Consider the following 144,179-nt stretch of genomic DNA (forward strand, 5'->3'; position numbering starts at 1 on the left):
ACGCAGTGAACGCTGAGTAGGAAGCGTTAAATGTAACGATAGAAAACGGTATGCCTGTGGGCCATGAAAGTTCAGATGCAAAGCAAACTTCTTGAGCCACAGTGGAAACCGTTTTCCTCGTCCCTTGCGCCCTAATTTTACATGTGACGAGATAAGTCCGAAAACCTCGTCTGTCACAAACGGACGCACCATTTCAAGTGCTTCGGCAGCTGTTTGAGGCATCTGCTTCTGTTGCTTGCGCAGTCTTGATATTGTCTTTCTGTAACTGGAAACCTTTGCTTGTAGGCGTTTTATGACGTCCCTGGGCCTCCTTGAGAGCTTGGCGGAAGCAGGTGTTGAACGACCAGAGCCTGCCAAAACAATACCGAAAGCACATAAGTCAGGCTACACAAAAATGATAAAAGTAGAACCCGACAGAAACGATACCGCCAAATACCGACCACTTACCCATGCTGCAATATGTGCCCCCTTCCCCCCCCCCCCCCCCCCCCCGCCACTTTCGAAACGTTTGCGAAATAAACAAAGCACGTATCAATGTCCAACTCCAGACTTAAAAACCCACCCACCTAACATAAATGCTCATCCGCTTCAGCTGCTTCTCCAAGCACACCAATGTAAAAGGTGAAGCTCGACACGTGCACGGGCCTCCAAAGTGGTGACCGCCCTTCCCCCCAACCTTTGGCTGTTCTGCAATTTTGCTTTCGGGCATAAGAAGCATACATCTCTGCGTTTTTCATGATTATCTCCAAATTGTGAGTGGGTATTTGCTCCGCATGTTCTGTTACCACTGTTTATACACAAATGGCTGCTATCAGAAAAAAAAAATTAAACTAGCTTTTAGTCTTTCAGCTGCAATAATTTCACCACAAAAACTGTATTAACATAAATTGATGAATCTTTCAAATATTGAACAATCGCGTAGTCAATCACTACATTCAACAGGGTCATCCAAAATGAGAACTGTATGTAACAGGATTGGCAAATTACTACAGTAAGCACAGATTACTAGGAAACCACCCCTTTTCAGAGCATTTCACGGTGCCACACTTCAAAGCTTATGTTCCCCGTCACCTAGAGACCTGTAGTGATGTTCCAAGTTATTAAGGCCAGCACAAAAATGAAGTGACAAATAATGTCACCTAATTTGAAGCAATGTGCATACTAAATGCAGAGGTACTTAACACAATTTTGCAGTGCTTAAATCTGTAGAGAAGTCAATTTATACTCACAGGTTCCAGATGATTCAGAATAGCCAACAGACGAAGATGGAGTGCTGTGGTCCAAAAGCTGGCCAGGAGAGCTGGCCATCCCCATTTGCTCTGGAAAATGTGTCACTGTTAAATACGAATGTTTGCATAAACCCAATTTGTGTAGGAGATTTATTTTAGCACAGGCCGCTATGGAATGTGACGCGCTGGTACCCTCCAGTGAAATACCACAGGGGCTTGTCGCCATCGGTTGTTCTGAAAAACGGTTGCTTGTCAGATATGAGCAGCTGTTTTAAAAAAAATGATCTCACCATGAGCAGCTGCCGAAGGTGACGTTCCACTGCCTTCCATTCGAACATCCCCGGGGCTTGGTTCCGCCATCGGCTTTTCTAAAAAGGGCTTCCTTGTCAGATATGAGCCGCTCATTTAAAATAAATAATCTCACCAGAGGCTGCTGTGGGATGCGACGTTCTGCTTCCCTCCAATGGAACGTCACAGGGACATGTCGCCACCGGTTCTTCTGACAAATGTTTGGTTGTCAGCTATGAGCAGCTGTTTTAAAAGAAATGATCTCACCATGAACAGCTGCCAAGGGTGACGTTCCGCTGCTTTCCATTGGAACATTCCCTGGGCTTGGTGCCGCCATCGGCCCTTCTGAACGACATTTGCTTGTCAGGTATGAGCCCCTGTTTTAAAATAAATGATCTCACCACGAGCAGCTGTTGAAGGTGACATTCCACTGCCCTCCAAGGGAACATTACCGGGGCTTGGTGCCGCCAGCGGTTGTTCTGAAAAACGGTTGCTTGTCAGATATGAGCAGCAGTTTTAAAAGAAATTATCTCACTATGAGCAGCTGCCAAAGGTGACGTTCCACTACCCTCCAATGGAACATTCCCGGGGCTTGGTGCCACCATCGGTCCTTCTGAAAGATGTTTGCTTGTCAGGTATGAGCCCCTGTTTTAAAATAAATGATCTCACCATGAGCAGCTGTTGAAGGCGACGTTCTGCTGCCCTCCAATCGAACATCCCCGGGGCTTGGTTCCGCTATTGGCTTTTCTGAAAAGGGCTTCCTTGTCAGATATGAGCCGCCAATTAAAAATAAATAATCTCACCATAAGCTGCTGTGGGATGCGACATTCTGTTTCCCTCCAATGGAACGTCACAGGGGCATGTTGTTGCCACCGGTTCTTCTGAAAAATTTTGGCTTCTTAGATATGAATACCTGCTTATAAAGCTTCTGATGGAGAATTCCTGCTACAGGCGAATGATAGGTTAGTAGTGTTACCTTTCAAAGGAACAGAAAATATTCAGCACTCTGAAAGGGCATTGAAATCCCTTAGTGATGAAAATTAATGTTGAGCAATATTAATCAATGGCGAAACACAGGATCCGGCGGGTCTTGAAAAGGCACTTAGGAATCTCGGAATATCTTAAATTTTAACGGCTTGGTATGCTAATGTATGAGAACATAACAGCATGGGCAACTAAAGCTAACCTTGTAAACATGAATGTCAGGAAGATGACTCAGACGGCATGAGTCCTCTTGTCGAATTGGATATGAACAGGGGAACGTTGACCTGCCTTATCTTTCATTTATATCACTATTGTATGCTACAAACCTAGGATGCCCTGTAAGAAGTCATACTGCACTGGCAGAACTGCCCTTCTTGATTGCAGGACACAAATTACTGTATTTCAATGCAGCTGACCTTGTGCTTTAAAACAATTTTCCAACAAACTGGGACGGATATTGGTTATGGGCAACAGTATGCGCAGGGACATTACAGGGATAATGTACAAAAATGCTAAATGAATTAGATAAAATATTTAAGCACAAACTAATAATAAAAACTAATTAAATCAGATTAAAACTTTTGAGACTGTCAAGCATCGTTGACAGCATGCTGGCAGCTGGCATCAGTGACGTAGAGTTGGTGCTGCCTAAAAGCAAAATATAACAGAACTCCGTACAGACTGCAAATAAAGATTATGTTACCTTGGGCTGTTACAGATGGCCTAAGCATTTGCGGCCGAACCGTAGGGATAGCCGTTTTGGTCAGCCTTGTCTTCCCAGGATCCAAAAAGTCCTTGGCTGTGAAATGCTCACTACACAGGCGATACCCCTCATAGAGCTCCTTGGCTGTCTTTCCTAGGAGCTCAGGACGTCTGGCGTACTGTAGCCATGCTTTTGACCTGCAGAACAGTGTATATACCACCAAGGTTACACATACTGTAAGGGTCAAATAAACTCCAAATATATGAGCCTCAATTGTTTTTAATGTTTCACTGCCGTTTGGTATGGCACCTCTCAGCAAAGTGTTCACGTTCTGAAGAGTTTGTTTTTCTTTTTCATGCTACTGTACAGTGCAATACAGCTAAACAAACAGATTGCATACCCACCAGGGTATGCAATCAATTTAGGCCCGAGGCAAGATAACCTTAAAATGCTGAAAGATATTGGTGTCCATAAACCAAAGTGACATGGAAGAAATCGTTTTTGCTATAGTTTGTTGCAACCTAAGACCGAAGGGCGAGGGTAAGACGGGCCGGGGAGGAGGGAGCAGACGGAACGCTGGAGAAGAAAGGGGAAACCTCCTTCTCTCCTTAGCGTTTCGTGTTCCGTCTGCTTCCTCCTCCCCGGCCCGTCTTACCCTCGCCCTTCGTTCTTAGGTTGCAACGGACCATAGTTCTCATTTCAAAATGTTATGCTTCGATCAAATGTTGTAAGGACTGCCTTAGAATCTATAGGTACCTTGGGTCACGTGGAATTCGAAAAAACTTGACATGTGGCTTCTTTGTTTTCCCATTGTTGGCACACCAGACCACGCAGCAGTAACTTCCGTAGGACATAATCTGGGCCAGCGGGGGAGGGAGAGTTTAACATTTACTGAAGCCTAGCCAATGGCGCGTTCCTTTAGTTCAACGGAAGGTAGCACAATAGCGGCTGGTGAAAAAATAAACTGATGGAGATTTAAACAATGTCACAAGATATTGCCATGACGCAATGTTACAATAAACCCATGACACGTATTAACACAGACGGGTGAAAGAAATATTGTGAACTTTGTGAAGTTTACGCAATCTTCATGCATCATAATCGAACGCAGTGTCTAGAGTGCCATGCCACAGCACTCCAACCAAGTGTTCAAGTGACGTCTGACTGGTTTTACCCAACGTTCGAATGTCATCCTTAAGAGTAAAACAGGAATTTAAGCATAGTACAGCGGTACGGCCAAAATAAGTAAGACTAATCTACCTCTACTGTTTCTGGTAAATTGGCCGTCAATATTTTGAATTTTGCTTTCTTACATAGAAAATAATGTCAGCGAACCATAGACCTAAATTTCGAGCTCCATTTGGTGATGTAGCGATGTAGTGGGAACCATGTTTGAATAGTCCTCCGTACATTCTCAGAGTGTCCGAAAGTTCCATGGATGTCCTATCCTGGATGTCCCGTGGACGTCCATAGGATATATATGCTGCTTGGGAACTTTATTAAATATCTAAATTTGATACTGCGTCTCGCAGTTTTTTCCCCCGAAATTCTATGCATGTGTTTGTCGTCGTAACTGCAGCATACTGCAGCTCGTATGGCGGTACACACAAGTTATGTAGCTCGCTTGAGCGACGTTCGCTGGTTCGCTTCTTTTGCACGTACTTTATGTGATAAATCAAAGCAGCGACGCGCCATTGAAAGAATGCATGTCAAAATATCAATATGACTCAATGGACACCTTGCCCCGAATTCGTCGCACTGCGAACGACTGTCGACCCAGCTTTAGTCAGTGAATTAACTTCAATCTATGACGGCATAAGTCCTCTCAACAGCAATCCACAGATGTCTGATGGCACTTGAACACGCATGAACAAAGCTCTGCCCGAGGGGCGTCGGACGGCAACCCAGACTCAACAAATTCAAAAGCCAGCTTTACAACACAGTCGAGAGACAAATGAGCAAAACGACTTACCTTTTGTTTAAAAATCTAGGTCCAGGCAGCCCGACGGAAACACGAGAAGCTCAAGCCATATCAAGCCGCTCAGCTCTACAAACTCACGCCGAGCATGAGAGCACGCGGCGGTCATTCGTCACTTTGTTTCAAGCAAAGTCGACCGAACACGCTGTAGCATAAAACGGAGAAGAACGGCACGGACGGCACGGACGGTACGGCACGGACGAACGAAGCACGGACCGCACGGACGAGCAGAGGTGACGGCGTGCAAGCAGACAGGCCATGGCAGGCGCCATTCATCACGTGGTTTTTGTGACGTATTTGATTAACACTATTTAGTCGTTTTAAGTACTTTAAAAAACTCTAAAGCATAAAAATTTAGAAAATAAATACTTTTCAGAGAGAAAGCTGTAATTAATATTAACCAAATTACGGAAAAGCGCCACGTAGCGGAGGGTATGAATCCTACTATCTGGGCCGCGAATCGGCTTCAGTGTCCTCTCTTTACGTTTACTATATTACTCTATGGCCTTACCAGCTTCACTATCCAGATTCTTCATTTTCGTCACGTTTGCCGCGCAATTTGACGTCTTTTCGACGTCGTTCCTTCAAGAGAATGTCGTCCAAGCATTTTTTGGACGACACCTCATTGTCGCAGTTGAATAACCTGCACAGAACACCCCAAGCCACGTCAACGGTGATGGAGGATCGAACGAGGTGAGCAGCTTCGAATCGGGACGGCGCCATGGCGTTGCCGTTGCGCGGCATTTGAACTGCCGGCTGCTTTCTTGCTCTCTCTGGTCAGCCACTGGAGATCACTTTGCATTCAGAGTTTGTTTGCAAGCCGAGGGGAACGAGCCCGTAATATCTTGCGCCCCTGGAAAAGCCAGGGTCATTTGAGTGCAGCGAACAACGACTGGTCTGTCCTCTAGGTGGGGCCCGCAGTAGCAGAGCAGATGCGACGCTCAAGTTAATCTCTGATGTCACATTTGGGCTCATATGAGGCTCTGAAACAGCGGGGCGACCGCAATGAACCCCGGAGTTTGTAATGTGACACGTTCTTTGGCTCGTCGCCTCGGCCCGCTAACAAAACTCATTTGCGCTTGAGTGAAGCCCAAAAAATCGACTGCAAAGCTCGGCGCTGATTGTCTGGAGGAACGGTCACGTGATCAATGTTGATTGGCCGATTCAGGTGAGTGTGGGAAGTTCTGGGATACCTCCTGGTTTCAAAGGGATACTGAATCGAAACTAATATATACCTCGTCCTCACGTTCAGGAATAAGTTAAACATTATCGCCTCAATCTGCTAATGACATTTGCATGCTCGTATTTTGTAGGGATGACTATACTTTTCGTTCCAAAGGAATGACTCCAGCGAGCACTTAAAATCAGCCATTGAAGAGGGCTATGCATCATGCGAGCTGTACCAAATGACGTCACTTGATACAGCACTGGCACAGCTGCTTGGGGGCACCAGTGTGGTTATCAGCTCTGCCGCTTGGTGTCATAAACGTGTTACAACCTAGCCCTTTTTTGGTTACCCCCCCCCCCCCCCCCCCCCCCTTCCCGCAAGGTTTGAGCAGGCCGTGTGAGAACAAAAATTCAGTTCAATAGGGCTTGCGCATACGCGCAGCTTGCCACCAAACTTCTATGGAGCAGCGCTGCTCTTAAACGCATAGTGACGTCACGGTGTCTCCAGAATGTGGTTGACATTTAGACAGTAAAATAGGTGCTAGAATTTTGTTTCAGTATCGTGTTAATTAAAGGCTGTGGCTAGCGTTCCGTCCAGACGATAACCACCACTAAAGTTCCGTCCAGATGGGGCAACACAAACTTCGCGCGAACCTCCATGGTGCATGCAAGTGACGGCGTACTTGCAGCTTGTGTTGCGGAATCGATTCTGTCACACTTCGTCATCTTGTCGTGGACAAGGCACAAGGGCGGTGCCGATGGCGCTACACAAACTGGACTGGAGAAAGCATGGCAACGGCAGGTGGCGGCGTGACGTGCACAAGGGAATCTCACCTAGATGGTGCCACTGGCAATGAGCGCAACGGGTTTGGACGAAACTCTAGTGGTGGTCAACGTTCCGTTTGGACGGAATTCTGAACAATTTAATATTTAAAACCCGACTAGTGCCTGTATCTTTATTCCAGGGAATGCCATCAAGTTTATATGCCACTTGTTAACTGATGAAGAGCGCCGCGAGCATAGGCATCGGGCTTTGTAATGTTCCAAAGCGATACCAGAACATTTCACGAGGAGCACCAAGCAGTTTGCTAGACAATTTTTTACCGACGAAATGTCGGCCAGTTCTACAAAGCTTTTGTGGAGTTCCTTCGTGTCTTTGCCAGAAATGTGTGATGCCTTTGCACCATCTTTCTTTTCTTTTAAGATCCGGTGCTTTTGAGGCACACCCTGAGTGTTTGGTGTGGCTGGACATTGTAAAGTCCAGCCTTTGTGCAGTGTTCTTTTTTGTCTTTAATCTGTCGGTACTGTATTCGTTTTCAAGGTGGCATTTTTACATACAACAAATTTGAGGTGCAGAGGGTCGGTATAGTTTGCTGCACGCTAACCTCGAGATAAAGAAACTGATCGGCTTGTTTTAATAGACACTAAAACATCACCCGCTTGACATGTTTCTCCGTCAACAGTTACGGGTCCCACGGTTGATTAAGTTGAAAGCTACAGGCAGATGTGTGCTATTTGGAAGGTGATTGAAATATAGGGTGTGCTTTCTCCAGTTTGTTTGCCACCCGGCTCAGTGTTTACCCGACACAAGGTCCGTGGACTGAATTTTTTACACCGTCTCCCTGGATCAAACGCGAGGCCCAAAATGGGACACCGCGTCAAAGTTTGGCTGCGACTCAATCGATAGCTCACTGATAGAACGCGGGTCCCAGCCGGACACAGCTTTTGGGTGAAGTGGTCAATGGCCACTTCACCCAAATGTTGCATTCAAAGAGGTGCGACTGATGTACCAACTTTTTTGTGGAAACTGTCGTTTGGAGGAGGTGTGAGTTATACGCGGTGAGACCTAGGGACTAGAAAATATGGTAGGTTCCTTTCACGTTGCAGCAGAGACGAGATTGATGCAAGCGCACAAACATGTGCAGGTCCTGGCTGAATGCGCAGCCGGTGCCCATGCAGGGCAGGCCCTCGTGCAACTCCTCCCTGGGGATTCTGTCGGACACCGTCTTCTCAGGTGACCGGGCTGCTCTTGACGTTAGCTTTGTTTTTGTTCCAATTTAAGAAATGCCATAGACACGCAGTGACGCCGGAATCGGGGGGGGGGGGGGGGGGGGGGCGCGCGCCAGGGCCCTTTTTTTTATAAAACTATTTAGGGGGGGAGAGACCTGGCGCTCGTCTCGTGCGTCCATGCCAGGTGCAAGCCATGGAACCAAGCACTAAAGGGAACTTGGCTTCAACCCCCCTCCACTGAAAATATACTTCCAGCATCACTGTTGACACGTCAAAAATTATTATGAATTGCAGTGCAGGCTCGATATAAAACGGGAGAGGGAGAAAAATGTATTTAGTATATTTTGAGAATAAGGTAGTGCGCCTAGAGATATTTGTTGCCCTCAGTAGTGCTTTTAGCCCGTCCGAGGTCACTGGTCGCAAGTATGGTGTACCACTATCGTCGTCATTGGCCACTGAACCTCTGAACCTCTGGAGGAAATTTTGACAGGATGGCCACAAAAATCCTGTAGAAGTAAATTGGGATATTCAGCTACATAGACATCCTGGTTGTAGTCAGGGTGTCGAACCGGAACCGAACCGAAAACCGGAACCGAACCGGTATTTTTTCCGGAACTGAACCCAAACTCGAACCGTTATATTGTTATCGCGATGAACCCGAACCGGAACTGAACCGTAAAAAAAAATAACGGTTACCGGCTCATTTCAAAATGGTTCGGCCACGCGCTGTTGACAATGAATGTGCTATCAATGCCATTTGTTTTTTTAAGTGCCGTCAACTGACACACACCTCGCTTACATATTTTTCTTCTCCACTCAGTCTTCGGAATATAAACGCTGCATCCATGAATCTTGACATAGGAACCAGTATTGCGCTGGTCGCGGCTTGCACGGAAGAAAGAGAATTGGAAGGCTGTGCAAAAAAAAAAAGAAATCGTGTCACGGGATTTCATTTTCCTACAATCTCGTAAATCCTAAATGCTGCTGTGTGCTCGTTTCATAACACGTTTCTAGAACGTGATGTTGCAATTTTTTTTTTTTCTATGTTATTTTGATTTTGGTATTTTGATGTTGCAATTTGTCATTTATAATTTCCAAACCGGTTCAGCGCCCCGAACCGGTTCGCGAACTGGTTCGCGGATCGAATTAATCGAACCGGAACTGAACTGGAACAAAATAAATTTACCTGAACCTGAACCATAACCGAACCCCTATTTTTTTCGGTTCGGCACACTGGTTGTAGCGCAATGGGCTCTAAACATACTACCATACACAGTGCATGTAGTTTGTTTCACTTTACGCGCGAGTGAAGCTGAAGCTTCGAGCACGAGCGCGTGGGTTCGGCAGGAACATCGAGAAAGTCCCAGAGCCTGCTTTTGTATGCTACGTTCACTCCTGATAGTGCGATGGGAGCTACACAGTTGCCGGACCAATCAAACACCTCCCTTTCATTACCTGAACTTATTCACTTAGCGAAAGATAGCCACATCACTGGCCCATTGATCACATCGCCTCCATTTCACTGTCAGCTTAGGGGCAGACGGATTATAGTTTCTGCTATGCTCGCACTGAGGCGGAGGCACAATTTTTTGTCTAGGTGCTACTCTGGCTACACTTACGGTAATCATAGTGTTAGCACCCTAGATTCTTAGACTCGCTGTCGAGACTTGTTGATGTCAATGACTGTGTGTAAGAACACTTGCTTGTGTTTGTTTTGCTGAAATTAAGATATTTTAGAATACTTATATTTTTCCTGCATTTTAATACGGGCCAAATCCTCGCTCGGGCCGAGTGTAGTTTTAAGTCTGAGAAGTAGAACTCTCACAAATTCCATTGATGCAACAATCCAAAGCAGAAATTTTGGGTACAAAACGAGCGTGTTGGTAACAGTATCCACCATCAGGAAGGTAACGCAGAAAAGGGGATGGACAACCCTTCTCTGTGTTACCTATGTCATGGTGAAAACTTTTGAGTTTGCCATTGAGCTAGGGCTCGCTTGCAGACTCACTGCCTCGTGCTTTGTTTTGCAATTGGGTGGCGGCAGGGCTGCACGACGATAGCCCTTTTGTTGTGCGCCACAAGTTGGCCAGCTTTTGGACAGCAATGCTTCTGACAGCCGGTTGTTGTCCCTCATTCAGACAACACCCTGGACACCAGCCTCCTCAGCCCTGTTGGCCATGCACAGAAGATGGCTGTGGACAAGGTACCCAGGAACCTCACATTCAGACATACTCATAAATTCTGAATCAATTCATTTCCGGCAGTGTTGCTTTGCTGATCTGCTTAGAATCCGCTCTACTGCGTCGTCACTGAGCATTGTAAGGCGAATCCCCGTACAAAGTTACCAGCAACAATATTGTCTACGGATAGTGGGCACTATTGAACACCTATAGTTCAGTGGAAAGGGTAGCATACTGGAGATTAAAAATTAAAAAAGAATCTAACCAGGAAAAGGTCATTAGCTATATTGAGTATCAAACGAGAAAAGATGATTTAATAATAATAATATTGATAAAATACTACGAAAAGCTAAAAGCTCCCTCTTTCGGGGATGAATCGAAATACGACGTAATTTGTATTCCTTCGCCCTGAAGTGAACAAGAAGCTCGAAAAGCAGTGTGCAGCTCTTGCGATTTTTCTGCAGCAGGTTGAGGCTGAGCTTTCCACGATGCTTGAAGAAAGCAAGCAGCGCCTGGCAGCTGTCATCAGATGCTCTCGGACATCTGAACGGAAGCTGGGTATGCTGGCGTTCCTTTGTCGCCCTCTTTTCGGCGCTGTATTCGCTTTCCAATCGCACTTTCAAATTGGTCCTTGTGTCGGCGCTCACGCAGGGAGCAACACGGTTGCTATGACCGGCCGACAGCTGGTTTCTTGTTTTTTCTTTTGGAATTAAAGTGTGCCCTACTAGTGTGGGGGAAGGTGCTCATTTAAAACTCCGAACAAGACGCTTTGGACAAAGAATTTGGTCCTTGTCGATACCTTGTTTGTATCAGAAGGGGAAAAAACATCAATATTATACGTTAGTGCCAACTCTTGCGCAGTATTCCAAGAAAGCTTGGCAATATGTCACTTTGAAAGGTTCTCCGAGCCATTTTCTGGGACAAGTCAAATCCCTGTGAAGTTCATCTTTTGCGAGTAAACATCGCCGTATAGATTTTGAAGCAACTACTGGCCTATTCCTAAACTAAAGAAGACATTTTGCCAGAAGAGGTCTCATATCGAATCGTCTTCATTCTGGAGCACTCGATTAGTTAATCTACACAAACAATGGCTGAAACAATAAAGAGCTGTTGTTCTTCCTGCACCCTTTGGGATGAGAAATATGTCTTCTTTTCTCTTAAGTTTAACCACTGCACCGGCTTGCAGTGCTGAAAAAAGCTCACATCTCTTTACACACAAATTCCATGTGAAAGAAAAGCAGCGGCGTAATATTTTGAGAATAGTCGCATGCTTGGCACTCGTGCCAAGGTTGTGACTGGCCTAACATGAGTGAGCGGGTTCTGGTAGCTCGAGGTCTGTCGTTTTAGTAAGGAGTCAATACGCCTGGCTCATCCTCTCTTATCAGTGGATTTATTGTATAAAAGTATCCAATCTCATCTGGAATCCTATCCTCCTAGGTCCCCGCTGCGGCACTGTCAAGATTACGAGGAGTCAGGATGCCCTGTAAGTTTGCCCTACTAGTCCCGCATCAACATCATGTGCGTGCACATTCGGAGCAAGGTTTCGTTTACCTCCATTATGTGTACAACTGTGCCTCGTGGAATTCCCAAGAAATGCCCACCCTACGAAGGTTGCTGTTTTCATATTTGAGGCCAGCAATGATTTTGATGCCCTTCTGGGTTGCACTATCTATGGAGAAAAACTCTGGAGCAGATGTAAGCTGAAAAGCCTAGAGGAAAACGCTTGGCCATGCCTCAAATACCAATAAATGTGCTCTGCTTACCCAATCACATGGTGCAACAATAAACCCAGTAGACACAGTGTTGGGTAAAGTTCACCTAAAAAGTACTTGAAGTAAAGTACAGAGTAAATGAGAGGTTAGTATGTACTTCAAGTAAAGTAGCAAGTTCACCGGGCGCAATGTATTATATTTTCCGGACAATGGTCCACAAACATCACATTTTAAAATCAAAATTATCGGCTGTGTGGACTTCTACGCGTGCGGACTATACAAGAGTTTGGTTTTTCACGATTGTTCATTATGATGAGACGTGACAGATTTTTTTAATGAAAGAGTTTGTTAAAGGGAGGGATTTATGTATAATACAAGCTTCTTTGTGAGCTAAGAAAGCAGACATTTCTCAGGGTGTGCCTTGTATGAGAAGGTTTTCGTGTTGACTAAGCACCAGGTGCAGACTGTCTAAGCAAAAACATTTTTGTCAGCCTAAATGGGCCCCTGCGGACTATGGCCAGGTGTGGACTATAGCCCGGAAGATGCAGCACTTGAAGTAAAGTACTATAAATACAATGCACTTTTGAAGTAAAGTACAGGTACTTTTTACTCAATCTTTCATGATGCACTTTCATTTCTTTGTACAGTCTTTTATTTTTAACTGGTATGCATTTGCCCCAGGTGTAATTGCGGGTGCATCAGTTTTTTTTCAGAAATGGTAGTTATTTTCAGAAATGGCGGTGAATATTGGAGAAAGTCAAGTGGCCTAAGAGTAGTTCTTTTTAATCTCGCTGGCAGCTGGCAAACTGCTTAACACAATCAACTTACAAGGCACTTATTTGTATCAATCTTATAATCACCATTACTTCACTCGGAGGACTAAATTTGAGGAATGTACTTTCAAGTCGGGAGTTGTGCTTCCATCGGAAAGTACCAGAAAAAAAATGCTTAAAAAAGTAATAGAAGTAAAAGTACAGACTTAGTAAATGTACTTCAGGTAAAGTAGATATTTTCTAAACCTAGGTACTTGAAGTACAGTGTACTTAAAGTAATTCCCAACACTAAACTTAAAGGGATGGTGAACCGAAATTTGAATTTCAGAAAAAACAATGCAGGGAATGTAGGCGGGACGCTACAATCCCTACACCACTACTCGTAAGGCGAAATCTCGAGTGGATGGCCATGTTTTTGGAAAAAGAGGTCAAGATTGAACCAGGCCGACGAGGCGCGTGACGTCAGTATACCGTGTTGCCTCCTCTCTTCGCTTCGCTCCCTCAAGGCCGCGAGGCGGAGAAGACGCGAGGCCGTTCCTTCTCGGAGAAACATGACGACATCATCTCTGTCAAATGCGCCTCCTTTTCTTGAAAAATTTTGTCATCCATTCGAGATATCGCTGTATGAGTGATGTTTTGGTGTTTGTAGCATCCCGTTGCACGCTTTTACCGCGTGTGTTGTGGAATCAAAATTTCGGTTCAGCACCCCTTTAAAGGAATTCCCAACACCATAGTATGCAGAATTGCATGTTGCGAGAAAAACGGTTAATGTTTCCATCTAGTCTTTTGTCCTGGCATGTGCTGCCGCATCTTCTGGAGGCTCTGCCTCGTCGTCCTCTCCCACCCCTTTTACCTTACGACTTGGTAGATTCACAGACTATAGCAGTGCAGTGTTAGAGGGTGGATTCATTAGGTGCAGGTGTTTGGCTGGTGGCCAACAACCCACTACCTTCTTCCCTCGTTTGATGCCATGCCACGCATGTATGCAAAGCTTCTACACTAAAACGATACAGTACCATGTACGAGTTTCCAAAGTTCTTTGCTCAGCCACAGCCGTAAGTCATAATGACAAACCCAGTAAACATTTCAGAGAGGCAAAAATACTTTCTTTAATTAAGATCCCAAGGTTCAGTATTTACAGGTTCATACTTGAGCCAGTTGTTTTCAGTTATGACAAAAAATATTTGTGCAAACAATGAAAAGAAACCGGGTGTACTCAAATGTGCACATGTTTGGAGTCAGTTCACGACTTAGGTTGCGGCCTGCACTGCCAAGTTGGTGGCAGCAGCAAGAGACAAGCAAGTGCATGCGAGGGAATCGGGAAGCTCTTTTGGTGGCACATTGAAAGTCGTCTTTTACTTTGATTCGGTGTGCCGCGTGATGTAGTGTTGTAGAGCCTCAGAATGCAAGATTGGCATGCCATCAAACCGTGGTATAGATCCCCATGTCGCACGTGCTTGTAGCACGCTTGTGGATCGTTGCATTGTCCTTAGCTTCACTGCCCCCTTTGACATTTTGCACACCCCTTCCCTCGAGATGGGCATTCTTTTAGAAGCTTGCAGCACGTTGCTGCGTGCACAAACCACAAGCCGTAGCGACCGCTCTAGAGAGTTCCTCCTGCTCTTGCTAGCTGTACCATTGTTTGGGACGAGTGTTTCAGACCGCAACTCGGGTGGGGCTTTCTTTCTCGCTAGAGGGACTGCGTCCACATTCACGGGGGAGAGCTTGAAGAAGGACAGTCTGCCAGCTAAGGTAAGCCGGTTTGTACAGCTGTCTGGAGGTCGCTGCTCGGTCTGAGGTGTATGTTCGATGCCGTGAAATTCCAAGTGCCCGTCTTTTAGCGAGACATGTTCCTGGCAGACATTTCGGCCTTGCCTATTTTCACACGTAGAATGACTCCGTGGAAAATGGTTGCAAAGCATTCTTCTACTAGTGTGCATTAGTGTGAACGTGTACCTTAAGCAACGCACATCCCCTTTGCACCCGAATGCTGCCAGCGGTGCAGACGCTCGCTGATTCTTGCAGGACAAGCCATCTGAAGAGCCGGGCGTCTCGTTCCGCCACCCCTTTGCGGACAAGAGCAGCTTCTCAGTAGGAGAATTCTACGCCGGCAAAAGCGAGGTATTTGTCTCTGCAATCGCCGTCGTGACAAAGACGAGCAAAACTCGAATTCGTTCGTGCTCTTTGTAGTCCCCAGTTTAATAAGATTTCTGCTTCCTAAAAAGAAGTACCTCGATACTTTTGCACAAAGCCGATTGACACAAAATGCGTCTTGTGTTTGTGTCAGTCTGTCGGGATCTGTTTCACCTGTTTTGCTCATTTGACTTCTAAGGTAATCTGTTAGGGATGCGAACATTCGCTAGGAAAATCACTTTATTTTTATGTCTCCGTTACATCAATTGCCTAGAGGTGCACCGGAAGCAATAAACACTTCATATTCTGGGTTTCTATCTCGAATTATGCGCTTGCATATAAAGTGTGTGGCCGTATACTAATTGCAGAGCGTTACGCGAAGGATTGAGGATGCTGATTACAGAAAGGTTGGCATATCGTGGCTAGCGGCGGACTCTGCTTTCATACAGGCTTTGGCATGGGCTCTGAGTCAATAGAGAACTATGGCGCTTTCTTTCACCTGAACGGGGAATACGAGAAGTGCTTCACAGCAACGTCTAGTACTAGATGACAAAGCTGTAGTGCTGAATTTTCGTTGTCGCCAAACTTTGTGGCTAAGGGGCCGGATTAAAGATCTGTCGCAGTCTCGAGGGCCATATCAACAGAGTAATTATAAATGAGAAAAAAGTAATTAAATAAACAAACTTAAAAAAGCCTTTCAACGTAAAAAAAATGTTACGAGTATCAGAAAGAAAAGAAAAATCGAGCAGTCCTGCGTTAATCCACATTACAGTCAAGGCGACAGCTCGACAGCTATGACATGTCACATAGAAGTTGTTAGGCATCAGCGTCTTGTTTATGCACAGTGGCCAATGCACATGCAGAATTGTGGCCAAGAAAACTCCCTAGGCATGAATCAAAGTGCATGGAAACCTTGGCACATTCGCACGTTGCAAAAAACTAGTGAGAATGATAAACTAGCTCAATGTGCATGATAATGCAAAGGAATTTTAACATAGTTACTACACAGACACGAAGCAGGGGACCAACAATGGTGATGACAATGGTCAAGCAATAATAGGGCGAGAGGACCTACGTTGTGATGCAGTTCCCGCCTTTCTTGTATCTACGTTCGTGCGTTCAGAGCTGTCGTGGTGCCACTTTAGGCGCACTTCTTTTTGTGTTACTACTCCGTTTCACGATAACGTGGCAAAGTGCAAAGGCTGGGGCCCCCGCGATCCAACAAGACTGTCGGAGCAAGTCGGGTGATAACACTCCATGGTCGAGGCCATAGAGGCGTCAATACAGCCAAAGCAACAATGACGTCCGCTAGAAAGCGTAGTTCTGGGTTTTGTTTTCGTTGGGTAATTGAACTCGAGCAGTTCCATCTCTATTGAGAGTATATAAAAAATTAACCAATAAATATTGATGAATTTATGAGTTTGAATTATATTTAAACCAAAATAGTGACGCCACATCTTTATCTGGTCCAGATTTTTTTCTCCTCGTAGCGCCATGGCCGTTAGCGATCGCAGCCGTGTAATTGACCGCTTCCGCTTAATGGGATACTTCAATGAAATTGGAAATATATCCGTCGTGTTCAAAAATAGGTTGAATATGATCCACAATATCCGTAAGTGACAATCGCACGTTTGTATTTTGAGCCTGGTGACTGTATTTTTCATTATAAACGGCCCACTTTAGCAAGCGCTCAGAGAAGGCCCAGCTTACAGCATGTGACATCCAACGCAATCGTGACGTAGGTCGTCTCGGGACGAGCAAAGCTACGGCGAGGCTAACGTCGAGGAGATGGCCTAGTCGTTCCAGCCACCGAAGCGGCTGCTTTTGTACGAATTTTGAGTGACAGGTTAATCTTTTATAATCTTGTAGGGGGACAATAGCTACTTCTGGAACACACAAAAGGGATTCTTGGGAAGGGGGGAGTTCCTCCTTCCCCTCTTCTCTTGTTGTGGCCGGAGACGAGACACTCACCGTCACTAGCTGTCAAGGTTCCTAGACGGGCATTACAAGCGAGGCGTTAGCGACATCCACTAGGTGCTCTTTGCTAATCGTTTAATTCGTTTTAAAATTCCTTTTCGTGACTTTTTTAACAATATATTCGTGTGTTCGATGTGATACTGCTTCTTTGAACACACATAAGACCATAAAATAAACGCCGAAATTTCGTTGTAGTATCCCTTTAAAACATCGCCCTGGCAATAGCACCCGCCACAGATATGCGGGCAAATTAAGTGTTCCCAAAGAACTAGCTACTCTAGCGAACGGCAATGTTGCGGTGGTGCATGTTTATCCCAAGTTGGTTGGTTTTGCAGCGGAGGACTGCCGGTTCCTTGGCGCAGTGTTGTGACGTGGTGTCGCGTGCCTCGCTCCGACGCATCATTGAAAACTTGTAAATCGTTTTAGAAAGATCTGGAGCGCGGTTATGCGCCAAAGTTAACACTTGCTCAACTTCAGTTTTTGTAGGCGAGACCAAGAGATGGCGCCAGGAGCGCATCGTGATCTAGATAAGCGCGTGCGCCGCGAGACGCGGGGTACTTTTCGCCACTTGATGCTAGGGTAATAAACGTTGTGGGTCTGCTTCGTCTACCCTCGTCTGCTTCGTCTGCCCGGCTGGCGCGTCGCGCCCAGAGCACACAAGCTTTGAACATGGTGTCAGAAGTGGGGTACACCTGCTCGTAGTCAGCGCTACCGCCATGCCGGACGAAGAAAAGAGCGTCCACCTCGGGGCCACGGGGCTTCAACCGCCGTCGCCGTTCGTCTTCACGAGCCCAGGTGAATGGACAACATGGATTCAAACCTACGAGGACTACGCCTTCGCCACCGGTCTACGCTCTGCAAGCGACGAAACGCAAGTAAGAACGTTGCTTTATTGCATGGGTCCGCAAGCTCGTACCGTGCTAGCTTCGCTTGGCGTGCCAACCCCGGAGACGCAACCGTTTGCCGCCGTCAAGGAGAGGCTGACTCAACACTTCGTTCATCCGGCGAACGAAATTTACGAAAGCCGAAGATTTCACCGCAGGACTCAGCAGCCTGGGGAAACAGTCGACGCGTTTTTCACAGCTTCGAACCCTAATCAGACACTGCAACTATAACAGCCCCGAGATACAAGACCGCCTAGTGCGTGACAAGTTCGTAGTCGGCTTATTGGACGAGAAGCTATCGGACCAGCTGTGCCGTTCCACACGGCTCACCGCTGACGAAGCACTTTTACAAGCACGCCAGCACGAAGATGCTGAGAGGGAGCGCGCTTCTCGTTCGGCGCAAGCTGCAGCGGCCTTGAACGTCGACGCGACGAAGAAAAAGACTGCGTCATCCGCTCCGTCGTCGCGCGCACGTAACCGGCAGCAGCGTTTGGACAACGCAGTTTGTGGCAATTGTGGGCGTTCTGCGCATGACCGCAAGGATTGTCCAGCACGGAAGGCAACTTGCATTTTCTGTAAAAAGCAAGGTCATTTTGCAGAAGTTTGTCGCGCGAAGAAGCGCAAGGAGAAGTTGGGCTCCGTCGAACTCTGCTCTGTTCGTACGCAACGGGCAAGATACGTCGAAGTAAGCGTCAACGGCCACGTGACAAGGTTCAAGGTGGACTCGGGAGCAGACGTCACCGTCGTTCGGCCGTCGCTTCCAGGCGTTCCTCGCAAGCTCGACGCAGTGGAAGGAGAGCTTATCGGCCCGGGGAACCAGCCACTGCCTGTTTTGGACACTTTCCAAGCTACTCTGGCGTGGAAGGACAAGCGCACCGTCCAACAGCTTTACATCATGCGGGCTCAAACTACACCGCTTCTAGGGTTACCTGCGATAGAAGCTCTCGGCGTGGTCAAGTTTGTGAACACCACCTCCGCCGAGTCCGGAAAAATGGATGGACGTGTCCCGTCTTCAGACGCTCGTGTCAGCTGTGTTCCATCTTCTGACGCCCATATCTTTAAAGGACTGGGCGAACTCCAAGAAAAGTACACCATTCGTCTGAAGTCAGGGGTTCAGCCGTACTCGTTGAGCGTTCCAAGACGAATACCGCTGCCGCTCTTCGACGTCGTCAAGAGAGAACTTGATGGCATGGAAGCTCAAGGTGTCATCAGAAGGGTTGACGAGCCGACAGCATGGTGCTCCAGACTTGTCGTCGTCCCCAAGTCGTCGGGTGGGTACAGGCTGTGCGTCGACCTGACCAAGTTAAACCAAGTTATTGAGCGGGAGCGATACGTCCTGCCGACGGTTGACCAGATCCTGGGGCAGCTAGGCGACGCCAAAGTGTTTTCAAAACTCGACGCGACCTCCAGTTTCCACCAAATCAAGCTCAGCGACGCAAGCGAAGAATTAACGACGTTCATCACGCTGTTTGGTCGCTACTGCTACCGTCGTCTGCCATTTGGTCTGGCGTCTGCACCCGAATATTTTCACCGTCAAATGTCACGGGTCCTGGAGGGGTTGCCTGGCGTCGTGAATATGATCGACGATGTCCTTGTTTACGGTAGAGACCTTGAACAGCACGATCAACGCCTTGCTGAGGTACTCCGACGACTTGAGCAAGCCGGGGTAAAGCTCAACGAGCATAAGTGTGAATTCCAGGTTCCCTCGGTCAAGTTCCTCGGAGTCGTCGTCGATGGAGATGGTATCTCGCCGGATCCCGACAAGCTTCGAGCCATTCGGGAGCTACCTCCGCCAACGGACGTTGCAGGCGTTCGCCGTCTACTGGGGATAGTGAACCACATTGGACGCTTCCTGCCGCACCTTTCGGACGTAACTGCCCCCATCCGTTCACTTCTCAACAAGTCAAGCGCATGGTCCTGGGGAGCAAGCCAAGATGACGCGTTCAAGCGGTTGAAGGCTATGCTGAGCTCGGAAACCTGCATGGCAAAGTACCATCCACGCTATCCTACGAGACTTTCCGCAGATGCAAGCTCATTTGGCCTGGGAGCGGTACTGCTGCAAGATCAGCCGTCCGGAGTTCGTCGAGCTGTGGCCTTTGCTTCAAGGTCCTTGACTCCGACTGAAGCACGCTACAGTCAGACAGAAAAGGAAGCTCTTGCCGTGACCTGGGCTGTTCTTCGGTTCGACCAGTATCTGCATGGGCTTAGTTTTACCGTGGAATCAGATCACCTGCCTCTCGTCGCCCTGCTGGGAAAAAAGGAGCTGGAGTTGCTGCCACCGCGAATTCAGCGAATGCGCATAAAGCTGATGCGCTACCAATTCGACGTTCGGCACGTACCAGGTAGACTTCTTGCCACGGCGGACACGCTGTCACATGCCCCTTGCGATGTCCGGTCTTCTTCTACAGTATTCTCCGTCGAAATTTTCGCTAGCGAGATATTTAAAGGTCTTCCACCTCCCCTCGCTAACAGGCTGGAAGAGGTTCGTCGTCGACAAGCTGAAGATGGAGAATGTTCTCTCGTCGTTTGCTACTGCCAAGAGGGATGGCCAGACAAGAGGAAGCTGCCTCCCAACTTGGTGCCGTATTGGAAAGAGAGAGGAAGGTTGACAGTCTCGGAGGACCTTCTTCTGCTGGACTGCCGTCTCGTTATTCCTGCTGCTCTGCGTAGCAACGTCCTGGCCCTTCTGCACGACGGCCATCAAGGACTTCGCCGCTGTAAGGAGAGAGCCAGAGAAAGCGTCTGGTGGCCTAACTGCGACAGCCACATCGAACATTTGGTCACCAGCTGTGACAAGTGTGCGGAAACAAGGGTTGTACACTCGGAGCCCTTGATGTCAACGCCTACACCAGATCGGCCATGGCAACGCCTAGCCATTGACTTGTTTCAGCTGAAAGGCCGTGATTATGTTCTCATGGTGGACTATTACTCTCGGTTTCCGGAAGTCGTCTCCTTGAGCTCTACGTCAGCCTCAGCGGTTATCGCGGCTATCAAGAGCTGCTTTTCCCGACATGGGATACCGGACGTTGTATGGACAGACAATGGTCCGCAGTTTGCTTCACAGGAATTCGCAAACTTTGCTCTGTCATACGGTTTCGAGCATGAGACCAGTAGCCCTCGGTACCCGCAGAGTAATGGCGCAGTAGAGCACATGGTGCGCACGGTGAAGGATCTTTTGTACAAGTCCGAAGACCCATACCTAGCGCTTCTCACCTACCGGGACACTCCGGGCATCTCGGGAGTCTCTCCTGCCATGTTGCTGATGGGTCGGCGGTTACAGACGTGTCTTCCTGCTCTGCCGCAGCGACTCGCACCAGTTCAGCCAAGCCACGAGAGGCTCCGGGCTCAAGACTCCAGGAATAAGGTCCGGCAGGCGGGAGACTTCAATCGCCGGCACAATGCTCGCTCTCTTAACCCTCTCAAGCCAGGTGACAGCGTCTGGGTCACGGATGCCAGCTGTCAAGCACGCGTCCTGAGCCCTGCCCAACGACCACGGTCGTACGTCGTAGAGACTCCCAAGGGAATCCTACAGCGAAACCGCCGGCACCTGGTGCCCTTCTCGCCGACCGTTACTACGAGGGAGTCTGTCGAGCTTCCTGCTGCCGAAGAGCCTCCAGGACAACCACCCGAAGAAGGTCAGCCTGGGGAGTTGCCCACTGCGGGCTGCTCTTCACCCTCTCTGGATCGTGCATCTTCCCCGCAAGGTGTTACAAGATCACGCTATGGACGTGCCATCAAGCCACCAAGACGGTTGGACTTGTAAACATCGCTTTCTTTCGAACTGTGTAACTAGAGTGCAGTAACGAGCTCCGGGGGGAGATGTAGGGGAGACCAAGAGATGGCGCCAGGAGCGCATCGTAATCTAGATAAGCGCGTGCGCCGCGAGACGCGGGGTACTTTTCGCCACTTGATGCTAGGGTAATAAACGTTGTGGGTCTGCTTCGTCTACCCTCGTCTGCTTCGTCTGCCCGGCTGGCGCGTCGCGCCCAGAGCACACAAGCTCTGAACAGTTTTCGCACCCACAAGGCCGTGGGTGCGAAAACGTGCCTGCGCTGTTTTCCATCCCTTATCTTTTCAAACAGCCAGGCTGGCGTCTGTTGCACGAGTGCCTGGCTTTAGTGTCGTAGCTTTTGCGGCTTTCTCTAAAAGCGGTCTGTATAGACTAAAAAAAGGCATTCTGCACTCACTGCCGCACTCCACAACTAAACCAATCTTCCCTTAATTAATTCGCAATTTCGCTCACTTTCGTGCACTACCGCTCGGCCTGTTGATTACCTTCGTCACCGTATCATGAGCCGGAGTTACGTCCGTGTCGCCAATTGATATTGATTTTGTGTTAAGGAAGTAAGCGCATATTTATTCTGCCATATGGTGCCGGAACTTAGCACCCAAAACCAGAGACTCTGTATCAGGTTTGAGATATGACACCTAGTCGTCCTTTGCTGTATTCGGTGACTGAGGTTCTTTTCTGAATAAGTGTGCTCTGAATGAAAAATTCGGTCCCCCTTGGCAGGACCCTCCCTGCAGTGCCAAGCGGGCAACTCGCACCGTGGAGACTGGGGCAGCTTTAATCTCAGGTTTGTCCGCTTTGCCCCGTCATGTTCGACTGCATTTCTGTTCTTGCACCTAGCTTTGAAGTGGACAATTGCCCCTTTTGTCTGGCCTCTTGGCGAGCGGAAAAACAGACAATGAAAGTTCCAGGTCTCAGCTTACGTCGTGATACTGGCCACGGGAATGTCACGTGCAAAGAAAAGAAACCCTTCTTCCAAGTTGAGGCGGGCCTTGTCCACGTTTATCCTACGAAGCAAACGGTTAGTTTTGTACGAACGCAGTGTCTCGTAGATTTATGCCTCCATATCGTCTGTTCCCTTTGGCCGACGTAACCGTTTGGTGTTTAGTAAATGAGTATGAGCTCATTGTGTTGGTAAAGGTCCGGTTTCAGTATTCGAGACGTGCAATGCTTTCGACAATGTTTACATTTGCCACCGCAGCCAGCGTGCCAAACCGTCTGTTGCGCCAAAAGGCCCGTCATGATGGTCTCTGGGATTTGGTGGAGTCAAAATTTGCAAGGTGGCACGTGCTGTTTTGGAAAGTCCAAATAACGTTTTGCCGCTCTTGCAAGGGGGGGTTGTGGCAGGCACTTGGCACACTGTGCATCCACTGCACTCATGCCCGCTGCATTTGCTTTCAGGTTTTGTGCCGCAGCTGTCCTCTCAGGAAGAGTTCATCAGTGCTGGCAAGCCTCTTTCCAATACCTCTTCCGACGCTATTAATAATGATAGTAGTACTAATCTTTGCTTGCAGTCCCTCAAGATTACAATTTCAATCTTTTCTTTGTCACACCTACGCAAAACGCAATAAAAAAACTCCCGACGCCCCAATGCACGCAAAAGTAACTTTTTATTTAGCATTGGCTTCTAACCAAAATGTGGCAATGTTATGAGACCTATTGTTGGAGTATTTTATTTATTAGCATTATTAGGACAGTTTAGATTTTAGAAATACGCTAGAACCTCCTCTATACATTTTTCAGCAGGTCACAGTAAAAATGTGCGTAAACCTGAAAATGTAACAATCAATAATGCTTTTGGGGCCTGAAGGGGAGACAGGAAGAAACCCTCTCGTAGCAAATTATCTACCCAGGGCTTTCACGGTTGTAGAGAACTTTATTCGGGTATTGGTAGATACTTCCGTAACATTCTCTCCGACGTCTGGAGACAAGAGATTATAAAGAAAATAGAAAACCCTTTCGATGAAGGCACGGTTAATAATAATCTTTTTGGTACAGTTCATTGGGGTTTGGGGGCTGATGCTTCCCCGTGTCAGCTACTGTTCCGGTGTAGAGCAATGAAGCTTTATGCGCACGCACCCACACGGTGCATGATTACCAACTTTTAAGTCCTCGTGAAATGATGCTAGCGGAACTGGGGAAATCGAGCACAATGGAAGCACGCATGTGCTTCTGGTGTGCAAAAAAGATGGAAGAATAGTCGGCTGTTACAAAAGCCATAATCCCTTTCGAGCCTAGTCTGAGGTCGTGCCTGCCCGACTGTGTGGAGAATAAAAATCAAGAGGGTTTAAATCATGCTATTTATCATATCAGTTTCACTATTATGGCTTACATCAAACCTTTCCTACAAAAATAACTCCGAAAATATATTTTTATTTTCTAGTTATATATCATTTTATGCTTTCTTTTTATGTGCATTTGTTGATATTTAAATAAAATAATCACCGAGGAGGAAATATTTATATCGAGCTGAGCACGAGCAAAAGGCAGTGCCCTTCCGAGCAATCGGAGCCTCGGGCTTTCTACCTTCTGCTTTGTTGATCAGTTACATAAAGCAAATCATAATGGAAAAGAAGGAAACAAAAACGAGAAAAGTAATGTCCTGTTGCAAGCAAACCAGAACGCAAAAGAGAAAGCAGATAGAGCATTTTAACTAAGAAAATCAGTATGGTTTTGTTCTAACTTGGCAGGTTTGCATCAATAAAATGTTTTTACATAAACTAGCTTACTAAGTTTACAGAAATTCTTTCTCCTGCAATATTATCAGGGATTGGACAAATCTATCAATTAATTTGCCGTGTTTAAAAATACATATTTCGATAACGATTCTCTGTTTTCAAACTACAGCGATTTAAATCAAATAAATCAGATTTACTTGATTTTTTTTTAGAAAATAGTGATTATGATTTTTTTTTCCACCCTGCCACCCGGGCAAGAATCACGGCACAGAGAGGCCAAGAGGTGAAAGAGTGATGGGGCAGCCAAGGGAGGAGGGCGTCCCATTGGTCAGGTCGGCTGGCTGGACGTAACGACCGGGAAAGTAAACGCAAGAGGCGAGAAATTGGGAGACGGGACTCGCATTCTTGAATCTGGGAAGCCGCATCAACCGAAAACATATCGACGAGGTTCTAGCCTGTAGTTTTAATTTGTAACTCAAAAGGATGGAATGCATGGATCTCCAAAGTTCGTCTCTTCCATTACCTTTATTATCGTGAAATTTATACTATTATTGAGCTCGTCCTGACTTCAGTATTTTAAATTTACAGTTATTATTATGATAATAAATACAGTCGAATCTCGTTAATCCGAGGGGGACTGAACAATTGTTTGAATGAAGCAAAGTTTGAATTAACGGGAGTTTCCTCCCATAAAGACGCATGGCTAGTTTTAATTAAGGTAGTTAGGCAGTTTGAATTATCCGCAAGTTTGAATTAGAGAGGTTGAATTCATGAGACTGTACAGGGCGTCCCCCAAAAATATTTACGGGGTTTTACTCAACGCAAAAATAAACTGGTATGCATCGCCAAACGCCCATTTTCTGTTTAATGTATTGCTAGAGGTCCCAAGGAGATGCCAAAGTTTCAGCACCAACCGTGATCTTTTTCAAAAGTTATAAGCGATTTTCTAAAATTTTCAATGTGAAATGGCAGCTGATGAACCTCTTATAATGCACTTATGACGCTAGTTACCGAAAATGTGCGAAAATGGGCCCTATTTTACCATTGAAAATTTCAGGAAATCACTTGTAACTTTTTGAATAAAATGGTTAGTTCTAAAACTTCGGCATCTGGTTCGAGCTAGAGTCACTCTATGTTGCCAGAGTGTCGCATTCGATAGCATCCGCTGTTGCCGTTTAATTTGGCTTTGTTCGGCCATTTCGGCACCAAAACTTATATGGTGGAAGGGGTTTCACGTCTGACAACCCCCATCTCTCAAGTGGACGCGCAGTGCATTACCACCAAATTTAGGACGCGCCCAGGTCGGAACGTGCTTCCTGAAATCGCCGGTGAAACATGGTTGAGTCAAAACAATATTAATTGTGCCGCAGAGCCTTCTTTGTAAACTAAAATTTTATGAAAATGTCACGCTCCTGTCGTTCTGCACTAATCTCCTATAAACGTTCCTACAAAAAGAACTTTTCCCATTTGTTTTTATGCAAAAACATGCTTCCTATATACTCATAAAGACAACAGTAAAAAAAACAAAATCAGCAGAGAGATTTAAAATCGCTTACATGTAGGAATGCAAAAGCATTCCTACAAGCAGCGTGCCACGTCTTCTTATCGCTCATGGCGCTCCGGCGGTGACATTGCGCTCCTCCACTGTGCAGGCGCGGCGAACCTCGCCGGCTCCACGCCTTCTGTGACAATGCATCTGCATTGCTGTGCTTTTCTTTGTGTTTTATTTCTGAGGCGCGTCTGCTTTGATGTTGAGCGCCCCTGTTGGCTTCCGTCACGAAGCATCTGCGTTGCTGTGCTTTTCTTTGTGTTTTATTTCTGAGGCGCGTCCGCTTTGACCTTGAGCACTCCTGTTGGCTTCCGTAACAAAGCATCTGCGTTGCTGTGCTTTTCTTTGTGTTTTATTTCTGAATGCACATGCTTGATAACTTGCATTTAGGTGCCGTTACACTCTGCCAATGGGACTTGGTGCCGTTTTTCGCGGTTACGGACAACGCTGGGCTGTGCTCTACGGGACAGTTAATGCTTTCGCATTAAAAGATTGAGCGGCCATCTTGGTGCCTCAAGGCTGGGAGTTTCTGTACTCTGGGAACATTCAGTGGTTCTAGTTGGGACCGGTAGGGCTACATGGGGGCAAAAGATGACCGTTCGGTGATGTATAATTTATTTTTGGGGTAAATATAACAATGTAAATTTTTGGAGGGGACACCCTGTATATTCTGTTCGTACATTTATTTTGAAGGTACTGCCGGCCAACTTTTGAAGGCCAAGGCATGATGTAGGCAGAACAATGAAGAAAAGTCAGGAAAGCAAATAAATAGGCATAAGTATTCAGTAAAAAAAAGTTAATGGGTTAGTCTGTGGAGTCACTTCTAACGAAGAGAAGTTAATCAACTGCACTAGGAAATGTAGCAAAAAAGAGAATACTCGTCGCGCTGCAGGATAACTTGTTCCACATGCAGACGGTACGCAGAAAAAAGGAATATTTCAAGACATCTTTCCTGCAACTAAACCCTCATGCTTCTGTCTTGTGTCACGGCTCACATTATGCTGAAGATAGCCATCAAGCTTTAAACAAGTTTTGTTATGTATTAATAATTACTATGATTGCACTACTCTTGAGACCGGTGTTAATGAAGTTGGTTATAACGGAATAACGGCTACAGTGAAGCAATCACGATTTCCCATTCTCTTTTGCACTTCGTTAGAATCAAAGTCGGTTATAACGAAATAGTGGATATAGCGTAGTGATTTCCGATTCCCATTGACTTCGTTATAACTGGTGTCGACAGTATTATGTATTATTGATAATCTAAGATTATTAATAACTAAATACGTATACCTGTTTAGCCTCATCTTTGTATCTGTCTCGCAGGCAGAGGTGCACCAGATTAAAAGATGGCATTTTTCTTCTACCTTTCCTCAGAAACCTCAGCCTCAATGTTGAAAAAGCTGGGTGGAGAATTTCAGGCAAGTGGGGTGACTTTGTTCCTGACCATAATCTATACTATGTTTGGAAATGGTAGCAGTGTGATTCCTTTGTGTCTAAGTCACCTAAAATGCTGTCTTTTTCGCCTTGCAAGCCAGCTTTACTTGCAATTTTTGCAAGTTCCTGGCAGTACTGTTTGTGAGATGCAGTTTGCGGCACAGTCGGATGTATTAGCATTGGGGGTTGATGCAGTTTAGCACGATGAAGCTAGGCTGGCGGGGAAAATGTGCCCGAGAGAAATATAGCCTGCAATGTCTAGCATTTCTGGGAATGGTTTGAGAACAAAGTTTTTTTCTGGATATAGGACCACCATTTTATGACACATGCCAAACAATTCAGATGCTTAGTGGATTAATTTTTCAATTCAGCGGGGAACATAAATTAATGACAAAACAGGCTATCTCTCGACGACCTCGGGGAAAAACGTGTTTCTCTGTTCGTTGTTTCTTGTGCGAGCTGCGTGCCTTCCACAAGCTACACATTTGTAGCAATTGTGGAGACACTCGCGTATTTTCTGGCTTGGCCAAAAGTAATACGTACTAGTAGTATTCTCTCAGGGAAGTAGCGTAGCTCCTAATATCTTGCGTTAGTTTGGTTATGTGCAGTGTGGCTATAGAATGCAACAGGAACAAGTTTTTGCCAAAACGGACTCCAGCAATGCTAGCTGCAGTATCTTCTCAAGTGCGGATCGGCTTTTTTGTAAACAGACCCTGCAGAGCATGAAGGGTCTCAGAAAATGACGTGGACTGCACAGAGACGCCAACCATTCACCTGCTTAGAATCTTGGTGTGACACTTCAGCTTCTTCTAGGTTAAATGCGTCAATATGCACGTTTTCAACTAAACATTTTCTGAAAGAATGCACATAATTTTTAATCGCATAAATACGATAAAGCCGAAACTAACCTGCAGCTTTACTGGTCCGCCATCTTGTAGTGATGTCAGATGTTATATAGCACATGGGCAGCCTGAGCCATTTTCGCCCGGCATCTGAAGTAGTCAGAAGGCCATCGCGTTCATTTGTGGTAACCAATGGGCTACTATTCATTGTGTTTGTTCAAGTCGAGCAATGACTGGCAAACTTTTGAAGACTCAGGGCGAGATCGACGAGATTTCGGAGGACTCGCCGTTTGCATTAGATCCGCTGCCGTCGCCTCCGAGGGAAAAGCCCTTGGCGGCTGCATTCGCGATCCGCCAACACGTGGACCCAGATGCCGCTTCAGAAGCAGGGTGGTATGGAAGGTTTTGCTTGCTATAGTCGGTTACAAGTCAAGAAGGTAGGAGAAGCTCCTCCCACAAGTGTGATGCGCCCGTTTCAAATCTCTCCGCAGTCGAAAGAAGAGTTCACTGGAAACGCTCCGTGTTCCGCTTCAATGGATTCCCACTTGTCTCCAATCCCACTTTTTAAGAAAGCGATCTTTGTATTCATCGGAGTTGAAACCGAGCCCCTGAAAGCAGCCTTTGTATCCATCGGGGGGGAAGCTAATCCCCGAAAGGCGTATTTGTTTCCGTCGGTGGGGGAGAACTCTAATCTCCCTCTCGTGCCTTCCACAATGCTAAGTCAAAGTCGAAAGATAAAGCAAATATGTACAGAAAGGCAAGACCCTCCTCGCGCGCTGGCCACGACGTCACGGAAACGGTGGGATGCTATTGGATGCGGAGGTGGCGGAGGGATATCCGATTCCCTTTGAGGGGCATTTGCCGCTACCTTCTTAACCTGTAACTGACTATAGTGCAACGCGGATGCCGGTAGCCAGCGTTGGCGTTGGACTGCTCGAACCCACTTCCTTTACAGAGTCTTCTTCATCGGAAATCGACGAGATGTCACTTTGCCGTATTTATTCGTGCTGTTATTGCACTCCACAGCATAGCACGGATTGCCTTCATCGCGCGCCGCAAATAGCCTAAACCAGACACAATCCGTAAAACCATAAACAGTCACTACCGCTTCGCCGCCATAGAGGAGGGAGTATCTGCCCTTGGATACAACGTTTCACGTCGCAGTTATCCCAGTGCCGCTGCCGCTCGTTGTTGCCAGTAGAGCAGCGGCCAGTGATTTGCAGGTGTGTGTGTAAACTTCGAAATTCATTTTCTCTCAAGAAAATGCGTGTTTTGATTAGATATTTGGTAGACACTCAGGAATGGCTATTTAGAGCATGGAGAAAATGTTTTGAAAATTGGTGACCATCAATATTTTGCCTTTAACGCGCGAGTCAAAGACACGTTCCTGGTAGTTCCGGGTTCCGAGCGAGACCGTGGGCCTGCGCAGACAGCGGAAGAGGCGTCGGAGGAGAGCCTGGAAGGGCAGCCTTGGAAGCAGGACGTGACGCGCCCGTCCTGGCTGCCCAATGCCCAGGAGAGGGTGTCCATCTCCAGCTACTTCAAGGCGTGCTCCGCGCCCATCGAGGGGCTCCCTGTGAGTGCCCACCTGCTTGGCGTTGCACCTCGCCGCACAGCACGTTTCTCCGACCTTGGCGTCCCGTGCCATCTAAAGTCGCTGCGTCTTGGAAAAGTGGCACCAAGCTCCTCGTATGGTCGACATTTTGGTGTGTGGAATGAGCGGTTTTTCCTTGACCTCTGCATTCTTGATGAATGCAGAGTTCAAGGATGCAGTGGCACATTGCTCTCTCGTCAACCCAGACTTTTGCTATTTACACGCCGGCGAAACGAGCGCACATTTTTGCACCGACACCACACGCAGCGTTGATGCTTAGGATCATTCAAAAATCATTTTTCTCTCTCGGATTCTGCGTAAAGAACAATATCTTGGCGCAACTGGTTGGGGACGACCCCTTCAATGGTTTGAAAGCACCGAAGTGGCGAGTTCCACGACAACGGAAACCGAACAGCCCCTTGCGAGGTTTTGGGGGTTTGTGTGCTAGTATCTGTGTTTGGCTACCAGGCAGGAAAGGCAATGGCGCTACTTTTCCAGGATCTAGTGACCTTAGTGCTGTCCACGCGTCGGCCGACGCCACTCTGCATAGTCATTGCGAACTCGAGGGTTGCTCGTAAAAGCACTGGAGAGGGGGACCCAAGTGGGAACTAATCGATGAAGTGCGCTGAGAGCATAGATGCCACACGTTTTACGTGCAACACAATTGCCCAGCAATTCGCTACTCTTTTTTTTATGCTCGTCTTTTTGCAAAAAGTAATATGGTTCAATATCGACTGCATTTAATTTATTTTCGAGTGACATGCCAGCATATGTTGGCATCTGCTCCACAGTATTTACTATGTCGCAAGACGCAATTTAGAGGGAGCCGCAGATAGAGCAGGGGGGCAAATCTTCCTCTTTTTTTGATTCTCGAGCTTTGTTTCGCAGTGTGCAGTAGAGGAGAAAGGCACAGAGAAGAAGTGGGAGGTGGCCGGCTCTCTCACTCATGCTGCTTCGAGCCAATTGGAGGCTAACAAAGTGAGTTTTATTTTGAAGTTGCAGTAGTCTGGTATCGGCCTAGTAAGAGCTACTTTTGATCCAGCTTGCGCGAGCAAACAAAGTCGCTCCATGCTCAATGTGCCTCATAAATAAAATATTGGAGTATTTTTTTTTTTCTTCTGGGGAAGTGGATTTGTTATTAATGTGGCCTACTTGAGTATTTCCTAAAACATGTATGCAAGCGTACTGCATCTCGAAGGTGTTTAATGTATGTCCAAAACCAAGCAAAAATAGTTTCTACCAAACAATGATTTGTTCTATATATGAAGAACAGAAAGTCGACGTATACTGCCATACTTGCAAGAAGAACGGCTTGGGTGAACATGTCGTCATTTCTAGCTTTACGTTTGTTTCACTTAATTGGCGTTAACACGTGGGTTAGGTGACAGCCAAGGGAGAGACGGAAATCAGAGTAAAGGATGCGGCTCCTCTGTTTGTCCTACGCAGTCCGACGCCATGGTTGTGCCGGCAACGGCGGAGCCTGGCTTCGAGACCTTCACGGCCCAGTCCCTGGAAGAGATGGCTGTACAGGAGCTGGGTTTGAGTAAGGGGCCTCCGGGCTGTCCGCTTCTCTGCCACGCATGCCCAAAGCATGCCGCTGGCTGCCTGGAGTGCGTCTTCGTCTGGTGTCAGCTCATCTCCTGAGTAGCTGTCGTTTCCGTCTTTTGTTCCTCTGGAGGAGTAATCTGCTCACCACCCCTCACTTCCCCTGCTCGAGAAGTAAAAGGAGGAAGTGTAAAGTACTGGATCCGTTACAATAGAATGATGATAGGTACTTTGGATGGCAGTAGGCTACAATAGCATGACAATATAGTGACACTAGTTCTACTTTTCAAGAAATTACAAAGCCCCAAAATATGCAACAGCGAAATCGGTAAATCTTTTTACTAGGTGGAACTTGTCCCGTTGTGACACGCCGAGTTTAGCTCGTTTTTGTAAATCTGTTGGGACAGTAGTACGATGTGAATAGGCCATACTCTGCACGCATAAATGTGCGTGATTCACGTGTTGGGGTAAAAGCTGGTAAACTAATGGACGCAGTAACGGACATGGCGGATGTAATGGGTTATAGTGAGTTAGATAAATCAAGTCTGCGAGGACAAGAGAATGGTGCATCATTTTCCGCATGCCCCATTTCTTCCCTTATAAAGTTTACCATCTCGTTTGTGAAGGTGCGAGCCTAAAGTTATTTGTAGCAAAAAGTGTTCGAGGTTTGCCCTGGTTGCGTAAAAACGACCTGTTTCGTCTCGCGCTTGCATCCTCCGCCTTCATCGATGGGGCTGTGGGGATTTGAGCTTCCTCGCTCCGCTTTGCCCCTCCCCAAAAAAAGGTACGTCTCGGGTGGCGGTTCCGGACGGCAGCGTGCAGGGCCCGTCCACTTCCGCCATCTACCACGTCCTCGAAGACATTTCCATTAGCGAGAGTCCCTCCGCGATGGTGCGCAAGTTCATCCATGCGACACGCAGCCAGAAGCCTCCCCCCAGAGCGGACCTGCAGGAGCAGAGCAAGTTCTCTGGCGACGCCACCTTCAAGCAGCCGCTCACGGCCGCACCCCGCTCCAAGAAGGCCGCCGCTTCGAGGGACGGCCGCGCGGAAGCCGAAGAGGCGCCTTCGGAACCTGCGTCGGCCGGCAAGGGCTCGCGGCATGCGGACCCTGCGCCCTCCGTAGTGCTAACGGACTCTGCCGCACCGATCCGTCCACCTCGAAGGTTTGGCGGCGGATGCGCAGAAGGTGGCAGACCCACCGCCGAATGCGGTCGTCTCGACGTCGAGGTCGTTTCAAAGGGGGCGGCCTCGTCGAGCTCGGAGCTGTTCGACGACGACGCCGGCAGCGCCCGTTGCTCGGCGCTTTCATCTGGCTACTACGGGCAAGTGACGCCATCCGGTTCCAGGAGATCCCAGGAGTCCCTGCCACGGCGTAAGCTTCTCTCAAGTTTTGTTCGGCATTTGCGCAGCCCTGGTTTGCTGGAGGCTCGCATACAGAACTCTAGGGTTCCTAAAACCTTGGGTTTAGTTCGAAAACGTTGGTGCGGAAAAACGGTGTCGGGTGAAGTCATTGAAAACGCAGAGTGTTCGTAAACTCTAGTCTAACGTAACTTTTTTTATCCCTGCAAGTCTGGCAGGTAAGTAGACATAGCGAGTCTCCGAACCGACTGTACTGGCGGTACCGTCTCGGTAGTGGAAGGCGTTTGTTTTTGAAGGCGAGAGGCATCAGATGCGACGTTTCAATCTCCAGGTTTTACCGGATTGTCACGCCCAGTTCTTGGCAGCCTTTTGGGTTCCGGTGGCTGGTGTTTCATTTTTCAATCGCTTTCTTTGGGGAAGAAATATTTCTTTTAAAACTTTTGTAAAGGAACAAAGTTGAGAGACACCTAAATAAAGTGAGAAGCACCACCATTAGGAAAGTGGTCTCGCAATTGTCCTCGGCGTCTCTTTAACAAACCAAGAGCCCCGTAAGCTTCCTAACAGCTTTGTTGCAAAAATACGACGGACGCCGTCGCGGACGGGGATAGAGACGGGCGTGAAGCACGCCACATTGTAAACACTAACACTGATTGGTCCCAGAGCCAGAACGAGAAACACAGCAACGTAAAACAGGAAGAAGAGAGGACCGAGGAACACCTAAGCACTTATGAGTTGTGAATGCGAAAGCATGCATGTCATTCTTCCTCTCTCTTATTTTGTATGCGGCGTATTTGCGTCGACGGCAGAGCGCGCTCTCTTCTCGCCGCTCTGACCTTGGACGCTTTGTGTTACTGGCGTGCTGACGGCGCGGACACGCAGTGCCATGAGGTGGCAGTCATTGAAACTGACACACAGCGGCCAATGGGAGCCTTGTTCCTTGAAACTATGATGCGTGCCAGCCAATGGGACCGAAGCTGAAATCCATCAGCTTCACTCCGCTCCTTTGGGATCGAGGAAACTAGGGGCCATTCGGCTAGGCTTTTCGCATGGTTTCAAAGCTGGGAGTCGGCTTCACTTGGAGAAAGGAGTTTAGGTTCCGTTTGGCGCTGCTTCAAAGCCGATGATGTCGGCTCACTCAATGGAACCAGTTAATGCTTTCCCATTAAAAGGTGACGCATCAGGTGCATTCATATTGCCACGACGCATGGAGGTTGTTTGAATGCTTGTCAACTATAGTTTCTTTTCGGGCATGCTCAACATTGGTTCTTTATTGCGCGTTAAAGCCGATAAAGGCTAGGTATTGACCTCGCCAACGATACTTCGCCGCTGGTTCGCATTTCTTCAAACCTCGCCGGCGGTCAGGGCCCACCGACTTCGGGCTCTACGGTTCTGAGGTGGCCGAATTGCATGGGAAGATTGGCGAACCTTATCCTTTATACTTTGTTTCACCCAGGGGTTAAGGACACGCCAAAAATAAAAATTAGATAACCATATTGCTGGGTGGTTTCATTTGAAATCGAACACGCTTGTCAAGGTGGGTCTTCCGACTTTTTAAAAAATATATATATGTGCTTGCCCCTTTTCTGCAAAGAACAAAACTGCTTTTCAAAACTTTAAAAAAAAAATATTTTGCTTCACTAAAAAATATTAAGTGGAGCAGTGTGAAAATCTGTTTTTTTCTTCTGGATTTTTCTACCCAGTTCTGTACGCTGGTATGAATACGGAAAGCCATACAAAACTCAGTTATTTTTTGCGCGCTTCTATGTTATTTTGATTATTTTTTAGTTCAAAGAAAAGTACTTTTGCATTTTTGTTTATTGAGATAAAAAATATAAAACGTCTCTTTGACGATTCGGCGGCATCTTCAGAGCCTTGTAACTCATGAGTTACCATATTTGTCGCTTACCAAATACTATGTGGGTGTAGTCCTACACATGGGCTATCGACGGGCATACGTTTAATTTATTTTATTTTCACGGAATTGTTTATATAAAATTGGAAATACTGTATCGTCAAAAATGAGATGAACCGATATAACTCACTTTATCAAAAAAGGCCATTTTTTGTTTCATTCAATTTTTTTTATTATTGCTGCCGATCATATTCGCGACTCCAGCAAAACGGACGCCGCCAAGCGGGAAAACTGGGAACCAGCCGGTCCAGGTCGCTCCGCGCCCCACCGCGTCCCTGATGGCTTTCGCGGACGCGTGCTGTCGGCGCGGCGGCGAGCAATGTAATTTGACGAAGGTCCGAAAATTTCTTAAGTTTGCCCGAGTGTTCATTAGTGTGGTGAAGTCTCAGTAGATTGTTTCTTTCTATCACGTGTTTGAAAGCCCGTTTATTCCACAACACACGATCGCGTGCTTTCAATTTTTTGGATGGGGAGGAATCACGGAAAAACGTTTTGATTTCTCGTCTGTCTCTAATCACAATCAAAGTGACGACTGCTTGGTAACTGATAAGCGGTTTCTTTATAAGGATGTAGAACAGTAGACTGAGGTCGACAGACGAAGTGTTTCACTGGAGGGGACACCAATGTTGCAGTCAAGTGAATGGGAAGGTTCGATAGCTGCTTTCCTTGAGTTTAGTTGTCCTCGATTAGCTTCAGGTTAATTTGAGCCACTAACGCCGGCCGGTGCGTTGGCTATTCATCTTGGCGGCTTTTCGCCGAAAAAGATCACATTGAAGGAGTTGGGCTAATTTCGCAATTACTTGATTCAGAAAACCTGCTCGCTGCATATGATTAATGAGGGAAATTATCTGCTTTCAAAAGGTGGGGGACGCGTCTCGCAAAGGTAGAAGCTGTAACGTCATTAGGATCTATCGCGCCTCCAATACTTATAACCCCTGTCGAATCCAGCAGCAATATCCGTCTACACTGCTTAAGTTGACCGGCCACAAAAAAAAAAAAAAAAAATACTAATTTTATTTGTTTAGGATTCGAAGTCAAGTTCAATGCAGAGAGGTCTGAGTGAATCTCCGATGAAGACTCTCCTCAGCTTGTCCGCATTCGTCTCCGTTCTACCGGCTAGAACCATTTGGCTAAGTTTAAGTAGTATCTCTCTGTCTGTCAAATATACTTTTATTCAGCAGTTCACCCTAATAGTTAGTCAACTAAGTTCATATTTCAACCCGAAGAACATACTAATATCGCTTTAGTGGGACCATAGTACGGTAATATAATACAGAACCGCATATTCATCAAAATGACTTCTCGATTGCTACTAAAGCCTGAATTGAAATACGAGTATCAGCCGCTTAGTGAAGTGCCAGCGATTTGACATGCTCCTTGGCTCAAGAAGCGCTTGCTTAATTTTCGTAATTTTCCTGCAGCCTGTGTTCTTGACCGAGCATACGACCGCAGCTGTATCTTGAAACGCGGACAGGCACAAAAGCTCAATTTCGCGGACAGGTAAGTCGCATGATCGAGGCATGCGAGTTAGCTAAAAATTACTCTTGGTGGAACAATTTTGTAGCCCTCGCCGCTTTCCTTAGATGATCAAAACTAATTAGAGTCTATTACCGTTTCTCCGGAGCCCATAGTTTCGGTTTTGATCGAAGTCTCCACAGCTAAAGTTTGACATGAAAAGAACAAAAAACTCCGGCAAAACAAAACTATGCTCGGCAAGTTTATGCGCACCGGCTAAACTTAACTGTCTCAGTTCAAATACCCATAAAATTGGGCATTCAACAAAAGAATAATTGTTAAATTGAATGCGCCACCCATTCAGGCGGCCCGGCCGAGCCGACGCGACCTGGACTCAGCCGCCATGTTTGTTTCGTGGTGGCGCCCCCTATAGGTCGCTGGAGTCGCGAATAAACTTTCAATTGGCTTGATGCGATTTCCCCCTTTTTATGTTGTATCTTCTCTAGAAGTGATCGAAATCGCTCCCACTGTCTCGGAACGGCCAAACGCAGTTTCCGCAGGTTGGCTTCGCTGCTAAGACTATACTACTTATTTTCGTGTTCAAAGGCAGCGGGTAAATTCATTTTGATTCGGAACACTCGTCCTTGACTACATATTGTACTTACTTAATTTTGTAATGATGGCAACTGACATTCCTTAGTCCAATCGTTAGCAGTGCAGTGGATGTTCTATTATCCAATGTCTAAAGCCAGGGCACAAAGGGCAGAGAAAACGGAACAGGCTCTTCATGTAGCCAGACTGGGGTCATATATCTGTTTGTGCTATACACAGCTTGTAAGGCATGTACAGCACGCCCGGCCTTTCGTGCTATAAACCCATCTCCGTTACACCCAGGAAGCGTCCGGCGCGGGCGCCAATCCATGATGCGTCTTGTCGCGTGCGATCAAATAACCATGTAATTGCCTGTTCTTTATTGTCAGTGTGTACTATATCAAAAATATGTAATATCACATGCCCCTCTTTAAGAAGGAAAAGCAGTTTACAAAAAAAAAAAGTGGGGAAAACGGACCGAGTTTACATGAAGCGAGGACAATTTTTTACAGAACACAAGCACCAATTGGCGATAAATAGTCTCTTTTATTAATTAACACTAATATATTTAGGATGCACTTGTAAAACAATATGTTGCTGTGCTTTAAATACTCCAGTTCACGAGCAACACAATATTGTAACTTTTTGACAACGGCATCGGCTTGCCTCTGCGGAGAAGATCGAGCGCGGGGGCAAGCTGAACTTTGTACCGCAGCGGTCGGATGCAGCCAAGAAGTTCAACAGCGTGGTAAGTCGAGATGTACAGAACGAAAGCTGGAGCCAAAGCAAGAGAGCGAGTGGTGAACCCAAGACAGTGGCCCTTCTGTTTGAGCAAGCGTGTACAGTCAAAAATAGAAGTGTTGGGTTTTGTTCAAGACTGATCGATATCTCTGAATGCCAAGAAACAATGATTCCCACATGCACAGAAGGCAGCGAAAGAAGTCACTTACTTTTATTTTCTCCACTTTGTCACACCGAGCTTAATGGAAAGATTGTACAGCCTTCGGGAATATGGAAAAGCGATTTGACGATTTTATTTTAGGTGGATTTGTTAGATTTGCTCGGGCTAGCTACACATTGCTTTGGCTTGGGAATATATACAGGTTCGTTCTATTTTCTCCTTCAAAATAAAGCGCGTCTGGCCAAGGCGGACTTGCGCCGCTGCATAAACAGCATCGGCGAATATGTCTTTCATATTGCCAGAGACTGTACGTCTCATGCTGATGTCACCTTAGGTTCGTGGCCTGGCTCGCGAACTGTGCACCACACATGTGAGGAGCGTAATCCTGTGCGAGCACCTACTGAGGCCCATTCTTCTTTTTTGAGCTTCCTGAATATATTGATTTCTTTCTCCGGTAAGTCGAAAAGCACAACGCTTGTCATTGTTTTAATTTTTTTCTTCAACGAAGTCCCTTTGACGTCTGTATCTAGGAGCCGTCCTGCGATCGAAAATTGTATACTGTGGCGAGGTGCTTCAAGCCTTACAACCTGTGTATAAGACAAATAGATATATGACCCCGGTCTGCCTACATTGAAGTGCTTGTTCCATTTTCTCCGTCCTTTGTGCCCTGGCTTTAGACATTGGATAATAGAACGTCCGCCGCACCGCTAACGATCGGACTAAGGAATGTCAATCGCCATCATTACAAAATTAAGAAAATACAATATGTAGCCAAGCACGAGTGTTCTGAATCAAAATGAATTTACCCGCTGCATTTGAACACAAAAATAAGTAGTATAGTCTTTGCAGTGAAGCCGACCTGCGGAAACTGCGTTTGGCCGTTCCAAGAAAGTGGGAGCGATTTAGATCACCTCTAGAGAAGATACCGCATGAAGCCAATTGAAAGTTCATATGATCGGCAGCAATAATAAAAAAATTGAACGAAATACAAAATAGCCTTTTTCGATAAAGTGGGTTCAAAATATCGGTTAATCTCATTTTCAACAATATTTCAAATTGTATATAAAATATTCCGTGAAAATAAATTAAACTTATGCCCGTCGATAGCCCATATATAGGACTACACCCGCATAGTATTTGGTGAGCGACAAATATAATAACTCATGAGTTACAAGGCTTTGAAGATGTCACCAGATTGCCAAAGAGACGATGTTTGGCATTTTTTACCTCAATAAACAAAAATACAAAAGTATTTTCTTTTAAACTAAAAAATAGTCGAAGTAACATTCAAGAGCACAAAAAATTACTGTGGGTTTTGTATGCTTTTTGTATTCATACCAGCGCACAGAACTGGTTAGAAAAATCACGCAGTAAAAAACAGCATTTCACCCTGCTGCACTCAATATTTTTTTGTGAAGCAAAATACTTTGTTAAAAAATTTTGAAAAGTGGTTTTGTTCTTTCCAGAAGTGGGGAAATTACATATATTTTGTAAATAAAAATCTAAAGACCCACCCCGACAAGCGTGTTCGATTTCAAATGAAACCACCCTGCTAGGACCCGTTATTTGTTTCTATATTTCTGCTCAATTGGTTTTGAAAATTGTGTGGTAGTTTCGTCGATATATCAATTCATATGCGGGACCCTTGGATCCGCCCGATTCGAAAATGCTGCCGTGGTTGTTGGGTTGGTGACGTCGCCTGCCCAATGCGCAGCGTCCCCTTCCACGCACTCGCAGACTTGGCTCTCTCGCCACCTCGAGCTTACCTCGAGCTCTCTGCGGGTTTCCGCGGGTCCTTCGCACCGTGAAATGCAAATCTGCTGCATCTGCAACCTGCATTATCCTTTCCCTTGACACAGAAGTTTGTAGCGAATTCCCCTGTGTTTATTGCATCGTGAAATGCAAGTTTGCGGTGTCTGCAATCTGTGGTATCAGTTCCCACGTCACGTGGTTCGTAGCCGGTGCCAGGGTGTTAATTATTCATTTTTGATAAAGTTTTACTCTGACATCCCCAAAGACAGTGAAGGAAGTGCTGCACCATTTGCACCAAATTGCACCTGGAGCGAAAGTCTGCTACAACTTGCGCCAAAGTGTCATTTTGGCTAAGAATTGCGCCACACCTGCGCCGAGATGGGCAAAAATAATTGATATATTTTTTTATTGGTTGATTTTAATATTCAAAGAAGTTGAAAGAAAGAAAAACGGTAGAAATATGCAGTTCAGAGCGTCTCTAGTCACCGTATACAATGTTTCATCTAAGGTCAGACCGCAGTCAAATGCTCGAACATATACAACACAAACACACAGTAAAAGTGCAAGTCACGGGACATCCACTGCGTTTGATTGGTTTAATTGATGAAAGAACACATACTGTAAGATGGTCGGATGCCTCGATGTCGCGCTTTGACCTTGTTTGGTTAATCCCATTGGCTCGTAGAGTCGGCTGCGCTTTAAATTAAGGTGAAACAAAGTTTTAAGATTGCTCGGCCACTGTGTTGGCCAGTTAATGCGCTAACAACTTGATCACCGACATCCTCTAAAATTTCAGACAATGTCGGCGATGTCAGGAGCCAAAAGTCGCGACAAAACATAGCAAAATGCACAGTAGAATACTGCGATAAGACAGAACCAGGCTTCTGTATTCCTGATGAGATCAGTTGATTATTACGTCTGCCGTATGCCTCCATGGCACCTCTCACGAGCCCACGCGCGTCGAGCTTCACCGCCTTGCACCGGAGCGTTTGGAGTAGCTGCTGCCATGGGTGGGCGTCTGGTTTAGCACGATATACATGTAAATTGTGCTCAGTACTATTACAGGTCCACATTCTTTGGTCTCGATCACATGATCTCGTTTTCAAGTGCTGTGTCAAGAAAGAAAAAAAAAATATATGCAATGCTTTATTTTAATAAGTGTAAGCGCAAGAGTAGGTTTTTATAATATTTGTAAATGTTTTTTTTTTTGTTTTGTTTTGTTTTTTTAATTTATAACATTCATGTTTTGAGTTTGATAACGATCAAATTTGGGAGGTGCATTTTTACTGGAAGACGTGTTAGCGGGTTTTTGGTGGCATTTTACAGAAACAGTACATACAGGCTAAATAAACTACCGGGTGTAAAAGTGGGAGGGGAGGGCAACTTTATTTTAACTGAAGTGTGATTCATTTCTCATGAATTTGATTGGTGTTCATTGTTAGTGGAACCTAGTCTGAACAAAGCCTTATTTCTAAAAAGAAAGCTCTATGTACCTTTCCTTTTTTCCCCTATTGCTTCTTATTAGAAAAGGTAATAAGTAATATGCCCCAGTATCAAAGATAAACCTTCACTCATTATCAAATATAAACTCATTTAGCGAAGCAATAATTTTTTTTTTTCAAGTGATATGCTAACAGACATTGGCATCTGCCCCAAAAGTGTCAGTGGCTGCTCAAAACGAGTATTTTGCCTGCTACAGCACCTGCTCCAAAGGGTGAAATGCCGCTTCCATCACTGCGAAGATAGCCGACCCTATTCTAGGGGCAAAGCTCTTTAGGGTCTAGCCTTGTCCATCCGTCCGGCGTCCGTGCTCACATCGATTGCACTGCCTCCGGGATCGGCCCACTTTTAAAAAAAAAGAAATGTATGCCCATACGGGGGTTCGAACTCGGGACCGCTTGCTTACGAGGCAGACGTCGTAAACAGTATGCTACACTCCAACGTTGCATGTAGCCGCTCAACGTCTATGCAGGAGAGGGCGCTGCGGTCAAATTCGTATACAATCGCATTAAACTTTGCATGCATTGGCTCAACGTTTATAGACGAGAGGGCGCTGCGGTCAAATTCTCAAATGCGTATATAACCACATTCCTTACCACACATTCTCTTCCTGACGTGGACCGTTGACTTAAGCGGTGGAGATGCATTCCCACGGCTTCTAGCGGATCCAAGCTGATCCGCTAGAAGAGCCACTGGCTCTGCATTTCACTGACCGTAAAGCAGTAATAATGAAGTCGAAACGCAACCCTTAACTCAGCACTACCTATGAGCAATAAAAAAAAATCAGCACCATCGGCACCACCAGAGCTTCGCCCCAATCAACATTATTCACCATGTGGAGATGCGGCCTCTTTTTTTCACCATTTATCTCTTCATTTTGGGTGTGCATTCTTTTCGGAAGATTACGATAAGTGGTAAGTAGCCTATCAGCATTCCATTTCAAAAATAATCTATGTACTTGTCTAATTTTCTTGTCCTAATCTGGACGCAGCCGACACTACGTGCCGATGGGACCAGTCGTATGGCGTCAAAGCGCATTAGCAAGGCGCTCATCACGTTTCACAAGTGTTCTATTATTGCCGAACCAATCGTGTACAGGAAAGGCCCAGTGGGGTACCGTTTGATTTGTCCCATCAGCCGGTAGCATTGGCCCTTTCCAAACGTAAGGTGAGACGAAGCATAGACAAACTCTGCGGTGGCAAGTGCTCGTGAGCATCTGCGTGTGACGGCGTTCCAGTGGCGGTGATCGGGGGCCCGCTGCAGCGTCCAGAGGTGTCCCTGGGGCACGTGTGCGTTGGCGTGCCCGTACCGCTGGTGCTTACGCTGGTGAACCTGTCTGCGGCGGCGGTGCGCTGCAACCTGGGCCACTCGGCCCGCTCGGTGGCCGATGCGGAGCAATCCGCCGTGCGCGTCGACCTGCCGTCCCCCGTGACGCTCGAAGGTGGACGCACAACGGAGGTCCAGGTGAGGACCTTTGCCTCCGCTCGAGACTGTGCTCCTTGCATGCCCCGGTCTGGAACCCTTCTGCCACTCTACGAGAGAGGTTTCCCCAGCGTCCTCAAACTGGGTTCCCAGACCACTCTCGGGAATTCCTCAAACTCCCAAGGTTCATCGGCCGCTCCTGTTTCTAAGTAAAGTGTTCTAACAATTAAAAGACACGTGCGAAGAAAAAATAAATTTTTTTTTTAAACAGCCTGGTTGGGAAAAGGAAGTCGTAAAACGAATTTACAACGAAAAATAAAAATTTTTAGAGCTAGATTTACGCCGCGAAAAGTGGCTGCTATTTGTCACATGACTGGCCGCTATTTGTCACGTAGTACTTGCGCTCTTTCGGAAGCTCCCTATCGCCTCTAAAAGTTGCTTATTCATATTTATTGCAAGTGCAACGAAGAACGAAGATTAATAAGTAACTTTTAGAGCCCAAAGGAAGCTCCTGAAAAAGCGCAAGCAGACGTGATAGGCCTCTGCCAGGACGAACTTGCACGGCGGCGGCGGGACTTTGAGGCGGTAGCAGCGCCGCGCGATGGTGCATGGGTCTACCACATGACCCGCGACGGCTCCGGTGGGTGCCAACTACAAACTACAGGTTTTCCCGCTCATTTTAATCCAAGCGACGACCAATTTAATCCAAGCGCCATACAATTTAATCCAAGCGCCACAGAATTTATTCCCGCGGTCAGTCTATTTAATCCACAATATATATATATGCACTTATTGTGCTCAGTGGTCGTGTTTCGCTTACACATTTGGTAACTTAGAATAATTCTTTATACAATTAGACTTTTTGGGGGGCAATTGAGAATTTGTTCACTAATGTGATAACTTTGAGTTACTAGTGCCAGTATTGACGAGGCTTAATTGATATGTTGGTTACTCTTTTTACAGTGCAGGTCTTAGGCACCTGTTTCCGAATTAAGCGACGTCGCCGACGCCGTCGGCGTAACCACGCGGTGCATGGTGGGCAAATTCCCCCGGTAAATTTAGCGGAAAATTTCCCCGCTAAGTCTAGCGGAAAATTTTCCCTGATAAATCTAGCAGAACATTTTCCCCGCTAAATTTAGCGGAAAATTTTTCCCGCTAAATCTAACGGAAAAGTATCCCCGCTATAGTTAGCGGAAAATTTTCCCAACTAGATTTATCGGAAAATTTGCCCCGCAAAGTCGAACGGAAAAGCTTCCCCGCTAAATCTGGTAGAAAATTTTTCCCGCTAAATCTAGCGGAAAATTTTTACTGCTAAATCTAGCGGAACATTTTCCCCGCTAAATTTAACGGAAAATTTTCCCCGCTAAATATAGCGGAAAATTTTTCCCGCTAGCGGAAAATTTCCCCCTCTAAATTTAGCGGAAAATCTTCCCAGCTGGATTTAGCGGAAAATTTGTCCCGCTAAGTCTAGCGGAAAATTTTCCCAGCTAGATTTATCGGAAAATTTTCCCAGCTAGATTTATCGGAAAATTTGCCCCGCAAAGTCTAGCGGAAAAGCTTCCCTGCTAAATCTAGCGGAAAATTTTTTCCGCTAAATTTAGTGGAAAATTTTTTCTCTTAATTATAGCGGACCATTTTCCCCGCTAAATTTAGCGGACAAAATTTTCCGCTAGATTTAGCGGGAAAATTTTTCAGCTAAATCTAGATGAAAAGATTTTCCGCTAGATTTAGCGGGGAAAATTTTCCGCTAAATATGGCGGGGAATATTTTCCGCTAGATTTAGCGGGGAAATTTGACGCTAAATTTAGCGAGGAAAACTTTCCGCTCGATTTAGCAGGAAAAATTTTTCGGCTAAATGTAGTGGAAAAATTTTACGCTAGATTTAGCAAGGAAAATTGTCCGCTAAATCTAGCTGGGAAATTTTCCGCTAGATTTAGCGGGGAAAATTTTCCGCTAGGATTAGCGGTAAAAATTTTTAAATAGATATAGTGGGAAAACTTTTCCGCTAGACTTTGTGGGGCAAATTATCGCTAAATCTAGCTGGGAAAATTTTCCGCTAGATTTAGCGGGGAAAGCTTTATGCTAGATTTAGCAGGAAAAAATTTTCCGCTAAATTTAGTGGGAAAAATTTTGCACTAGATTTAGCGAGGAAAATTTCCCGCAAAAGTAGCGGGGAAATTTTTCTGCTAAATCTAGCTGGTAAATTGTTTCGCTAGATTAAGCGGGGAAAATTTTCCGCTAGACTTAGCAGGGAAATTTTTCCACTAGACTCTGCGGGGCAAATTTTTCGCTAAATCTAGCTGGGAAAATTTTTCTCTAGATTTAGCAGGGAAAGTTTTCCGCTAGATATAACGGGGAAATTTTTCCGCTAAATTTAGCGGGCACATTTACCCATCATTCACCGCGTGGTTAAGCCGACGGCGACGCCGCTTAAGCCGGAAACGGGTGCCTAAGAGCTGCGCTCTAAAAAGAGTAACCAACCTATCAATTAAGCCTCGTCAATAGTGGCACTAGTAACTCAAAGTATTCACATTAGTGATCAAATTCTCAATTGCTCCCCAGAATTTCTAATTGTATAAAGAATTATTCTAAGTTACCAAATGTGTAAGCAAAACACGACCACTGAACACAATAAGTGCATATATATATTGTGGATTAAATTGACTGACCTCGGGATTAAATGTGTGGCGCTTGGATTAAATTGTATGGCGCTTGGATTAAATTGAGTGACTCCGGGATTAAATTGGTCGTCGCTTGGATTAAAATGAGCGGGAAAACCTGTAGTTTTGCGCTGTAAATATAGCTCTAAAAATGTTTTTCCTTCATTGTAATTTTGTTTTATAACATTCTTTTTCCATCTAGGCTGTTTAAAAAAAAAACATTTTTTTTTCTTTACATGTGTCCTTTAAGGTTTCTTTAAGGATATGTGAGCCATTCATTGAAGCGTAGCAACGCGCTCAATGTGCGTAGCTACGTGTGTGTGCATTATTGCGGCGATGGAAGTGCCGCACCATTTGTGCCATAAACAAGTCTGCTACATTTTTTTTTTGAAACAGTTAGAGTGCAGGTGGGCTGGTGGATGTTTACCATGTTGCAGCTGAACCCGAGACCGGGGAATATGATATACAAACTAAAACATAGAAGGGACAAAAAAGAGGGAAGAAGAGAACGTCTGAAAACCTTCTCTTCTTCCCGGTTCTCTTCTACGCTTAAGTTTCTGTTTCATACCCCAGTCTCAGGTTAATTGTGCTACATCTTGTGCCATTTTTTGCGCTTTGGCCCACCTCGGCGCCACGCCTGTGCCGAGGTGGGCCTAAACGAAGCAAAAATACAATATTTTATTATTGCTGGATTTTAACATGTAGAGAAGTTGAAGGAAACGAAAATAGTATAAATATATATTTCACGGCACCTTTTTTCTTTGTATAGATTGTTTCATCTTATGTCAAGGTACAATTGAAGACTGAAACACATACAATCAGGAACACACCTACTAAAAGCTCAAGTCTTGCGACATTTGCTGCACTTGATAGGTTTAGCTGATTAAAGATCACAAACAGATAGACGACGAATGCCATGATGTCGGGCTTTTAATGCTGTTTGATTGGTCCCATTGGCCGGTAGCGTCGTCTGTGTTTTGAATTACTATGAAACTTCCTGAAAATTTCCTGACGATGTTGGCGATTTCAGGAGCTAAAAGTTATGAAAAAACTTTTTGAAACTAGCGTGATGGTGGCTATCAGATGGAGCCAGGGTGTCTTACTCCCGATACTATATCTGCTGCATGCCTCCATGCCGTGGCTGTAGTGTACCGTGACACTTGCGCAGCTTTTGTCATCCTTCGCGCCTCACACCAGCACGCCCTCGCCGAGCTTCACTGCATTGCACCGGAGTGCTAGGAGCAGCGGCTGACCTGGGGCGCACATGGGTTCGCACGATTGAAACGCAGAAACTAAAACGCAGAATCACTTTTAAAGCACAAATGTATGAGTAGGTTTTCATAATATTTGTGGGTAATTGTTTTGACAGTTTATTGCATTAGAACCTTGAGTTTGGTGCTCATAAAACTTGGTAGGGTGTATTTTTAATAAGATAGACTTTAGTGGGTATGTTGGTTTTTGCTGGCATAAGGGAAATGATATTTACAGGCTAAATTAACTAGAGGCTGGGAAAGGGGGAGGGTGAGAGACTTCATCTCAACTGAACTTTTGCTTATGCTTCATTTTTCAACAATTTTTCAATTTTAAATGGGACCTACTTTGAGCTGAGCCTTGTTTCTAAAAAGACGACTGTATGTCCATTTTGCGTCCTAACCACTCTTACTACGGAAGAGCTGAGCCTTGTTTCTAAAAAGACGACTGTATGTCCATTCTGCGTCCTAACCACTCTTACTACGGAAGATGATAAGTAATATGCTCTAGTGTCAAAGAGGAACCTTCTGTCATTATCAAATATTAACTGATTGAGCGATTCAATTCAATTTTCATTTTCAAGTGACGTGGTAACAGTTGGCATCTGCTCCAAAAGTGTCAGTGGCTGCTTTAAGCCAACAGTATGCCTGATACAAAGCCTGCTACAAAAGATCAAATGTCACTTCCATCATTTGTTTACTAAGGGCTTGTGCGCCGCTTTATTGCGTCAATGCCAAGACCGGGAAGTGTTATCAATTCAGAAAAACGGCTATTCCTAGAGATCTAAAAGTTTGCTGACTTGTGACCTAGGGCAACCCGAACCACAAGACGTGTGCTGTCTGCACCAGGGGGCAACCGATATACTGGTTTCAAAAATCCCAGAAGGCCACGCATAAAGCGTGCAATGAGGTGTGGAAATATCCTGTATGCTCTTCCTGGCTCCTGCAGCCTCTGTCACATAGCGCAGAAAAGAGAGGGTAGCGCAGTTGCGTGCCCGCCCTTGCCTGCGTTGCTTCCAACATTTGCTACAACCGGTTCCGTACAGTCAGTTCCTAGAATTCCTTCTGGCGCCACGGAGGACACCGCGCATTTTGTAGCAGGACTTATGGGCAAAAGGCCTTCCGAGAGAGTTTTTTTTATTTAACGTATCTCGAGGTAGCCTGTTAAGTTATTGAATGAGGCGGGACACAAAGGTTATTTTAACCGAAGAAGAACAGTTGCAGAGCACAAGAACAATATCTGTACTCGCCTCGAAATCTTGCCTAAAGTTGAGTAAGACTTGGGGGCTTTTCCAGCATTTAAAGAGAGAGTGCTAAAGGGACACTGCTCTATGAGGATAAACCCAAGACTGAGAACAAATAAAGAAACTTACAACCGCACATTCTGGCTCAAAATCTTTTAGACTGTGCTTGTGGTTTTCTGTTTGTTTAGTTGTATCACTATGAAGTTAGTTCACCAGCTTGCCTGTGTCTTTTCACTTTCAACACTAGAGTTGTGTGTGTTTTATTGCAAAAACAAAACTTTTGTGATGATGTTTGCTCACATTTTTACTGGGGAAATAAGGAACGAAGGGCCTGGAACTGATTGAGTTGCACCGGGCCACCATCTGGCAACTGCACTGGGCGCGGCCCTCTCCTCAGGGCACCTTCCTGTCGAGGGAAGCCGGCGAAGTGCTGGCAGAGGTGGACGTGACAGAGGCGCCCGTCTCGGGGCCCGACCAAGCGTCGCGCCTCTCCCTGGGGCGGTGCTGCGTGCTGGTGCGTGCCAGCGCAGAGGTGCCCCAGGTCAGCCTGGAGCCGCGTGGGGGGCTGCGCTGGGACGCGCTGCCGTGGGCCAGCGGGAAGCACAGCAGACGCTTGACCGTCACCAACTGCGTGACCTGCCCAATTCCCGTGAGGATCACCGTCTGCCAGGTGCGTGCTCCCCAGTCACTCTGCTCACCTGCCTCGTACAAAAGACGCTCGCTGCCGACACGATGGCATCTTCGGCCTCAAGCATGTTGGAAGGACCTTTACATAGCGATAGGGCAGACTTTTTTCCGAGCCGAGATTCTGACCCAAATCTAGAGATTCAGAAAGGTTCAGATAATTGACCGAATCTTGTAGTGATTGGGATAGATTCGGAATGTGGCCAGACCATATAGTCAACAAGATCTAAATATTATTCTCTTGTCTTTTTTTACAAAACACTCAGAAATTTATGACTACACATAAAAAAATTCTAGCATTTTTTTACGTGTAAAAATAAAAACAGTAGGATCTTTGATCTTACTCCTGGAAGCCCTTTGTGGCACAGCTTTAAAGGCGTAATCAAAATGAAGTTTCGGTTTCATATTCAAATGATAAGCGAAATTCATCTTATTGATACCATTCACGCAGCAAAATATATTCATAAAACAGCGTTTCAGAGACCAGGTGTAGAATATAATACTAGAGTCTTGTACCGCATTATTTTTACTGCGTTTAGACTTAATGCAGTCGGATTTTCCACTCGAGGGTCCTACCTTTTTGTCTCTGTTTTTGACCAACCTCGCATGCTGCCGAGTAAAAAAACTAAGGAAATAAAAGTACTATCATTAAAGGAACAAAATTCTGTGTTTCACAACAGTAAAATTACCCTGGACAACCCTTTCTTGTTTTTGAACGTAAATAATAAAAAATGCCCAGTTTCGGTCTTGCCATTGAACGATTGAGCCACACGATTCTTCGACATCGACAAATAAGACTGGAAAACTTCCACAGCGATTTATTTCTCATGGCCTTTCGGGATTATGGAGAATCGTGTGTGTGTTTCAGAAAGCAACAGCAAATTGACAATATTTTATGACAGAAACACTGCAGGCATTTCCAACTCCTGCACAGGGAACGTAGTATGGTATGCTTGATGGGAAGAGCAGCATATACAAAATGATGGTGCCCTTAGCCGTTTTCTCCAATGAAGAGCAGCAAGCAGTTGTCAGACTTTTGTGGCTGAAGGTCACGAAACCATGTTAAATTCGGAGTGCTACAAGAGTATGGAGATGTCTGCATCAGCGAGAAAAAATGTACAAGTGAGTTGGCACATATAAAAATAGGTGACCATAAATTGTTGATCAGCAACGCCCAGTCACCCCAGCGCGGTTGGAGTGATGGAGGACATAAGCCGATACACAATGCATTGCATCGGTATAGAGCTCTAATTTTTTTTGCAGCGAGGTTTTGGAGTTTTGTATATTTCGTGCCTATAGCCCAAATGGGATCCAGGGAGGCAAAGGGACATGCACTCTCCATTTCAGGGTGAAGGAGTGTTTTCCCTGAGTGCGCTCGGGGATGAGAGCGGACGTTGCACCGAAGCCCCTAGCGTCTGTTGCGTGCTTCCCGGCAAGGGGCAAGGGCAGGTGGCCGAGTTTGAAGTGACCTGCTCCACAAAACATGCCACATGTAAGTCTGTCAGGACCGTTTTTTTCCCATTTATTTTTTCGCAGAATCTAAAGGCTGTCATCAAAACTACTAGTCTGGTGGAAAGTGCCTATTTGGGCTAAAATTTGGTGCTCGCCAATGCCTTTTTGAATTTGAACAAAGACTGGCTGAAATTGAGGATACACGGTGGGCAGCGAAAATATACAAGTATCTACTGTAAAGTTCCAAAAAAACGCCCCCCCACCCCCCGAGAGATAGCCCATCCTGTTTTTCTACCTAAATATTTGTAACGTAAAAATTCCGAAACATCACCTACCCCCCAATCCTTGTCAGACTTCACGAGATGTTCGACGGGAATCGCATCCGCCGCACAATCTGCAGTACCAGTACGTCTGATAAGCAACTTCATAGCGGGTTCTAATGTTTTCGTCCTCTATCTGAATGCGCGATATCGGCTCACGTAACTCGCAAGTTGTTTCCATGTGTATATTGCATCATGAAATACAAATATGCTGCGCCCTCGACATCTGTTCCCGTGACATAAAAGTCTCTAGCGGGTTCCCGCATTTTTTCCACGACCTAATCTCGTGATATCGATTCCCGTAACACGAGAGTTGGTCCCGCGTGTATATTGCATCATAAAATATGATTCTGCTGCCTTAGCAATCTGCGGTATTTGTTCCCGTAACATACGAGTTTGTAGCGGATTCCTGCGTTTTCAACCGCAATCTGCACGTGCAATATCCGTTCCCGTGACAGGCAAGTTTGTAGCGGGTTTTTGCGTGTTTATTGCATAAAACTTGAACTTGCTGCATCTGCAACCTGCGGTATCGTTTCCCATGACACAGGAGTTAGTAGCGAATTCCTGCGTGTTTATCGCACCGTGAAACACGAATTTGCGGTGTCAGCAACCTGCGGTATCAGTTCCCGTGTCACGTGGTTTGTAGCAAATGCCAAGGTGTTTATCATTAATTTTTTATTAAGTTTTGCTGTGGCATCTCGAAACATAGCCCGCCCCATGTTATCCACCATTTATCTCTTCATTATGGGTGGGCATTCTTTCAACACTTTACGGTATATATGAAAAGTCTACACATTATGTGGACGAACCGAACCCGCAAGCTGAGATCTAAATACATTCAATGAGATGGGGCCGATCAGAGCATACCAGTAGTAAAGGGAGTAAAAGAAACGGATGAAATTGTGGGAAGAAAGAATCTAGGGGAAATCAAGCTTTAACAAAATATAGGGCACAAAAACAAGAAATAAAGAAGGAACAGTTGTATGATAATTCATTGGGGAGTTTATTGCTGTTTGAAGCTAGAACAGGGGTGCTAAGAACAAAAACGTATAGGGCTAAATTCTAGGAAATATACTCTATGCGACATATGCAACCGCAAAACGGAAGCTGTAGAACATGTATTTTTAAGGTGCACAGGGCTTCGTCCTACCCTCTTGGGGGGATGACTATGCATTTGGAGGGGGCACTGGGATTCGCAGACATGGATGGTCGAATGGATAGGGAAAGAATTGTGGCAACTAAGAGGAGATAGGAAGATTGGTGGAAAAAACCTAAGGAGGGGTAAAAATACAGATAAAAATAAGCAATTGAAACACTCTAAAAAGGGGGGGGGGGGGGGTTGTGTCAGAATAAAACGTACACAAATTTTTAAAAAAAAGGATGGCAAAATGTTAGGCTAGGTGGTGCTGGTGCAAGCTGCCGCCCGTTACAAAGGGTATAGCCATTACCATCCATCCATCAAAAAAAATTCCCCGCTAAATTTAACGAAACCAGATCCCTGCTAAATTTAGTTTAAAAAAAATTCCCATTAAATTTAGTGGAAAAAATTCCCCGCTAAATTTAACAAAACAATTTCCCCACTAAATTTAGCAGAAATAATTCCCCATTAAATTTAGCGGAAAAACTTCCCCGCTAAATTTAGCTGAAAAAATTCCCCGCTAAATTTACCAGGAAAAATTCCCCGTTAGATTTAGCAGAAAAACTTTCCTGCTAAATTTAGCGGGAAAAATTTCCCACTAGATTTAGCCAAAAAACTTCCCAGTTAAATGTAGCGGAAAATTTTTCCCACTAAACTTGGTGGGAAAAATTCCTTGCTTAATTTCAGTGGAAAAAATTTACTGCTAAATTTAGTGGAAAAAGTTCCTTGCTAAATTTAGTGGAAAAAATTCCCCACTAAATTTAGCTGAAAAAAATTCTCTGCTAAATATAGCAGGTAAAAATTCTCTGCTAAATTTAACAGGAAAAATTCCCCGCTAGATTTAGCAGAAAAACTTGCCTGCTAAATTTAGCGGGAAAAATTCCCCGCTAGATTTAGCCGAAAAACTTCTCAGCTAAATTTAGCAGAAATATTTTTCTGCTAAACTTGGCGGGAAAAGTTCCCCGCTTAATTTCAGCGAAAAAAATTTACCGCTAAATTTAGTGGAAAAAGTTCCTTGCTAAATTTAGTGAAAAAAATCCCCACTAAATTTAGTGAAAAAAAAAAATCCTGCTAAATTTAGCAAAAAAAAAAAAAATCTCCTGCTAGATTTAGTGAAAAAAATTCCTTGACTGATTTAGCCGAGAAATTTTTCCGCGGGAAATTTAGCTAATATTTCCTGCTAAATAGGAGGGAATCAGGAGAGGAGGAGGGGAGGGTACGGATGAGGAGGGGAATTCCCTCCTCATCCTCAAGAGCTGCGCTCTAATTCGGCGTTACAGGGGATTGTATACGTCTCATTTTTTCAGTAACAAGTAGCGTATTTAGTTACTTTTTTTAGAAAAGGAATGAGTAACATACTTAGTTCCTTTTAAAGCCAAGTAACGAGTAACAGTATTTCGTTACTTCTGAGGAGTAGCGTGTACAACACCGTTTAAACAGGCTCATTTTAATTCTGACCCGAGTATGCATTTATTGCGACAAAGCAGATGGGCAACCCAAAAAACAACTGAACAGCATGACAGTATTGCATCATTTATCGCTGAACACGTCAGTCAAACTCTACAGCCGGGAGTGTCCTTTACCCAACGGGCGCAATAAGGTTCGTTAGTTGAACCTTTTAAAATTATGTACAGGCCGAATGTGAACCCGAATGTTGCCAACACCGGAAGGCACGGATCCCATTGCCAACATGGAACTTTAGAAGCCGAGAGAACAAAAGAGAGAGGTAAATTCCAGATTCGCCAGCTCTTCCTGAAGTACAACATTGACGTTCCTTCGAGCGTGTCAGTAGAACTAGTCTCTTCAGCTTCGCCGGAGAAGTGTTCTCAAGGAAGCGGGGAAACATAACCGATGAAAACTTTGAGACGCAGCTGCTGCTTAAGTTGAAGGACTACTCAAAAGAAAACAATAAACTATGAAACAAAAGCAGTTGTGTGTTTGCCTATCAAAGTAACGAGGAACGGCAGTGTGCTTCGGGAAAAGCTGGTGAATCTAAAATTCCCTTCTCTCTTTTGTCCTTTCTGCTTCTAAAGTTCCAAATTGACAATGGAATCTGTGGGAGCTCGGTGGGGCCAGCAGTTTTGAACGTAAAAACCGGGAACATATAAACAAGGTTCTACTGTAACACTGATTTTAAGCAGACACATCTTTTCTAGCCATGAAAATTAATAAAGGACAAACTAATAATGTTGTGTCATTTTATTTCAGTCAAACAATAAATAAGTGCGAGAGGAAAGGCAATCAATCACCGCAGCAGAGTACTCGCCTAAACGTGGTAATGCTAGTGTACGCCACTGAAAAAAGATCACAATATTCAATAATGGCAATGCCTACTGCATGCTCCGAACCACATAACTACATACTTAACTACAACATACCAACTGTCGAGAAAAAATGAAAATGTACACGCACGTCAGGTCTCACTTGTTGAGGAAGCTTCTTCTACTTTTTTGCGGCTTGTACGTTTTAGGTTGTCTTTGCCCAAAGAATGTTTTCCGCTCTTTCATTACCAAACAAGAACATGCTTTCCCGGGACAATAGATGTCCCGCATTCTTTGCTTCTTTTTAGGGACAACATTTTTGGTGAGATAGGATGCTCAGAGGCTCATTCACCCACTTGCATTCTTAGGTCCCTGTTCCTTAAAACCTCTTAAAATCTCCTAGGACGAGAGAACACGCTGCCACCATCTATGAGGTGATCATAGAATTTCATTTCACTGGAGTGAAGGTTTTGCAATATTTGCGAGATCAGGGGAGCTATGCTACACGGCGTTGTCCTGATCCCTTAATCCCGCTTGGTCCCGCCGTGTAGCGTAGTACCCCCGATGTACATGTGTCTATGACAAACGGTCATACAGCAGTGATGTGATTGCTGCGCCAATTGCGCCAAACTGCGCCAAGGGGCTAACCCTGCTACATCCTGCTACATTTTGCCAAGATATGGGTAATCTGCGCCAAGCATGCGCCAAAGGTCCAATTTTGGTCGTCTATCAAAACCGAAACTAAACTGAGTACTGTAATTGAGCACGCGTGAGGTAGGTGGCGCAACAAGCCGCCCGCCGCCCGACAGAAAGTACCCTGCATCAATCATTCATCCAATCGCCCCCCCCCCCCCCCCCCCCCCCACCTCTTGCATGGTTTCCCCTAGCGTCTCTCGTTCCGTGCTCTCGCACCTCGTTGTCTTGCATTTTTTCCCTTTTTGTTTTTTAAGGACAGGCGCGGCGTGTGTGGGCGCTCCGACGCTAGCGTGCTAAATACCAACCATGCCGTCATGCTGTGAAACGAAACCACGTTTTTGTGCGGCGGGAGTTACTTTGTGAGCTGAAGCACTCGCTCCTGAAAGCAACGGCATTGGGAAAACAATATTTGGTCCCTGCCTGCCAGTCACCGTGGTCGCGCGACGTCGGGTGTTACCGTCCCCACCTCGCTGCAGATATGGCGCTTTCTAAACTGAAACGTCAGGTTCGCCCTAGTGTTCATCAACATTCCTGTTCTTGTTTAATACGCTGCTACAAAAATTCATCTATCTCAAAGACTGCTGTGTAAAAGTATTGATTACCTAGGTTTCTCTCGCTAAGCTTTCTTTCGAGGGAGACCCCGGTGCGTGAAAAAATCTGCCACGAAAGACAGTTGGTGAAGGGAAGTGAGCTAAAGCAAAAAAGGCAGTGTCTGCACGCTGAACCTGCACAGCGCGCTTGTTTTTCTCGAGTTGCGTCCCAGCACATAGCGCTCCAAGAACTTTTTCACCCTAACTCGAGATGTCTTCCATCGCTGTGCTCAGGTTCTTTTTTTTTTGTGTGTGTGTGTGTGTGTGTGTGTGTTTAGCTTTTAACCTCGCCTGCCGGCCTGGCAAGCACGTGCCGCTGGACTGTTTTTTTTTTGTTTTTTTTTTGCGTATGTTGGACAGTTTTATTTTTCCTACAATTTTGGGAACCAGTTGGCGACGGAGCGGAGTGGCATGGTTTAGATCGAACAGCTATCTCCGCTCGCGCGACAATTTCGCATTGCACTGCAGTAGTTACGTGTTTCATCAGTTGGAAACTGCTTTCATGATATCACTAGCCAACCTAATGCTGTGCTATTTACTACTAAGCAAGTAATTTTGAAATAAATTTTATTATGTGCAGTTTGGTTCTTATTTACCTATAGCGGATACATTTACAGGGTGTCCCAAAAAATCTTTCAGGTTTCTTTTTTTTTTTTACCGCAAAAATAAACTAGGCATTGCTGAACACTCATTCTCCGCCCAAAGGTAGCGCTAGAGGTCACAACCTGATGCCAAAGTTTCAGCCCGATCCGATAACGTAATCAAAAGTTAAAAGTGGTTTCTAAAAATTGCAACGGGAAAATGGCGGCCGACGGAGTTTTCGTATACATGGGGCTCCATGGCACCAGAAACCGAAAACGGGCAAAAATCTGCTCCATTTTCCCATTGAAATTTTCAGAAAATCACATAACTTTTGAATAAAATATCGGATCGCGCTGAAACTTTGGCATCAGGTTGTGACGTCTAACGCTACCTTTGGGTGGAGAATGAGCGTTCGGCGATGTCCAGTTTATTTTTGCGGTGAAAAAACCCTGTAATTTTTTTTTGTGACACCCTGTATAGGTATCATTTAACTGAACCATTGTAAAATCTGTCATGCCATTGGCATTTCAGTTAACATCTTGAAAGACTCCCAGGTGGTCTAACTTGACTATAATTGGTTTATTGCAGCGAGCAAAGTGTCCTTCGTTTGTCCAGCACTTAAAACAAATATTTTTATTTTTATAAAAATATCTGCTCCAAAAGCTACTTTTGCTGCTCCAAAGCACTGTTCTAGCTGCTCTAAAAGCCACTTTTGTTGCTCTAAAACACTGTAATGGCTGCTCCAAAGGCCACTTTTTCTGTTCCAAAACATTGTTTTGGCTGCTCCAAAAGGTGCTCCAAAACGGCTTAGCCCAATCACGTCACTGATACAGTGAAACCTGTTTAGAACGAACCCACGTACAGCGAATTATGGTCAATATCGAACTCACGCAAAAATTTAAATCAAAATGCACGTAAAAAATACTTTTTATAACGAACGACAGATTGGCTATATCTAACTTTTCCCACCGGGAAGGCTCCCAAAAACGCGCAAACAATCGTCTTCTAGCCTGTCCCTCTCCCCCCCCCCAAAAAAAAACAAAAAAAAAAGTAGGATTGAAACAAAATCTTAAAAGCTCAAGCTCCGAACAAAGTTGAGCGAAGTGAAGCAATTCAGAAGGGGAGAAAGCTAAAAAAAGAAACGCTTTGCACGCATGCACAGAAAAAAAATAGAACTTTTCAGCCCAAAGCAGTTGCCCACGAAGAGAAGCAATTCAGAAGAAAAGATAAGGTAAAAAAAAAAAAAAAAATCTAATCTCGTGCAAGAAAAAATTAAAAATCAGCACGTTGTTACAACGCAGAAGAGATGAGAAGGAAAGAGAAGCTCTCACCTTACAATGAAAGCATCGTGGAAGTTCGTTTTAAATGTTTTTCGCTATATCGAACTACTTGCTATATCGAACTTATCGTAGCGTTTCCTGCTGTTCGTTATAAACGGGCTTGACTGTAGTATATAACATTGTCAAAAGTATTTCAAGCAAAGAAGGAAAGAATGACGAAATCGGAAATGTCCAGACACTGAAAGTGTTTCTACCCAATAGGTGGCACCAGTCTGTTCTCTCGTCATGAGAAGTTTTAAGGTCTTACGGTCAAGCAGTTAAAAGAATGTGCCTTAAAGCAATCTTCGGTGAGAATCAGGTCTTTCTTGGCGTAAAAAACAATTTTCTTCCCGATCCGCATTTTTTTTTTCTAAAAGTAATTTTCTCTTGCAAAACATTCAATGATACACTTTATAGTATCACTCACTTATTCATTCTACACTCATCCGTCCCGCAGAGTGTAGAGTGATGTCAGCGTCCCCGACGTTCGCATCAGATCCGCAATCCGCCAAATCTGAATCATTTTTATCCACATCCACCAGTTGACCGCGGATATCCGCAGATGCGCGGGTAATCTGCAGATGTGCAGGGCTCTACCTATCATAGTCCCACGAGGGGCTGATAGTATTATGAAACAAAAAGAATAAGATTGCCATCGCCAGCCGTTTGCGACTCTTACTGCCGGGTGCTCGAATGGCGGGGTGCGCCTGTTGGCTGCAGGTCTGAGCGTGGATGCGAGGTTGGAGGTGACCCTGGAGGGAACCAGCGTCCCCGGGGCACCCCTGGCAACCATGACCCTCTCGGCCACCCTGCTGCCCCCTCTGCTGGTCGTCCAGGGCGACGGGGTAAGCCCACGTCTGGTCCCTGCCGGTGTTTCCAGATAAACATTGTTGTTTTTCTAACCCATGGGTTCTTAAACAGGGTATCCTGGGGGGATCCCAAAGTCCTCAAATTTTCTCAACAACCCCCAAGTATAGCATTCCAGTTTAATAGTGCATCAGTGAGAGTAAAACAACTATGGTACGCTAAGGCAACTGGACTCATTTGCCGCCATTTCCAAAAGAAATAATGCATACCACTTAAAAAAATAGAAAAAACTGTATAGGTGATGAATGGGCATCGTGAAAGATTGTGTTAAAAAATAGTCGTACTTTAAAAAAAAAAAAATTTGATTGTGTGTGTGTTTATACAGCCTAGAGCTTGGTCTGCCTCAATGGGCGACGAGTCTCCCAGCTGTAGATGAGCAATTTAGCCAGTGCAGTACAACCGCTAGCCTGGGGTCTTTAACGTGCACCACGCAGTAGTGATACACGACCGCACGCCGGTACGATGCTCATTCAGATCGAAACGGGCGGGGGTGGGGATTGAGCCCAGGATCCCTGGGTTCCGCAGCGCGAGCTTTTGCTCCACGTGCTCCGAGCTGGTGCGCACTAACCCACTCGGCCACTGATCCCCCCTAGTTGTACTTTACCTTGAAAGTACATTGTGTTTATAGTACTTTACTTGAAGTACATTTCACCCGGTGTGCTTACTACTATATTTGAAGTACATGACCTCTCATTTACTTTGTTCTTCAAGTACCTTTTTGATGTACCTTATGCAACACTGTGAACAAGCAAATGCCGTTTGCAAAATTAAGCTCAGCCAGTGCTAAACCTCAAAGTAGAAATGATACATCCACAATACATCATTGACAAAACAACAAGTACAAAACAATTTGGCACGCAGAAGCAGAACCAGCTATTAAAGCATTTCTGTGAACACAGATGCTGCTTTATATTCGGCTAGCAGAATTTCGCTAACGAATCAAAACGTATGTAATTCTTGTTACCTTAAAAAATATAAATAACTTCAAAAGTAATATGCTACCTTTTTCGGTAGTTAATAATTTACTTGATTGCCATTATTTGAGTAATTTATACTCTACTCAACTTACTTTTGAGGCCAATGTTCAGTAACTTAACTTAGTTACTTTTTGAGTAACTCGTACATGTCTGCAGCAGGCCAATGGTTGGCCCAAGCAGGAGTGGAAAAAAAAAAGTAATTACTACAAAAGCAGTCACTTTGAAATTAAATTAACTGAAAAAGAGGTTGAATCAAATTTACATGAACAAATACATATACAGGTACAAAAGGCTTATTTTTAGATAGTCACTATACAAAGTCAATAATACTTCATACTTTTTTACTTGGGAATTCACTTGTATGTCGATTATAACAATATTCAAAAATAAAATGCCTCAACAGCATTGCAAATAACATCACTAAAAATGCTTTAAAGTGACTAAAAAAATGACCGGACCTCCATGTGGTGAATGATGTTGATTGGGGCGAAGCTCTGGTGGTGCTGATGGTACTGATTTTGTTCATAGGTAGTGCTGATGGTGCTGATTTTTTTTTATTGCTCATAGGTAGTGCTGAGTTACGGGTTGCGTTTTGACTTCATTATTACTGCTTTATGGTCAGTGAAATGCAGAGCCAGTGGTTCTTCTCATCCTTTCTCATTGTTTTCATCCGTGTCAGAAAGAGAGTGTGTGGTATGGAACGTGGTTATATACGCATTTAAGCATTTGACCGCAGCGCCCTCTCCTGTATAGACGTTGAGTGGCTACATGCAACGTTTCATTCATGACATCCCCAGCTCTTGAATTACGAATCCTGTTGACTGCGCAAACATTTTTTCTTTTTTTAAGAAGACAGATGGGATGGCAATCGATGTGAGCATGGACGCCGGACGGACAAGGAGCTTCGCCCCTAAAAAAGCTTTAGTTACTTTAAGAATGCAGAACGATAAAACATAATACTTCCAACAGATGTTCCACTTTTTTCTCCGACGGGTGGGGTCAGCTCGCCTTGAAATTTTTGTACACGTGCGCAGAAGTTGAACTATTTTTTCTTAACTTTGCTTTAGAAGTTAGAAAAAGTGGAATCTGGTCGAACTCTAACCTGGGCAGGTTTGCGACATCCTACCACGGCCGGACTGGAAGCACGCGCTCTTTCTCTTCTTACGGCCTTTGCAATTGGGGCAATCGCCACCTCCCACCGCAATTCACGGGGTGCGCTGTCACCTCACCCATGGGCTACCCTTTGCCGTTTGCACAAAGCGCGCCTGACAGTGTATCTCAACGCTGTCGCCACTTGCGGCCGAGATTTTTATAGCCTTTGACACCTGATCCTTGCGTTTAGACCCTCAGCCACTATCTAATGCGCTTCTGATGAGCCCAAAACGGTTAATATTTGACGCACATCTCCGAGAGATTCGGGAGTAAAAAGTAATAAGTAGAGACAGCGAATGCATTTGCGGAAAAACTATACTCGTCTTTACCTCCAGGACTTCTGTTGCAACTCAAGAACAGGAGGAGACAGACCCCTTTTACGTGGAAAAACTTTAAATTATAAATAATTCGTACACTCTCGTGAAATGTAAGTAGGCCTATTGTATCTATTGTTGTGGTCTGCATCATCATTTCATAGGCCGCACATGAAGTCGGTCAGCTGCTCTAGACGAGGGTGTAGTAGTCTGTACGATTTTCGCACAGCGCACACTACAGCCTAAAGTGCTTCCTCGAGGGCTTGTGCACATATCCAGCTGATTTTTCGTTCCTGTCCGTGACCATCTTTGCATGGTTAATCAGAAGTATTCTGGGGAACGTGTTGCAAATTAAACCAGCCAAGCACTTTGAGTGACTGTTGTCAATGCCCTCTGGGCAACTTAGGATTGACGCGTCTTCAAGATAGGGTGCAACGAGGAGTTGCAGAACTTTGTGCACATTTGTACGCGAAAGGTGCTTAACAGCTTTAAAAAAAAAAAAAAGCAACAGTGTTGTCCAGAACTGCAATTAACCTAGGATTTGGATAATGAAGTCTGCGTTTATCCTGGCCTTGCAATAAGACGAACAGAGGATCACCTCTGTTACTCGTAGTCAACAGCATAACACAGGCGGCTCACCCAAACTCACTAATGAGTTTCACCAGATAGCCACTGACGTACACCAGACCATAGCATGTCACGGATGGAGATGGAGCGCAAGGCTCTTTCAGTTTTTTTTTCAGGTCGGTGCTAACCGAGTCGGGCACAGCCGCTGCCAACTGCTCAGAATCAGTGTCTGACATCTGTATTGGCTTAGAATAGGCCTTTTCTTTGCATTGGAGCGAAGTTTAATAAACCGTTGCCAAAACAACAACCTACGAAGCTCGAACACCAGCGCAAAGCAGCTCGAAGGGACTCTCCGAGTGGGGTGAAGTGGGGTGAGGTGGTTGCGCCCCTGGCGGCAAGCAAGTGAACTACATACGGAGAAAAAATGCCATTGACTCCCGGGCGATTGCAAAGGCCGTAAGAAGAGAAAGAGAGCGCGCGCTTCCAGTCCGGCCGTGATCCTACTTACGACCAAGTCCTCGCAATCATTACGGGAGAGCACACCGGCGTCATCTATAAAGTGGCCCCGGAACTGCATTTCACTAGAGGAAAAAAATTTTCAGTATTCGCTGGATCAAGTGTTTATGCTACCTACAAGAAATGGCGGTTGATAACGTCAGAAGCTTTAAAAAGAAAAAATGCGCTAAAAAATTAGGAAATATTGTTTTCAGCGAAGCCGTTAAGTGCTAGTTTCTCCAGCAGGATCGTGTCCGGTACCAAACAAATGTCAACACCTGTGGTCGACACAACACTCTGGTTGCCGCCGTCGCTCATAGATTGCGGCAACATTTCTTCGGAGGAAGAAAAGCGGGAACGGAACGAGCGGCGATGTGTGCAGCAGCGCCAATGGTTCCGCAACCGCCGCGGGGTTGCTATCGCCTAAAGTTCTACTGCGTCGAGCGCTTCAGATTCCCTTGCGAAGGAAGAGCAGATTGCTTGCCTGGAAAGCCACCGCCAAGAAAAGAAGCTGCAGCTCTGCTGCTCTTCCTTCTTAACCAGGGTGGAAAGGCTGAATGTTTTTTTTCCTTTGGGTAGCCAAGTGTTCCATTGGGTTGTCGAGTGTTCCACGAGTGCCCGATGGACGGAGCCAGTGTGGTGTCTCGTCGTGAGAGAGGGGTTTTAAGGCACACAAGCAGTCGCGAGAGTGCCAACGGGCCTTTAGTCGTCCGAAGCGAGGCCCTTTTCCCTCGCAGCCCCTGGTGGTGGAGGGTGGCGGGAGCAAGGCGGTCCGGGTGGTGAACCAAGGCAACGGGCCCCTGGACGTGGAGTTCCGGGCGACGACCCCGTTCCGCGTGAGCCCCGACAGGGCCGTGCTGGGACCCTCGCTCGGGGCCTCGCTGCAGCTCTCCCTGGCCGACGGAGCGGCAGACTGTACCGGGTAGGTGCGGCCATCTTTGGGTCGCTGCCCGCGCGTCTGGCATCTCATTCCACCCATGCGTCGAAAAAGCGCCCAAAGTGGGAACAACCGACCTCGCAAAAATTGGAGTGTTGCGCCATCAGACATCGCGAGTCTGGCAGTCGGGCATGCAAGTTCGAGAAAGAAGCGCGAGCGAGTGAGCATCGCCTTTGTCGCGGCATCCCGACTCCCGGTTGTCGGCGCTTCCGTGAACTGCCGGGCCAGAGAGTGACCGGCGGCGGGACGGGCGTCCGCCATGTCCACCGCTGCCGTCGCGACACTTTTACGACGTCGTCGGACAGAAATCGAGAGGCCGCTTTTTTGGACGCAGTAAGTGTGCCGGTTGGAGATGCGTTCACGGTAAGAGACGCATGCTGTTGTTGCCCGTCTCGTGCAGTTCCGGCACCGCCCTTCGCGGGGCCCTAGAGGACTGTCAAGGGACGTTTTGCATGCGTCACTTGCCAGAAAGAAGAGGTTCTTGGGGGTCCAAAGGCTCATTCCCCCGAGACGTCAGCCACCGGCGAGAATGCCGTTTCTTTCTAAGGGCCTCTGGTTGACGCCACGTAGAATAACCGAGTCCCGTGGTTTATAATTTCGACGTCGTCACGGCAAGATCGAGCGAAACCCCGAATTGGACCCATGCACCATGGTGGCGTTCGGCCGGGCCAAACGCCGAAGGACGCTTGGCGCCGGGCTCGGGTCCGGTTGTTGAGTTGGCACCGTTCGACCGTGACGACGTTCCGCGGATGAAAAGGAGGACGTTTGCATGCCTCCATGATTCTAACCGGCGTTGCTCTGGCACACGCTCGTTGCCTTTTGCCCCGCCTTGGCTGCGCGTGCACGCTCCAGGCTCGCGAGACACTCGAGCACTACCATTCCCGTCATTCCCATTCTAACGGCAACACTTGTTTACTTGTCGCACAAATTTCTTTTGACTTAGCACTTGCATTCGTGTCCTAACGTCCCGCGCCATTTTTTTTTTAAGGGTCAATTGGTAAAAAGACGTGGATGAAGCAAAAATTTACATTAAGACTGGCCTCCCCCCAATATCTTTTCTTTTATTTTTTGCCAGGCGATTAACTTTGGTGTAAGAAGACTGCCCAATCAATGTTTTGCCACAGAGCCGCGTAATATATTTTTAATAAAGTAAAAAACATGACTGCTTCAAACCGCAGTATGATCAGGGTGACTCTAAGGAGAGAGCTGCCGGAAGTCATGTGACTATCGCTCTCTACCCAATATTTTTACATTCTTCCGCTTCTCGGGCTTGACAATGACAATGAGGACATTACTTGAACCGCTTGTCACGCAATTTTTTCGAAAATATACTTTTCCCCTTGCTGTTCTGTGCTTGAAGATCGATTGGCCGGTACCACGAACCACAGTTCCAAAGTAGCGGTCCCTCGTCCGTCGCAACGTTGGTCCGTCTTGTGCCACACTTGTCCCCCAGCTCGCAGTACATCTCCATATCAAGAATGACACGCACATCTACTTGCTGCGATCTGTGCACCAATTTTTTTCAGTCGACATATTGGCAGCTTTTTGAAAGCCACAAAAAATGGAGTTGATATTTTCTTCTGTTTTTAATATTGAATGTTCACCTTAGATGGTCCACGACTTTGAATATATTTGGTACGCATCAGTTCGAATGGCACATGACCGTAAAAAAGAGGGTGAGCGCGCCTGAAACCGGCTGATTCTCGACCAGAGGTTTTCGGGGGGAAAGAATATGAATTTCGAGCTGCAAGTTGTGTTCTGGCTAGTTGGGCTCTTGTCGGTCATGCTCAAATAAAAACCTTGGCAAGCATAGATACCCGGTCAGTGTCCCTTTATGATGAATTGCAACCAACTAGGCCAATCGTAATCGCAAGATGAGAACGGTGGGGCGTCTCTTTTGAACCACGGCCGGTCTAGAGCGGAGAGGCGTGCTCTTCTTACGGCCTTCGCTCTCGCTGAGGGAGCAATGCGATTTTTTCTAGTCGTGTAACGCCACTACTTCCCGCGAGAAGGCGCCACCACCCTGACCTCCCCCAACGCACGCCGAGCCGCGCTGGCCGCTCCACACTTCAACTGTGTTCGAGTGTTTTGATGGTTCCTTTGTTTTCGATGCCTGATCACGCATTTGACTGCCTTCATTCCGATCTGTTGAAAGTTTCGAGCGGACGAGGCTGAACGACTTGCCTGAGTGGACAACGTATCGCACGCCGTGTATCGGATATCGCGCTGATGGTGTACTGCCGTGTGCCATTGTTTAAATCCCGGTCTGGGAAGACTCCAGGTGTTTCTTTTCATCAATTTCCGAGCGACGAAGGACTGTGTTCTAAATGGAAAAAGAACATTTCACGAGAAAATCTTACTATCAACGACAAGTCGGCCTCAACTGTCGTTTGTAGCTGACATTTCCGTCATAGTGACTATGTTGCTGAGTGCCGCGTCAAAAAGCTCCTTCCGGGTGCCGTGCCGACCGTCTTTGAAGACTATCCATCCTAACTGGCGCCAAGGGCGAAGAAGCCTCGCAAGGACCCTGTACCTCGCGATTCCCTACCCCCTCGGAAACCAACGAAGCGGAAAGCCAAAACAGCTGAATACTCGCACGACGTTTGCGATGCGTCGGACGGCGACCAGGAACCTAGTGTTTGCACACAAACGACAAACCATGACGCTCAGCGAGCAAGCCGTTATCTCTCCACGATCGGAAGACTTCGCTCCCAGGTCGCATACTACCGCTCCAAGAGCGGGAAGCTTCTGCAACAGCTCGCTGCTGAAAGAAAAGTGACCAGCTTCTATCGTGAAGATGAGCGGTACACTTCTGTCAAGAAGATTGCTGCAGATTCGGAGAAGGGAGAAAAAAAGGCGCTGTTTCTTCTTCACCAGATAAAAAGCTACGGGAAAAAACGGCTAAGCTACCCCGAAGAGATCATCAGAGAATGTGTGATATGGTGATTTCTTTCGCCTAAAGGCTATGATCATGCTCGAGCATCGAAGCTTCTGACATTTCCAGCAAAGTGCACTCTTCAGAGATACACAGGCCCAAGTCCGACATCATCGGGAATGAGTGCCGCCATAAAAGAAAGGCTGATTCACGAAGCCTCAATGCTCAGCAGCAAGCAGCACATGGCGTCATTAATCATTGACGAGGCTGCCATAAAGCCTAAGTGCATTTACGACAGGAAAGGTGATGCAGTGTTTGGCCTCAGGGACAAACCGGATAGCAGTACGCCCTCTAGCTCAAAAGAAACACTCGCAAACAGGGTCCTATGCTTCGTCCTCAATGGCATTACTAGCTTGTACAGGATACCGTGCTCCTACTATTTCACAAGGCAGCTGAGTGGAAGAGACCTCTTTACGTGGACCAAGGAAGTCATCTCAGCTGTGGAGTTGTGCGGGTTCATGGTCGTTCGCATTGTGACGGACAATTATTCCGCAAACACGACGATGTTCAAGCACATGGGAAATGGCTGCCTGTCAACAGTTGTCAACCATCCGGATGATCATGACCGAATCATCTTCCTGAGCTTTGACCCTTGCCACATTCTCAAGAACGTCCGAAGCCAGTTCCTCGAACGCAAGCTTACCGATGGCTCAGGTGTCGTCAGTGGTATGTTCGTCCAAAAACTTTATGATTACCAAAAGGACATGACGATCAAACTGGCACGGAACTTGACAAGGAAGCATGTATACCCATCAAACCTAGAGAAGATGAATGTGCTTCGTGCCGTGTAAATATTCTCCCCTCAGGTTATTGCAGCCTTAGAACACCTTCAAGGCAACTCACGCGGTGATCCTGCTCTTTATGTTTTCAAAGACTCAAGCCCTACCATTCGTTTCATGAAGACAATGAAGGAATGGTTTGACATTCATGACACGACCTACGCAGGGAGTGCACAGAAAAGACCCATCTCAACGAAGGACGACCCTCGACTCGTGTGGCTTGAAAACAAGTTTCCATGCTACGTGAAGGGCATCCAGGAAACATCCGTGGCTTCAGGAATGAATGCTTTCACAGATGAGACCTTCCAAGCCTTGCTTTTTAGCACGAAGTCAACTGTGGAGACAACAAAGTTCCTCCTAGCAAAAGGCGCCAACTTCGTCCTGACAAGAAAGCTTAACAGCGACCCCATCGAAGCACTTCTTGGGAGAATAAGGTCCGTGTGTGGTGGCAATGACATGCTCGATGCAAGGGCTGTGACGGCGGCTCTAGATCACATTGTGAAAGAAAAGACTGCCTGCTGCAGGGGAAGTCAAGATACCCGATGCTGACACCGAAGACCTCGCTCCAGCTCTACCACCAGCACTAATTGAAGAACTCAGAGGCCTAAGAGAACATCCCGGTGCTCCTTCACGCTCTGTGACCTACTCTGGACTTGGATACGTCGGTGGGTATATTGTGAAGCTTATCAGTGACTTTGGGTGTGATTCTTGTGTAATGCTTCTGACGACAAGCAAGAAAAATGACCCCTTGTTTATGCTTGTGCAATGTCAAGACAGTAGTGGACTCTATTACCCAAAGCCAGAGTTTCTTGCTCTCTTGGACAAGATAGTGTCCTTCTTTGAAAAAGCAGTGAAGCACATGCCACGGACAAATGTTCTCCGATCCCTGCAAGTACTGATTGAACCATATCTTGTTGACTCGCCCATCCTGAGCTGCCCAGAAGGTGTCGACAACAGTCACGCCAAGCGGTCGGCTAGTTTGATTTCTGAAAAGCTGGTCAGGATCCTTCTCGTTAACTATGCAAGAAAGGTTACGGACAATAATGACAGGCCGTCTGCCTATGTACATAAGCCGTCGAGAAAGCATTTCAGGCTGTAAACTTGTAAGTTTGCCTCGTGTAATTTTCGTGGCGTACTGCTTCAGAAAGCCTACTTGTTTAGCACGAATAAACACGGTACATTGTTACTATGTGTCCCCGAAATGGCAGTCCGATTGTGTTTTTATTTTTTGTTTGCTACAATAGCGTGCATAGAAAAAGACTGATGTTATATACAGCCCATGACCACTTTCACGTTCAAGATTTGTTGCGGCTGAAGCGCGACACCCCTCGTAGTAATTGGCCTATTTTTTTTAAATATATATATATAAAGCAGAAAGATAAATATCTCTGTGGGTATTCGGCTTTCTGCCGTGGAGTTCTTCTAACAAGCGCAGTAATTTCTAAAACTCGATCTTGGAGCGTACGAAGCGCGGTGGCACAGAAAACGCGCGAGCGCGAAGCGCGCCTCGTACGGAGGGCAGGGGTTAAGCAGGGGTAGGGCGGTAGCGCCCCCACGAGCTGCGGCGACAGGGAGACCCGACCCCCCGTGCGAAGGCCGCAAGAGGAGCGCGCGCCTCTCCGCTCCAGATTGGCCGTGTTTGAACGCGCCTTTTGCCGGGCACTTTGGCCGCACGTGTGGGTGTCTCTTTCGAACACTTGGTCGTCGTGGCTTGCGCTCGTTGCCTTTCGCCCCGCTTCGACCGCATGTGCACAGTCGAGGCTCACGAGGTGCCGAGGTGTCATTAAAGGTGGGACACCGGAAGCTAGACAACCGAAGTGCCGTCGGAGATTGTAGCCATTTCGAGCTTTCTTCCTCAGCGCGAGGACATCCGGCGCCCTCTAAAGGAGTGGGACCGCGTCTGCCCAGGGTGCTGGAGGGGCTGCTGTGGCCCCGGGGCCCCAGGCTGGACCTGGCCCAGCTGCGGGGAGTGCCCGGGACGCGGGCCTTGCCGCACCGCTGCCCTCTGGAGGCGACCAGGCGGACCCTCTTCTGGTCCGGCACGCAAGTCGGCTGCTCCACGTGCGTTGCTCCAGTTCCCCGTCTCACGGTCGACGGGCACGCGCGAGTCGTGGCGGGGGTGACTACTTGTTGCGGGATGAGTTTGGTTAGAAGGAACGCCTGTCTCCGACTGGTGTGTTTAACATCCGTCCCGAAAATGACGTCCAAAAGCAGGAATAGTTGGACATGCATCGGACGTCTATGTCCTTTCGGTTTTAAACGGTAGGCTCGTTTAATCTGCCTACAGTTCCCGCATCGTATAACCCCGTGCATGCCGCCGTATTCAACTCGCGAGTGCAACCCGACTGGGACAGTCCAGACGAGTCATTTGAAGCCCGATCGAAAGAGCTACGAGCGGGTTTATTCATGACCGGAATGGTTTATCGGACATTCGGCCGTGAAACGTCGATAGAGCTTGGGTAGGTTTGTGCGGTACTACTCGCTGCATTGGATTGTTCTTTCCTTAACTGTCATTTTTCTTTTTTCCGATTCGAGACGGTGGATTGTCATTGTTTTTGTTACGATTTTGGCACTTCCTGCACCATTATTATACTACGTCATTTGTTTTGAGAGTGTAGGTTTTGTAGTGTACGACAATGTGTAGGTATTGGTGATCATAGGCAGAGGCCTTTGTTACCCCAAAAAATTGTGATCTTTAAAGTTGGGCGAAAGGCAGCCATAAGGAATACCGCAGGAAGTTTAGCAAATTTTGTAAACTACAAATGGATCTATTAGAAATCATGGTGTAAGGCACAAAAAACGACAGACACAAGAGAGAAAACAGATATACAGACCATGATTTTCAACGTTCACCAACTAGCCCAACTACAAGTTCTTCTACGGATCTATTAAAGCCAATCAGATTTATTTTGATTAGTGAAGAGATAAAATGTTTGTGCAAATTATGCCCAAGTGCTTGAAACAGTCTCAGTCTGTCATGGTAAATGTTAAAGCCCAAGTACCAATGTACCACAATTCACTGTGCCTAGTTTTTTTTTTGTTTTTTTTTTCAAATAAATTGGTAACCAGAGAATTGCTTCATTTCAACAAGAACACGTCGCTGATAATTTTCCTAGGCCAACAGCTGCGGTGCTTTCATCACTTCCTGATTTGCAAGTAGTATTGTTATTGGTCGGGCTATGCTACTCCCATATAACTAAATAATGCAGTTTTCTCTGCTGTCTAAATTGCTGCAAAAATACTTTTTACAGTTTCATTCTTGATAGTGTGCTTCATTGTGTAAGCAGTGCACTTGACCTCAGCAGCATCAATATCCTGCCCACTTTTTCCAGGACCAAGAGCGTGATGTTCCGAAACCCCAACACTCTTGCGATGGAAGTCAGCTTTGCAGTTCAGAAACACGATGCATCACAATTTGAGGCAAGCAAAAACTTTTGCTCACATGCAACGATTGTTTGTACTTTCAATTTGTTTACAAACTGCTACCTTCTACAGGATGCCATGAGTAGTTGTGATACTTTCATATGGAGAGCACTAATGTTACAATAATTTAATCTAGTTTATTTTATCCTGAAATGCACACTGGAAACTCTATATGAAGTGGGCAAAATTTAACTATAAAATCAAACAATAGAAATATATACTACGTAGGTTAAATTTTTTACATATACTACAAACAATGTTAAATGGCATGGAGTGTGGCAATGGCAGCTCGGAAATTATCAACTTCTGGGATGCGAACAATGTGCTAGGGTAGTTCATTTCAGTCAGAGGTCGCCAGTCGTAATGGAGAAAACTTGAATTGATTAGTCCTAGGTGAAACCGGTTGAATTTTGAGTGGGTGGTCTGCGCAAAGGGAGATATAACGGACTGACTGTATGCATCTTTTTCTGAAGGAAAGTAGTACAGTTGAACCTCAATTTAACGAAACCCGATTTTACGAGTTTCCCGATTTAACGAACAAATTGGGATTCCCCGCGCAGCCTAACCCGAAGAATGTCTTTCTCAACTTTACGAAGTTCCCGATTTAACGAAATAATTAGGGAGTCCCGGTGACTTCGCTAAATCGAGGTTCAACTGTAATACATTTTGTGTAGGTGTGCAAGACAGAATATATTTCTTTGGTGTCTCAAAAGAGGGACGTTTAGTTGAGCTTTCAATGCAGTGATACTTGTAGCAGGCATATAATTACAAAAGATGAAGCGAGTCGCCCGGTTTTGAACAGCTTCCAATTTTTCTTCTGAGTAGGACTGAGTAGTGAGGCGTATTCTAGCTGAGGACGAATGAGAGTACCATACATGCAATGAGTTTAGTTTGCAATGTGGTCTGATAAAGATGACGCTTATGATAAGCTATTATGATAATAGCTTATCATGAGGCTCCCATGATAAGCTGTTATTAAAGTTGATGCCGAGATACTTGTGCATTGTGGCAGCTTTAAGTGGTATGCTAGAGAGTGAATAATCAATCAGGGCTGCGCCCAGTTCATTTAGAGCAAAATTAAGAAATGTAGTTTGTGTACATTGATTTCCACCCGCCATTCTTGACACCACGATTCATCATAAAACAAATCAGTTTGCAAAAGAAAAGGACACAGTTGGATATATTTGTTGTTTTTCTATAAATCACACAGTCATCTGCATATAGCCTAATTAGTTTACTTAAGAAGATTGGGGAGGTCTTTTATGTATGCTAAATATAGTACAGCAAGCAGTTTTCTTGTTAAGTAGAGTAAAACCTCGTTATAAAGAAGTTGAAGGAGCGGTCGTAATTACTTTGTTATAACCATTAGTTTGTTATAGCCAATGTCCATTTCTTCCAACTATTCAAGCAAGGGGAATTATGATTGCTTTGTTATATCCATTTGTTTGTTATATCCCATTTTGTTATAACAGGTTTTACTGTATAAATGTTATCTATTGTGACGTTACATCTCTAGATGTAAACTACATACTCAAAATGGGCCCGTTGCTTCAGGAGTTATGCCTCTAGCATCAAAATAGTCCGGGCGAGTACCATATTTACTCAAAAATTAGGGTGACTTTTTTTTATAGACAACACGGTGTTGTATATATTTTTCCACAACACCGTCAAAAGAAAATTGTTGTGATTTCTGAAGGAGCTGAGCAAATGACGAAGTATCGTTTGTTCCAGACTGTAGTTAGTGAACTATACATGTTTAAAAGCTTAAATTTTATGTGGTGTGGACTATCCACAGGTGTAGACTATACAAGGATTTGAGTCGCTATGCCAAATATCCTGCCTATGTCTGCCACCGACATAAGATGCTGCTACCCTGCAATATAAACCAAAAAAAAAAAGTATTGTTTCAGTTTTTTTTTTATTTAGGTAGTGCAGTGGTTCTCAAATTTCTTGGGGTCTGCGAAGCCTTTGCCCCCCCCCCTCCCCCCCTCTTTTCTCGAAAAAAGAAAAAATTGTTTTCTGTTGATTCTGGTAAGGTGGCGCAAGCTACTGACCATTATAAAGGGTACTACTGTTACCATCTATCCGTCCATTCATCATTTCACTTGACGCTTCTCACTTCTCCTGTCTATAAGAGTAAAGGATGCCCTTTTCACACTGCAATTGTCTTACTTTATACCCTTCCCCTTCCCCCTGTGCATGGAATCCCCCATCTGTTTGGTGTGTCCCCAAGAGGTTCCCGACACATCCACGCCTAAAAACCACTGAGGTAGCATATTGGGCTCAAATCTTGGCATCCTGTCTTCACGACTGGGGCTATTGTCCGTTGAAGCTCGAGTGTTACGTAGTGACTTATGCTCTGTGAAAATTCCTGAACCTTTTCTCGGAAAGAATTCAATCAAAGAAGCAGTAAGCGGCCAAGCCATTTGCAAGTCGGAACATTTTCCATCTGCAGAGACGTTTCCATATGCATCTCTGACTGGTGTGTGGACTGCGTCCTAAAATGCAGTCCCTCGTGACGTCACAGAAGTGCTGCATTGTCGCCGGCGTTCTAAGAGATGCGTTCCACGCGCCACAGTTTCGAAGGTTTCTTCTCTCCAGGTGTCCGTGCAAGGCGGCGGTCGATCTGCGTCTTTGGCACCGGGCTCCAGCCTCGAGGTTGGGGTAACCTTCAGACCGACCCGCGTGGGCTTCGCACAGTCTCGCCTCACCGTTGCGAGCCGCAGTTCGACCTCCGCGGAAAACAAGAGCGTAAGATCCCGTCTTGGCCGTTTGCATGCCGCGCAGTGTCGAGAAGCTGCAAGCGGCGGCGCCCTGTGTGATTCCTCGTGTCTTTCTTAATGGCATTGAAATATTCTATGGTGTGCATATTGCGTTGCAGTTCGATTTACAACGCGGCGTGAATATTCGAAATATAAAATATTTCTCGCGGTCTCCCAAAAAATTTACCAGTGACTGCATCTTTAACTAGAGCACATACCTGCAATATCCCAGGATGTAGCCCTCCTAAAACTGAAAGGAAATCGGGTGAAAGTCAGGAGTGGGCAAACTTTCGGGTCGCTATGAAAAAAGGTAGAAAAAATGCTAGTTTTAGATTTTGTGACCTATGAAACTTACGATTGCGGGGAGGGACAATGAACCAAAGACTACTGTCCTTCCCAGTCACCAATGTTCGCTTATCTCTCGTCGTGGCTAAGTGACAGCATTTCAGCCAAAGTCACCATTGACAAGGGCCGTGAAATTACTAGAAGTGGGCTATCTTTCGGTGTTTTTGACAAAGAATTGGAAATTGTGCCAAAAATAGGAGGCGTGTTATCTTTCGAGGGCATCTGCTGAAATGCTGCAAAACCACGAGGAGGAGGTGCGTTCTGTGATATGTTTCCGTGCAAGTGCCAAAGTAGTTCAGTTTACTCTTTAGCTGTGTGTAGCAGTCGAAGTTAATGGTTGAGCATGACAGTGGGGCGTGATAGATGGATGTTTTATTTTTCGATTAAAAAGATCGAGGCACACCTAAGCATTCCTTATGAGTTGTGAATGCGAAAGCATGCAAGCCACTCGTCCGCCCCCTTTCTCTTCTGCTGCATACTTTTCATCGCCCGCCAGCGCGTGTGCTCCCTCGGGCACGGTGACCTTGGAAGCTCCGTGCCCAGGGGAGCAATGGCACGCTTACGGACACGCAGCGCCGTGGGGTGAGTGGTCGTGGAAACTGACGGGCGCAGCGGCCAATGGGAGCCCCGTCGGCGCGCGCCAGCCAATGAAACCGAAGGAACGGGGAAACTGTGCCGTTTTTGCGCTTCAAACTGATAACGTCAGCTCGCTCCATGAGACAGTAATGCTTTCGCATTAAAACGGCTAATAAAACGCAATCTGGGTTAAATGGGGCAAGGCTGGGGTTTGGGGGTGGGGCTTGTGGGACCGGACGCCGGGTGCCCCGCGTGAACGAGGGTTGCCTGGGGCCGCAGGTGCAGTTGTACGGGTTTGGGGGCGAACTGCACCTCCGCCTGTCCGGCTTGCACCCTGCGGGGCCTCCGCTGCACGTGCTGGACATGGGCATGCCCCTCCCAGAGGGCGCCACCGCTTCCCGCCAGATCGGCCTTGCCAACGATGGCTGCTGGGACTGCTGCGTCTGCCTCGCCCTGGGTGAGCGCGCCCTCCCTGGGGGAAATACCTGGCCGGCCATAGCGCCTTTCTATGCTCTCCGTTCGTAAAGACGCCGAAAGGATGCGCCGCTTGCATCCCCGCAACCTTCCAGTCAAATGAAAAGACAAACACTGGCCCATCACCATAGTACCTCTTTTTCCAATGTTCGTGAAATATTTTATGACCAGTCCTTTACATGGTTAACTAAAGGGCCGGTTAGCGAGAGAGTTGTTGGACAGTGTTCAAAACTCCCGTACAACGATCAATCCCCCCTTGTATGCTAAATAACAACGTAAGGACCTCGTTAAATTCCCAACTTTGTGGTTTCTGTAGGACTTCATCCCAGGAATTTCAACATCAATGGGCTCATAAGGCCTGCCGATTGATGTCTATACCGGTTTTCACCTAAAGAACCATAGTAAAAAAAAGTCCGGCTCTTTGCAAAGCATTGCTAATTTTTCCCTTTATGTTGATAATTAAGATATATGTAGGTGATTTCTGAATTAGATATATCTTATCTTATCAAAATGTACACGTTCCAAACGCCAAAAGCATCGCATTTTCCTCCGGCAAACAAACCTCATAAGAACTACTTCGCACTGCGTATGAACAATACGCAAAAATTTTTTTCTTGAGGTAAAAAAGGATATAAATAAAGAATTAAAAAAAAAAAAAAAAAAAAAAAAACGGTGCAATTGAAAATTTTTTGGGAGGCAGGGGATGGCTTGTGTTCATAAACATAAAAAGGATCCATACGCTGTTTCACCTTACAACAAACTGCAACGGACAGTATGAGCCACCGGAGCCAGTCAATAGCTAGGAGCGCGTCACGTGACTTCGCGCCACGAGGAGGTCATGTGGCACGCTCCGAGGTATGGAATGGCTCCAGTGGCTCGTAGCGTCGATTGCAATTGGTCGTAAGGTGGAACGGGCTATAAGCTAGCTCTGAAGGAAGCGAGCAGGGTTAGTTGCCGCTCGTGCATTTGGATTGCTCGGTTGATTCTCGCCCGAGTCTGACCGGGGGGCGCTATGGCGGTGGTCTCCGTCAGACGCGGCGGCACGGGAGGGACCCTACGGACGCCTGGCCGTGACACCCGAACGCCTCGTCTTGCGTCGTAACGAGTCCAAGGTAAGCTCTTGTTGTGCCAGAAGCGTTCCTGGGAGTTAAACTGCTCTCGTGTTGCTACAGACCCTTTGTTGTAGCAACAAGCTACTGGTCCGAAATCGTGGCATAAGCACCGCGTCATTCGGACATAAACGTAAACATGCACATTTGTCCAAAGCTACTTCTTGAGAACACAAGTTCTTTTTTTTCCCATCTATTGGCAATGAAGAAGACATCTTGCCAACCGAAGCACATCAAATTCAGTAATATACACGCACACGTTTATGTGAACAAAGTGTATTAGCAGATACAACTACAGTATGTTTCATAGTGTTTATTTTTATAACATTATGTCTGTAACAAGTAAATATTCTTTCACTTTTATTTCATTCACTTAGTACTGATTTCGCGACTGCTATGCATGTTTCCAAGAAAACAGGACATGAGGCTTCGTTAGACCAAAAAGACGGGTCGGCAGAAGTGAACCTTTAAAATGGGACGTCTGGTCACCCTATGTATAGGGGAATGAAAGGGCATTATGAAATGTTTTGTTAAAAGTACATTGTATTTATAGTAGTGATGGGGCAAATCTTTCCGAAACAGGTTTCGGACCCAAAACAGAGGTTTCAAAAAGGTTTGGAAGAATGGCCAAACCTCGGTGTGTTTCGGATAGCTTCGTAGCGTTGCCAGAGTGGCCAGACCACAATATTGAGCGTTGCAACTTTTTTAACAAAACAATCTTATAAACCACATTAAATAAGTAGCTATATAAATTCTTAAGTTAACAAAATAGGCTTGTTCAGATAAAATCTGAGGTACAAAGAAATAAAATACCAAACCACACGACACAAAATGTTGAAATTTTGTGTCAATCAAAATAGTTTCGATTTCACAACTTCCATTGTCACGTCATCACATGACCATAATAAAGTGGGCAGATAAGTGAAATAGATTATCACAAAGTGCAATGCTCGTTTTCATTGCATGCGTGTGTGGTGTTCGTTCCAAGCGCTGGGAACGTCGCAGTTTACGTTGACACAACACAGGTGGCATGTAAAAGTGACTGTGTCGGTAGATCTTCGACATCTGTGTTATGCAATCGATAACATGTGCAGATCTGCCCAAAACCTCCTTTGCTGTATACGTGTATCATGTTTATAAGAAATCAACATTCCAGGTCTAGGTACAGTTGGCTCCAACGAACCTGGTAAGTGTACCATCAATGCGGGAACTTGCGTACGTTTCCAAGGGGATGCACCGAGCAACTATTTTTGGCACCAGCACAGGCTGCAAACAAATGGCAGCGAGACCTTCACGAAGCTAAAGCTATTTGCACAGTACAGATTAACAAAGTTTGCTTTATTTCCCGTCACTATCTGCTGCAGTGGCTATGTAACTTATTTCTGGTTCTTCAGAAAGATACTAACCCAAAGACATTTATTGCTCGTGCATCACAGTTAGGTGCCTTTCACACAGAATGCTCCGCTGAAGACACTAGCAGTTTGTTTCCAGAGTGAAAATGAAATCACTGATCAGTCAACCATGGTTCCTGACCGAAATGTTGGGGAGGCCTACACATTGCACCCGGAGCTCTGACACTTGGACACGCACAAGCTACCATAGAGATTTGCTCTTTGAGTTCCTACAGTCAGTTGGCCGTCACTTCGAGCATTGATCAAGAAGACGCTCCATAAGTAGACACGCCCCCAAGCCTCAGCATGGGACCGTAGGATCTACGAAGATCCCCACACACCGCAGGCAATCTGGTAAAAAAACCTGATTGAATTTCGGTCTCTATCAAGGTTTAGAGTCTTCAAACACTCACAACGCCCACAAAACCAGAAGGAACAACGCCATGTTGGCTAGACAGAAACAAAACTGCAGAACCCTCAAAACTACCGAAATTTCGTTCAAAAAGTTTCGGAATCTTCCGAAACTAACCCTCCGGAGTTTTGCCCTATCACTAATTATAGTGCTTTACTTCAAGTACATTGTGCCCAGTGTACATACTAGTTTGCTTGAAGTGCATAACCTCTCATTTACTTGGTACTTTACATCAAGTACTTCTTAGATGTACAGCCGGCCACAAAAGTTTGCGCACCGCGCAAACCGTGGCCGAGCTGCATTACGTACTGTGCTACCTTGCGGCGCGGCGCCTGTGGTTCGGAACCGCAGTGCGCTCATGCACATCCTTTGGTACTCGCATGTCATGCCAACTCTCCCTCTTCCGGTTGTCACTTTCTTAATCTCACGAATAAGACACCAGGTGCTGCTTAGATATATCCACCGTTGGCTGCCATGCTGTAATGGTATATCGGAGGCACAGTGAGTGGCAGAAGCCGAGATATCAACTCTACCTCCTGCCATCCAACATGGCATTGTTTTTCCCAACTCAGCGGCCAGGAAAACAGCCATTCGGCCTTTTCCTTTTTTTTGTTTTGTCTCGGAAGCTTTTTATTTTCTCTGCACTCGCTGCCCTATCAACCAGTCAGTGGCAACAATTATTCCAGAAAGTGTAATTTATTATATATTGTGCACTTTAATAAATAACATATTAGAAGAACTTAGAAGGCTTTCGAAACCAAAACAAAAAAGGAAAAAATAAACAGAATGGCCGTCATCCTGGCCGCTGAGCTGGAAAAACAATTCCACGTACATAAGACGGTGCAAGATGGAGGCGATATTGCAACTTCGGCCAGTCATCGCACTACCGAGATACAGCTGCGGCAACAAGCAGCGGCTACCGAAGTGTCGCCGGCGTCATACTTTTGAGAATAACAAGGCATTGGCCGGAAGCAGGAGAGTTAGCATGCCTGCGAGTACCAAAGAACGCGCATTATGGGCCTCGAATGACGGGCGCCGCACCGCAAGGTAATGGAGTGATGCAGCTGAACCATGGCTGGCACGGTCCGTAAACTTTTGTGGCCGACTGTACTTTACCCAACATTGATTAAATGGTACTGCACCTTTTTTATTTGAAAAAAATTCGCCACCTTTTCCTTCGTAGTTTTTCTTACAGCGCCCAAAATAGATTATTGGGCGTGGCTTTATCCTTTTTCGATGTACTTTTTTTATGCCATTCTCCAGCATGGTTATTATAATTAATATGACTCGATTCGAATTTGTAGAAATTGGTACTATTTCTAAGAAAATGAAATCCTGCTCAGTGTGTATTGTGTTATCTAAACCAGTGGTTCTCAACCCTCAATGTTTCGCCGACCCCTTGTGGATTGGCGGAGATGATGGGGGACCCTTTTCGTGGTGAGGGGAAGGGAAAGGTATAGGTTAAATATAATAATGATTTAATAAATGAATATAACTAAGGGCTAGTGTGAAGTAGACCTCTCTTACTGGCATACACATGAGAAAACTCGCCTGAAACTGAAACAGTTATTTTCAACCTGAAAAAACGCCAACTTTTCTTGCCAGGCTTGACCGATGAGGCAGGGCTTCGCGGACGCATAGAATGCCTTCACATACCCAAAAGGGTCCGCGGACCCCCATTTGAGAATCATTGATCTAAACGAAGGAAGAGTGTGGAAAAGACGAGTCTCTTGAGATGTTTGATACAAGGTGTGTTTGCAAAGGTGCACTTGTGATTTGAGAGGGAGTTTTGTCTTTGAAACCTGTGGTTTCTTGAAATATATGCGGCGTCAAACGAATCCTGTTCCCTCCTAGCGCATAACCTTTCTGTAGTAGCGACCGATGTAGCGGAGGTACGAATATAGTGAGTCAAAGATAAAGTGTGCATTTATTACTGATATTCGGGGTGCTGGTGTAGTGAATGTAATGATACAGTGAAAATGTTTTCTCAAGTAAAAAAGAGTTTACCAGGAATACAAAACTAAGTATAAATTGATTATCAATACTATCGATAGCTTTCTCAAAACTATTGATAGTGTCCAAAACAATCGATAGTGAATTATTGATAGTCGACTATCGATGATTGGCTTTCAACTGACATAGATACTACCCATAGTCAACTTTTAGAAAGCTGTCTGGCGTTAAGAAAATGAAAGTAAGACACGAAAAGAGGGCGTTGATATCTAACAAAAACTGTTGGCACTTGCTCACAAATAGTCTTGTGATAGTTCACTATCAATAGCATTGTATCACTAGTTTGACGATGGTCACTTATTGATAGTATAGTATTGATAGTACTATCGGTAGTACTTTCGATAGTTAAATTCAGCTTCCACTATCGATAGTATTACTAGTACTATCGATTGTTTTGCGCCACTAGAATTTGCCCATAGAGAGGGGCCAATGCGTCGACGCGCTTTGCATCGTTGCGTGTACGGATTCTCGGCAGTAGGGCGGGGTGCAGCTGCCTGCGGTGTCTAACAGCCCGGCAGGTGGTCTCTGTGTCGTTCAGGTTTGGGGGTCGCGGGCTGGACCAGCGCGGCGAGATCGTCAACTTGGGGACCCTGAGGATCCTGTACGGCTTCGAGGCCCTCCGGCAGCATGCCAGGCGGTAAGATCCCTTCTCTTGTTTCCCGCGGGGTGAAGCAGTACTCGGGTCAGGCTCGAAACTGACGCCCTCCCCCAGTCTCAGATCTTCCTCGATACGGAGTTCTTTCATGCGGTTCTGCGTGACTGCCGGATAGGTCGACTCTGCTATCGAGAGAGTGCGAACCTGTAGGCGTGGAAGCGTGTGCGCATGCCCAGGGTGCCCTGCGTGCCCGCGACGTTGGCAGACTGCCGGATCTTGAGTTGCTCACGGAGCACTCGTCGTGACCTTTGTCTCGACCGTTCCGCAGGAAGCTCGGGGGTCGTTCTGACGCAGCGTCTCCGTCTCCGGATGTTTCCCTGCTCCTCCGGACGTTTGAGGGGGAGCAGAATGGCACTGATGGTGAGTGGAGCCGCCGTCTGTTCTTTTCACACCCCACTGGTTTGCGCTGTTCCGTCCCGCCCAAAGAGAATGTCTAACGGTGGCTGCGTGGTGGGAAATCTGTTGGAGCTTTGCCTTGCCGAGCGTTCATCGGGTTGCCTGTACGTTCGAAGCGGCCCTATCTTCCAACGGCTGCAACTTCTACTATAGTCGGTGACAAGTTAAAGGACATACGTGAAGGAAAAAAAGTTTTTTTAAACTGCCTGGATGGAAAAAGGATGTCATAAAACAAATGTATCACGAAAACAAAATAATTTACTGTTATATTTACGGCGTGAAACAAATTTGTAGTTGCTGCCCACGGGAGCTTGCAAAAAAGTGGCCGCTAAAGTCGTGCAACTGGCCGCTATAGTCACGTGGTACTTGCGCTCTATTGGAAGCTTCCTATGGGCTCTAAAAGTTACTTATTAACCTTTGCTTTTGGTTGCACTTAAAACAAAGATTAATAAGTAACTTTTAGAGCCCATAGGAAGCTCCCGAAAGAGCTCAAGCACCACGTGATGGACCTGCGCACCGGTCAGAAATTGACAGTGGCGGCGTGGAAGAACGAGTTCAGCCAGCGAGCGTGCGGCAGCGGGGGTGTTGGTTCTGGGGACTTTAGCGGCAACACTGAACGGCTCCAGCATAACTTTGCAGTGGCGGTGGTGCAGCGCGGCGGCTCTCACGGGTGCCTACTACAGTCGAAGCTCGTTAATTTGACTCTGACGGTTCCTCGAAAATAGATTGAATTATCGAAGGGTCGAATTATCGAATATCGATCAAAAACGAGTAACGACGTACGTCACGAGAAGCGGCGAAAAGCCAACTGTGACGACGGAGTTTTATTTCGAAAAAAAACACCGATATTTTCTGCTGCCGCATTCCCGTCAGACGCTTCGCAAAAACAAATTTCCGCATATCCTCAATGTGCGGCCACATCGTCCCGTCAATGTCTTCAAACGTTGTGAAGTTCGCAAGTACATTGAGCGCAGCGGATGCTTCGGCAGGAGATGGGTGTGGCGGTGGCTCTTCGGCGTCACTCTCGCAGCTGTCGTCCTCGTGACCCTTGGGACGCTGAACTGATGCGATGATTTCATCACCAGTCAATTGACCGCACACAAGCACTCCATTATCTATCGCAACGTAATCATTGAAACCAACGTTTTCGGGTAGAGCGGACATTAGAGCACTGCACTCTTCGTCAAAGTTTTCATCTTCAATTGTGGTTGCCGATGTTGTAGCCGATGCAGTTGCCGATGTAGTAGCCAATGCAGTTGCTGATGTAGACGTAGTAGCCGATGCAGTCGTCAAACTCGCGGTATCTCCATCACACGAGAAACCACAGTGACGAAAGCAGTTCGCGATGACCTGGCTTGGCATGTCCGTCCATGCTTTAAAGGGATACTTCAACGAAATTTGAAATATCCCGTCGTGTTCAAAAATAGGTTGAATATGATCCACAATATCCGTAAATGACAATCGCACGTTTGTATTTTGAGCCTGGTTGCTGTATTTTTCGTTATAAACGGCCCACTCTGGCAAGCGCTCAAAGAAGGCCCAGCGGAGACCACGTGACATCCAACGCAATCGTGACGTAGGTCGTCTCAGGACGAGCAAAGCTACGGCGAGGCTGACGTCGAGAGGATGGCCTAGTCGTTCCAGCTGCCGAAGCGGCTGCTTTTGTACGAATTTTGAGTGACGGCTTAATCTTCTATAATCTTGTAGGGGGACAATAGCGACTTCTGCGACACACAAAAGGCATTCTCGGGAAGAGGGGAGCTCCTCCTGCCCCTCTTCTTTCGTCGTGGCCGGAGGCGAGACAACCTCCGTCACTAGCTGTCAAGGTTCCTAGACGGGCATTACAAGCGAGGCGTTAGCAACATCCACCAGGTGCTCGTTGCTAATCGTTTAATTTGTTTTAAAATTCTTTTTCGTGACTTTTTCAACAAGATAATGGTATGTTCGATGTGATGCTGCTCCTTTGAACACATATAGATAGGGGTGTGCGAATATTCGAAACTTCGAATACTTCGCGAATAATGCTTGCTATTCGATTCGATTCGCTTCGCCCTTTCGCTGTTCGAACTATTCGAGTTCTTCGAATACTTCGAAAACTACGAATAACGCGGAACTCATTGATTAGTGTCAACTTGCGGTCGAGTTCTCTGTTTTGTTTTTGGACTGCGCAGTATGGTTTCGAGCTTGGCAAACCTACACAACCAACCTAAATATCTTTTTTTTTTTTTTTTTTTTTGTAGAAAGGATTGGAAAGTTATTTGCACGCGGTAGCGCGATCTGTCCATTGCTTGCCGTGATGTCCGGATTGCAGAGTTGGCTAAGTGGTCGTGGTGCAAACGCTGTGATAGATAGGATGAAGGACTACGGTTTGCAATGGCACATGCATCGTCGCGACGTACCGCACGACGTTTCGGGCGTCCGCCAGAGACGTCTTGTATACGTTCCTGTCCGCATTCATTTTTAATGTAGCACAACCGTACCTACAATGACTACAGTAGCCTAGAGCACTATATAGCTCCTACGGAGCAGAGTAGCGCAATCCTTTGAACCCCGTGTTTTGCCGACAACATGGCCGACAGAGCGGCTCGGCGCGAGTCACATGGTACTCAGGGTTCCAGGAGGCGGCCCGCCCTATGGGAGAATACATGGAGATCGACATAACACGGCTGATTAAAAAACTAGCGGCGAGTTCACATTTTTCAAAACTAGCCTGTCGTGAAGTTCGTAAAGCGCTAAACACTTTAGCAAAGTTTTAATAATATCGGATGCGTGTGCAAATTTTGAGAAGGCAATTTCCAAGGCAATGGCGTTTGAAGCAGACGATTTTTGCTCGCAGCGGAGATGGGCTTTTCGGGTTGGCCGGAGCGGGTCACGTGAATGGTGTGACGTCGCCGTGTCGTCTGCTGCATGATGCCACTCAGGCAATTTTTTAAAAAAAGTTACGTCCTTGTATGGCACAAAACTTATCGCACATTATTCTAAAATGTTTCATTATTATGTCAAAAATGATTTCCATTCCGTACATCCGCGCAATACTGAAGAAACAACGATTTTCTCACGTTCTCCATGCATTTCTGACCGCAGTTGGAACCTCCGGGCGTTCGCCGCTAGTCGCCGAGAGACGGCGTTCTAGATTGCGCTACTCTGCTCCGAAGGAGCTATATAGTGCTCTACAGTAGCCAAGGTGCTATGGATTCGGATATGGATTTATGGCTCACCTCGGCTATCGGTGATATCTGGCTTGTGTTATTTTCCGCTTGATTTTCCGGTTTATCAGTTTGCCAGTATTCCTTTTGTTATTTATTTCTACCCGTTTTCAATGATAAAAGTGAGACTTCCTCCCCCCGCCAAAAAAAACAAAACAAACAACATATTCTTAATTTATTGCATCTTTGTGGCGCCCTCTATGGACAGAACTATTGCACACGGAAAGAGATGGTGCATAGGTGGTGCATAGTCAGTGCGGTTGCGCAGCGCGATCGCGCAATCTGAAACTCTGCTGTGGCCTGTCGAGCCGCCTCCGCTTGTGTACTTCCGTTTACGTTCACGTGGTTGCGTTCACGAGCGTAAAAAGAGATCGCACAAAGTAGAGACGCAATCATCGACTTCGTATTGCAGCTTGCGGACCCGCCACCGCTTGCGTACTTGCGTTTACGCTCAAGTGCCTCCTTTCGTCCGCGATGCGATTTTCGACTGCGTTGTGGCTTGCCGACCCGCCTTCACTTTTGCACTTTCATTTACGTTCTCTAACCTCACTCAAGGAATGGTATTTTACTGACTGATCTTTCTTCATCTGTTTCTTTTAACAGTCACATGTGGAACATTTTTCTTATTGCAATAAAAGTAACCTTTTCAGAAACGTTTGTTGAAAAAAAATTCCAGTTGTGTTTTTTTATTAAGCATTCTTGTTTAATTCACATCAAATAAAAAATATTTGTTTTCAAATATATCCTTATTTGGAACTACTATTCGTATTCGAAAATATTCGATTCGATTCGATTCGTAACCTTTATTATTCGATTCGATTCGCTTCGAAAGATTTTGATATTCGCACACCTCTACATATAGACCAAAAAATGAGCGTCGAAATTTCGTTGTAGTATCCCTTTAACAAGCATATGAATCGCCGCCAACAGACTGACTTCATAGCGCTTACCCTTGTCCAGACAAAGCAATATTCTTGCCATGAGATGCTTGCTGTACAAGCCCTTCAGGTGTTTGATTATTCCTTGATCCATTGGTTGCAAGAGTGAGGTGGTTGCGGGTGGAAGGAAAATCAGGCGGATCATAGACAGCTCCGGTATTTTTGTGTGCGCACTGCAGTTGTCCGCTACTAACACGACCTTGCGCCCCTTGGACGCGAACTGGCGGTTTAATTTTTGAAGCCAATCTTGAAAGATCTCACGTGTCATCCACGCTTTTTCGTTGAAACGGTAGTCCGTTGGAAGCCGCAGGATGTTCCGGAAGCATCGTGGCCTCTTGGATTTCCCGATCACCAAAAGTGGCAGACGTTCCGTGCCTGTCATGTTGGCTGCCACGAGCACGGTCACCCGCTCTTTACTGCGTTTTTCCCCAGTGCAAGGATCCCCTTTGAACGTTATCGTTTTGTCGGGGAGAGCTTTGAAAAACAACGCCGTTTCGTCGCAATTGAATATGTCCTCGGGCGCATACTCCGCAAGAATACACGCGAGATCCGACGTCTTCGAGTTTTCATACAAATCTTCATCCACATCGGCTCTTTCACGACACACATGCTTAAAAATAAGAGAGTGCCTCTCCCTGAATCTTGCAAGCCATCCCTCGGTAGCACGGAATCCCTCGATGCCCAAACGTTCGCTGAACTGTTGAGCCTTTGCGCGAATCATGTCTCCAGTCATCGGAAGGTTGTGCGTTCTTACTTCTGTCACCCATTTGTAAACGGCTTCTTCGAGTCCTGGATGGGCTGCACTACGAAGGCGTTTTCTTGAATTCACAAATTGCTCTTCTTCAAAAGCTTTCACGATTGCTGCTTCATTCCTAATGTAGGTAGCAAGCGTGCTTTTCTTGAGGTCATACTTTTCGGCAATTTCTTTTCTGGACAATTTTCCCTCCCTAACTTCGTTGAGTATCTGAACTTTTGTTTTTAAATCATTCGAAGAGTACTTTCCTCGCTTTTCTTTTGACATCTTCCGGTATGAGCGTTAAACGCCGCGCACTCCAAAGAACAGAAACCAGAAACCGCGTGACAGCACGGTCCCTCTTCATCGCTCGCTCATTTTTCTCCAGTCTCCTTCTCCATTCTCCCGACGTTCTTTCTCACTTCATCGCTCACTCATTTCCCTCTCGTTGCTTCTGTCTCCTTCCGCGCGCCTCCCAACGTGATCGGGCCGGTGCGCTCTGACTGGGTCTTGTCTCGACTAATCAAATCGGCCCTTTCTCCGGCGCGAGGCACCGACGAAAGGGCGTCTGTCTGCGCGGGTGCTCTTTTGCGGAGCGCGCCCCGGCTCAAGGCGCCGGGGGCGCCGACGGGCATTGCGCGTCTGTGGAGGTGTCGCAATCAGGCGCAGGCTCGCGTCAACGGCTGTTTGCCAATATGGGTAGGGACGCGTGTTGTGTTCTGAGGCGCCGTTTTAACCTTTAAACTTCTAGTGTTAGCTTAAAAAATATTTCCCGGTTACGAAGATGCTGGCTCCCGGGACGAATTATCGGGTTGGGGATACTTATCAGATCGAAATACCGGGGTTTTCTGCCTATTGAAGCCTGTACATTTCTGACGGTGCTAAACGGAAGGATCGAATTAAAGCGATGATCGAAATAACGGGAGTTCGAATTAACGAGCTTCGACTGTACAGCTTCGTTGTGTGCCGCAAATATAGCTATGAAAATATTTTTTCCTTTGTAAATTTATTTTATGACATCCTTTTCCCCTTCAGGTTGTTTAAAAAAAATTTTTTTTTGCATATGTTTTTATGCATATATCCACTGACACCCCCAAAAATATATTGTCACGGGGTGTGACCAAAGGACAATAAATAAACAGAAAGCAATAAATGTTTAATGTGGCGAACTTGTGCAGAAAATAAATGGGTACAAAAGATAATAACAGAGCGTCACGGGCGTCGAAGTCGGCATAACAGCAGAGTCAAACGCTGGGGCAAAACTGACTGCGGCTCGCCACGCGGAGCCCCTTATGTACATGCGTGAGCTTCTTGAATAATCGGCGTAGAATGTTCGACACATAGAACATTCGGACCTCGAACAAGCAACACGATTTTCGAATTTACCAGAAAACTAAATTGCAGGATTAACAAAAGATGCGTCGCTTTCAGGAATCGAACCCTGGCTTTTCGCGTGGGAGGCAGGCACGATAATCATTAGGCCATGCGCGGGCTGCCTACTTGGCCAGCTGCGCGCGCAGCATCACTCCCCCCTTTAAAAAGTGCATCGTCCCGATGCAACAGAAAACAAAACAAAGCAAATAAAAATAATGGTAGACTAAAGAGTCACCTGGAACACATAAGGTCTACAGTCTTATCGAGCGTAGTACGGCTTCAGGCGCACGACGTGGACGACTTCAGGTCGGGATGGGTGGCGTGATGATGTTCTTGTTTCGTCGGGCATCACCTCGCAGTTCAGATCTCCAAGTCGACGAAGTACCTTGTAGGGTCCGAAATACCGCTTCAGGAGTTTCTCGCTGAGACCACGCCGGCGAGTCGGTGTCCAGACCCATACTCTGTCTCCGGGCTGGAAGTGGACGTCCCGACGACGAAGATTGTAGCGGCCCGTGTCAACACATTGCTGGGCTTTAATCTGGTGTTTGGCGAGCTCACGGACTTCTTCTGCCCGTTGGGCAACTACCTGGGCGTCGTCGCTTCCGTCGACAGCCGGTTCGTGGGGTAACATCGCATCCAGCATTGTCGTCACTTTGCGACCATGAACCAATTGAAAGGGTGTAACCCCGGTGGTCTTTTGCACAGCCGTGTTGTAGGCAAAGGTGATGTACGGCAACACCTTGTCCCATGTCTTGTGCTCAACGTTGACGTACATGGAAATCATGTCGGCGATGGTCTTGTCGAGTCTTTCCGTCAGCCCGTTGGTCTGCGGGTGGTACGCGACGGTGCGACGATGGCTGGTGTGGTTGAGACGAAGGATTTCTTGAGTCAGCTGTGCCATGAACGATGACCCACGATCTGTAATCAGAACTTCGGGAGCGCCGTGCCGGCGGACGATGGACTCGATGAAAAACTTGGCGACTTCAACAGCAGTACCTGAAGGAAGGGCTTTCGTTTCTGTGTACCGTGTGAGATAATCTGTGGCCACGATTAACCACCGGTTTCCCAGGGTCGACGGAGGAAGAGGACCAAGTAGATCCATTCCGATCTGCTGGAACGGTGCAGCTGGCGGAGGAATGGGCTGCAGGAGACCTGCCGGCTTCGTTGGCGGTTTCTTGCGTCGCTGGCACTCGTGGCAGGATCGGGTGTAGAGGTGGACGGTTTTGGGGAGATTGGGCCAGTAATACTTTTTGCGAATACGGGCCAGTGTCCGGCTGTAACCAAGGTGTCCAGACGTAGGGTCGTCGGACGTACTCCTCAATGTCTCTTGGTCGCTCCCCAAAGCGAGGTCGCGGTTCGCTCGGCGCGAAGCCTCGCAGGCCTATTTGTCGGTACAGGCACCTCCGGTAGACGTGACCAACCTCGCCGCAGTGATAACACAGCAGTCGTCGATTGGTTGTGCGCCAGACATCTGTCTTCCTAGGTACCGGTTGTTCAGTGCAGACGAGCTGGGGTTGCCCTTTTTGACGTCGGAAAGTCTGCGGCTCTGGTAGGTCACGTTGAGGTGGCGCCGTATACGGGTGAGCAGGGGGCAGTGGTTGTCGGGTAGCTGCGCCCTAGCTCAGCTTCGGTGGTTCAGGAGCGGCACTGGTGAGAACTTCTGGCTGCAGCGCCTGCTGAAGTTCTTCCCGGACAATCTCGGCGACTGAGGGCGTAGCCGGGCTTGTGGCAGCAGGTAGCAGCTTCCTGATTTCTTCCCGCACAACGTCCCGGATAATCTCGCGAAGGTCCGGGCTGTTGCAGCTGGAAGTCGAGATTGCAGCGACGCCGGGAAGTCGCTGGTAATGGTAGGCCCGTGCTTGAAGGGCACGTTCAATGTTTGTTGTCTCCGTGATGAAGTCTTGGACGGTGATAGGCGGGTTCCGCTCAAGGCCTCCGAAGATGGTCTCTTTCACCCCTCGCATCAGGAACCGCAGCTTCTTCTCGTCAGGAGCGTTTGGGTCGGCGCAGTTCATGAGGCGGAAAACATTCTCGACGAAACTTGTGACGCTCTCGTTTGGCCCTTGGCTTCTTGCTTGAAGAAGTTCTTCGGCCCTCTGACGTCGCTGCTGGCTGACAAAAGTATGTCGAAGCTCCGCCTGGAAGTCTTGCCACGACGAAATCGACGCTTCGTGGTTCTCGAGCCAGGTGCGTGCAGTGCCTTCCAGAGCAAAGTAGACATTTTGCAGGCTCTGTTCAGGACCTCATCCGTTGAACCGTGCAACGCGTTCAGACTGGCCCAACCAGACGTCCACATCTTCAAGAAAATTGCAACTGAAATTCGGCGGCGTCCTTGTTGGGGCCTGCACGTAGACAATGGACATCGGTGGCGTTCCGTCTGGCTGCGACGTGGTGTTCATCGTCGGCTTCGGTAGCTTCTTTGTCCTGTCCGGCAGTGGTCTAAGTTCTGGGGATAGGCCAAGGTTGCGGTGACTTGATCGGGTCTCGGTCCTTTCTTCGTTGGGTCCTCAGGGGCTCGGGATCGGACTTGCACTGGGGGCCCTCGTAGGGGTGCGCTGAACGGACATGCGTACCCCGCACCTCCACCAAAATGTCCCGGGTGGTGATCAAAAGAACAATAAATAAACAGAAAGAAATAAACGTTTAATGTGGCGAACTTCTGCCAAAAATAAAAGGGTACAAAAGATAATAACAGAGCGTCGCGGGCGTCGAAGTCAGCGTAACAGCAGAGTCGAACGCTGGGGCGAAACTGACTGCGGCTCGCCACACAGAGCCCCTTATGTACATGCGTGAGCTTCTTGAATAATCGGCGTAGAATGTTCGACACGTAGAACATTTGGACCTCGAACAAGCAACACGATTCTAGAATTTACCAAAAGATGCGTCGCTTCCAGGAATCGAACCCTGACTTTTCGCGTGGGAGGCAGGCACGATAAAAGCGTCAGGCCACGCGCACGCTGCCTACTCGGCCAGCTGCACGCGTGGCAATATTTTTATTTTTCACCAGGCAATTCACTATGGTGTCAGAAGACGATCAGTATTTTGTTAGAGCATCGCATATATTTATAATAAAGTAAAAAAAAAATACAACTGCTCAAAACCGAAACTGGAGAGGAAGAAGAAATGTAGAGGAGGAAAAAATTGCCAAAATACACATGGTTTTTTCTTTCGGTTGTGCAATGCAGACAAAAAATGCGCACCATTGCACGAAAAACGCAAAAGTCAAGCATTTTGTGCTTAACGTTTGTGCGTTTTTCAGGTTCTTATTAATTTGTGTTCGTAAGGCAAGCAATGTCTTCGGCCAGGAAGGCCAACGACTCGGCGACGTCTTCGTGCAAATCAGCTTGTTGGTCAGTCGCGTCGGACCCTAATTGTTTGGATGGGTAAAAGCTTCGAAGCTAGACAGATTCGCCAGTACCGCGATTGACAATTCTAAACTTGAGGTCCCACGCCCATCATCTGCTGCCATTGCTCAGTCTGCTTTGTTCAGCCATCCAGCCCGCGACTCCCGCGATACAACGCCACGTTGAGAATTATGCAGAGAATGTCCAGAGTGCTTCCGGTTCTCTGTGATACTTTTTTTCTTCAATCAATTTATTCGCAGTTTCCTAAAAGTCACAAAAAATGGATATAATATATATTTTTTTTTTTTTTTTAATATTAAGTGCGTACCTTCGATGACCCACGACTTTGGTTATATTTGGTGTGTGTGTGTGTCTAAACAACAGAACAGCACATGACCACGGAGAAGAGAGTGAGCGCGACTCAAATCGACCAGTGCTCGATCGGCGGAGTAGTCAATTCAGAAACCGTGCGACAAGGTTTTTCTATCGATTCCTGCGTGATTGAACTATGATCTAGCTGGCAGCTGAGAGCAACAGTTCACTTTGTCTCGATGCCTGCACGAGACAGACGGGAAACCTTTGCTCCGTAACCGGTCTGGGTTCAACGGCCCTTTAATTTGTTTACAATCAAATGTATGTCATTTTTTCTTGCAGAACCAGCTTTTCAACATTGTAACGAAACAAGCAAAAGCACCAGCACCTGCCGACACTTCCAGTTCCATTTAAAGAGATTCTAGTTTACTGAAGTAGCTGCGAGACCTGCTTTGCAATTAATTTTGGAACACTGCTTTCGGGAGGTTGCTTTCCTCCTCGTAGGGCGATGATAGGTAACCTTTAAAGCACTGTTTTGTCTGTACGATGCTTGCACAACTGTATGCCAAAAAAGAAAATTGTATTCGTGGGCCAGTTCGAAAAGATCCCACACCTCACAAGCGGGCTCCTCTCTTGCGCCGGAAGGTGTGAATTTGGGGCGGAGCAGTGTGCGGTATTGGGCAGCATGTCGTTCCGCTTTGTCGGCTTTTTCAGTATTCGTGCACGGACAAAGAGTGCATCGAGGTGGTGCGGTTGTTTTAGCTTTGTCCCAGGTGGCATGGCTTGGACCTCCACTTGTTTAAATATGCTTATGGAAGAACTCGGAATCCTACAGTTTTAAATTTGAAGTAAGAAAAAGAGACCTGTGGCATACAGAAAGATTCACAATTCCTAAAATATGAACTAATTACGGTAAAAAAAAAAAGAAGAGACGGCATTATACTTTTCCTTGTTTTTTAAAGCTTTACCAGAGTGGCAGAGTCTGTTTAATTTATCGTCCATTCGAGTTGTCAAAAAGAATGTACTTACAGTACTGTATAGTGATGCAGTGGCGTACGCAGGATTTCATTTCGGAGGGGGCCGGACCAACGGGGGACGAGATAAGGGGGTAAATGGAGTAAAGGGGGTAAATGGGTAAAGAGGGATAAGATAAAAAGAGAAAGTCCAAGAGGAAATAAAAGCATCTTGATTTTTTTAAGAACTATGCATTGTTCAATTAAATAATTAAATTAAAGTTGTCATATTGGTTTTGGGATGATTATGATACATAAAAATGGTGCCCCGGAATTTCCTCACCAGGGAGGCATTTGCACTTTACTTTTTTGATTTACAAGTCACGTCAACAGAAGGCACCAGAGTTAGCAGAAAAAAAGAATCATAAAAACAAATATTATATAAAGCACGACTCCAATGCACGAAGCCGCCAGTCATCGGGGCTGATAAAGCAATGATGCATGAGTAGGAACGCGGAACACTTTGATGGATTGACGATAAACACTGGAAAACTGCTCCACCATAAATTACTTCCCATCTTATCCTGATCGAACCAACAAAAATCTCACGTGATTTGTTCGTTGGGGTCGATTTTTAAGGTTTTCGAAGTCCGTTCACAAAAGAAAGTCAACGGAGTCACACGACGCAACAAAGGAACGTTGAAAAATGGTTTGTACACTCACATATTGCACTTGGCTCCCGTCCTGAGGCAGCAGGTCAACCACTCGCGCCCCTATCTCGCGCGGTTCTCAAACTGCCGATGACAACTTCCGTACTCGAACCTTGAACCGCAAATCCCGCGCCTCTAGGCGCCTATATTCACTTTGTTAAGAGTTTTCCCGCCACCCAAGGAGCCAATCAGATATCTCTCTTTTTAGACCAATGGGAGCCACCGTGGTTCAAAACAAACATATATAATACAAAATCCAATTAAGAAAGTACATGTACACATACCCCCGAAAACTCCCAAAAACCTTCGCCCTAACTGTCGACCGTCAGCCGGACACCGCTTCCAGGAAAAAAACCTCGTCGGGGTGCAACAGCAGTACCGACGCTTCTTCTCAAAATAAAAAAAAAGGTTACAAAATATCGAGGGGCCCCGCTGCGCTCGAGCGGGGCACAGCGCATGGTACGCACCCAGAGCGGGGGTTCTCGAGGAACAATTAGGAAGGGGAACAAGGGGGCCGCTCCGTGGCGACGACAAACCAGCCCCGGCGACTCCGCGCAATTGTGGCACTCGCGAAGCAGTAAAAGTAGAAGTAAACGAATATATTTTCTTTCCTGAGTAACGCTAGCAGTGCAGCCTACCTCACAATATATTTAACAAATGAGATATGCGGCCGATTATAGTACATACATGTATATGTATATATATATATATATACATATATATATATATATATATATGTACATATATATATATATACAATGTGTGTGTGTGCGTGCGTGCGTGAATCCCGCAGTGCCGGCTACTTCGCGACGACCGTTATATAAAACTATATTGGAACAGAAGAAAACGGAAAAGCAACACACATACACAAAAAGCAAATTGCGGAGGCCGCGACTTACACGCCCAATCGCGCAACCCGCAGCCCTTGGTTACGTTTGTCGCGATCTGTGGGGTCCCCACAAGCAGGACCGTTCTTAATAAATGTTTGATGTTTTTGTCGTTTTTTCTTCTTACTAAAGGTTGTGTTGTATCGTTTCACAGGCGTGAAAATTCAGCAAAGCGTTAAATATTAAGTCCATAATCGTAGTGCTGTGGTTTGTAGAACCTTTGGTCCTACATATTTTTGTTATATCACACAATCCATGACTTTCATAAAGCGTTGAATCTTGATTGGAGATGGGAATAAATTCGTTAATTAATTATTCCTCACTCAGATTACACGAAAGACGTTAAAACCACATTTTTTTATTATTTGTACTATGTCATAAATGACATATTACATTCCCTTCCTTTCTTATTTCTTATTTTTACTTCTCCACAATCTTTGCTCCGCTGTTAAAAAAAAAAAAAAGAGAACACCGCATTGATGTTGATGAACCGAGAGTCAGTGACCTTGCCCACTCCCCACCCCCGCTCGAAAGTTTCGGGGGGGGGCCGCGGCGCCTTCGGCCCCCCCTTGTGTACGCCACTGTAGTGATGTACAGTGTTTTGTTGGCTTCCTGGTTTCATATAGAAGAATTTTTGATTTCATGGACCAGCCCATTTCGATGTGCATTTTTATGTCAAACGAAATTTCGATTACTTTTTATTAAGATAAAGACCCGAACGCATCTTGCAAATCTCTCGAGTTCTTCTTCTCCAATGGGGAGCAGACGGCATCTGCATCCCTGCGGGTGCCCTGCCCGAGGCGCTGCTGAAGACCACTTCCCAGGCGGTGGTGGCCGTGACCTGCGGACCCCGGCCAGGGCGACTGCAGGATTCGGCCGTGGCTGCCTCTTTCGCTGCCCTCGAGGACACGTGAGTGACCTCCGACCCCAGAGTGGCCGTTGCTTCACTGCCTGGAGCACGCAGTAGCGTCATGCTCTCGGGCGTCTCGTAAGAGCACAGTCGGCCTTGTTTAGTTAGGAACCTCGTCCTCGCAGCCACATATTTTCTTAGCTCGACTAATGAGTAGGCTGCGTTCCAAAACTTGCTCGGGAAGTTATTCCCAGTGATGGAAGTGCTGCGCCAAATTGTGCCAAGGACGCAATCCTGCTACATGTAGCGCCAAATTGTCATTTTACCGAAGAATTGCGCCATGCCTGCGCCGAGATGAGATGTAGCAATAAAAAAATAAAAATTGAAATCTTATCAGAGCGCGTGCCGGTACCGCGGTATTTTCCGCGCCGCAACTGTTACGCAAACCGAAACGGCGAGGGCGCATTATCATCATCATCATTGAAAGGAACAACGTCAGCAACATCTGAGACCAAAGCCGCAGAGGCTAAGCGAAGAACCATCCCACTGAGCAGCCTATTTAAAATTTAAAAAAAAGGCCGAGCTTGTGGATGTTTTCAATGTTGGCCCGCCCTGTTCCCGTGCGCTTGCTACCAGCGAATTCAAAGCTAGCGCGAGCGCAATGCTCTGTGCATTCCTGACTCGCGCGTGGGCTCGTGCAGTGTGGGCACCGTTGCGGGCTTCATGCGCGCACTTGCAGCTTCGGCTGCGCTCGCACCGAAGCTGAAATGAAGTATAGTTGAGTTGCACCAAACTCTGGATGTAGTGCTGGTAAAGCCTTACCGTCCTTTTCGGAGCACAAAGCACTGCGCGACTCGCGCGACTGCGGTGTCTGCTCCGCGGGTGTCGCTTCTCTGGAGCGCGTCGGTGCATGCCAAGGAGCGCACTCAACGGGTTAGCTCGCCATGATCCGATCGTGACTTCGCCAGCACATCGAAAATTAATCGGAATTTTTGAAGCGAATATCAGATACTGCAATATATGAAGCTGCTGCCCGAAAGACAACTCTAATCTGGACTAAAACATTCCACAACAGTGAGGGTCGTTAGATGCTGCTGCAGATACCTTAAAAGAAGTGCAGGCTGATAAAACTAAATATCCTGTACCATCAGAACTCAGTGACATATTTAATTGTATTTTTTTATCTGACGAGCAGATAAACTTTATTTTTAAAAAATGTTTTTTTGTGTTTACTTTGTTGAATTTGATATATCCTGTCTTAAAAAAAAAAAACGACAGGTGCTGTGTTCCAATAATAGAGATGGGCTCTATATAGCAATGCAGCATTATTTCATTTTCAAGTAATATGCCAACATATGCCGGACCCTGCTCCAAAAGGGCCACTACCTGCTCCAAAACAACATTTTGCCTGCTACAAGGCCTGCTCCAAAAGGTCAAATGGCACTTCCATCACTGTATTCCCATTGGGTCATACCGCGCAATAACACAGACAGAGCGACGCTGGATGCAAGTATAGGTTGCTGAGTGCCAAGGTGCAAACGCTCTATAGTATGTTGCAACTCAAGAAAGAAACTCAAGGAAGGCCAGAGAGGAAGAAGCAGACAGTACACTCGAGAGAGGAGATTTCCCCCTCTCCTCTCCAGCGTTCCGTTTGCTTCCTCCTCCCCAACCTTCCTTTCCCTCGCCCTACCTTCTTGAGCTGAAACTTACTATATCTAGCCTAGAGTGAGATGGAGTAAATTTTGGAACCTGGCTGTAATGTTCTGGACAAACATGTCACATTCATAAAGCATGCAACAGATACCAGTTTTCGTTTGAACGGGCCGAGTTTCGCAGAAAGAGCATTTTGAGGCTCAGATTTCTTTTCTCGTTTACTGTAAAATACCGCGGAAGTTCCCCCTTTGTTCAAGCGCCCACTTTTAACGCGTTCTAAACTTGGGAATCCTACAAATTCTATGTTAAGCGCCCGATTTTACCAAACAAGCGCCCATGTCTAGATTAGTCGAGTTTTCAGTGAAAGTGGGGTGGGCACATCCCCGGTATTTTATGGCAACTGCCCATTTTTCTTGCCAGACGGATAGTCATGCTTTTCTCGAAACTTAAAAGAAAAACAATTGGGTATTTCTTGGCAATGGCTAATCCACTTAGTCTTGCCGAAGGGGGAACACGACAGAACCACAAACCTAAAAAAATAATAGAACCAGAAAAGTGGGGGGAAAAAAAGAAAAAAAGAAACTGCTGCTACCAGTAGGCCGGTGGACGCCGGTTACATCGTCCGAAGATCCGGACGACATTCTAGCGAGGTAGTCACATGAAGTAGAGAATCATTCCCCACTGCCAGCTTCTTTTTCGCGGTCCCTTTGGGGAGGCCGGACGTTGCCATGTCGGAACCACTATCCTTCTGCAATTTATCGAAGAAATCTGCAAATTCTCGAGTCCATGAAATAATGGAAGGGGACAAAAGACAACTGTTAAGTGGCTTAAAAAGGAGCAACACAGTATATACGTACATAGGATCGGGGGCAGATTTAGGAGGAAGAGCGGAGAAGGGGAGGGGAGGGGCTCTTTAAGCTAAACCTTTTCTTAAAGAAAAAATTGATATAACAGTGTGGCAAGGTATACCAGTAATACAGGCATGCTTCAATATTGATTCACTATGTTCTTACTAAAGACAATGACCGTCTTTACTGTGGAGAAGTTCTACTTTATTTTGTGCTGAAGCTATCGATATCTGACGTAGCAAGCAAGAGTGCAGACTTTTTTCTCTTCCTTTTGACCCGCAGAACTTTCCTCAACTGAACCAACAAGACTACGTCGGACTCATGCCAGTGTGGCTGTAACAACCCCCAGTGCCAGGTAACTCAAAACAAGGCAGAAGTTGTTCCAAACGGCTAGACATTGCGTGTCAGTCTTGAAGCTTTGTGGTAATGACTCGTGATTGTTATCTTGATTTGCTGCTTGGTCGTACCGTAAAGGAGTGCTGTGTTCTTGCTTTGACTCTGAGCAGATTGACCTGTTCATTTCGCCATTTCTCTTTCAGTGCGTCGACAAGCCCAGCCAAGTTGGCAACAACTGTAATGCCAGCTTGTTTTTAGCATAGTGGATTTTTTTAATGCCCTGTGCCTTGGCTGTAAATAAATATTTGTGGGTTTAAGTTCTCAATTATAATGTTTTTACGAGAAGCTGCTTGTGTGTGTGTGTAGCTGCTTTACTGAACTGTACGGGGGGGCAGGGGCCTTGTCAGGCACCAAGCCTTTATCTCTGCCCCCCACGCAGAACTTACCGCAAAACAAATAAAAAATTAAAATTCTGGCGTCTTTTAGTCAAAATGGGAAAAAAAAAAATTATTTTACACATTTAAAAAAAAAAATGGAGACAACAAATGTACGAACATCCATCGTATCTGGTTTTTAAAAATGTGTAACATAAACCAGCTTGCCTCTCGACTCACTCTATTTTAGATCAAATTTCTTTGATTTAAAAAAAATTTGATTTAAAGCGGTTCGAACCTGATGCCAAGGTTCGAACCGCTTTGGTGCGAACCTTGCGATTCGATTCGAACCTGATGCCAAGGTTCGAACCGAATCAGCACGCACCGTAACTTTAATTAGCAGTTATACAAGATTTTCTGAAATTTTTAACAGGAAAATGCCGGTCGACAGAGCTCTCGAATACATGGAGCTTTATGGCACCAGTTTCCAAAAAAAGGCGAAAACAAATTCCATTTTCTCGTTTAAATTTTTTAAAAAGAAATCACTTCATTAACTTTTGAATAAGATGACTTTTAGTACTGAAACTTTGGCATTTGGTTAGAACCGCTAGCACTACATTTGAGTGTAGAATAAACGTTTGGCGATGCATAGTTTAGTTTTGCTGTGAAAATAACTAAATATTTTGGGGGGACACTTTTTTTTTTAATTAACAAATATTTTGAAAAATAAGCTTGAAACTTATTTTTTTTATAAACTATCTCTTTACTTGCTTCGTGTTTTACTAGTAACAATGCATGATTATGTTCTGTCAGAAAATATAAACAGAAAATACCATAGTATTTTGTTTGCATGACTGTGATTGAGACTTAGAAGTTATCACTAGTGTGTTGTGGCAGCATCCTCACATAGGTGATATTCTGGACAATATTGTGGCATTAATATGAATAATTACCTCAAATTAATAATAATAATATTACTTTACTTTCTAATAGTGTCCGACAGCAGCCATAGAAGCCTTTTCTTATTGGAACACTGAAAACAAAAATAGAAACCAAAGCATCGCCTGAATACATAAGGGCACTGAACAGTTTCACCCTCGGACACTATAGGCCTTACTATCATAAACAAGACTATACAGTGCATATTCATCAATTTACTATAAGCATTACTATCAAAAACAAGATTATAGGGTACAAATTCATTGAAGTGCTACTATTATGGAAATTATACACTTGTATGCTAAAAAAGAAGAGCACGGAAGGAAGCAAAACAAAGCATCAAATGCTACCGATGTTTTACTTTTCCCAAGAAACATATCGGGGTAAGAAATTACATTAGAGAGATACTGAATTCTAGACATGGGTGAAGCATGAAATGGGGTGTTCGGGTAAAATGGCAAAATAGGAGAGTTCACAGACAATATCAGTGAAATATTATCATTTTGTCCAATAATAACATTGTATAAAAACAATGAATATGTAATATATAAACTTAAAACTACCCGAAATGGTGCGCAATGTGGACTAAAAGTGATTTTACTACGCAACAAAGCTTGCCGTTTTTTGAACGCACGTTTAACAAGATTAAAGTTTTATTTCCGGTTGTATGCACAAAATATGCATTTTATTTTTATTTCATGATAGATTCAAATTATACCCTGGTATTGATAAAGAAATGAAATTTAACAGATTTTAATTTGTACATATAATATTGAAATTATATGAAATAATGATAGCTACGTTTGAGCTTTCTGGCGATATCAATGTCATTAAAATATCTTAAATAGGCCTGATGTAAGAAATTCCAAACTTTTCTTGAAATTATAAATAGGAGAATGTCAGACATTTTGTTTTCATATTTTAAAATAAAAGATTTCTTTTTTGTTTCATTTAGCATAATAAAATCTATTTTTAAAGTGTCAGAGAAGAGTCCTAGTTCAATTGCTTGAGAAGTGACAAAATCGCGAGGGGTCGATCTTGCGATCCCCGACAGATGGGAGAAACGTCAGTTCTGGCCTTGGCCGATTCAATGGTAAATAACTTGAAAACAAAAAATTTCCGCCAAGCTCGCGCTTCTTTCACTGCAAGAAAAACCATGCCTGAATCGGGATGAAGACACACAGATACTTTCTACGCTTTGATAGCAATATGGCATTCTGGAAGATGGACAAAGTGCTCCACAGTAATTAAAGTGAGGACGCCCGAGACAACCGGCTCGGAACGTTCTGCTCACGAGCAGAACGTTGCTATGCGGGTGCTTCTCGGGGCATGTGCCATGCTTCGTGCCGTTTCCTTTATTTTTGTGGCCTTACAAATATGTGGGTGCTTTGCACACCTACAGTAATCATGCGCAATAGCACAGAGAACTATCGAGTGTAGTTATCGGAACGATTTACTCAGCCTAACTTAGTCAGCATCTCAATAAATACCGTTCCCTGTAGGCACTTTAATTTAACATACTAACAGCAGCGCCTTCCTGCAAAACAGTATTTTAAAAAAACTTCGAAACTGATATAAAAATAAACGAAGGACGACACAACAAAGTTATTTGTTTGTTTTTTTCTCCAGTCTCGGGGTTTTGTCTTAAAATATGTTGAACACCATCACCAGCCAGTTTCACCCCTAACCTTTTGCTCATTGAAAGAGTAATCTGTAACATCCAGTCGTTCTCAGTTTTTATCGTATTGATCAGCCAAATCAATCGCTAAGCGCCGCTATCTTTCTAGTAGACGTCCTCGTCATCCTGGGTCTTGAAAGAAAGGGCCTGCTGAATGTTTATGTCGCGAAATTTGTTTAAAGGGAAGCTACGGAGCTTCTTGAAAAAAAATGAGTTAGAAGTGAATTCTAGTGTATTTTTACCCCATGAACCCGAATACCGAAACCATTTGCTGCGTAAGTATTGTTAAACGCGAGAAAAACGCGAAAGACTGTCGCTGTCCGTGACGTCATCGACGGCTCTTTTGGCTGCCCAAGGCTAGGGAGGCGGGGCTTCAGCCCTATTTTGAAATTGCTCTTCTGGCTCTCCGGCGCGTCGCATTGAAATATAATTTTGATATCTGTTATCCTAAAGGCCAAATGAACGCAATTCAAGCATTTTTTCTCAAATGTAGAAGTGCCCCATCTTCCCTTTAATTAAAAAAAAAAAATTAACTATTCAAGTTGCAAAGGTTTTCCCGTCACTTCGTAATGTCCTGCACAAAAGCACGTAAAAATTGCTGCACCGCGAATCAGAAGCCCATATCAGAGACTACTCAGCTTGGCCGCCTCCAGTAGATGAGCTTAGAGCCAATAAATGAGCTACGCTTCAGACAGAGCCCTTTATACTGGCTCTGGCTTCAGAGTAACGACACTTCAGCCATATTGTGTCTTAATATCATGGTTGCCAGCTATCTGAAGCTTTATCTGAAATCCCTGGAAACACTTTTCTGTCCTTCAGAAATAATAAAACAGATCGAGACAGAGAAAAACAATACCACCCGACGTTCCTAACACTGTATCTAAAGCTGAGGAAGTCGCATTTTTATATAGCAACGATTAACAGTTGTGTCAGCTCTGCTCTTAGCACCAAGATGGTGGCATACACCAGCAGATCAGGGAACGAAGTGCCGATACTCTAAGCATAGCTCGTTTAGTGGCTCTAGATCAGGGTGGAAAATATACATTTAGGTGATGACTCTGGCCGCTCTTCCCGCGGAAAGCGAGCGACCAGATGGTGTTGAAAGCTAGCCTCGAACCAGGAGTAGTTAATTTCGCGCCGCCGCAGAGGGCGCTGAGGTGTGAGCACCGTGGGTATGACTGGTCTCTCCTCGGCGACCACTGTGTCGGGGGCGTAGCGTGCTCGCCTTTTTCGCGGTGTGGTGGTGGTGTGCGGCCAGTGGCTGGCCTCGTGTTTTGCTTTGGTGCTGTGTCGATCACAGGGGCCACCATCGTGCACGAAGGTAAGCCTTAACCCGAAGGAGAAGTTATATTATAAGGAGGGGAAAGACGTGCTTCATTCCCTACTGCGATTCGGGGTATTTCTTCCACCTTGTGCAAATTTACTCTATTCTGAAGCCTCCGAAGTTCGGCAACCGTAGAGTATAGCTGAAGGGGAGAGGTCATTACTTGACGTGTCACATCTCGGAGTTCAGATCAGAACGTACAATAAAAGCCCGTTGTCTCCTCATCTCGTTGACCAAGTGAACACCAAACTTGACAGTCTAATTTCTGTCAAAGACTGGAATCCGAAGATGTCTGGGCAGAAAAGGCTAAAGGAACCAACGCTGTAGACTGCATACTATATTATGTAACTGGGTTTTTGAGAGGGAAAATGAAAAAAGATATACGCTGCCCTGTATGCCGATCAGCTTTCAGCATCGAAAAGAACACTTCTACTAAAGCAGCCCTGACAAAGGTGAAGAACAGAGGAGGCCTTATACACCCGAACAAGAACCTTTTCCAGCTACTAAAGAGACCGGAACAGTTCTTCTTTAAAATAAAAGCCACCAGACTGTCTACTGGGACGCAATTAATCGACAGTGTTCTTGACTTATGCACAATAACATTTCCATGCGCTGAACACAAAGAAGAAACAATTGCCCGGTTGCTCCACTACTACATCAGCATGCAAATGCCACAACACTATGCATGTTACCATGAGTAGGAACAAACAAGCCCAAGAAAAGAAATCAGCAAAGCTGCTCTCATCTTAGTTTAAAAGCAGGGCGAGAAACACAGGATGTAGGAGATGGTGTTCTTTGGTAGTATGCAGTGAGTTCAGCTTTTGTGTACATTTTAAAGCAAAAATATTTGTCAGGTATCTCTTTACCTGTAGGACGGGTGGACACCGTATTGTGAGAGTATAGATGAAAAGTGATTTATGTCCTATAACCGCTACTACTGTTTGGCTTTCAGTCACTGTGTCAGTATGTCATCATACTGTGTCACTATTTCTGTCACTGTGTCTTCGTAAATAGAAATATTTTCTGCTCACAAGGTTTGTATGTTCCACAGTACAAGTTGACATTATATGTAAACCATTTGTAATATGCCATAAACGTTATGCGCATGCAAAGAATTATTCAGGCCCCACTATGTAACATCATTAGAATTTATTTTTTCAATAAGAAAGCAGGAGCAGGGTGGAAAAAATCACTCAACCTCCTATAAAGCCACGCAATGTGTGTAAACAATTTACGGAACTGTTACCAAACATGTTGTTGGACAAAATATGCGAGCACAACCCAGCTGTTTGCTCTAAATTACTCTAAATTATTGAAAGCCCAGTAGATTGTGCAGGGAAGTTTTATATTTATACGAATATTTTTCCACAATGAGTCATCATCTGAATGTTCTCGTTTAAAAAAAATCGGGAACCGCACGGGGGAAAAGGCAATCGGTGCCAGTGCGCCAACATAAATCCATCATTTCACTACACAGTACACAGGGACCGAGTAAAGCATGCTTAACTTCCTTCACAAGCCCTCTATACAAGCCTTCACAAGCTGCTCTATGCCTGGGCGCCATCTATCCCCATGCGAGTGAAGCACACTCGGTGCGCTGAACATAATCTGGTCGCCGCGTGAGACAGACGGTCATCACCTAAATGTATTTCCACCGTGCTCTAGATGAGCTGGCTGGGTGCTGGGCCGGAGCAAACTGGGCAGCGCCAGAGCACACGGTGGACGTACAGCGTGCACAGGCATGGCATAGGGGACTAGCCAGCTGCCAGAACATGGTGCCACGAGTCATACCGCCGTACCAGTTTCTCGGCCACTCGGATCAGTGTCGCCATCTAGGCGTCAAATTTTAAGCTTCTTGGAGATAACTGCTGTAGGAGAGCGGGTGCTCCGCCGCCATTCGCTTCCAAGGCCGCCCTACAATGAACTAGAGGCTGGGTAGTGAGATTGAGAGTAACCGCATATGCTCTGCTTGCGCAAGCATGAGATCAGGCGCCGAGGCGTGCCACACAATGCCGTGAAGAGCTGAGCGTGGGAAGTACCCGAATGTACAGGGCGGCGCTGCAGTAGCGTGGGCTGGAGGATCCGAGCGTTCCGAGGGCCTTCGGCAAGCAGGTTTGACTTGGCGGTTTGGCAATACAAACTGGCTCCGGTTCAGAGGCCAGATTCACGAAGCACCCTTGCGCCAAAAATGTGTGTACAACAAAATGCAAGAACAAGTTTGTGTTCCTGAAACAAATTGATTGTAACTTTTGTGCAGGTTACGATGGAATCCTACGACAGCACTACAAATAAAATGCGAAGCATGTGCTACTACAGCCCGTGCTTTAGTGACACTTTTTTTGTGCCGTCGACACTAGTGCCACTAAATAAGCTACGCTTCAGGGTAACGGCACTTGGCCATATTGTGGATTAAAATCATGGTTGCCAGTTATTTGAAGCTTTATCTGAAATCGCGGGAAACGCTTTTCTGTCCTCCACAAATGTTTAAACAGTTTGCGACAAAACAAAGCAATATTACATGAGCTTCCTAACACCGACTCTAATGCTGAGGAAGTCTCATATTTGAATCATGACGAGCGGTAGTTGCGTCTGTTCTGCACAAGCACCGAAATGGCGGTGCCGATAACATTGTCGAGGAACGGAGCGCCGATACTCTAAGCGCAGCTCATTTAGCGGCTCTAGTCGACACAATGTGCGGCAGCCGTGAGCGCTTGCTGAGCTTGCTACTTTTCCTTTAGTTCACTTTAGCCGCTCGTTTCAGTGCTGCTAGAATGCTGCACCGCCATTTGCTTCCAAGGGCCACTCGAGTCTGTTTTTGTTTTTTATCCCGAAATTACTTTCCCGCAGGCGTGGCGCTTCGCCTTAAAGGTAGTGGTTCCGGACGAAGAGGAGTCTTCAATGGGTTCAAAAAACGTCCCATCAAGGATTGACCGCGGTCCCTTCCCTGACGTCCTGTCCGTCTGACCAGTGATGCGAAAAGACTTCGGCCTCTAAATAAATTCCATCGAAACATCATCACTTCCCTGTCCAATAAGGGCGCCCCTGTCAACACTGATCATATGACGTCACGGCGGAGTGAACTAGTATTCCTGTATCTGTAGGCGTTGCCTTGAACATGAAACTTTACCCACGCTGCTGTATGAAAGGACGATGCATACTTTCGTTGTAGGTGACCTCGTTGAAGACCATGCAGGCAGTTGCATTTGGAATTTTCGAGAATAGGGTGGACCACCTGAAGCATCCTGGATCACATGTCTTGCCTTCTGTTACGTTTGAAAAAAGGACACGGTGGCATCCCTGTTGTGACAGTCCTACCTGCCGACCTTCCGCCTCCAACGCACGAATGGCAGTCCTCAAGTTTCGGTTAGCATCATCCAAACAGAGGCCTGTGAATTGCGACCTGAGATGGTCGGCACAGGTGTGAGCTCTCCGAGAAATAGCGCGCTCGAGACGAGTCGCGGGAGTACGAAGTCTGGGTCGGCACAGCGAGGCCACGTCTGGCCTCCTTCCTGGGTATCGGATCACCAGAGCAGCGGGTCACGTTCACGTCGACTGATGACGTACCCTTGAGCCCTGCAACAGGCGCAGCAAGGAGGACAGAAGGGTAGGAGACGGCATGACGTCGGCCACGTAGCCTCCACAAGCCATGCTCCCTTGACGCCTCGCCTCTTCCCAACGCTTCTTTTTGCGCCTGTAGGTCGTGCGGCTGCGGATGTGACGCATTTCGTGGCGTTTTTGCTGTTTCCGGGCGCGCTTTCTGAGTCAGAACCGTGCGCTTTGGTTTGGACGGGCGAAACTTCGGGCGAGCGCGCACGCAGGCACGAGCGCACAAGCAAAGTGCAACTGCGACAGACTGGCCGGCCAGACGGCGAGAGAAAGAAAGAGAGAGAGAGATCGCGTTGTCATGTTGGAAGAGAATAAAAGGGGAGGGGGGGGGGGGGGGGGGGGGAGGAGAGGGCAGCCAGACGGCGAGAAACGCGGAGCCGGATCTAGCTTGCCCTCCACCGATTGGCGGGGACACAGGAGCGCCCTACTACGTCGCCGCGCGTTTTTGTGCGCGTTGAGAAAGAAGTTGAAATCAACCAACTTTCTTGTGCGCGCCCGGAAGGAGCGAAGAAGCGGCGCGACGTCACGAAAATACGTCACATCCGCAGCCGCACGACCTACAGGCGCAAAAAGAAGCGTTGGTTTGGATCGCGCTTTACTCTCCTCACTTACCATGCCAACGTGACCACATCATGTGACCGTAGCTATAGCCTTCGTCTAGCCATGGGGTACTAGAATACACCACAGTCTAGCCTTCGATCTGATAAAACCTACACACACAGCGAAAAAGTACACCCCTGGACGTGTAAACCGTTGTCCCAGGGCGGACTCCCCAAATGGTGTTCGTTTTACACGCGAGGCTCGGTGTATTTCGTTTGCACCCGAGGTCTCGTGTAAAATGAACATCTTTGGACGTGTACTTCGTTCTGCGATCACACGTCTAGGGGTGTTTTTTTACGATGGCGGCCGTTTGACGCAAGACGGGTTCTACGAGCGAGGCCCAGCGCTTTACACGGCTTTTCGCCGCAGCGAAAGCGTAGTTTGCACGTGTTCGTTCGTAATCGTCCATACGTGCTGAACTACCGCAAGCATTCACCCCCAAGCGCCGACGCCGTATCCATTACGGCGATTACGCGACAGTGGGAGCGACCATCGACTGCATCCAGCAGCGTGCTTCCCCATCGAGCAGGTCTCGTTCGCGTGGCGGTTCAGCCGATTGCCGAGGCCTCAAGCCGGTTGCATTGTCACCGACGCCGGGTAATTTCCACAGCAGTTATCTTTTCGCGACCACAGACATGAACTTTATTGAAAAAGCCCGTTTGCCGCGAGCGACGACGAATAGCTCCGACACCGACCCTACCCGACCGGCGTTACCGACGTCCCGCTCACCTCTTTACCGCGAGCAAAGTTGTACGCGACGTTTCGACGTATCCACTCATATCTCGTGTGTACGCAAATTTTGCGGCTTTCCGAGTACGAATCGGCTACCGAAACGGCCAGCGAACGAAGACGAACTGAACGCCGGCGCTATGTGCCATTTTTAAACACGCGGTTACTTTTCTACTAGACTGTAGCTATGTGGTGTGGTTCCTTACACATAAATGGACTACGTACAAACAAAGCTAAAATAAAATTGGGCGGCTGCTTGCGCCACCTAGTGAGTATGCGGAAAACTACAAAAATGAAGGACATTTTGGCATTTGAGGAAGTGACACGCTTGAACACGGACGGCAGCACACCAACACATACATCACAGCATATACATCACAGCACATACCACAAGATCAACATACAAGCATCTACAGACACAATCAACGAACAGAGACACTGACAACCCGACACTCCTACTCGAATATGAGTGAAACCCACTCGGTATATATAGCAGACTTTTTGTTTCAAACGGAGGTCCGGTGACCCCCCCTGTATTTAACATGAACGTAACGATATTACACAATTATTACTTACATAGTACGGCGACATAAATATAATTTGGGAAGGTACACATTTCTCTTAGTCTAGATTATAGCTAAAAGACACCCTATATTTAAAAAAAAAAATGTTTCGAGCTAGCCAAAATGTAGCAAAATCTGGTTTCGTTTTCGGAAGTTCGAGCGCTCAAGGCTGGAATGCGCTAGCGAAGTGTGTGCTTGCTTCTGTCAAACTATAATCCGTCGTATGACGCTCTCGAAGATACTGGCTGCAGCCCCCGTCTTGGTTTAGGGTTTGATTTACACGCGCTCCCGTGGAAATGAAATTATGCGCGCTCGAGTCGATATTATTGACAGCGTGAAGTATAAACCGAATGTAAACGATTTTGCGAGCGACGAGAACAGCGACGGCGACCCGCTTCGCTGACGCTCGGTCACTCGCGCGACGACGCAAGCCGCATGAAAGCGGAACGATGTTTTCTAGAAATCCAAAAACCGAGTGACGCGACGAGCGATAGTAAGAAATCTTCGTAATACGTCGCTGACTCGTCGCTGTCGCCGTCGCTCGCTAAATCGCTTTATGCAGTTCAGCCTTTATACTCACGCTAGTGCCGACCTGCATTACCCGCTGAGCCCAAGCAAGCGATAAGGATATTCAAATATGTCATAACAGTGGCGTGCATTCGCTAAGAAAACATATATCTCAAATTCCTGTAGTTTGACGTCGGGATCCGTTACTTGTTCTGCTGTCACCTTGGCGAAACGGTCACTAAAGAGAAACTAGTCAGTTTGTTTTATCAGAAATTATAAAAACCTTATCTAGCCACTGTTATGCACAAAAGCACTCTGGAATTTCATATAAATAGTTTAGAATAAACTGAACACAATCGGTAACTTAATTTTCCAAGCATAATAATAAAAAATATCTTAGAAAACAATGTATTTTTAAGGTGCTTCAAATAAAAAAAATTGAAAAAGGAGCCTTATTTCAGCTGCACTATCACGTAAATACTTTGGGAAAAAAATATCTATTGAGAAGTAGGTTTTGCAATCTCTAATTTGCTTCTTTCAACTTTCCAGTTACTTTATGCATACTTGCAGATTGTATCCTGACAAATCTAGACAAAATTGTATAAAAAGTAACAGTCTATATAAAATTTATAGCTTAATTAAATTCACATTTGTTTGATAATGTTCAATCTTAAATATGAGTTTTAAATTTCACATCTATTATTACAAATGATTGAATTACATGCTGCTTGATGCATGCTGTGCCCCCCCCCCCCCCCCCCCCCCCTTTTAAATATATATATCCTGTATATTTGCTGTTTAGTTGTTGTAAACCTCTTAATGTCGTGTTATTTGTTTGTTGTTGTAGGTGTGTGAATGCATATGTTGTACCCCACTCCTACTTGGGCCTTCAATGGCCAGTATTATCCTCTAAATAAAATTAAAAAAACAAGTGAGCAGTAAAAATCTGGAAGACAAAAGTAAACACAGAGCCGTACAAAAAGGCATTCAGTATACACCTTTCCAAAAAACACTCGACCCCAGGGGCAACCAACCGTTTTCAAGCCCAGTCACCGAGTTTGAGGCTAGACTCTCACCGGCGTCCCTCCTAACCCTAACCGAGTGGACTGTGATTTCAATAGGCGCAGCTTGAGTAGGCGCATTTTCAAACGCTGCTGGAGGCTAAATTATCGCCTTTTCCCGCTATATTTTGTGTCTCATGGTACATGTATTTTCCCGAGGACATTGAGAAAGCATTGTAGCACATTTCAAAAAACAAAAAAAGCAACAAAAAAAATGTGTTAACTATTTTTGTTGGGTATGCGCGCGACAGAACGAATGCGACTGGAATGTATAGTTCTAGTTATTTTTTTTTCTTACGATAAGTTCTGATGGCGCAACGGGATTCGCCACATGTGAAACGACAAAGCGTTTTGCTGTAAAAATATATTGCAACAGAAGAGGGCCGAAAGGCATGCATTTTTCACACACAAATAACATGTTTACCGATGGACAGGACACAGACATACAATTGAGGAAGTGTTCACATTCGAACAATATATCGTACGTACCACACGATGCAGCGTTATCCGAAAAGAATTTATTTGAGAACGATCTCAAATAACACAGTCACAGTCGGCTACAGTCACATCTTGACGATCGCACGGAATCCGAGATGACTTCGTTTCGGGGCACGTTTCGGGGAGAGCTTCCTCTTTTCACAACCGCACCAAGGCAAAGAAACAAACGCGACTGACCCATTTCTCACCCCAACCCGGACAACTATTTCTGGAGATAACTGAGGATTCTACGCGGATTATCTCTGGGAGGGGGAGAACAATGTTCGCAAAATCGCGTCGAGGGCCGTTCAACGTCCTTCACCTTTCCCGTGAATGTCGAGCAGAAAAGCTTGAATGGCAGGCACTTACCAGCCTTATTTCTCACAATGGAAGACAACACAAAAAGGGTACGCAGCACGCATAAAAAAATAAGTGGAAACTTTCAAGAGAGGCGAGAAAACGCCGAATGCAAACCCGCAAAAACGTACGTAGAGAACCGCGCTGAGCGGGTCTTCACAGTCCCAGAGAGTGGCAGAAAATATCTAGCTCATAGGGGGCGCGAGAGTCGCACCAGCCGCATCAGCATCAGCAACATGGCGGCGGCCTAGGAGCGTTTTTTGGAAAGGTGTATATGAAACAGATACAGATATGGGCCTCTGGCGGTCCATCGGTTCAGCCTCCACACCGCCTAAAGACGGCAGTGTTGCAATATTACGAACCAGCGCACAGGTAGACAGTTACCAAAAATCCAAACACAAAAAACTCACATCAGCGCTGTGCGAGCGCATATTTTTGTGTATTTGGATTTTGAGTAACTAGTCTACCTGTGCGCCGGTTCGTAATTATGCCGTACCAACTCGCCCAATCTGCCGTATTAATAGTGTTGCAAAATACTTAGATCAACTATAATGCTAATGACTGCAGTGTATAAAAGCAAGCTACTCGTCGGAACGAGCTTGACGGTACGAGAATAAAGAGAATGTTTTCACAGTTAAACTCAGAGTCTGTTGCACTGTCTCTTCCGTCCTCAAGATCGAAAGTGCTACAGATTGGTGACCTGGACATGATGATTGACTCCGAGCACCTGCTATCCAGGGGAATGTTCTTCGTGGCCAAGGGCACGGCAATGGCTCTGCCTTTTCGGACGAAAATGCAGTAGGCACATATTCAACTTTCTCAGCCTCCACATCTGCAGCGCCTCCGCAACCACCTCTGCTCTGTCGCATCTAGCACCGGCATCTCCCAGCAATGGGCTGCGACCACCTTGCTTGCCCCACCGGCTTGGCAAGTGAATATTCATCGACATCTTCACACTGTTCACAAGGCATGTTGCTAGCCGACCAGGGTCTCCTCATCGTTGCCATGTCAGGCATTCGCTCTCAGTTCGGTTCCTCATCTTAGGGGATGTTGCATCGGCCCCGCAGTCGGCCGGCATCCCCCTTTCAGTCCGAGGCTGTACACTCCAAACTGATCGAGCCGGACTGAAAGCACGACAGGGTCGATTTCCCCCGTCTGCTGCCTCATTTCCTGACCTCGGCGTCAACTACCATGCACGGCTTCCAAACGCTCTCTTTCCTGCTCTCTAGTATGTCATCCTGCTTGCGGTACATGTCAACAGCAACGACACCTCTCTGGAGCCGCAATCACTTCAACAAAATCGTGCCATTCCTCACAGTGCAGAGCTGAGGGCGATAGCTCTGCGGCAGTCTATCGGTTCAGCCTTGGCATCGCCAAAGATGACAGTGCTACTCATACTCGTCACCACGAGCTCAACGACATGAGAATAAACAGAATGTTTTTATTGCTCGGAGTCTGTCGCAGCATCTTTTCCGTCCACAACATCGTATACTCTATAGGTAGTAAGCAAGAGACACACTTCAGATGAAAAGAACAAATGCTCAGATCACACATGCCGCGGGTGTCCAAAATTATCCATCATGTTGAATATTGTTTTGGTTTTTTTAATTCTAACAGAAGACAAACATCATTATCGCGCAATCAAAATGAATACTTACGAAACACCTAAGTCGCAGTGTAAGTGCTCATCGCTGAGCTGCGGCTGTGGCATATATGTATTTATTTAAAAGTGCACCGATGATAAAACCTTCAGGTTTGGCAACAATACCGAGATTACAGCGGTTGTTGTCCATTATAAAATACAAAATAAATAAAAAATATCGGAAACAATGCAAGGTACAAATCTGCACAACAGGCTTCCGAATTCAACTACTTCGTCGTACTGGAGTTTGTTACAGTAATAACAGCTTTGGATGGGCTGTGAGGACAGCATTCACACTGAACTGGGTGCCTTGGTGACTATCACCAGTGTTGAGGAGTTGCCACTCCAGAGTTGGAACGATTCCGCACTTCCACAACCCTGGAATCGAATGCAAATAAAATGGTGGCAGCACTGGAATGGAATGGGAATGAAATTAGTAGTTACATTTTGCCCAGAATAGAGTAGGAATGGAATAGGCTTTGTTCTAATGCGAGCTGCTTAGATGACGTCAAAGGGGCTTTTGAAACGGCATTATTGCACTTAGGTAACTGACGGTTTGGTTATCTGACTGCTTATGTTCTTTCGAGGATGAAAGTGGCAACCCCAGTGAAGCAACCCAAACTGTAGAGTTGTAGGCTGACAAGGGCAATTTACTCGATCTTAATCCAGGGTAAGAGTTTTGCACCTCAGCGTTCCAAAAACTACCCGTGCCCAGCACTTTTCAATCTGTGTTGTCACGTGACACGACCCACCGGAGCAACTCGGATCTATTTGGGTAAGATTTGGAACACAGCCAAAGTGTCGTTCCTGGTGCTGCGAGATGCAACCATAAGGCTGTTGGGACCATGTGTGATTACAGCACCAGTTGCAGGCCACCAGGCAGGGACAATGTCACACCGCCCGCACTTCGTTAATACACGTGACTCCTCACTTATTATGTATCTCGTAAAAGTGGAGGACATATACGGTTCTTTTGTGGAAAAGATGGGCGACTTAGTTTTCCTCTCTGTTACGAGGCTTTTACACCTGGTGGTGCGATCAATATCTGCAGTGCCCCCATACCAATTGCCACTAGTGCTATGTGCGACCAAAGCTCAACTTAGTAAAATCAATGATTGCGGGTAGGGTTTTGAATTTTGCAGTTGTCTACGCATTTCACAACGCCAGCTTTACGCCAACGTTATTTTCCGGTAACTTAGTACTAGCTGTGAAGTGCCATTTTCACAATTGGGAGGGATTGAGAGGAATGGAATGCAGCAGTTCAGCCATTCCAGGAGTGGGAATGGGCCCAGTTTTTCCTTTCCAGGAGTTCAAAGGAATGGAATTAGTATTAGAAAATTCCAATTCTCTGCAATGGAGTTGGGTGGAATGGGGAATCTTTTGTTTGTTTGCACGCCTAGAATGTTTGAGATGACTCGAGAATCTCAAACATTCTAGAATGTTTGAGATGACTCGAGAATTAAAGAAATTACTGGTATCGCTGTAGTGACACAAAATACGACCCCAGCCAAAATATTACGTCCGTGGGATGCCGCATTCTCAACTAATGCCGATAATAAAAATGTGACCCGCCGCGAGCCGCTGCACCTTAGCGGTCGGCTAGCGGGTTGCCGATCACTAAAGCAACATTGGGCCGTGACGTCAGTATCGTTCTTTTTTTCCTCCAAGCGTTACGCGGAGTGCGCTTCTTTGAGCCGCTACCACCGCTACTTGGACTTGTGATTGTCATGTTTAGCCATTGCTTTTATCTGTAGCCCGTGTAGCTTCGGTATAGCCTTTTGTTTATTTGCTTGTGAGGACTCAAAGACTGGTTTTAGCGAGCAGCTCGTAGCGCCCAAGACTGCCCAGCTGTTCCTCGAAGGATGCCGAATAGAACTTGTAGTGCTGTGGGCTGCTCAAACAACCCGCTGCACAACCCGGAGGTGCTTTTTCACAAGTTTCCAACGTACCAGAAATTGAAGAAGGTGTGGGTAAACGCTGTTCGACGAGTGGACTTTGGCTTTTACGCGCCCAAGGAAAAAAGAATGCAAAAACAGACATGTACAGCCCTAACGCAGCAGCCCGTGCCGGAAAGCCTCAAAGCTTCGTGTCTGTTACTGACCCGCAGCGCGAAAGCGAGAGGGCACCCAGTACTGTACTTCACTGGCAGCGCGTCGTAGAGCAACGCCGCTCCATCCACGGAGCCCCGATGACAATTTAGGCATAGCGACAGAGTACGGAAGACTGCGCACACGGCGACAGCCGCCGAGTACGGTACTGAACGAGTTCACTCGTTTTCCAGTCGCTACCTTTTGGGTATACTAGCGACAAGTACGGCATGGCACACGCACGGCGGCAGCGGCCGCCGAGTACGGCACTGTACGGGTTCACGGGTTTTCCAGTCACTAGCTTTTGGGTATACGCACTAACTCTTCCTACATGTGCTGGATAACTACCACATATACAGAATTAAAATAAAATCAGCTTACCTCCTACCTTTAGACGGCTAGCGCAACAGAAGTAGCTGCTGATCAACCTGCATACTCGTTGAACAAGAACGATCCTGACGTCACGTTCACATAGCGGCTGATTTCTAGTGCTGACAGGGCCTCGAGCGGCTAGTTTCGGTTTTGTTGGCCGTGCCCCAAACAAAACATTGAGGCGTCCATATCTTTAAAGCTACGCACAATAACGAGGAAAAAATTACACCTTGCAATTCAGGGACGCTGACTGCACTAAAAACAGTCATAATCCCAAAATCGAAAGTATGGTCCGGAGTTGCCCTTTAACGACAACCACGACTACAAACTTGACGGCGACCTTGATGATGAACTCGATGACAATACCTACGGCAAGTGTGGTATCTGTCACGAAGACGAACAGGACGACAACGGCTGGTATGTCACTCAACGAACGGAGGAAGTTTGCCAGCTTGGTAGCATTTTGATGCAAGCCAAAACTTCCTGACGATGACTGCTACAATCTTTGTCACCACGACGCCCAGTTTCAGCCTGGCTACCCACTGTGAATCTAAACACCAATTCATCGTCGCAGCAAGGAACTGTTAAAGTGGTGCTTCGACCTCAAGGTTATTCGCTACATGAGACCCAAGTTGTAAGTCGTTGGCCAATGGCACATCAACATTGTCACGCTGCCCTCTGCGACCCGTAGGCGATTCACGTCTTCCGACTCAACTGAACTAGGTATGCTCGGTAGGACTGTGAAAATCTGCTATTTACGAGACTGTATTTTGACCTAGTCTTGCTTAAGCTGTTAATTTAATTTTGTGTTGCATAAAGACGATGAGTCTTTCACAAGAGGGGAGTAATGCCACGTGCAAATAGCCGAGTCAGCAGCGTGATCGACTCGCATGCTGCTGACCCCGCCAGCGCATGTCCTTCTTTCTATTGTTTGCGTGACTGGAATGATGAGACGACTCTAAATTTTTTTTGTTCGAGCTCAGAAACTTCTAGATACCCACGCGCTTACAAAAGTACCTTCGCTTGGCTGCGTGAGGCAGTTGTCCTTTCGACACCATCAAAAGTCTTTGTTAATTTATGTTTCTCAGCACAAGTTCGGCGCATTACACACCGATTTTAAGTTTAATAAAGAAGTATGTTTTTATTTGTGACAATATTTAGATGAATTTTGATGATTCAATCTTCTGATATTTCAAACTAAAGTGTGTGGCTTCCAGGGCCCGTTTGCTCAACCGCTAACCGCGGCTAAAGTTAACCGCAGTACCTAGGAGAGGGATTTTGAAATCACGTGACTGGCTCGGCAGGAATGCAGGGAAACATGGCGGTGCCCCGGTGAGTGAGCGCCGCTCGCTTTGAAACTAATATGTCGTTGTAGCTGCAATATTGGGCGCGTTAGTCAGCAATGAATGGTGCCAGAGGCTTTCGCTTTGCCTTACCTCATTTAAATCGCAAAGCATGAGCATATGACCTCGCCGCATTTTTTAGATAGTCTTTCGATTCTGGCCATTCCTAAGCCTAAATGAATGCGATAAATGTTAGCATGGCAATGTCTTGGGAAAGTGGATTGCCTTGACTCAATCGGCCGGGTATTAATAGCACACAAAAGCAGACAGCGTCCCAATAGACCATATTAGACCTTTCTCTAAATTTCCCAAGCACCGAGGTGCATGCTACAAGTGTAGTTACACGCGTTGCACGTGCTGGCGTCTGAAGTAGTAACTGTTCTAAAGCAAAGTCTAAAACAATTTTTGTCTTGCACGTGCGTTGGTCAAATATTTATTATGATTATTTACTTCGAATCTTTTATAAGAGGAAGGCCAGTGCGCGCAGACCGCAGAATTATACTTCCAGCGTTCTCGATGCTTGGGTAATTTAGAAAAAGGTCTATAGGGATGCTGTTTGCTTTTGTGTGCAATCAATACCCGACCGATAGAGTCAACACAATCCGCTTTCCAAAGATGTTGCTAAGCCGGCAATTACCACATTCATTTAGGCTTAGGAATGGCCAGAGTCGAAAGACTATCTAAAAAATGCGGCAAGAGCCTTGCTCATGCTTTGTGATGAAGTGAGGTAAGGCAAAGCGAAAGCCTCCTGCACCATTCGTTGCTGACCAACGCGCCCGGTATTGCAGCTACAACGACATATTAGTTCCAAAGCGTGCGGCGCTCACTCACCGGGGCACCGCCATGCTTCCCCGCATCCCTACCGAGCCAGTCACGTGATTTGAAAATCCCTCTCCTAGGTACTGCGGCTAACTTCAGCCGCGGTTAGCGCTTCGAGCAAACGGGCCCTGGAGTTTGAAATAATGAGAGTCGACTGTAAAACACCATTTTTGCTACCCCAAGTAGCAATTTATTTTAGTGTAATTTCTGGAATCTTTTATTCAGACCGAACACTTCTTTTTCAATAAGCTTGTCGGCATAAAATTTAGACAATTTTTTATAGCCTAAACGTAGCAAGCGTTCAAAACAAATACAACCTAGTGCATCAGATACACAGAAAACACAATATTAGCAAATGCTACTTTTATTGAACACATCTGGAGTTTCTGTTGGATACATACAGCGCTGTGAAGAAGTACACCATTCTTATATGAAAATAAGCTTCCCACCAGTGAAATTTCTCAAGTTGGACAGCCTTGTTGTAAGTCAGGCACGTTAAAGAGAACCCTGCCCAAGTTTTCATAGACACTCTTACGAAGTTGTTTCATCCGTACAATAGCGACTTCAAGGTAGATGTGTAGAAACTTCCCAAAGTGCAAACATTATGTGAAGAAACTGCATTTCAAAGTTGACGTCCTCGCAACCCCCCCTATCGGTAGCTGCTCTACCGGCAACAATGAAAAGAACTATAGAAAGACCGCTGAGGCCACATAACGTAAGACATGGTGTCCAAGATTCGCCATGGACAGCATTGTTGGTAGTTGGACTTGTTTGTGCTCGCTCTTTTATCCAGTCTGTCGATTGACAGCTATTTAGAGTGCATGATAGGAACTATTTGTGCTGTAGACATAAAAACATGTACATGTTGCCCCCCCCCCCCCCCTTTGAATCTGGCAGGCGAGACCACTCGAAAATGTTTGAGAGTAGCTGTGTAGAACTGACATGTTCTAACATTCTGATGACACAATTATTCATATTAAAAGGTATGCTTAAACGAAATTCGAAGCTTGCAAAACAACACTGGGGCGGTAGGCGGGACGCTGCAAAACCCCGAAAACATCACACATAGAGCATTATTTCTAACGGATGGCCGTATTTTTGGAAACATGTGGGATTCAACAAGGCCGACGAGACACGTGATGTCGCGATTCTCATTCCCTCTCCTCTAGGCTCCATGCCCTTAAGCAGGTGAACCGAAGCGGGAATGAGAGAAGCGAGGCCGCTTCCCCTCATTCTAAAGTGTACCAGGAGAAGTATGATGTCACATTTCTTGTTTGATTGTGCCCTTTCCTTTCCAAGAATACGGCCATCCGTTTGAGATATTAATGTATGAGTGATGTTTCGGAGTTTGTAGAGCTCCCATTCAAAGCTTCCGCGGCCTTATTTTATGAAATCCAAATTTTGGTCCAGCATCCTTTTAAACAAGCTTTTTCAAATATTAGCATAATGAACATACAATTGGACAACTTGCTAACTCACAACAGCATCCTCCCGATGATGCCGTACAAAGGTTCTGTCACACGCACCAACCGAGGGGATTGCTGCAAGTCCATCCACCCTCAACTTTTAGTCACCTTTGAGACTGAAGAACTGCTGTATGAGGCCCGTCCAGCCACTGCGCACACAAAGAGAAACACGGGAAATAACACTCAGTGACGAGCAAAGTCTCTGGGCGGAAAGCCCTCCATGACAAATGAGCACTGTTGGGTTACGGCAACGGCGTAATACACAGGTTCTGCTTCTTGGATGCCTTCACCGCTGCAGTGGGTGGTCGTAGCTAGTCGTAGCAGATAGTGTCACGTTTGTTGCTCGTACCAAAACACCAAAGCCGTGTAGTATTCTTGTTGCCGAAGTTCATAAGCCTACGTTCCCGGTCTACACACACTACACAAAGCCAGCCACGAGCAAAGCTAGCTAACCCCGTTTCTGCTTCGGCGACAAGCCGCCAGGGCGGTGACACCGCCGCTGAAACTTCTGCCTCGGCTCTTCAAACCAGGGCCCCTCAGTGCACAAGCATGACACTTGCTAGGCTGCTCTGCCTGTACCAAGTGACACGCGCCCGCATGTTCCCTCTCATAATTCTTCTGACTGTACGTGCCCCGTATTGTACACGGCCATACTGTGCACATGGCGAAAGTTCCCTTTTGAAAGTGCTCCACGGTCGGCTTACAATGCTGCGAACACATAGCACATGACCACTATAGGTGACGACACTTGGGACACTTGCCATCCGTCGTCGTGGCGCAAAGTCGCTTTCTCAGTCGTCCTCACAAGGGGCGAGGAAAGGCAGGCACTGCATAAAAAATCAATACATATTATAACACTGGCTGTGGCAAACTAGTTTCAAAGATGATACAGTCATGTCTTCTTAATATGGACACCTCCGTACTATAAAAAGATTTTTTTTCTATAATGTAAGGTGTTTATATGAGAAAATTAAATTTAAAACAAAAATTGGATAACAAGCATAACCAAACAAACAGTTTATTCAGCTAAAAGATAATGAGATGTGAGTTTGCTCTATCGCTTTAGAGCCGTTTAACATGTAGCACTACTGTCGTTTACAAGAACAGATACCCAGGCTGTAAAGTGATGATCGGCTGAATAGCAAAAGATGTTGCACTGTATGCACAAGCCGGATGTAATTGACACTTAGCTGCCGGCAGTTAGGATCCTATAATCTTATGATCGCAGACGGGAATTACATCTGGTGCCTACGGCTGGAATAATGTCTCGCTTCGTAACAGAAAAAGCACAAAAGAAACACAGGATGGAGAAACCGGGTGTCACAAATTCAGGCTTCTCTTCATTTTTTTAAATACTTTTATGATCTTTTTTTTGGACCACTTTAAGTGTTGGTACAGTCAAAAAGGGGGAGTGTGGTGCCACTTTTAATCTCAGTTCGTCCCGTCGTAGTTCCTTTCTAAGTCCCCAACGAATTTGCTCGTTTGCGGAATGGGTTTTTGTTAACGGGCGACGTAGATCATCCCAGGTCACAGTTTGTGGCTTTGACCTCGCGGACGGAGGGGTGCGTATGCTGGCTCGCGTATGGTGCCGATTTGACATGCAGGGGCGCCGCCGGGATACAAAGATGTTTACGCTGGCTAGCACGCTTTTTGAAGGCGGCGGCTTTGCTCAGTCTGCCGCCTGTCGTGTTCTATGTATCGGCGATAATTGATGTTTTTGGACTCGTACGGGGGAATGGATGGGCACATATGTTTGGTTGTCTGAAAAATGTAATAGGTTTTGCCATTTGGGTCGTTGCTGTGTAGCTTTGTTTTTCTTGAAAGTTGACTGACCCGAAAGGCGGGGAAACGGGAGGTTGGTCGGTAGACGAGCCTATAAAAGGGGGTTCGGGAACAAAGAAGGTAGTCCAACCCCAGAGCTGGCCGGGTCGCTACTCAACGTGGTTACTCCCTGCAGATGAGTCTTGGAACGTGTAATTTTTGGCTTCTGCCCTGCCTGTCGGACAAGTGTTTGAGTTTGTTGTGCTGAAGCGTGTGTGGCTGTGTGGTGCGCGGTGTCGACCTCATCAAGCCTCTAATTGGACCGCTGGACTTCGAGACGCCGTTCTTCGGCCGACAACTCCAGACTACGGACTGCTCTGGACTCGGCACCTACCGGAAAGCTAAACCTGGTTTTCTAGGACTTGTCTACTGCATTCTCTGGCTCTGAAGTACGAATTGTTGAATGTTGCGAAGATTTTTACACAGTGCTACTTTCTGTCGCGACTGTTTTGGGGGATTATCCCATGTGTGTAGCGGTAACGTTCGAGCTCCATCTCGGTTTGCTCACGTTGTTAGTGTCGGGTTTTCGTCACTGTTTTGTTGGCTTATTCCGGTTTTATGAGCGTCGAGTCTTTTTAGTATTAGTTTCTGGCTCGCAGGGCTCCATAGCTTTGAGCTGGAGTGTGGTTTGTGTTGAGTGCTCTATTGCCGTGTACAGCTTAGTTTTTCACTTTATTAAATCTAATCTTGTTTGCTTATCCTCCCTGTGTCATCATCTTTCTCTACTGATTATACACCAGGCGTGGACCTAGCGCTAGTCAATGGTCGAACTTTGCTCTCTTGTTCTTTTCCCGTAATTTCTCTTTTATTCTCAGAGTGGATCATTGAATTATTTTTATTAATTTGAACCCCACTCCGTGACACCAAAACAGATGGGAAAGCACCGCAACGTATTAAACTCGTCGAACATTAAATGTTCTTGAATTATATCTCACCCATGCTTGCTACGTGATGAAGCCCAAAGGTTAGTTCAATGCCAATCAATATTAAATGTCTTTAGATGGGCACCTGCTGCCCGATCATGGCCTTTATTGCAAAGCACTGTTCACAGATTTGCGAGTCCTGCAGTGCCTTGTGGAATGGTGGGCGATACTTGCCGTTCCGCAAGGCACTGCAAGACAGATCAGGCTCAACTTTTGAATGTCGACGTGCTTACGGAATGCTGCAGCAAACCAATCATTCGCCGAGGGAAAAAGAAAGGAAGCTGCATGCCTCCGTGTGCTCATTGCCAGTGTTTTCTGCTCTGCTATGTACCCTGCTTGTGTGCTGTGATTTGCAAGCCAGCGCGGGATATATTTCCTTGATTTGTTTGTCTGTTCAGCTGTGCGAGGTTGTGATTGAAACAACCAAGAAGTATAGACCGTCATTCTTTTCATCAAGCTAAGGCTTCGCTCATCCGAACCGGGGACGATGACTGCTGTTGTTTACACGATTTTCGACAGCTATGTGGAGTGGCTTTGTGTTTAAAATTGCAATCCTAAGTGCAAAAAGAAGTTACCGCAGACTATATTGTTAAAGGTTGATTTCAACTGGCAGGCTCTGACTACAACCACCTTAATATTCATTCAACATTGTTTGCATTTCTACTTACCCGTGATCGCTTCATTTGCCAAACACGTTAGTGGCCGGTCACCTTACCAATGAAACTAATGTGCTGGTGTCTCCGGCGAAGAATTCCCTCAGGGCTACATGCAATGCACAACCCAGTTTGTAGCCCGTTGTGACTGAAAGCTTTCACACTGGGGAAACGTTGTTGTCACAAACGCAGTCAAAGAATGCGATAGGATTGAGGGAACAGGGGGATTGTCCAAGTTGACTGACTGCATGAGCATATGTTTCTATCGCCACCGTGTTTCCTCCACGCAGGCGACGGAGAAAACGATATAGAGACTCCTCGCGCTTGCCAATGCCAAGTTTCTCTAAAACGTCGAAATACGAGACACCCAGCAGCGAAGTGTCGATATTGCCGGAGAGAGCGGCGGGACAACGATCAGCGCAGGATCGCGGCTTCGCCACTCTTATGCGACGGTGTCTTCGGTTTCCGCTCTCTGCAGCTTCCACCGGGACGCTAGCCGTGCCTAATTGTGCTAGCTTTGAGCACCACAGTTCATAGGGTTCACAGCGCCCGAGCGAAAGCTCGCGCAAAAGAACCGGCGAGCAGTCGAGTCGTTTCCAATCGACGGGGTGGCTAAACGCCGGTTGTGTGAATCGGGCTTAACGCCTGAGCCGGCTTGCTCAAAGCAAATCTAACGTTCTTGAATGTCATGTAATAAAAATCTGAGACGTGCTACATTCTATACAAACTTGATAAAAAAAATCAAACACTCACCTTCGGCTGCTACGTCCGCCGTACCGCTTCAAGGCAGAAGCAACATGGCCAACATGGCGCTCGACGTTTTGGGGAGTTGGGCTGGGGCTGGGGCTGGGGTGTTTTCAGTGTTGCTTACACGCCTAGTCGAGTAAACCGAAACCGAAACACCAATTTTTACTACCCCAAGTAATTTTTTGACGATTTATCACTAGCAGAGCGTGTAAAAATATGCTAACGAGTGAAAATGGGGTGTAAACAGGCGAAATATTACATTTTCGCTAACAGTGTACCGGACGGAGCGCGCGCAAGCCTGCAAGGAGTCCTACTATCAACCATCCATCTCACACGTGACATGTCGCGCGCACCAATTGCCAGAGACACCTGCGGTCACGCTGGGCACAAAATAGTTTAAACTTTTTATGGCTAGGCTTCACCAATATTGCAACGTGCCCCCTCCTGGTACTTGCAGACACATTCGGGTTTGTGCTGAACTCCACTGGTGAAAGGCGCCACCGCCGCCCCCTTCCCTCCCTCCTTTGTTTGCTTTGACGCTTGTTTTTTGCATTGCATTTTTTGCGTATAAGTCTGTTGGGGCTCCATGCGGGTTTGCAGTTTCCCGCTCATTTTATTTCTGAACAACTGACTCGCTGACTAACTGAGTATAGCTAAACATAAAAAAGTGAATAAAAAAATATAAAGAATTGGGCCCATTCCATTCCGGGCAAGAGGCATCTAATTCCATTCCCATTCCATTCTCCTAAAAGTTGCCGCCATTCCCATTCCATTCCGGGGTCGCGAAAATGTGGAATGATTCCGGAATCATTCCAGCTCTGGAGTGGCAACACTGCTCGAGACACTGGCCTCGTGCTCTGGCACATTTGACACTACTTCCAAGACCCACACATGCTGCACCTAATTCTTTGTCCTTTCGAACGTCCGCCACCAAAACCAACGGAGCAAGCGAGCTTTGACGGCTGTTGGCGCAGAAAGCAGACGACGAACAGATCACGTGACGTATTTACTCGGTTTGATCCGACTTTACCCCCCGATCGAGGAGGGTAGCGCGAGTAATTTCTCCGGAGTAAACAACCCGCTTCTGGAACGCGAGTTCTGACGTCATCGAGTAAGCTCGAGTAAGTTTTGGAACGCCGCGGTACGAAACTTTTACTCCGGAGTCGGATCGAGTAAATTTTGGAACACAGCCTGGGGTGTTGGAATGGGGTGCTTTCAGTGTTGCTTACACGCCTAGTCGTGTAAACCGAAACCGAAACACCAATTTTTACTACCCCAAGTAATTTTTTGACGATTTATCACTAGCAGAGCGTGTAAAAATATGCTAACGAGTGAAAATGGGGTGTAAACAGGCGAAATATTACATTTTCGCTAACAGTGTAGGTTTTATCAGATCGAAGGCTAGACGAAGGCTAGCGACGGTGACATGATGTGGTCATGTTGGGCTGATAAGTGAGGAGAGTAAAGAGGAAAATGAAAAAGAGGCGAGGCGTCAAGGGAGCATGGCTTGTGGAGGCTACGCGGCCGACGTCATGCCGTCTCCTACCCTTCTATTCTCCATGATTGGCCCACTGTGCGTCCGGCGGCTCAAAATAACGGCTGCAGCGTTTTCTGAGCGTGTATTAGTAAGCGTCGATGGATGAATGGATGCTTACGGCTGAACCTTTTCAATAACCCAGAATTCGTTTAAATGTTTGTATGTTACGTTCCAGCTCATATCTGGGTTGTCACAAAAAAAATTTTTTTTGTTGTTTTTTTTAACGCAAGGAGAAACTACGGATCGCCAAACGCTCGCCCAAATGTAGTGCTACCAGTCCCAACGAGATGCCAAAGTTTAATAATTAGCCATTACTTAATTGAAAACTTATAAGCGATTTTTGACATCTTTAATGGGAAAATGGCGGTCCACAGAGCTCTTGAATACATGGAGCTGACTGGCGCCAGTCACCAAAAATGGACAAAAACAAGCTTAAATTTCAAATTAAATTTTTTTTTTTTTAAATCACGTAACTTTTCAACGAGAGAATGGCTAGTTCAGAAACTTTGGCATCTGACTTGGACCGCTAGCGCTACATTCTGGGACATAATGAGCGTTCAACGATGTGTAGTTTACTTTTGCGATAAAACAACCCGGTATATATTTTTTTTGACAGGTTGTACAAAACACTACGAGTAAGCCTTTTAATAGTAAGACGACCAAAAATTGCAATCCGTAGAAGAAAAACGCTGATTAACTCGCAGTCATCTATACGGGAAATCTGGCCATCTATAGTCCTTGGTGACCTCTTTCTGCCATCTGGCTCCTCCCAAAGGGGTGACGTTTCTGAGTCAAGTATGATTGCTGTGATGATATTTAACTTGCCTTGTCAGCAGTTTTTTCTTTTTGTTTAGGACTTGATCAGTGTTGGGGCTTCCTGTTTTAAGTTTATATGTATAAGTGACAACATATCTGCCTCCTGTGAAAGTTAAACATTTTGGAGCCGATTGCATGATTTTTACTTGAGTAACCATAGTTCAGAACAAGGAATAGCTCAATCCGTTTCTGGTGGAAACCTGCTGGTTGTGTAAAAATGGGGTGGAGTTAATAAATTCAATGAAACTGTGTTTTGTAACATTGCAAACAAGAAACACGTTTTACACTTTCGCTAAACTATGAGTGATGTGTAACTTATAAAGAATACGTATTTAGTTATGTAGGAGTTAGTTTCGATAATGCCTCGAGCTGAAACGATCGCGTAGGTTACACCTGCCCAAAAGCATATAAGAACTTAGCATTCCCGAAAAGGAATTTTTGACATCCAGCTAGATGTGTTTGACTTCCCACATACAAATATTATGTTGCGTGTGAGACCCGCACTCAAACATTAAATCGAAAAACGGTCAATAAACTTTGCCCGACATTATATTTTTCTCCGAATACAGGCACTCGGAGTCTCTGCAATAAGAAATGAGGTGCGGCTTGCTTATTTAGAAAATAATTGAAAATTAAGCGAATTATTTACTATATCAAATGGCCCGACAGAAACTGATTCTGTAATATACTGCAGCTCTCATTGTCATGCTCCCAGAGTACGAGTAACACTAAAGAAATTCCCTACTAAAAAAAAAAATTCTTTGTATGAGAAATTTCTTGTGTCCAATAAACACATATGAATCATACAAGATATATAAGAACATATAAGAACCGTATAAGAATGGTATGAGAACTATATAAGAATTATATAAGATATATAAGAACCTCCCAAGAAACGTATAAAAAACTTCCCACTACTTTCTTATATGGTGCTTGTATGTTCTCATATATTTTATATAGTTTTTATATAGTTCTTATATGGTTCTTATACGGTTCTTATATGTTCTTTTATATCTTGTATGATTCATATGTGTTTATTGGACACAGAAATTTTTCATACAAATGAGAATTTTCAATAGGGTTGCTCTCTACCTCTACAGGAATGATTTCGTTAGATACTCTTTTTTTCGGACAACATACAAGTGGAATACTCTGCCCCAGCAAGTTGTGAATTGCTGTATTTCACATTTGTTTGAAATCCCGCTGACTGTCTGAGTTCCTGAGTTAATATTTGTGATGTATTTTGTTTTTTCCTTAGTTCAATTCTTTGAACGCGACTCAATATTTATGATTTATTCTGTGTTTCTTTTTAGAGCGCAGCTCTTAGGCGCCCGTTTCCGGCTTGAGCGGCGTCGGCGTCGCCGTCGCCGTCGGCGTAACCAAGGTCACCCCAAGGTCACGTGACCCCCAAGGTCACGTGACCCCTCCCAAAGTGACCCCAAGGTCACGTGACCTAACAGGTCACGTGACCCCCAAGTCAAGTGACCCCAAGGTCACGTGACCCCCAAGGTCACGTGATCCCTCCCAAGGTCACGTGGCCCCCTCCCCGAGGTCACGTGACCCACCTCTCCCCCCGAGGTCACGTGACCCCCTCCCCCCGAGGTCAGGTGACCCTCCGGAGCATATTAAAGAACGAGGGGGAGGACGAGGAGAAGGAGCAGGAGGAGGAGGGGTCTACCCTCCCCTCAGTACTCTTCCCTCCTCCTCCTCAAGAGCTGCGCTCCAATCCGGCGTTACAGGGAGTTGTAAACGACTTTCACTTTTTTATCCTTCGAAGACAGCAAATTTGAGAGTATTTCAAATAAAGCTTTGCTGTGCGACACAGGCGTAATGCGGTCGGCGCTCACTTTTATATCTGTGACAAGGATCGGCGAATACCAATCTCAAACTTGTCATGAGTGAAGGTGCTTGAGCATACACTCTGTCATTGGCCTATAGTGCCTATGGTTAAAAAAACCCACTGCCTTTTAAAAGCCTATTTGTAGACTTCGGCGATTTTGGGATACATTGATTGTTTATTTACTAGAATGTGCTGACATAATAAAAGTGCAGAAGTATTTGCTTTCAGCTATGATGGCTTCTGGACTTTCGGCGTTCATCTCCAAGATCCTGGAGGCTCAGTTTGGGCTGACGTCTTCGGCATCCGCGACGATATTGGGCAAGTAGATGGTCTTTCCCGGCGTATCGTTTTCTAGCTCTGTTATGAGGAGGGGTGTTTTAAAAGATATCCATTTTGTCTGAGTGAACGTTTTCTTTACGTACCGATTCAAGTGTTCATCCATTGTGAACTCGCGACATTTTCAACACACTTCTCGTCGTAATAACGTTGTGGGTTGACGTCCCAGTGATTTCGATGACTTCAGGTCCCACGCCTTGTCGGTCTTGGTTCAGGCTGGTGTTGTATCGGTTGGCACTCATTTCCTCAGTGCTGTGTGATGCGTGTGAAAAACCCCACGTTTGGCGTCAACTGACCTGGTTAAATTAAATTTCGACGCTCGAGAAGCAAGTCGCATGACTAAGTTCATAACTCAGAGCCGAATACTTTTTTTTCTTTTTTCACATTTCCCAAAGTTCCCCGCAGCCCTTCGGTAGGCCCTGCAGAGACCCTGATGTTCCGTGGTAGTTAGGTTGCAATCGGGATTTGACAAGCCGTGGCGTCGACGTGAGGAAGGTTATTTTTATGATAATATGACTTTATTTTGACTTTCTTTTTTTTTTTTTTGTGCAGAAGTGTGCTAACTGGGCAAGTTGGTTTTAATACCCAGTGAACAGAACAGCGCACAAAAAGATAAGGACAATTCTCGATTGAGCAAAGTGCGGAGTAACGCCGCCTCACAAGGCTCTTACAGCCGTACACAGCGCACACCAGAGAGGGAGGGAAAAAAAGTCGAAACAAGTGGCACATACAGGCTTTAATAACTACCATCAAAGAACATTGACGGACGAGTCAACGCAATTAATACAATGTTCTGGTAAAATTAAGATAAAAAGCTGATCAACACTCCACAGTCGCACAACCGTGACTGTAACATAATTTATTATTACAGAAAATTATTGAACACAGAGAGTAAAAAGAAAGGTTTTCAATAATAGCCACAGGTTAACAATGGCCCGACTAGAAACAATATTTAGCTGGTTTTTAACCTACGAATCGATTTAGTCTCCATACTATTTGTTTTTCAGCCTCCACATACTTGTTTAAACATATAGGTACCCGGTATGCTAAGCTTTATAGTCCATAGTGTGTACGCACCTTTGGAGACCTAGTCTGGGCACTTAATTGGTAAGAAAGTCGGCGAGAAATCTAGTGGCAGTGATTGGCCAACGCCGCACTTGACCTTGGCGCCGGCCAATCATAGCCGCCCGATTTCTCGCCGACTTTTCGCCAAGTGTCCAGACTAGGGCCCTTGGTTTACCATACAGGGCGTTCATATTAGTTCGAACAGATCTACTTTTTAAAAATTCGTGAAGGGTACACTAATGCGCACCCTAATCTGAACCCTGAGACAAGGAGAAATAAAATCACGAACCAGACCTCACCACCTATACATGTCAAATCTGGTGTCCCTCAAGGATCCGTTATTGGACCACTTTTGTTTTTTTAATTTATATAAATGACCTCCCCAACAAAATTTCTTCAAAGATTCGCCTATTTGCAGACCACTGTGTGGTATACCGTCAAATAGCTAGTCAAAGCGACTGCCTAACTCTTCAAAGTGATTTGGATATCATACTTTCATGGTGTGACACGTGGCAAATGCAGATAAATATAGATAAAACAAAAATAATGACATTTACCAATCGTCGCTCATCTTTTCAATACGACTACAAAGTTATAGATTCAAAATTGGATAAAGTATCCACATATAAATATTTAGGAGTCCACTTAACTTCCAACCTCTCCTGGAACACTCATCTAGATTATATCCTTAGGAGGGCTAACCAGTCACTTGGTTTCTTAAGAAGGCATTTATTTATGGCAACAGCAGAAACGAAACTACTTGCATATTCAACCATCATTAGGCCAAAGTTGGAATATGCAGCTATAATTTGGAACCCGTATCAAAAATATTTAATTAATAATTTAGAATGATTACAAAACAGGGCCACCAGGTTTATTCGCAATTCCAACGCCCTTTAGGTGGCGGGGCGGTAGTTCCAAGATGGCGGAAGAGACGGGGATAGATTTCCCAGGATGTCCCGTGCGCCTGATAGCTGACGCTGTTCAGCGCGCTAAAAATGACTTATTTGTCTACAAATGCAAAGCGGTTAGGGAGGGGTCATATTACAGGCGACGGAGTTTCCGATCCACGTTAGGAAAACGAGCATACCGTTAATTAAAAGTTGCAGAAACCTCAAATTGCGAAGCTTTGTGGTGAGCGAGCGCGTTTGCATCGGCCACGTTACTGTTTGTGGCAGAATATATTTGAGGGTGATGAAGATATATTTGCGTTTTGTCTGGCCATTAGTGCTCTAAAAAGAGAGCCGCGAACGGCGACCGTCAAGCTTCGGAAGAGCAGCGTTCACACTATTGGTGTCTCCGTCACAGTCTCACAACTCGCTGCTCACCGTCTCGGTTTTAGTGTATTGCAACGCGTAATTAGAAAGTTTGCCACCACAGGCTACCGTGCGGTGTAGCATTACAACCGCATGCTCGCGCTGCGCATTTGAAGCACAATTTTCAGTGCGTACCCGGAGCGTTGCTGTGCTCATCACTCTAAAGAAAAAAAAAAAAGTTGTAGTTTACACCTCTTGTTACATATACGACGCTCCAAAACTTCAGTTCGCCCTGCAGCCCTCTGACGTCAAACGGACGGCTCCAACTTTTTCGAGAGGCTTGATGACGGCGCAATATAAGACATTAAACACCTAAAGTGCGCATCAAAGAGTACCGAAAAAAACACAAAAAACACCGAGGTTTTGCAGTAGAGCCAAGAAAACTCCGATTACTTTTTTTTTTTGCTTCTACGGTCGTTTACACTTACTTAAGCTATTTATTAAGTTGCACAACTCGGCTATCAGGCCGCTCGTGAAAGTTGGTAGCGCCGGTTGACCGTCAGTGCGCTGTACGTCCAACTGAAGTTTAGGGTTGTCGTGTGTTACGCAAAAACTGCCTATTAACATAATCGGCGTGGTTAGGGGTTTTATTTATTGCTCTATCAAATATAAATATTTTAATATACCGTAAATTGTTTGTACCGTGTTATTAGCAACATTGCGGTCCCTATGGCCAAAACTGCATGTTCTAAGCTCTCGTCACAAACGGCTGGCTAACACGGACGCGCTTAAAATGCTTCGAGCATTTCTTTATTTGCTTTGTAGTTACCTGCAAGCAAGCACGGGTATTTTGTCTTTTTAAAGTGCTTGAAATAAATGGTCAAGTTCCTTGTAACGGGCTTAAAACGCGAACCCATTCCCGATTTGTATTGCTCGACATACCGTTGCGTGACGAGTTTTTTCTTACCTATGGCAAAGAATAGATTTTTTGTAGACCGTACTATAGAGTTCTTCATTATTAGCGGGAGCGTTTTCCGTCACGTTGAGTACAGATTGAGCTGGCGGCCATGCACAAGACCAGAAATCCGCAGCGTATGCGATACACGAAAAGTCCCGAATGAAATTCGACATCCCGGTCCTTCGTGCAACGCTGTTGCAAGGCGGAGCACAAGAATTCCTTTTTTAACGCGCTCACTTTTTCTATTAAAACGGCTTCACCCAACAAGGCCGACAGTCCCTGCCACTGTTTCCGCGCCGCCGCCGCCGCCGCTGCCGTCCCCGCTCCTCTGGTTCTCCGTTCGTCCGCGGGAGGGCGAGCGGCGCGCTGGAGTTGCGAATACTAAAAACGTATTCACTTATAAGCGTCAGTCAACTTAAGAGTTCACTTGGTTTATTGACTCTCCACCAGCGAAGATACCTCGCAAGGTTATCCCATTTTCATAAACTCTATCATAGTTCCTCAGATTTCCGTCAAAACAACATTCTCCCACCGGCACGCATTTCCCCTCGTCATGATCATAGTTACTGGTTTCAGGGCGATTCCGGTGCGAGTTGATCGAAGATGCTAAAAGTTCATATTCCATTTGCAAGAACTAATCTGTTCAAATACTCCCCGTTCGTACCAGGGGCGACTGAATGGAATGAGTTGGCAAGCAAAATTGCGACGGTCACTGATCATGATACATTTATGTTGTTATTGCGTGAATCTTTAGGGTGAAGGAATCACATATTGCCCTGTATGTTTGTTACTCGCTCGCTGGGTCTATTGCTTTTTTTTCTAGCACGTCGACTGCCTCCAATTATGTGAGTGCGTGTGGCTTTTTTGTTATGTAATGTCTTCCCTTCATGGTTCTGTTTAGCGTGACACGATGTCTTCTATTTTTTCTTGTGAAATATTGTATGCTTATGTAAAAGTTTATACGACACCCCCCTCTATGTAATGCTCCTTTGGAGCCTTTACAGGTATGTAAATAAATAAATAAATAAACAGAAGATTCTTATTTTCTTTCCCCTTAGAATATGATGTTTCATAAGCAGCTCACCCGCATACTTAATTTTCGCTCCTTGATATACTAATGTCGTTTGTGAATTCGAGCTATACGGCCGGTGGGACATATTACAAAGGGGTATTCTTTACGTTACATCAAATAATTAACTAAACTTTGTTAAGTAACTTGTTAATCAGTGAAAATTAACCTATGGTTCTGATTAGAAACTTGCAGAGCCTCTTCGAAAACCAGTAAATCAGTCAATTTCAGATGGACTTGAGGTAAGTGGGAAGCACCAAAAAGACACTCGTAGGACAGATACAAGGCTAGCGGTGTGACAACGTGGATGAAACTCATATCAATCGCGTTTCCGCGCTCTTGTACTCGGTTCACCCCTAAGCTGAGACTGTGGTGTAACCAGTCATGCGTTGGACCAGTCATGCGCTTCTCTTTCGCCACGTCATCACGCTTTGGCACTCCCCAGAACTCGTTCGAAAAATGCCCCAGTTTGTTCGAAATTGACTGATTTACCAATTTTCAATGACGCTCAGCATGTTGTTGTCTTTTAATTTTAACCATATAAATCAATTAACCATTTTTAGTTACGTTTTTAACCTAGCGCAAGGAATATAGACGCTTTACACACGCGCCAAATTACAGTCGCCATTGCTGACCTTCTCTTGTCTTACCGAGATGCCGAGCAACTGAAACGGTCGTCGACGATCCTCTACAAAGGCCCATGTTTTAGAAAAGGACACAGCTGAATCTAATGTGGCAATAACCTGGCCTGCTATGGTAATGATGAAGTGAGATAAACGGAATAAGAGGAAACAAAAACTGAAGGTCAGTTATGGCGGCGTCCATGCACAGCTACTGCAAAGCGTCTATACCCTATATTATGTCTCCCGGGCCATATAACTCACCTGCACTAACCGCCTTCGCGGAGTTTTTAAAAATAAATGAATGTGTTCGATATTAAATACTGTATATTTCATCTCTGAGATCAAATTTTGTGATTTTTTTTAGAATAACGCTTATGAAATGCCTTTTGGTCAGTGTTAATTTGTTCATATATTTTCATAACAAGTTTAACATTTAAAAACTTAATATGCAATACTTTCAAAACTGATGGGTTGTATGTTCTCAAGACTGTAACTTTTGGATGCATCTTACTGCTTTCTTCTGAAGAATGACTAGTTTATCAAGTTTCGTTTTTGTGGCTGAGCTCCACACTAGTAGACAGCAATGAAGATTCGATTGTACCAGGGTATAATTTAATTGACACTTGAGCCAGCTGGGGAGGAGATACCTGATACGATGCAAAATACCAATTGACCTAGATACATTACCAACTTAGAGGAATTATGACGCAAAAGGCTTGATCAGTCCAGGGTTTCTTTGAACCAGATGCCTAAAAATTGCTAAAGGGCACTTGCTCAATTTTTTTGAAGTAATTCTATATTTGTTTGCAATAGTTTTTGGTTGGAAGAAGACATGTTTGGTTTTTCTTATGTTCAATTTTGGTTGATTTAACTACAGACAAAATGATAACTGTTCAAACCAAGTGTTCGCTATGCTCTTGAGTTTATTGGTTTTTGTATATTAAAAAAGGATTAGTTTTGCCTGCAGAATGCCTAATATCTGGAGTTTGTGGGATATTAACAAAGCCATTTATCTGTAAAAAAAAAAAAAAAAAAAAAAAAGCAATGGCCCTAGCGTTGACCCGTGGGAGTTACCATAATTTATAATGACTGCACTAAGATTGGAAGTCATTGATAACCACGTATTGCAATCGCTTTGATTCAACTTGGGATGAATTCGAAAAGAATACCTCTTATTCTGTAAAATTGTAGTTTATTTCTTAAGAACATTCCGTTCGATAGAGTCGAAAGCCTTCTGAACATTTAAAACAATTCTAATTGTGTATAGTTGATTTTAAAATTGTTAATAATTCTCTGTTTTATGTTTTATAATAGAATTTCGGTCACTTTGTTCTTCTGTAACTTATAGACCGTTTTACTGAAAGAGGGCGAGAGAGAAAAGGGGAAAGGGCTACCGGCGCTTTCCCCCTTTCTGATTGTGTAGAAAGAGTGAAAGTCCCGGATGAGAGGCTTGACTGGTGTTGGGTGTCTGCTGTGCGCGAACTTTGTTCGCGCTTTCTTTCCTGTTTTAAACTCGCAAACTTAATTGAAGCCAGAGGCTTCGATGGCAACAGTCGCCCGGTCATCTGGACACCATTGCTGGGTCATAGGGTGCACGAATAAAAACAGAAAGCATAGAATACTGTCCGAGGACATATGTAGCTTGCAAGGAATCCAGCAAGGCGAGAGCGGCTGCAATGTCTTTGAACTCCATCGCTTTCCACATGACCCCTGTCTCCGGGGGCAGTGGATTGCGTCCGTAAACCGAAAAGGCATTTCCTCAACGCCATCCTCTCGACTTCGCTCGGAACATGTCGTGAATGGAGCGCGCACCGAACGCTGTACCGCCGATGAACATGGGGTATGCTCGCAATGTGCGTGCGAGTTTTCTCATGATAACTGCTGTTTCAGCTTGTAAAATTTCGTAACTGAATTTATCTTAATAGTGATAATTTGCACTGGTGACTAAATCGATTTTATCATCTACAACACTTAGTTGAAGGCTTATTTCCGCCTCCTGGTGAGGCTGGAAACCGTTGAAAACGTAGTTCTATTGTTTTTTTGTTTTTTTGTTATTTTTTTTTTAATCACGATCTCCTGCGCGATACCAGAGAGCTGGCAAAAGCGCTCCTTGGAGTGCCGCTGGTGGGTTGTTTCCGTTGATTGGGCGCTTTGAAACGCTGGATAGTCGCTGCAAGGAACGTGTGATGCGATCTGCGTTTTCGAGCCAAGTGTGCACGTTTCTTTGTTTAAGTCATGGCATCCGCCAGTGTGGCGACGGGGTGAACAGCGGCAGTGAACGTACCAGCTATAGAAATTGGAGGTGAGCACTCAAAATATTGCATCAAATAGTAAAATATTTCGTGGCTGCTTCGAGGCTTTCTGCGGTTCGATAAAAGTACATCTAGAGCGTCTTCGTCGTTCATTCACAAGGAATTATAAGAACAGGGACACGAAGATAAAAACAGCACAGCAAGGCGATATGTAGCAGCTCCGGGCGTTTACAAAGTTAATTGAGGTTCCCGTTTCGTGTATCGCTTGTTGATTACAACTAAAAGCGGCTACGTTGAAATAGGCCCATTGCAGCAAAAATGTATAAATGGTTCATCATTTCCAGTCATGCGGAAAGCAATGGAGCTTAAAAATATTCCAGCCGTACTCGCCTTGCCGGATTCCATGCAAGCTACATAGGTCCTCGGACAGTATTCGACAATTTCCGTCGTTATTCGTGCACCCTATGACCGAGCAATGGTGTCCCGATGACCGGGGGAGTGTCGCCATCAGAGACCATGGCTCTAATTAAGTTTGGGAGTTTGAAACGTAAAAGAAAGCGCGAACGAAGTTGGGGCACTGCAGGCGCCCAACACCGGCCAAGCCTCTCATCCGGGACTTCCACTCTTTCTACACAATCAGAAAGGAGGAAAGCGCCGGTAGCCCTTTCCCCTTTTCTCTCTCGCTCTCAAAATGGCGCTACCCACGATAAAACGGTCTATACTGCTGCGGGGTAATTAAGTTATACATACCTAGTTCATAAACCAATTTACCATTGATCACTTGTCCTAAAATGTTTTGATAACAATGGTAGAACTTATATTGGAAAGTATGCACCACACATACTCTAGCTACTTTAATTTTATCAGGAAATATTTGTGAAGATAGGGAAAGCTCGAAAATATTCATCAAAGGCACACATATAAGGTGAGACTGCCTTAACTATTTTAACCTTCAAGTTATCCTGACCAGCCGAGGTATTGCTCGTAACAGACGTAGAATTTACCATTCACACCTCGACGAAAAATATTAAGTTTCTGACGACAGTGGGAATGATGCAAGTATTTATTTTCTTAATCATAACCGGAGGAAAAGAACACCCTCCGAATCGCAAAAGTGGGAGTTAAATTTATTTCACGGTGACACGCTTTCAACATCTTGTAAACCCTGAGATGGGGTTTCAGAGTCTCAGGGATCTCAGAATCTACAAGATGTCGATTCACTACCAGCTCGCCTGCACTCTTTCACTACTTACAACACACTTTTGTGCGTAACACCGCCAGGGGTGACTTTCGTCGGAACCCTACTCGCTCTGTGACGAATTAGGCTATCTACTTGCTTCTGTATTTTCTTAGGCTCGTCAGAAATACCAGAAAACTTATTTTGGCGGCAGCGAAATGCTGCTTGTCTTTATGTCTATAGCTAATAATAGCTCTCACCGCCAGCGGTGCTGTGGCGCCACCCCGTGGCGAGGTTGTGAAATTTGAATACGTGTACTCCGAACCAGTCCAAGGTCAGCACATGTACCAGGGCACTAATGTTACTCATTAAAAATGATCGACGGGACGATGCACATTTTACACTGCTTTACTGACTCCGTCAAGTGGCAGCACCGGTTGCGATCGAATTTAAGTATAATTAAGTTGCACTAAGTATGACTGGACATCGATTGTCGCCTGCGGACTAAGTATCATATGCCGGCAACTGTCGCACATGAGTCATGACCAAAGTATGGTAGACTAAGTGCGCGTTTAAAAACAAACTAGTAGTATTTACCAGGTAAAAGCTAGTAACCGCTTGTAACATATGTTAGTAATCGTAGGTAGTAACGGTCAAGCTAGTAACGGTTACTAGGTTGAGAAGCTAGTAACGGAAAGTCTTGTTCGTTGACATCAAGGAATACTAAAAGTCATCTATGAAGCGAAACACTTTTGAAGGGTCTAGGCACTTTTGAAGTAATGTTCCGTGATGTGCGAGAAATAGATCACTGAAAATTGCCGCTATGCAAAATGCAGACTCCCCCTCTTCTTTCTTTTTTGAAGGTATGGGTTACCACTCTAAGTCGCGAAGGTGGAACTGATATAAACTGCAAGCAATTTCTGAAAACTGCTTTGAGAAAAGCCTCAGGCCTTTTGGAAGGCTAAGGCTTTAAATGAGTCTGTGTTGTATTCAATGCACTCTAAAAGGCGCCTCTTAGAGAAAGCATAGTATAGGTCCTAGATGTCAATTATAAAGGTCTGGTATTGTAAAAACGGACGACTTTATTCGAGTTTTTTTAACCAAATTTGGATCATCAGCTGTTCAGCAATTAAGTTTATCTTTGCCCCTTTTCCCGAAAGTTTCCGAAAAGTTCCTCTTTCGGAAACGATCACTCTCAAGGGACAGTCAGCAGTGTGTTTCTTGGCGCTGAAAAATATCTCGAGTCTAAGGTTCTTGCTTTTCTCGACATGGTAGCAAAGCATCTTTATATCTAGCTCCTGAAAAATCTAGCACCTGTGTTCTGAGTGTTTGAGTTATCTCGTGCGCTGTTACCTAAAATACAAAAAAAGGGCCAATTCGCTTAGGCCTCCACCCTATAGACGGTTTTTCAATGGGGCTGCATCTCCGAAGAACTCTTGGAATAAGTGCTGCCGTTAACACTGTGCCTTTTCCTGGTTTGCCAGGCCTCATCGCCATGCCGAGTGCTTGCGGAGGTACCTTAATCGGAGGGTACGTCATCGAGAAATTCGATCTGGTTTGCTCCAACATCATCCGGATGTGCCTCTTCTCCGCCATGTTCACCTGGATATCGATGGCATTTATTCTACTGCACTGCACCAACGTGCCGTTCGCGGGTATTTCGAACGTGTAAGTACTTATAGATAGGGAAGTAAGGAAGCGACCAACGGGTGTATCAATCAAACTTTATTTCAGTGCAGCGGGAAGTATAATGATATTTATTTATATCTTTATGTGTTGGATGGTTTGTTTTTATAACTTCCAATGCCAAGCATTTTAGAGGGGAGTAGAGTTGAAAACAGACAAAAAAAGCAAATTCGGCCGAGTATGCAAATGCTAAAAATTCATAAAATGGCGAGAATGTAATCAAACAAGGATTTTCCGAAGACAAAAAATATCAGTTATAAGCACTGATGTAAACTATTTTTAAGCAAAGTGAACATGAATGCGGGAGAAGGAAATAATTAGATACAAAGAAAATATCTGTGGGAAGGCGGGACCAGCTGTTCGCTTTATCCGGGAAATAAAAAGGGAAGGGGGGAACTATGTGTGCTTTAATTATTTTGCCCAATTTACATTGATCATACCGATATAGTCATATACAAAAATGTGTGTGTTTTGCTCGCTTCCCACTTTCGCGTGGCTATTTCGAACCTTCACCGTGACGCCATATCATAGGGTATACTCATGATACAGCCACGCGGTTACCCACAAGCTTCCTGCTCTTTGCTTAGGAAAGCGACTACGGCTTCCGAAATCTTTCCCTTGGGAGAACGCTTACACAGATTCGCCGTTAAAAGAAGTTTGTGCGTCAAAGGCGAGTCTGAGGAGTGATAAGTCGACATATTACTTCGTAAAAGTTGATGATGTTAAATTTTATAGTACAGGTAAGGAAGAACCAGTCTTGTACGTGGGGAAAAACAGAATATGGAAAAACTATATTTGATCAATGTTATGCAAGCAGTGTGGTTATATATGCAAAACGAAGCGCCATCTTCTGTACTTACAATAAATTATCAAGTTTCCGCTATTGGAGGGTTCTTATACCTATAGTTCCATCTGAAAAAACATAGCTCTCGGAGAAATGGGGGTCGTGGATCTAAAATTTGATTACGTGCACCCAATCCTAACCTCCCACAAAGCGTCTCCAATAAAGACCGTTCACTCACCTTGATGGCACATCCCATTGCTTTGGTGGGACATCAAGGTAAGTGCTTTGGTGGGCCTTCTGTGCACTTCCCGCTAGCAAAGGCCCTCCAAGATCTCCTCATCGCTAGAATTTAGCAGGTCATCCTCTGAAATGACCCCCTGACAACTGTTCAACGTGCGATGTGGGGTGACAGATACTTTGTACTCAGATATATTGTCTAAATCTAAGAGAACCACGCCCTGTGATCCGTTTTCTGCCTCAACGAGCAGGTCACCGGATGCTATAATTCCTTGGCTTTAAAGTTTTGACCAATTATATTTTCTGAAGTCTTTAAATTAAGAAAGAGTGAAAGCTTGGCAAGTGGTTTTTCATTTTATTCTGAGTGCATTACCAGAAAGCGGCTGAAGCTATAATTGGGTTGTAGCTGACGCGTTTTTGATGAATACTTCGGTTCGGATCCTTTTCAAGGCCAAATAAATTTTTCTGTTTAGCTTGGAACCCATAAAAGATGGGGAAAAATTCAGTGTATGTGGTGCGCCACCCACCATCGAGCCCAACCTCATTGCAAAAGGGGCTTTGCTGAGAATGCTACTCTACCAGCGCTTGTCCAAACACTATACCCAAGTGTGGGTCTTGATAAGGAAATCTATTGCCACCCAAGGTTGTCCCTTGCCGCAAAAGAAAGTGAAAAATGAAAAAAAAAGAGAAGGAGAGTTGAAGGTAAGGGGACAGTAGAAGAATAGACGACTGACTGAATCATCCGTATCCCGGAGAAAAGCTCACCGGAGAAAAGCTCACCGGAGATAAGCTCACCGGAGAAAAGCTCACCGCAAAACCGGCGGATGCGGAGAAAAGCTCACCGGCCATTGAGCGTATGCGGAGAAAGGCCTCACCGATTTTTTTTTCTTCTTTTTATATGGAGGCCGTTGGAACATGCGCAACATATATCAATTTATTATCATTTAAATTCGTCAGCTTCGTAAAAAAGAAAATGTCGTTTCTTGTATATTGCTCCCAAATTAATAGTTGCGGGCTTACTCTCTAGGCAACGAAAGCCTAACTGAAAACTTTATGAACTTGAAGAGCAGGAGAAAGTTCAAAAACTAGTAATGTCTACCAAAAACCTAAAAATCAAAACCGTAAGCTCTAAAACTAGTAATGTCTGCCAAAAACCTAAAAATCAAAACCGTAAATCTGAAAGTGAATGCGCAACAATGCGGTGCCTGAAATTCTCTTTGAAGCTTTTGTTAACCTTTGAAAACAGGATAAAACAGGCAGTATGATATCGAGGTTTCTTTCTTCCACGGATATGCATATTTTCTAGCCGCTCGTGCTGGTGTTTCCACACGTTGCCTTTGTGTGATGGTGCCCTTCTACGGCCAGCCACCCGTGACCTTCAGAGCTGCGCACTGTTACTCGTGAAATACATCAGAAGTAGTCTTCTGCAAGGTAGCAAATAGGGCGAGTTGGTAAACGTTATACATGATGAAAACCACTCAATTGACGACGACGGAGTGAAACAAAACAAACACGACAGGACGAAGTTATGCTTGCAACCAAAGGTTTGTCAGTGAAATTAACAGAAAGAAAACAGCGTAGCCGGCACTGATTACATCAACAAATGCCTACTTTTTTATTAGGTACTACGCAATATTTGGAGCTGAAACGGTTCACACACCGTTATTCATATTAGCTCGCAAAGAACAAACCTCTTTATCTGACAGAGCCACCGACAGCGCACTGTCAGCTGTCAATAAATTGTTGTCTTTTTTACCCCTTTCGACGTCATTAATATACAGAATGGGAGATTACTAATTTCTAAGGAATTAGTAAACACGCCCAATGAACCTCAGGAACATTACAAGAAATAGGACATATATTTAATGAAGTGACGAATCCGAATACTATTAAAATACCATGTTTGACGCAGAATCTGCTAAGTTAAAAAGATCGGTGAGCTTTCCTCCGCATCTGCCGGTTTTGCGGTGAGCTTTTCTCCGGTGAGCTTATCTCCGGTGAGCTTTTCTCCGGTGAGCTTTTCTCCGCCGCCCGAATCATCCTGGCCGGGCCTTACCAGGACACCCGTCTATGGGAAGCAGGGGCCACATGGTGTGTTGCCAGTTGCCACGTCCGGGGGGCCCCGAAGGGTCCAAACCTATCCCGGGCTCAGCTCAACCATTAGGGTTCCCTTTTCCCCGGACGCTGGCATGCCACGCACAGCCAGGCGTGGGTGGGTAAACCCACATCGCTCGGGGTCCGTGGTGACAACACTCAGCAAACACGTAACGCAGGTGCCCCCTGCGGAGAGCTGAGGAAAAAGATGGCGCGAGCTTATTAAGACGTGCACAGGGTGTCACAAAAGAAAATTTACGCGGTCTTTTTTACCGCAAAAATAAACGAGGCATCGCCGAACGCTCATTCTCCGCCCAAAGGTAGAGCTGGAGGTCACAACCAGATGCCAAAGTTTCAGCCAGATCCGGTAACTTAATCAAAAGTTATAAGTGATTTTCTGAAAACTTCAAAGGGAAAATGCAGCCCATTTTTGCCCGTTTTCGGTTTCTGGTGTCATAGAGCCCCATGTGTTCGAAAACTCCGTCGGCCGCCATTTTCCCATTGAAATTTTCTAAAAATGAGTTATAACTTTTGATTAAGCTAGCGGATCGGGCTGAATCTTTGGCATCTGCATGGTTGTGACCTTTGGCGCTACATTTGGGCGGAGAATGAGCGTTCGGCGATGCCTAGTTTATTTTTGCGGTAAAAAAGACCGCGTCAATTTTCTTTTGCGACACCCTGTACTTTCCCAACAAACGGGTGGTGATATCTGTTCATTTGCAGACTCCCAAATAAAGTCTCTAAGGAAAGGCAGAGATGCACACCACGAGCGTCTCCGGTTATTCTCGCTTCCCGTCTTTTCCAACTGCAAGAAGCATCTTTACTTGCCAAGGCCAAAACTATGGCACGAAACATTTCGGGTCCTCGGCAAGGCATTTGGGACTAACTATTTATTTCTCTCGTTCGTTGTTCACGATGGTCGAAACTTACGGTTGGACCTTGCTTGACGAAAGAGCAAGAAAGCTAGAGATCTGCGCCTCCACTTCTCTCGTGTCTTAAAATGTGTTTACCTCACTGGTGACGTGCCCTTCGTATTGTAGCCTAAGATCCATTCACCCTCAAGCTTACAGTTCAGTGGAAGCTACCTGCTCGTTGGGCCAGTCACACGTGTATCTTTCGCCCCGTAACCAAGCTCTCGTTCATACCCACGCGTGTATGAACACACACCATGTGGTGTTAACACTTACTACAGCGCACTACCGCAAAAGTACCCTCACACCGTACACTCACTCCTTACACACGAAAAAGAAAGGAAAAATTAAAGCGAACCGCGCTGACTGACAACTCGTTTTTATATACTTTTCTTCTTCTACGTCTGGAACTACCGAATTTCCCAAATCACGCGCACCAATCTCCTAGATGCCAGGAATTTTTTTCTTATTTTTCTGTCAGGTTCAAAGATAGTGTACTAATACAGTTTCCATAATTGCTGACGATAAGTTTAGCTTCTATAATTTCTCTAGTTATTTAATTACTGTGCCTACCTAAAATTGTACAACATGACAGGTGAATCTCGCATCCACAAACACGGCAGTGTATTCCCAGGTGGTCAGAGTTAGCTCTGGTGCTATTGTTTTTGTGTTCCCGGAGTCTATCATTAAGGCATCGTCCACGCTTAGCGATGCCTTAATGATAGGCTCCGTGAATCGGATTCTTTTTTTTTTTTTAATATCACTTATCAGCGCATTTGGTGCATTTGCCTTCAGATCTATCATGTGAGCGCAAAATATTTTTTTCGTATACCCCGCGACCCGGTGTTTCACACTGCCAATCAACGAACGAGGAAGCATGTTTCCGCAGACCGGCTCAACAGCCGGCGTATTTTCGAGTATTATACTCCTCTCTTCGTCTCTGGCTGTAATGTGACATTTATAGAATCAAATTTGTTCATGATAATAAAAACAAATTTAATTACGGACTGAAGATTTGACAACATAACTAAGCGGCCGGTCACTTTAAAATACACACCTGAAATAAATGCACACCCAAATTATTTGAAAGATGCTCTGTAATTTTTTCCCGGCGTTTCTCTCTCTAATTTGAAGCTGATTTAAATAACCGTGTTCTTGACGCATATATAACTTCTCGAACATACTATGTGTCTGCTATTTCCTCTTTTATGTGATGAACAGAAATTTTGTGTCTGTGGGTTGGACAAAAACAAAGTAAAAAGGAGCGCGTGGCGGAACTATGACGATGACGCACGCAGACCGTCAGAAAGTGACCAATTAAGTAGCTGACATCTCGAGTAGAGTACGAAATACTACTTTGTTCTAGTTAACAAATAATCATCAGTTAGCGAGGGTTTTGATCATTTGAAAATATAATTGACCGGCATCTTGTCAAGAAGAAATCTCAACAGTCAGGTTATGCCAGTTTATCCTGTATAAGAAAATGTCCTGTTGGGTACGCGCTAAGCCAGATTCGATCTGAAACGAAGGTGCGTATGGATTAGAGTGAACAATTTTGATCGCGGTTTTCTGCGTGATTCTTCACCTGCATAGCGGTGCTGAGTGTTTCCAACGTTGGTTATATAAAACAAGTGTTGTGATTGCCGCTCAGTGTTTCTGTAAAAAGTAGACTGAAAACATTCATGGCATTTTGAATATATTATCACTTAGCGCAGTTGTGTCGTCATGATATATACTTTATATACTTCGTCATCAATACTTGGTAATCAATAAACATCATCATATACATCAAATGCATCATCATATACTTCGTCATCAATAAACATAGCTGACTCGTCTGGTAATATGCTGTCTGAGCCCGAAAATGTATCAAATGCATTCACGAGTTAGTTTCCTTCGGTTTATTTTTGCGGCCAAACTGGACTGCCCCTGCATGGCGTCAGTGATAACGCTAGTGATCACATGTCAATTTTATCTTTTGAAATTATTGATATTGCACTTACTATCAGGAAACTGAAGCCAAAGTTATCAGTTGCATTGGACGGCATTCCAAGCTTTATTGTTACAGGATGCTCCTCCATTTTTGCGCCCGTCTTAACGCATATTTTTAACTTGTCGTTCCAGAGCTTTACATTATAAATAAAGGACAGACGCCAACCAATCCCTAAAAGATCGTAGGGTCCCAACGTTTCGGTGCCTACGATCTTTTAGGGATTCGTTGGCGTGTGTCCTTTGTTCATAACGTTTAACCCAACCAGGCAAACGTCTTCCGAAATGTTCACCTTTAGAGCCTTACATTTCCTTCCCTGTGTAAGACCTCTATTACTGTGCCAGTACATAAGATTGGCAGAACGGATGACGTAAAAAATATAGGCCTATGTAGTCGCTATCTCCTTTTGCTGAGATCTATTGAATTGTTTTATCTGAGCGCATTTCAAACTTTTTTTTAAGCTTAAGATAAGCCCTTCACAACAAGGCTTTATGCGTGGAAGGTCTGTAGAGACATATCTGGTGTTTTTTTTATTAAATTTTGTTTAGCCCACTGTTTGTCAACTTGGACAGTTAGACGTTGTATATTTTGACCTTTCTAAGGCTTTTGATCTAATAGACCATTCGCTCCTTGCACACAAACTAAAATCTTACGGCGTGAGTACCTCACTTTGCTCCCTGTTTCTAGATTATTTGTCTAATAGACACAATTTTGTCTGTGTTCTTGGACGTCACTCCCGGCCTTATGTTTCTTCTTCGGGTGTGCCGCAAGGCTCTACACTTAGGCCGATTTTTTAATGTTTTTATTACTCATTTGAGCTCAATTGTTCGGAATTCGGTCATCTTGCAATATGCGGATGATGTCAAGTTGTTTAGGCAGATCATATCATTGGAAGACTGAGAAAAACTTATGGAGGATGTTAGGCGTGTGCGCAATTGGTGTCGTCATAACATGCTAACGCTCAATCCTTCTAAAACCGTTATGTCTTTGTCTAGAAGGGTAGAAAAAAAATTAACTTTTGTTACCAGATTGGCAATGATCCGCTGCAAAGAGTTGAGTGCACGAGTAATCCTGGTGTATACATAGACTCTTCGTTATACTTTACTGTACATGTTAACAACCTTATAATTGACTCTTTGCGTAAGCTGGGAGTAATTTCTAAAATCACGCGTGAGTTCTCCACATGTGTATTCTACGATTATATTTCTTGTTATTCCGGACCAAGTTGGAGTTTTCCTTTGTAGTCTAGAATTGTATTAGTTCTACGAGCCAAGAGATGATTGAAAATGTTGAAAAGAGTTTATTCTTTATTTTTTTATGATCGTTACATTGTTTGTACTGTTTATTATTCTTAAACGAGACTGTTGGAACGATACAAATGCCCTACTTTGAGTTCAAGACGGCGTGAGCGCGATCTTGGTTTTCTGTATAAAGCGTGTTTCACATGCCGCGGTTTTGGCCCTAGAGCGGCGCGATCTCTGCCGTCGCGGCGCTCTGGCCAGCACCAGCGCTTGAGCGCCACGAGCGCCGCGACGGCAGAAATCGTGCCGCTCTAGGGCCACAATCGCTGCATGTGAAACACGCTTAAATGTATTCGCGGATTAATTGATTGTCCAGATCTCACAGCTGCTATTAATATTCACGTTCCGAGTCGAGCTTTGCGGGTTTCTCCGACTTTTCATGTTAATCACATCATCCGAACCAGTCCCATGACCCGTATTCAACACTTCTACAATACCTACAGTGGAGCAGATATTGCCATTTTTAACCCAAAATTCCTTGCTTTTAAGACTTTCGTAACTAACCTGTGAACATTTTGTTGTGCATCATTATCAAGGCGTCAAGCTGTTCATGAGCACAGAAAATAAACAAATGAATGAGATGAGTGAATTAATGAATAGACAGTATATTGTGAAACGTATTTCGTAAACTATATTTCACGATATTATGCACCATAATTAATTGCTTAGATTAAGAGCACAGCTGCGATTCAATTTGTAATGCTGCGATGCAAAATTGTACCAATCACGCGTATTTCACGCAACCTATAAACTTCGTGACAACCTTTCAGTTTAGGTGAAACGTTTCGTATGTTAATCTAGATTTTTATATTTACTGTGACACCGGAATTCAAATACGAAATTATCGATTTTCGGCACCTGAAAATAAGATTAGATTGTTCGAACGATAAAAAAATGAAAGACGTTTACAATTCTCTGTAATGCCGAATTAGACCGCGGCTTTCGGGGAGGACGAGGGGAGGGTACAAAGAGGAGGGTATGTCCTTCCTCCTCCTCCGTACCCTCTTCTCCTATCCTCCTCCTCCTCCCTCTCCTCGTCCCCCATCTTCCTCCTCCTCTCATTCCCCTCCCCTCCTCCTCCCGCCCTCCTCCCTTGTTACGTCACTCTTGACCCTCGTGCATCACTCGTGAAAGCCTCGTGAAGGTCGTTACCTGCGTCGCGACCTTCACTGGTGACCTTCGTGACGTCACTCATGACCTTAGTGACAGTCATGACGTCACACGTGGCGGCGGCGACGCCACTCAAGCCTGAAACGGGCGCCTACAGTGGCGTACCAACTTGTTTTTGAGTGGGGGGGCAAACCCGACCCTCTCCCCCCCCCCCCCTTAATCGAAAATTCGGCGCAACTTTTGTCGAACTTTTCTAAAGATGTGGCAATGATTCATTCGGCAAAATTACAACGTTACCAGACTTAACATTGATATTTTGTTTTTTCTAACGAAAAAATTTTTGCTTCTTCTTAAAATAAATACAACTTGTAGTGCCTATTGAAACAGTTATGATTAAATAAGGTGATATTCTACAAGATAATTGTATCGATGTCGCTTTTGTGTGTTTACTGGCAATTTTAGTGTTTGCTTGCAGAAAGTGGCGTGACAACGAGGTTGGGTAGTAGCCGGAGCAGTCACGAATCACACTACGAGAGTTTTGATTTTGAGGCTTCATCAGCGCACGCCTACAAGTGTGTTTACATTGTTAAAATAAAGACAATCACTGCGTTCTTACTTTCTCTGGAAGTCACCGTTTCGTGCGCGAAAACGGATGCAACGGTTGTTTAGCCTTCACCAGAAGAGATAACAATACTGTAAATATGCATGTTTTTCGACTTGACGTCAGCTTTGCATGAAAGTGCGCGTTCCATGTTCGCAACGTGCCGTTTTTAACCTTTAAAATTCCGGTTTCTGGCGTTAGGACACACACGGACGTTTAGGAAGATGGGGAGAGTTAGGAATGTCGGATATGCGACGTCGAGCATGATAGTTCTGTGTTTAACGAATACTTTTCATCAGTGTTTACTAACGAGTGCTTGGACTTCGTCCCCACACTCCCTGAAGAGCTTTACGAGCGCATGCATCCTATTAACGTTAACTCCGCTGGTATTAAAACATTGATTGATAAACTAAAACTTACTTCGTCCGCTGGAACCGATAACTTCAACCCTAAAATTTAAAAGAAACACCCGTGTTATTTCTAGTGAGTATTTGAAACTCATCTTCATTCAGTCCTCATCTCAAAGCTGCCTTCCATCTGACCAAAAGGTGGGAAGGGTAATTCCCAGTCTTTAAACAGGGCAGCCGCTCTTCCGCATCTAATTATCGCCCTAATTCATTGACTTCAATTTCTTGCAAACTACTTGAGCATATCCTCTACTCCAATATCATGAGGCACCTATCATCCCATTTCTTTTCTTTAAACAGCAGCACGGTTTTCAAAAGGTACTTTCCTGCGAAACGCAACTCTGCGACTTCATCCATGACTTGCACACTAACCTTAAATGTCACGTCCAAACTGACGCAGTTTTTTTTTTTTTTTTTTCCAAAGCGTTCGGCCGTGTCCTCCATCAACGCCTTCTTTCTAAGCTAACATCTTTTTGCCTCGACCAATAACCGTTTGCATGGATTCGTGACTTTCTTTTTTCCCGTGTACAGGTCACGTCCATGATGATCATGAATCTTCCTTAATAAATGTATCTCCTGGTGTTCCCCTGGGGTTCGTACTTGGGCCCTTACTCTTTTTAATATTTATTAATGACATTCCCATTGGGATTTCTTCAAAAAAACGCTTTTTCGCCGACGACTGCGTCATCCATAACAAAGTAACTTCTGTGCAAAATAATAACCAGCTTCAGGAAGATCTAGATAAAATTAACAATTGGTGCAAAGAGTGGATTATGT

The 144,179-nt window shown here is 45.5% G+C and overlaps 2 protein-coding genes and 1 pseudogene across 4 annotated transcripts; 2 read left to right on the forward strand and 1 right to left on the reverse strand.

The window, feature by feature from the left end:
* Nucleotides 1-837: 837 nt before the first annotated feature.
* Nucleotides 838-5,405, reverse strand: LOC121834741 (skin secretory protein xP2-like). The gene is made up of 10 exons (XM_042288494.1): nucleotides 5,177-5,405; nucleotides 3,961-4,061; nucleotides 3,205-3,401; nucleotides 2,321-2,398; nucleotides 2,187-2,264; nucleotides 2,053-2,130; nucleotides 1,919-1,996; nucleotides 1,785-1,862; nucleotides 1,696-1,728; nucleotides 838-872 (listed from the first exon to the last, which is right to left on the reverse strand). Exons 2-10 carry the CDS (start codon nucleotides 4,056-4,058, stop codon nucleotides 838-840), a joined length of 753 nt encoding a protein of 250 aa, XP_042144428.1. The 5' UTR covers nucleotides 4,059-4,061; nucleotides 5,177-5,405.
* Nucleotides 5,406-5,524: 119 nt separating this feature from the next.
* LOC8052295 lies at nucleotides 5,525-102,451 on the forward strand. Of its 3 annotated transcripts, none has more exons than XM_042287515.1 (29): nucleotides 5,534-5,875; nucleotides 8,275-8,363; nucleotides 10,498-10,562; nucleotides 11,004-11,097; nucleotides 11,977-12,022; nucleotides 14,719-14,776; nucleotides 15,050-15,145; nucleotides 22,532-22,595; nucleotides 23,210-23,254; nucleotides 27,413-27,456; nucleotides 29,744-29,890; nucleotides 30,797-30,886; nucleotides 31,355-31,451; nucleotides 32,238-32,825; nucleotides 42,161-42,387; nucleotides 47,897-48,169; nucleotides 49,531-49,675; nucleotides 57,262-57,386; nucleotides 61,651-61,835; nucleotides 67,473-67,625; nucleotides 68,897-68,984; nucleotides 71,589-71,738; nucleotides 72,950-73,127; nucleotides 74,177-74,256; nucleotides 78,588-78,706; nucleotides 78,993-79,084; nucleotides 92,343-92,487; nucleotides 95,211-95,283; nucleotides 102,427-102,451. In XM_042287515.1, the coding sequence occupies exons 1-28, from the start codon at nucleotides 5,775-5,777 to the stop codon at nucleotides 95,224-95,226; spliced, it is 3,600 nt and encodes a 1,199-aa protein (XP_042143449.1). In that variant the 5' UTR covers nucleotides 5,534-5,774; the 3' UTR covers nucleotides 95,227-95,283; nucleotides 102,427-102,451. The 3 variants fall into 3 exon arrangements, with proteins under 3 accessions (XP_042143453.1, XP_042143449.1, XP_042143447.1); XM_042287513.1 differs by lacking the exon at nucleotides 102,427-102,451 and adding an exon at nucleotides 95,468-95,615; XM_042287519.1 differs by lacking the exons at nucleotides 95,211-95,283; nucleotides 102,427-102,451 and having other exon boundaries at nucleotides 5,525-5,875; nucleotides 78,608-78,706; nucleotides 92,343-92,472.
* LOC121833830 lies at nucleotides 64,080-66,725 on the forward strand (annotated as a pseudogene).
* Nucleotides 102,452-144,179: the final 41,728 nt, after the last annotated feature.

Source organism: Ixodes scapularis, unplaced genomic scaffold (assembly GCF_016920785.2).
Source record: "Ixodes scapularis isolate PalLabHiFi unplaced genomic scaffold, ASM1692078v2 PGA_scaffold10__122_contigs__length_95168666, whole genome shotgun sequence".
Classification (NCBI taxonomy): Eukaryota; Metazoa; Arthropoda; class Arachnida; order Ixodida; family Ixodidae; genus Ixodes; species Ixodes scapularis.

Coding starts and splice junctions, on each gene's coding strand:
- LOC121834741 (XM_042288494.1), bottom strand. CDS start 4,058: ATGTCCTACGGAAGTTACTGCTGCGTGGTCTGGTGTGCCAACAATGGG. Junction 2,131..2,186: donor GCCTTCAACAGCTGCTCATG/GTGAGATCATTT, acceptor AACATCTTTCAG/AAGGACCGATGGTGGCACCA. Junction 1,997..2,052: donor ACCTTTGGCAGCTGCTCATA/GTGAGATAATTT, acceptor ACCGTTTTTCAG/AACAACCGCTGGCGGCACCA.
- LOC8052295 (XM_042287515.1), top strand. CDS start 5,775: ATGTCGTCCAAGCATTTTTTGGACGACACCTCATTGTCGCAGTTGAAT. Junction 14,777..15,049: donor AGGACAGTCTGCCAGCTAAG/GTAAGCCGGTTT, acceptor TGATTCTTGCAG/GACAAGCCATCTGAAGAGCC. Junction 23,255..27,412: donor GGAAGAGTTCATCAGTGCTG/GCAAGCCTCTTT, acceptor ACCTTTCCTCAG/AAACCTCAGCCTCAATGTTG.